The following is a 134,772-nucleotide window of genomic DNA, read 5'->3' as shown; positions in this document are numbered from 1 at the left end:
AGTTGACACTGAAGACCTTTCAACATTGAAAGAATCAGAGAATAATCACTTCTGAGAAAACAGACAATGAATTGTCTATGAGAGAAGACTTTTTCATAAAGTCTATAAGACACTGTGAATAAAGATCAGTGATCTTCTTCTTCAAGAAGTTATCACTTATACAGAGAAGATATAATACTCATGATCAGAAGATGTTAGTAATTATTAAATTCTTTAAAATCTGATGATATTATCTTCAGAGTAGTAAGTACTCAGTGCAAGTTCTCACTGATTATACAAATCTGTATTACTTCTTGACAACAAAGAGCTTAACAGAATGTCAAGTCAGATGAGTGAAGCTACTTTCAGAGTATGATTTCTATATCTGATACTGTTTAGATCAGCTTAATCTCATTAACATACTGTCTAGACAGCTCAATTATAATATCATTAATACAGAGAAGAATTCTATAAAAGAATCTCTATCATCACTGCAGAAGAAGCTGACTGTAAAGAGTTGAGATTCTCTAAAGCTCAGAAACAGTGCTGAAGAGGCATCTGTGTGACTCAGTATAGAAGAAGAAAGAGAACTCAGATTCTTACAGAAGACTGACACTGAAGATTATGAGCTTCTTATATTACATCTTACAATTATTAAATTAATAAAGAATAAAACAGTCTACAATCTTTCAATCTGACTACTTTTAAAATTTATTGATGAGTTACAGAAGAGGAATATCTCTACTGCAGCTTAAATTCAGAAGTTGAAGAAGAAAGAGTCTGATTTGAACTTGAAAGAGACAGACTCTGAGTGAGACAGTGCTGCTAAGAAATCAAGTCACTGATAACTAGAAGAATATGAACTTCTACTACTGAATGATTCAGTCTTCATCTCTTGTAGCAGAACAGTGTGTCAGAAGTTATTGAGAATTCATTATAATAATTCTTATACAGAGCACTTCAGGTTAGAGAAGACTGAGAAGCTTCTAAAACATAAATATATTTGAGACAAGCTCTGAGCAGATATCAAAGAGTATGTTAAAACTTATAATATCTGTCAAAGAATAAAGATTCTGTGATATAAGTAATACAGTGAGTTGATATCACTGTCTGTTTTAAAGAGCTTATAATAGAATCTATTGATGAATTTCATAGTTGATCTGCTGAAGTCAACAAGAGTCAAAGAATATGACTTAATTTTAATTATTATTAACTACTTTATAAAGATGATCAGATATATTTCTACTTATAAAAAGATTAAAGTCTCTGAATTGACTGACCTGTTTTTAGATATCATCATTCATAATTACAGTGCTTTAAAATTATTGATAACAGATCAAGAATCTCTTTTCATCAGTAAATACTGATCAGCTTTTTACTATTATCTTATAATAAGATATCTTCTCAGTACTGTATTTCATTCACAGACTGATAATCAGACTGAACATCAGAATCAGATACTAGAATAGCATCTTTAAGCATTCTATTTATATTATCAGAATAATTGACTCAAACATCTTCTGACTGTCAAATTCATATATAATAATACAAAGAATATAATCTTAAAGATATCTTCTTTCTATGCTTATTATAAATATAATTCTTTGTTACTCAGTGATGTCATGAATGACATTTTAAAGAAGAAGATAGACAGTCAGAATATCAGATAGATACAGAGAATGAAGTATCTCTCAGTGTCAGAAGTAAAAGTGAGATTGAAACTTTTAAATAAAATTTATAAGAAGACAGTGAAAAGCATTCATCACACTCAGAAGTGATAGATGAAATACTATAATTAAAAACATCTTTCAATAAAGTTCTTAATAGAGAATTAAGTACTACTTTCAGCAAAGAATATTAAGACAATGAGACTGTGTAAGAAGCTCAGTGAGTAGTGACTAGAATCTTTCTCAGTAACAAGAGTGATAAGTAAGCAGATATATGAGTTAAAATTATTCACAGAATTGAAATCAATTCATTCTGTTTTTCATATTTTCTATTTAAAGCTCTATAAGTAATACTCTGAGACAGAGTCATCTTGACTGAATGATATTGAGATTAAGAGTGATACTGAATATCTTATAAAGAAAATATTAAATAAGTGAATATATTATAGCAAGCTTCAATATCTTATTAAATAAGAAGATTATTTATCATCAGAGAATTCATGAGAATCACTTGAGTATTTGAAAAATACTGAGAAAGAGATTACAATCTATAAGACAGCTAGTAGAGATTATTCTGTTACATGTCAGAGATGTTAAGCAAGAAATGTCACTTAAGACTTCTTATTTTTCTCAAAGAATTTTTTAGAGATAATCTTACAGTAATAAGTCAGCATCTTATAGACTCAGTAACACTCTTCTTCTATTTTCTCTTAAAGAATTTTTAGAAGTTTAATAAGACTACACAAGTATAACATTTCTGAAGCAGTTAAAAGAAAAGAAATATTTGAAACTAATAAAAAGATTAATATTATTAATTCACAGACTGCTGCTATTCTAATAAGGCTGCAGCCTGCTGAAAAAGTAAAAAGAGAGATCAGAGTCTACTTATTAATAATTACACTCTCATTAAACTCATTCTTCACTGTTAAAGTCTCTGATATCAGTATTTTTATCTGCTGAGAAGTTAGTACTGCAGCACTGCAGAAGAGCAGAAGAAATGTATAAAATATTAACTTATTAACTTATAAAGTATCTCAGTTATCTGTTTCAACTGAAGTGAGATTCTCTTCAATCAGTAATTAGTCTCTGTAATACTTTCAACAGTAGTATCAGCTGATCTCTTCTTGAGATCAGTCATTCTAAGGTGTTTTTTTATCTCAGAGACTCACACTTTCATCTTCTTTTACAGATGAGTAAGAGAGATCTTCTCAGTCTTGATAGAATTCATCAACACTTGAAGCTCTGAGACTTTCACTCTGTACTGCTTGAGTATCTAGACTTCTTATCAGAGCTGATATAACATCTTTCTGTGAGATAATACTTACAGAGAGACAGAAGTCATTATTACAGATGTAATGAAAATAACAGAAGTGAGAGAAGAAATAGATGTATAAGATTCTTCTCTTCTTCAGCTGCTTAACACAGTGTAGACAAGTAGCAGTACTGGTCAGAGACTGCATCAGAGCCTTCTTACAGAGAGAAGATAAAGAAACTGTGAGACTCTGCAGACTCAACTCAGCAGTATTCTGAGCAGGGCTCAGATATACTGTGAGAGAGAAACTACAGATTGAGCTTCTCAGAGTCACTGTTCTCAGAATCAAGCTCTTCTCAAGTTTCTCTCTGAATGATCACACAGGGTCATACATCACTGTATTGACTGAGAGGAAGAATGGCATTGCAACAGCGGCAGAGAGAGCAGGAAACAGACTGAACACAGACACACTGACTGACAGAAGAAATGACATCTCACTGCAGAGCATGGCAACTTTCACTGCAGCTGTAAGAGAAGTAGAAGAAGATGAGGCAATGAAAGCAGTGCTTCTGCAGCTCATTGACATCACTGCCTTCAACCTGGCTTTCTTAGCAGTCACAGAGGCCACTGCCACATTATGAAGATGTTTATTACTCATTAAAAAATGTCAGAATAAGTCTCTTATTATCTCTCAAGAATGATGCTCTCATGCACTCACTATTACAGATGAAGAAGAGGGGAGAAAAATGTGTCACAGAGAAAGAGAATCTTTTCAAAAAATTCTATTACTACTGTTAACTTTGTTTCTAAAACACATCACTTTTGCAGGGAATTTCATATATAGAATGAAATATAATGAGAGATCTGTAAGTTACTTATTAACTATATTTTTCATATTTCAAATCAATATATAAGAAACTCACTTATCACACATTTGATTTGAATAATGATGAAAAAAGAAAGATCTATACAGTTAGCAGAAAAACTCATCTATTTCTTTATATTATATGCAGTACATGTGCTGTCAAATCAATTAATAATCATTGCTATACAATAAAGATAATTTCTAATTCAGTAATTATAAGAACATCAGAACTATACTCTTAAAGAAGAGAGTATTATCATACTCTCAGTCATGTTAAGACTCTGTTACAGCTTCACACAGCTTATTACTTTCATGTGAATAATTTCATTCATTCTGCAGACTGACTGAACCGGTTTTCAATTATTATATAATATCATTCAGATATATCATAGAAAGATCTGATTGATAAATATGAGAACCTCACTTCTATACAAGATTAGCAGATTACTCTTTCTTGACAGTGAGATACTGCTGAGATATCACTTCAGCTATTCTCACTTATGAAATGAGAGAAGAGTATCTGCTTATTGTCTATATAGAATAGCTAGATGCTGACTTCTTATCAAAGAAGTCAGTAATTTATTTCTTTTACTCTCACTGAAATATATACAAGAGTTACTGTGTGTCTTATACAATCTTCTTAGTATACTAAGTATTATATCTGTGATATTCTCACAATAATCTTGTAGTCTATGAGCTCACTATTCAAGCAAGATAGTCAAGCTCACTTATACAGCTTCTTAAACAACTACTTCTATATAATATCACTGACTAGTCATCACTTCGGTTTCATCACATTACACTTTATATATTATATCTCTTCAGATCAGTAATCTTACATTGTATAAACTTCTTTCAATAATCTTCTATCTTCTCTAACTGAGATGTGACATTCTTATAGAACTTCAGAAGATTGCCTGTAATAAGACTTAAAGTGTAAGTAGTCAGTGATTTCGCAGGCTGTAATTATGTAGAATTCAGATTATCAATGTCAGAAGCATCTTTATTATCAATCAGATAAATATCAGATTTCAGTTCAACAATATAATTAATAAGTTTCATAGATGTAATAATCAGTTTTTCAGTGATCAGAAACCTCACATTATTACTGATAATAATCTTATCAGATTCAGAATATCATAGGTAATATATTAATATATCACTGAATTCAATGATATAATAGAAATCAGCACATGAAGAAAGCTTATTCACAGGCTGCTGAGATTTATACAAGTGAATAAAAACCTCTGTACTTAATTAGTGAAAATGCCTTACATTCAGTGAGGTATTCATAAGTGCACATTAAGAAATCTTATATGAACTTGAAATCACAGAAGTCTCTGCAGTAGAGGATCAAAATTTTGAGTTGTAAAGAACTGTAGATGTAAAAGTATTATTAATTATTATAATCACTGTCTCTAGAATATCTGCTCAGAACTTCTTAGAGAGATTATCTTTTAAAAGAGCAGCTCTAATCTGTTTCATGATAGTGCAGATCTCACATTCAGAAACATCATTCTGATGTGATGAATGTAATGCTGTTGATTTTCATTTGATATTATATAAATTCATGACTGTGTGTATATATGTGAATTGAAAAACACTATTAATATCAGTCTGTAGAAAAGCAGGAACTGTATACCTGAGATTACTCATGAATCTGAGTCATAACTCAAAGTATTGAACAGTCTCATTTTTAAACTTTAAAAAATACACTCAATGATAGTAAGTTGCATTGCAGATGATAAGTATTCAGTATTTAATTTTCTGATGAAACTCTAAAAGATGGTCAGAGAGATCTTTCAATGTATATTCATTATCTACAAGATTAATATAAACCTTCTCAATGAGTCAGATAGATCTAGACATCAGTGTTTTCAAATAATCTCATATTATATCAGTCTTAACACATTTCTTACAAAAGAACTTAGTCTTAGAATCTTTAATTGTGACTTCAGTATAGAAATCCTTGATTATAGTAATTATAGCATCAGTATGAATGTGACTGAGATCACAGTATCAGTTTAAAAGAGTCTTTGATATTCTTGTATTCTTGAGACCTGTATTTGAAACTGTAGAATTAATGTTATCAACAGTAGTAACAGCAGTCACAGAAAGATTAACTTTTCAGTCAAAATCATACTTATATGACATTGCAATATACTTGACTGCCTTGTTCAGATGATTGAAATTCTTATTAAACTCTCATTTATCAATCTTATATATGTTGTTCTGAGTAATCTGAACTGCATGAAAAATATGTTGATGATTACTACACCTACTCTAGTCACGTGCCACCTCAACCTATTCATTTAGTGTAACTCGTGTAGTTAGATTACAACATAACACAACAATGTTATTCTTCAAGAGGTTATGAAGCTCTCTATGCAATGAAAAAGCTGTAAAATAACATGCAATTGACATCTTCATGCGTCGTTACAAGTGTGCCTAGATGATTTATTGAGTGATTGAACCCATGATTAATCTAAGATCCGGGGGGACGCCTGACTTAATAAAAGAATACATGTCTTCAAGACAGAAAAACAAGAAAACATCAGAGCAGCAAATGCAAGATCACAGATCACTGCTAATATCAATAATGAATCAGAAGACAGCTTCTGAGGTGTTTGAGCTGAATGACACAATTGTGAAAGAACAATCTGATAAGTTTAACAATGAATACAAAGACTCAGTTGAAGGCATCAGTAGACTGGCCGCTGGGACCATGAATTTCACGTTTGATCTCATTTGATCTGGTCTCATACATTTCTTGATGTGAATCCCGCTGGGACTAGCTATCAAAAAAACCTGCAAAGTGACTATATATCAGATTTTAAAATGAAACCATGACTTGAAAAAAATGAGAAAGTGGTCCCATTTGATCTCATTTAGTCCCATTCTTGGCATAAAGTTACTATTTTTAGACATTTTAAGGTTTTTTTTAGACTATTTTTAATTTTTTAAAAAGTAACACTTTTTGATAACACTCAAATGAGATTTAAAGTCATTTAAAGCAATAAAAATAATTTAAATTGAGAAGTGGAAATCATGGTCTCATTTGGAAAATGTGACAAGAGTAGACAGTAAGTCTCACTGGGACAGTATGAGACTACTATCTAATGTTAAAACCGTGTAATGGGATCAGTCAAATTGATAATGAGACTATCAAAAAATCTGGTCCTGGTTTCAGACACGGTCACACGGTCAGTCTAGACATCAGTGAGATGTCAGGCAATGCAGGGAGCTCAAGTGATCAGAATGACAATAGCTCAGTGAGTAAGAAGACTTGCATGAGACTAGAAATAGCAAGACTTCAGCATGAGGTTGAGCGAATGAAGATCAGTAGGGGTGACTCTGCAGGTGATGAGATGAGAGCAGATCTGATAGAATACCTTCAATGAAAAGAGAAGACATCTGTTATAATGAAAGTTCTTGAAGAATTCAGAAGCTAAGTAAGACTCATCAAAAGATCAATTGTTCTCACTGAATTCATTAATTACTCAATGTGAAGAGAGGAAATTCTTTTGACTGCAGAACAGTCTGAAACTGATAATATTCTTGAAGATAATGATCTTGATGAGAATGTCATCATGAACATGCAATGTTTCTGAAAAGAATGCAATCTTTGATTATACAATTACATGTGATCTGCAATTGCTCTGCAGGCCAAGGCTCATTTCACTATACTCAAGGAATTCAAGTTATCTGTTTATACTCTATGAACTATTATAGAGAATAACTTTTCTGAGAGGCCTGCTGTCTGCAGAACCTGTCTGTTTGAGAAATTAATTAGCATGACTGCTAAGTCAAAAGACTCAGATCACACTTTCATTGAATGTCTGATTATCATAAGAACTGATTATATCTGTCTAGAATATGAGATTCTGAATGTCATGTTTTTCAATAGACTGCTTACAGAAGTCAACAGAGATTGAGCCTCATTCATAAGAAATTGAATGAATTAAATTGACAAAGATAATACTCAACTCTTAGAGAATGATTTTATAAGCCTGTGCTGTGATATTCTTTTGCAGCTCTCTGCTGTGAATGAAGCAAATACTGATGTATCTAGAAATTCTATCAATAATACACAAGATAAGGATAAGAAAGGCAAGGACAAAGAGAAAGACAATGACAAGAACAAGGACACTGAATTCAAACCTGAATATAGAGGTAATGATGCGAGGATCTGCTATTATTGTCAAAAGATTGATCATATTCAGACTAACTGTTGGAAGAAATACTCTGAGAAACATTCTTCAAACTTCAATACAAATAGAAACAAGAATAAAGACAAGGATGTGAAGAACACAGATGCTGCTCCTGTTCACAATGTTATGAAGCAAGTATTTTGCATCAAAGAAAAGGCCTATGTGAGTGACTAGACAGAAAAAGATACTTGAATTCTAGACTCTGAATTGGGCGCTCATGTCACATCTCACAGGAATCTTGTCATGGCAAAACCTCAGAAGGTGAAAGTGATGTTGAAAATGACAGATGAAATGATAGTCTCAGCTATGACTATAGAGAATATTAAGATACCTGTTGAAGAAGCAGATATGCTGCTAAGCAGTGTCTGTTACATTTCAAAATTGAAAGTGAATCTTATGAGCATGAGTAAGCTCATATATCAAGATTATACCTTCAAACAACTGATATATGAAAATAATCATGTCATATTGCTTATGTCTTCTGATAGAATGTTCTCATTTACTGCAAGATTGAATAACAGAAATATCTATGAGATAGAAAAGCCAGTCATATACAGAGACTTGATCTGATTTGCTATACTCAATGATGATTTTGAACCTGTGAATACACTGCAGATAAAGAGTAATGATGTAATATTAACACTATCTGATAAGAATGATACAAAGGTTATGAAACTTACAATGATGTGTGATTCGGAAGAACGTACGACCGTCGGATAATAACGCGGCCGCTTCCGAACTACTAGCGTACGCGTACAAGTGCAAAGGGGCCATAGTGTATGCTAATTAATTTAGTGTATGCGATTACAATATAAGAAGCTGGTGTATGTCTGTAATTGTACACTGGCTTAAGCAACCTTTGAATCACATCTGATAGCATGTCTAAAAACTAGTGAGAAGCGCAGGCTTCTCCAGAATGTGATAATTCTGTCTACAAAGTAATTCATAGTTATCATGCCAGTGTGGTTCTAGAATGCCTTAAAAAAGATAGTGTATGAAGAGCAGTGAGTGAAAGAGCATCTGATTGATGCTGCTTCACTTGTTGGGGAAAAACTCCACACTCAGGCGAATGCCATGTATGCGAATGAATGAGGTGTGAGAAAAGAAATGAGAGCAGTGAATCAGATTCAAAGAAGACCACTCTTCACTCAAAGAGATAAAAGAGAGGTGGCCATCACTGAAGTCATACAATGATAACAGAAATCATATAATGATATAGTGATAGAATGATATAGCAATATAACAATAGACATTATACAATTAACAAGAAAATCACTGAAATGAATATCTCTTCTAGCTGATATGAACAACACCCTTCTCTGCTACCTGAACTGAAAGATATGCAGAATCTCTCAGAGAGTTTACTTAAAACAGTAAGAAAAGCAGCTGAAACTGCTGAACTGAAATCAAAGCTCTGTACATGTACAAGGATTCTAAATGAAATCAAGGCCTTGTGTACACAGTGGCAGACTGAGGCAGAAGTCAAACAATAATTGACATTTGCTACAGATCAAGTATTTACTATGAAGAGCTTCACTGATGTAATTATTATTATCAATAAGAATAGAGAAAATCAGATCTTAGACCTGTAGTAGAAGATTAAATGTTTACACAGATAAATAACTACACTGAACCTGAAGATCTCATCATGATTATTCATGATCTCTTCAGAAGTATACACATCATTGAAGATCACTATACAGAATGAGAATCTGAGTATGAAATATATCAAGCTGAGAGATCTGCTGAAGCTATCAAGCTTTAATAGTGACTGAAAAAATGATGCTGCAATCAGCTGACTAAGTCAGATATAATCATATTATTGAATTGAATATGAACTCACAGACAGACAGTCAATAAAATTTCAATAAGTCTTAAGATCTGCTGTGTTTCTATACAGAAAAGCAAAGTCATTATAAATAACTGATGAAAAGATGAATCTTACAGACTCAGAGTGATATTCATTCTTATGAATATGAAATGAGTTTTTCAAATGAATCTTACATAACTTTGAGAAAGTGAATATATAAGATAAGCATTATGAATGCTTCACTGAGTATAAACAAGTGAGTGATCTTATATTATACTTCACATACTTCAGTTTACACTATCTTGCATTGAATGAAGAGCTTTCAACATCTTTCTGTTTACAGATCTTCATTTATAATCTTATATCTGAGTTGAGAGTGAAATGAAAATACTTAATCTCACAGTCAGACACAGTGAAGAAAGCATACAATATTCTCATTGTATGAGAATAAGTGAGTCAATTACAACAGAAAATACTGCAATTAAGTATATCTCAGTGAAGAACAGATAATCAGACTTCTATAATACAAGTCACATATCTGAATGTGATGAATCTAGATCTGAATACTATTACTAAAGTACTGAATTCTCTGAAAAAGAAATTCTCTGAGTGAAAATCTTGATATTACAAGTATTGAGCTTACTTCAACTGCAGATATTAAAATCATAATGTAAAAGATTACACTCAGTGTGCACAGTCAAGAGAAGCAAGAGAGTCAAAAAACTAGCAGAATCAGTGAGCTTGAAGACACTTGCTGATATTCTATGAAAAGTCTTTAAAGTGAAAGAGATGCCTGTGTTAGATGACTCTCTGAATCCTGTGAATGTCAAGAGAAAGCAGGCTTCTGACTGAGATGCAGGTGAGGATGAAGTGAATGCTCATCTCAATGTCTTAAAGCCTGAAATGTTAATGTATAGAAGACACTTGAATAAGAATTGAGAGATGGCTGTAAAAGTGTTAGTGAACACAGAAGCTTCTATATAATATATTAATGATTATATAATTCAAAGATTGAAAGAAGTTCACTGAGTGAAGAATCTCTGATGTATAAGATTATCTGATAACTGATATTTGATATTATCTGTAAGAGTAAGAGTTCTCTTGCACTTCAGAGAATAATCTTGCTATATTTGAGTGTGAGAGCTGTAGAATGTGAAATATAATCTTATTCTTGAACTTGATTGATTTCAAAGATTCAACCTGCAGATTCAATGATGTACATGTCATATGCAGTTGACTGATAGAAAGAAAATGATTCATATGATTCTATCAACTGATATGAGAAGAACATTCCATGCCTCTGATATAAAAGGGTTAAATCTGCTTATACATTAACAAGCAAAGAGAATGATTTGCAAGATCTCATCTGAAAGCATTCTGTATGTTATACAGAACCTGGAAGTGAAGAAAATCAAGATAAAGAATATATGAGAGAATAAGTGTATGAAGAAGCTTCTGAAGAAGTATAGAAAGGTCTTTTAAACAGATCTTTCACTGAAATTACTGCTGAAATGAGAATTTGTACATAAGATTGACACAGAGAATGCAAAATCAGTCAATCAGAATATGTATTCTCTGTCACAAACACACCTTGAAGAACAGAAGCATCAGATCACAGATCTTCTAGAATGTGATCTTATATAACTCTTATCAAGTGTGTGGGGCTTTTCAGTTCTATTCATGAAAAAGGTGAGTGAAGAGTGATGAATGTGTATTAATTATTGAGCACTTAACAAGCTTATGATCAAGAATGAATATTCACTGTCATGAATTCAACAACAGTTGAATATGATTGAAAATGCCTGATATCTATTGAAGATTGATCTTCTCTCAGAATACTGACAGATCTGTGTAGATGAACTGTCAGTTCTGTGAACTGTCAGTTCTGTGAACTGTGTTTAATATATAATAAGAAAAGTTTGAATTTCTAGCAATGTCATTCAGTCTGATAAATGTGCCTGTCATCTTTCAAATGATGATGAATATGATTCTTTATAAACAGAATGAAACCTCATATCTTGTATATCTTAATAATATTCTAGTCTTTTCAAACTCATATGATGAATATCTGAAGCATCTTGATAAAGTGCTTATAACTCTGACAGAGTATAAGCTCTATGTCAAATCAATCAAGTGTGTGTTTGAAATGAAAGAGTTGAAGTTCATAGAACATATAATGAGTGATAACTGTATATACCTCATTTCAGAGAAATTGAATGTCATAGTGAATTAACTGTAGCTGAGAAATGTACATTATATATAACAGTTTCTTGAGTTAATCTCATACTACTGCAGATTCATCAAGGATTTCACATGAATATCTGCATCACTCTCAGATCTCTTAAGAGAAATGAATGCAAATCTGTGAAAGAAGAAGTTTCATTCAATCATCTGAAATGCTGTATGTGAAGAAGCTTTTCTTACACTGAGAGAATGTATAATAACATTCTCAGTGCTTATTCAATCAGATTGTAATAAATCTTTCTACATTGAAATAAATACATCTGAATGAGCTATCAGAGATGCTCTTCTACAGATAGGTAAGAACAGCAAGCTGCATCTGATGATGTATAATGGTAGAAAACTATCAGATGCTGAGCTTAATTACTCAGTGTATAAAAAGAAATTGCTAGTAATCAAGCACACACTGATATTGTGAGATAGATATATTGACAATAAGTATATAACAACAGTGATCACAGATCATGAAAGTCTTGTCTATCTATAATTAATGATAAAACCTTTCAAATACTTAGCATGTTGAATCTCAGAGTTTCAAGTGTATAATTTTCATATCAAATACTGAAAGAGATTGAACACAGTGATGTCTGATACAATCAGTTGCAGATCTGATTTCATGAGTGAGAGTTCTGTGAATCAGGTATAAGAAATGTTCATGTTAAACATGCTGAGAGAATGCAAGAAATCAGAATGAGTGAATGCCATGATCTCTCACTTGAAGAATGACAAGATGTCAAATGACAAGTGTCTTGTGAAAGTAGTAGAAGAGATGCTTTCAAACTTCAAGCTGAGGAAATTGAGAAATGAAAACAACATTGTGCTTTACCATGATCTAGAATACACAGAAGCTCTCTATCTAGAATCTTCATTTCAATGCAACTTGATGACTCACATGCACAAGGAATTCAGTCACTTAGAAAGCTCTGAACTCATGAGCATACTCAAATCAAGAGTATACTAACCAAGCATGACTGAGAACATTCAGGCATATACTCACAAGTGCCTGAATTGCCAGGTCATGAAAGAATCTAAGAAAGGATTAGAATGTGAGAAAGTGCAACATCAGATGAAGTGTATAATACAACTGTTCAAACAATGAGAAATGAATCTCATAGACATATTGCTGTGAACATCAAATGAAAATCAATGAATAATCACTGCTATTGATTATACTACTGACTGGTCAGTTGTGAAAGCAGTTTCAGAGATGACAGAGAAGATGATGATGAAGTTTCTATATAATGAGATCTATATCAACTATAGAATGTCACATGAGATTCTAACTGATAATGATGTGAATCTTGTGAGAGAAGTAGTGAGGCATTTTATGAGCCAGTTACAGACAAGATATCATAGAACAACATCATATCATTCACAGATGAATGAGAAGATAAAACACTTGAATGGAATCTTGAGCAACATGCTGATGAAATATCTAGTGAGCAAGCCTACAAGACTATGAAATGAATATCTCAGGCAGGCACTATTGGCCATGCGGATTCAACAGCATGCAGTCTCCAAGTGTTCATCATTCTACCTGTTGTATGGATTGCATCCGCGCATCCCGGAGAATGCTTTGGAAAAGGTGAGGGAGAGAGCAGTTGCGAACACAGCAGAAACAGCAGTTGCAAATGCAGCAGAAACAGCAGTAGCAGTTACAGATGCAACAGTTGTGAATGCAGAATCAAGATTGAAAGAGATCAGCCATGCACACACAAAAGCTAATGAGTTACTTCTGAATCAAGCAATTCAATTAAAAAGAATACAAGACTCACTTGTTAAGAAATTGAGTCTCAAGATGAAAATATGAGTTCTCATACACAACAAGGGTTCTGAGAAGTTTCAATCTAGATGGTTTGAGTCATATAAAATACTCAAATCACATTCTCTGAGAATATACACATTGAAAGAATCAGAGAGATGAGTCTTACACAACTTAATTAATAATTCATAACTTATGAAAGCAAAGATGCAAGATCTGAGTGAATTATGATTATCTGCAGCACTATTGTCAGTGTTGAAAAAGAAGAAGCTTACAATTGAAAAGTCTCACAAAGTAAGAGAAATCATAGACACTTATAAATCAGATGATCTTACTTATTCTGATCTTTTCATGATTACAAGGAAAGAATGAGAAGAAATGAAGAAATCAGATGAATGTCACACTTTAATAAGTAATAAGACTGTAGCTGATTGTATGATAACACATCACAGACAGCAGACACAATGTGATAAAGAGTGATCTCAAAGTGACAGACTTGCATGTGGATCAGATCACAGAAGAAAAAGAAATTCAGAGTTGAATTTGACTGTTTACATCAGTTCAATTACAGAGATCACAGAGAATGAACTATCTGAAACATCTGTAAACACATGAAACCAAGTCATCTTAATCTCTGAGAACACTCAGAGATTGAATAAGGTTAGTTTTGATGAGCTGTTCACTGTAGTAATCTGAGCAGGTGAAGAGAGACAGTATAATATGTGAGATAGAATTATAAAAGATGAAAGCTGCTGAATCTAGTCACTGAATGCTGTATCATATAGAGGTCATGTAAGAGTAGTGACTAGCAGACAAAGAAAAAAGTGTAAGAAAAGAAAAGAGATAATGAATTGATCATCAACTGTAAGAGTTGACTGTAAAAGACAAATGTTATCATACATACTTTATTCATTTTCATATGTCACATATTTAATCTATTTTCAACACCATGCCACTCAAAAAATGTCAAAAACAAAGGAAATCTCAAAACTTGAGATCTGTGAGAGATTTGAGAGCTGTAAGTCACTCTTATAACAATACTGTGCATGTCTCTGATTCCTCTACTGCTCTGTGTATGACATTAATGTCATTTATTACAAGATTGACTGGAATGCCAATATAGAAATGCGCATGTGTATGTGTAGAGAAATTGAAGAAGAGTGCAGAACTTGCAGAATCAGAAGCCAGAGCAGAGAGAACAGAGGTGAAAGAAACAGAAGAAGAAGAAGACACAGAACTGAATAAATAACAGCAGAAGTCACTCAGAGCTGAATGCTTATAACTCAGTGTGCACACAATCTTCTCCACAGAGAAGAAGAAGGAAGAGGAAGTGATAAGAGAAGCTTGAGAATAAGAGAGAATAGTCTCAGCAGTGTTATCATCTTCAATCAGAATGGCCTCTGACACTGAAGCAACTAAGAATCATTATTAGTGTATGAAAATTGTAAAAGCAGAGATAATAATTACTGAATGAACACCTGCTGATCTTAGAATTGTACATGCAATTACAACATGCACAAGGCTTCTCAGAAAGAGAGAGAGAGACACAGAGAAATACAGAATGCAGAATGCAGTGTGTGAACAGCTCATTCTTATAACAATATCTCAGACAAGATATATAAGCCTCACACCTGTGAGTGTAAAAGAGTATGACATCTGTGTTCTTGTTTCTGAAAACATGAATATCTTTCACCTGCATCATGAAGTCAGATAACAGACATCAGAGAATAGACTGATATAAATCTATCATTCTGAAGAAATTCATCAGAGTAAATGTCTCTGCAATGTTAAACTTTACAGTTATAAAAAGCTTCTTGATATCTGTGAATGTCACAACTTTGTGCACAGTGAAACTCATAATGATTTCTTCTAAGAACAGAAAAATCAGTGTTAGAAAGAAAAGATAAAAAAAGAAAAAGACTTATAATCTTAATACTGTTAAGAGAGAGAGTGATTCTCTGAAATGAATAAATGATTGTCTCATTATGAATATTTAAAATGAATGTAATAATCAGTGTCTGTGACTGAACTTCAAATGATTATGTTATATATCATCTTCATGCAATAAATTGTTCTAGAGATTAGTAAGAAGAACAGAAGTGTACACACTGAGAGATGTGATTCATTAAGTCTACATAACATCTTCTTGAAACAGGGAGAGCTGATAATAAAACCAGAGATGATAAAATCAGAAGTGGCAGAAGTGAGAGTCGCGGGAACAGAGATAGCGGGAGCGGGAGAATCAGACACAGAGGCAGGTGTAGAAGATTGAGAGAAAGCAGCAGAGAAAGAAACAGAAGAGACAGAAAGAGACACAGAAGACTCAGTCACACATGATATAAGCAATTTCTTCATTATCATGTTCTTCAGATTCTTGATCAATGATTCAACATTGAGTTCACTATCATCAGCAGACACAGATCTGTCAATGTGTGAAGATTCTATATGAATAAAAACAAACATATCAGCATCTGTGTTCACATAAAATCATGCTAGAAAACATGATCAGAAACCCACAGAGAAGAGAAATGATTGAGAATATATAAGAAGATGAAGAGAGTGTATGAGAAGGTGAAGAAAATGTGTCATTTATAGTAGTATGTTCTGACAATCATTAGAAGATAAACAAGTTCTGGCCATGTACATTTCACAATATATTACACTTACTGCTAACAAACTATCTGATATGAGCACTATGATGACACTTGTTGTGAGAATGAGAGGCCATTGCCAGAAATGTGTATAATGTGATAGAGAAACAGATGAAAAGAGTTGAACAGAAGAAGAAATAGAAATCTTGAATGAGATAATGACATTTAATGATGAAGATGATAATTGAAGAATGAGAAAAGTTAGTGAATGAGTGATGTAATATAGTGAAAGTTTCTTTATGAGAGTGTATGCAGAATGCTAGCTGAATTAGAGATAGATTACACAATCATAAGATACTAGTGACAAGCTAATCTGCATGAAGCTAGAATGTATGACATGATCACATGAGTGTGATCAAATCTGGTGAGAAAGAATGTGGTTCAGAAGAATGTACAACTGTTGAATAATAACACAGCTGCTTCCGAACTACTAGCATACATGTATGAGTGCAAAGAGGCCATAGTGTATGCTAATTAATTTAGCGTACGCGATTACAATATAAGAAGCCGGCGTACGCCTGTAATCGTACGCTGGCTTAAGCAACCTTTGAATCACAGATGCAATAGCATCAAAAGCTAGAGCATCTGAATCTCATGAATATTATGAAAATGGCGGCGGATCCACACCTGAAAATGAGAATTATAGGTCAACAAGCTTTACCATTCTGCAAGGTCTGTGTTTAAGTAAAAATGACACATTCAATCTTTGCATCTATGACATGAGCTGTCAAGCTGATAATGAGATTCTTCATCAATCTGACTAAGGGTGGAAAAACACTTTTCAACAGAAATGACACTCTCACTAGAGAAGATGCAAGCTACTGATTGAGTATAACAGACAATACAATCTGTTATAGATGAGTAATTCTTATAATAAGAAAGAGAGAATCTACTGTAAGATTAATGAATTTCATCACAGATATTGAGATAACTACACAATGTTAAGTTAAAACTCTACACTGAGATGATGAAGAAGAGTTTAAAAGTCAAGAACTTAAGATTTACTGTCAGAGTAAAGAAATAGCATATAAAATGACTACATCTGACACATCATAATCAAATAACTCAGTGGAACATGTGAATTGAATAGTTGCAGAAAAGACATGAAGTCTACTATTTAATAGTGAATTAGAAAGAGAACTTTGAAATGAAGCAATGCAAGCTGCAGTCATGATAATCAACACATCTTCAACATTAACAAAGATATTTGAATGTAAGAAAGAAACATCACTTACATCTTTTGAAGCTTGAACTGAGGTGTAATCTTCTATTCATTGAATACAGAGATGGGGTTACAAGGTCTACAAGAAGGATTTGAAAGTGTTGAATAAGCTCACAAATAGAACTGATAGTAAGAAATGACAGCTGATTGAATATCAAGAATTACATCAATATCATGTGTGAGATCCTGTTGCACATTGTCTTGAGATTACATGAGATGTCATATTTGATAAAGCTCTTGATATGAGTGCAAACACACCTGTAAATACAGTGAGAGAATTCAATGAATTGCCTAACAAATTGAATATTCTGAATGTCAGAGAGGAATGATAACACTGTCTTCTAAGAAGACTTATAAAGAAAAAGTCAGATGTATTGAAGATAATTATTAATAGAGACTTAGAGAGTGCAATTGATTCAATCTACCTTCTAGATAATGAGACACAGCTTGTTATAGATGAAGAGTTCAAAGACTCTGTTAATAAGAATGATTCTGTTCTAAGTGTTCTGATAGATTGATCAACTACACTGACAGAAGCTAAGAGAAGCTCAGACTGAGACTATTGACATGAGACAATAACAAAGAAGATTAAGATATTTGAACAGAAGAAGACATATATTATCATTGAGAAGGCTCTGAAAATGAATATTCTTACAGATAAATGAGTATATGATTGAAAATTCAATAATAAGGGAGAAATCATTCACTTTAGAGCTCACTGAGTGATTAGAGAGTTCTTGCAATAGCAGAGTATTCATTATATAAGATTATATACTGCAGTGATATCAGAGCCTACATCACACAGTCTATTCACTATATTGACTGTTAAAGAATGAAAGGTCAAATCAATTGACTATGTATCCGCGTTTTTGAATGATATACTATCACAGAATGAGATGATCTATATGCAACTGCTCACAGATGTTAAGCATGACAGAGAGAACTTGATGAGATTACTTCATCAGAGTCTATATGAAATGAAGCAAGCTGTAAGAATATGATATTTTCTCACAACAGAGCATCTGACTACATTGAGATTCAAGATATCATCTTATAATAGCAGATTTCTATATCACTCTGTTTACAAGATCTATCTGACATTGCATATTGATGATTATCAGATGATGAGATCTCAAGAACAGCAATTAGACTGAGTATTAAAGAAGATTGTAAAAAGATTTGAGATAAAGAATGTTAAAGAGATCAAGTCATATCTTGAGATGAAGATCAAATATCAGAGAAATGATGATCTAGCAGTTACACAGAGTCATTATATTGAGAAGATTCTTGAAGATTTCAGCATGAATAAGATAAATCCAGCTGATATTCTGATGACAGCTGACATACAACTGGAATTCTCACCTGATGAGAAGAAAGAATTGAATGATGACTTTACAGCTACAAGATATCATCAAGAATTGAAATCATTGCAGTATTTAGTCTCAAGCAGCCGGTCAGATCTGGCATTCATGATCAACTATCTCTCACATTTTAACTCATGTTCACACAAGGCATGTTGAGCAGTATTGAAGCATGTTCTACATTATGTCAAGAAGATGAAAAATCATGACATATTGTACAAGAAGAAGATAAAAGATGATCTGAGTTCTGTGACATACTGTGATTCGAACTGAGCGGGGGTGAATTCTCAATACAAATCAACTACTGACTACATTATATTGATTAACAGGTCACCAATCTCATGACAGTCACAGAGACAGACATCTATTGTCAAATCAATCACAGAAGCTGAATATATTGCAGCTAGTGAGATAGCTTGTAAGATAATCTGATTGAATGACATGTTATATGACACTGAGTTGATGAATGATGAAAAAGTGAAAATACACTCACATCTATGAGTTGACAATAAGGAAGCAATTAATCTAGCAAAGGAAGAATTCTTAATGTGAAGATCATGCCACATCAAGATTAAATATCATATTCTCTGCAATTTGATTGAAAAAGAGAAAATCATGATGAAACATGTTAATTCTACAGTGAACATAGCTGACAGACTCACAAAGTCACTGACAAAGCCTGCATTTGAAGAATTTGTCAAGAGGGTTGGCATTCAGGAAATTGAGAAGAAGAAATGAATGATAATGATGATATAGCAGATCAATGAATTTTGTATGTATTTCTTGATTTTTACAGTTATTGCCGTACGGATGCCTTTTCTAATGAGGAAATCAGGGTCTGATTCATGTAATTAATTATTATTGCATTTTTGAAAGATTTGAGAATGAGAGAGGCCCCGGGTGGCGGCTTATTATAGGTCATAATGTAGTAAGAAGAGGTGTTAGTGATTACTACATCTACTCTAGTCACATGCCACCTCAATCTATTCATTTAGTGTAACTCGCGTAGTTAGATTACAACATAACACAACAACGTTATTCTTTAAGAAAATAACATTATTCAGAGTTCTGCAAATGAAAAATGAGGAAATAGTAAAAGATAATATAAATTGAAATTCCTGATCTTCAAGCTTTGCAAATGAGAGTAGGTTAACTGTAATATTAGAGATATAGTGAATATTCTATAAGTTAATATCATCACTCTCAATCTTCAAGATGACAGTCTCAATCTTCTTGACAAACTCAGTTTTCTCAGTCACAGAATTGACAGAGATATTACTATTAAAAGATTTAATATTTGAAAAGAAATGAAGCTTATCTGTTATATTCAGACTTACACATGTATTCAAATATCAAGATCTAGAGAATGATTTTTCAGTGACTGTGAAAGAGAAGTAGAACTCAATCTTTGTAATTACTGTATTTACTGCTGATTGAGAACTTATTAAGTCATTCTTCTTCTCTTTCTTCTTATTATTCTTCTTATCATTCTTCTTTTTCTTTTTATCAGAGTGTAAGATAAAATATCTATTAATAGTATATCTATGTCTTCTGCAGTGAGTGCATTTTTATACAGATATACTTTTATTCTCATCTTTATTCTTATCTTTATTCTTTTTCACAGTCACAGAATCAGTCTGAGACTGCTTTTTTCACTTAATGATGATCTTCTTAAATGTATAATTAATCAGTTGCTTCATCAAATCATTGATATTAATATTGACAATGAGTCTCTGATCAGTGAAGAAAAACTTATTTAAATATATCTTAATAAATAATCTTTGATAATCTTATAGATTATTGAGGAAAAGATCATGATATACATTCTCAGTGCTCTGACAGAGCTTCTTATAATAAGTAACAAGATAGTGAAAATATCTCTGAAAAGTAAGATAATTATTTTTCTTAACTTATAATTTTATCAATTTCTTAAAGATATTAACTCATTCTTCTGTCAGTGATATTATATATTCAATATTAATCTTGTCTTACAGAGCTGCAGTATTGTCAGCTTTCAAGGTTTCAATAGTAATTTAAACATTTTCAACAAGACTCAATAGTATATATCTATATAGAGACTTAGAATAAATTCTTTACTTCTCAGAATTAATATAATGTGTAAAAGAGAATTCTCATTAAGTTCTTAATAGAATATCAGTTTTATTAATAACTTTCATATCAGTTAATATATTAACATATCAGACTTTATAATTAGAGTCATCAAATGTAATCACTGATTTAATATTTAGTGTATATTTGACTTTCTTCTAGTATTTCTACAACTCATCTCTCATAGTGTCTCTTTATATAGAGATAGATATAGTGAGATGTTAAGTAGTTTCAGCTACAGTTATCTGATTCTATAGTATTATCTGTATAAGATTCATAAGACTGTCTGTGATATAATAGATAGATTAATTCAGATCATTATTAAAAGTTAGCATTTCAGAGATGAAAGATAATGAAGAATTTAATAAGTTGAAATGAATAGATTCTGTAGATGAATATTAACATTGACTCTGCTTTTCTTTATTCTGAAGTTTCTTCATTATCTCATTATCAAATTTCATACTCTGGTGAAAACTGATCTCAGTCTTATCTTACAAGTCAGAAGCTTTCTCATAATAAGTGATTATTCTATCAATGAGTTATTTAGTAAAGTGTGTGATTCTGAGTCTTAAGCTGAACTCTGAAGTAACAGATGTATTACTCATATCAAGATAACTCTGCTTCTTCTAGATGTGTAAAAAAAAATAAAAAAATAAAAAAAAGTGATATTCTTCACAATGAAGAATATGCTTTCTTAAAAAAAATAAAGTATATAAATTCACTGACTGATAAATTCAGAGAAAATGAAATATCTCTAATAAAGAGTAAGAGTCTTTTCAAAAAAGATGAACTATCTGTGTTAAAAATGTTGATGTAAATATTCTAAAAAGAAAAATGTGTCATTCAGGCTATAATCTGTGAAATAGTTGAAGGTTGTATTGATAGATCTATCTACAGGAACATAATATAGTGGTGGGTCACGTGATCTAGTGGGATCGCTAACCGCAACGGCCGTAAGGGCCAACATAAACTTCTCCCGAAAGATGCCACAGTTCACTACTCAGCTGAGTCATGCCCCATTTTTAGAAGTTCGACTGACAGCCTAGAGCGCGCCATATCATATCTCCCGGGATTTTGGCGAACGAGAAAGGTGGCTGGCCATTGCTGGCTGCGGTGGCTTTCTCTCGTGAAAAGATTACTTACTTGCATGATTGATTGAGGAAGAGGCGGCCTTGATGACAAGAGCCGCATCAGCAGCTTCTGCCACAGCATTTGGTGGAAGAATTATGAGACGGAGACTGGAGCAATGCGCGCATTCATCATACTTTTGTACAGTACAACTACGTGGCGCCAGAGCAAGGGGATGAGGGAGTTAAGTGTTGGTGGTGGAAGATGATGTATACAGATGAATACCAGAAGAAGCATGAGCATAACATGAGGAACGATTGATTGATTGGTAGTTATAGGATAATAATCTAGGAAAGTTTTCTTTTTTCTTTTCTAACCGGGGAAACCATTTTCCTGGACCTCAACCATGGAGCTTTCTGATATAAACCTGTTGGAGGGATTGGATTGGGTAATTCGTCCCCTCTTTACTCCAGTGACATTGGCGACTGAATACATGGACGCCATCTGGTATTCTTAGAATAGAATTAGCTCATATGCTTATAGATCCATGGCAGACCCGCTCAGGGGTCGTAAATTCTGGAGATTTCTTGAGTAATATACCGTATACCTCACAAGCAAGTGAAGAGAAGAATAAGACTTGGAAATGTGATGCTATATACGGAGTAATGTATTTATTGTTGCTGGGGGGTTCGTGGGAGCCAAACCAACCTCCATCGTGACAGTCCGCTATAGCTAATAATAAGTCAGTTTACTCAACAACCTCCTTTAAGCCCAAGAACCCATGCCAGAGCGTACTCAGATGAAGGTGCTTGCAAAGAAGTTTCAGGAGTCTCAACCAAATACAAAACTGCCAGTGCGGGGAGAGTGATCAAGCTATTTTCTCCATGAGCCAGCAGCTAGCTATATCGCATGTGGAATAGCATCTGCCACTACTAACAACATATTCCACCGTTGTATGAGGCATTTTTTTTTTTTTTTTTTTTTTCTTCTTCATCCCTCATTTTCCATCCGTGTCTCTGTGATGTTTGGCCTGACCTCTCGTCTCCAGCAATAATAATAATAACAGCGCCGACGCGGAAGCACTGAAGAAGGCCCTCTCTCGTGTGGCTACGCAAGGAGACAATAAGAGAGGGCAGTGAAGGTAAAGCAGTGGAACCGCAGTGCGAAACAGTATATTAAACTCTATACAGAAACACATGGGACATCTATGGGACATCTATCACTCTTGCAAAGGGACCTTCTTCTAACACTACCAAAAGCAGCAGCAGCAGCAGCAGCCACACACGGAGATAATTAAGGGAGCATGAAAGGAAAAATAAGCAGCGGAGCAGTGCAAAACCATAAGTGGAACTATATACATGAACAGGCACATATGGGTGGGACGCAGATAACTCTCGCACGAAGATTCTCTTCTTACACCACCAAGAGCAGCGGCGCGAGGGAGCAGATAGTATAGTTGCGTGAGATCTCCGTATCTACATTCCTCTCACGCTCAACCCTGTCCCAATTCCGCCCATCACTACCGCTGCACCCATTCTTGTCGTCTGCCGTCAACCCAGTGATCCAAGCTACTCTCCATCGACTTTGGCAGCTTCTACCTCTCTTCCAATGCGACCTCTGATTCCTACATAACCCCCACAGATGCGCCGTCTCTAGCATCTCACTCCCTATTACAATCACACTGATTCCCCTCCGCCAACATCAAAGTGGATGCTGGTCTTCCGTGACCACGGCTGTGGCCTTGAATAGGCTGACTGGAACTCGATCTGTTCTCCTTGGTCGTCCCTAACTCGGCTACCGTGAGAGGTTGGTAGCTCCCAGTTGCTGCTCTGACCCTCCGCCGGATTGCCACGTGAGAACCTGTTGTACACAGTAATCGAATTCCGCTTCTTGTTCGACATGCTATTTTTCGGCAACGACATCCGTCTCGAAGGTGGCGTTATCTCTACTGGCCCAGCTTTATCTACTATTGGGTTGATGCCTGCAATCTTGTAGATGACGTTGTGGACTGGGATTGAGATGCCGTGGACAACAATCGAGAATAAGACCAGCCAGTATACAACTTTTTTGGCGTTTAGATTAGAAAAATTGCTTTCGTGCTTACGCAACGATGGGAAATTTGGAGCAATACTCACCAGGGGACAGAGCACGGATGAGATTAGTCTCTTCGAGATCTCCTTCTCCGAATTTGGGAAAAAGGTGACGGGCATGTTCGAGATAGAAAACCGCACCGACTCCTATTCAAGCATTCAGGGTTAGCAGAGAAAAGGGTAACAACAAAACTTACTACCGTGCCCTTTGTTGGGTTTTAATCTGCGGTTTCTCACTCACCGATTGGACCATAATATCCCATGAACAAGGCCTCCTTCCAGTTCTTGCACACCTTCGGCATGAGCTTGTACAGCACCAAGATCGCGGGAAGGCGACGGAGAAACAGCACGAGGAATCCCAATCCAACTAGTCGCGGGTATGTAATTCCAAACTCAGGCTGATTAAATTCAGACCACGGTATGATTGCTCCAATGTACATGAATCCACCGAAGTTCAGCAGTACATCTATACATGAGTTCACCTCGTCATGTCTCGTTTCGGACTCGGCGAGGTATTCGCCATCCCAGTTCAATGCATTTCCGGCAACGAAACAAGCCAGGAGATCGTCAGTGCCCAAAGCGCCGCATGTTCCGAGGATGAAAAGCTGCATACTAGTTAGTATCGAGCATTTTCAGATATTCGGCGGGTAACTGGTTCTTAGAACTTACCCCTAACGCGCACGGCCATAGCATAAAACTTTCGTTATCGATCAATTTCCTAATAAATGTGAGTAAGCAACCCGTGGGATAACACATGCTCGTTCTTCTTCCCCCTTGAAATATTAAGAACTCACTTTCTCAGGCAAAATTTCATAATTAAACAGCTGCCGTAGCCGCATATAGCGCCATATACAACGCTCATTAGAACTGTGTAGAGCCATGTTTCCAGAAACCACATTCCAATGGCTTTGCAGACACCGCCGCCGAGACGACCGATTTCCCCGCTTCTCTTGTGAATTATGTTCTCCCCAGCCCCGGGAACGTCCGCGTATCGGATGAGATACGTCGCCAACATGAGAAATGGGAAGCCGAAGCCATCGTTAGCTCCAGCCTCGGAAGAGATAATCTCACGTAAGTCCCGATCAACGTATTTGTCGGCAAATGGTCCTTTAGCAATGGCCTGCGACAGAATAGGGTCCGTGCAAGTGACACAAGATCCGATAACGAGAGCAGCTAGCTAAAAACGACAATCTATTAACCAATCTGAACTACGATTCTGGAGGTTGGGCCCTAGCTTCGGGGGAGGGGTTTTATTTACCAGAGTAAGGTTTGGGATGGTCAAGAGGATACACCCCGTCGTGCATAACCACATAATGGTCATGATAGGAAGTAGACAGAGTGCCATTTCTTTCCATCGCGCTAATTGATATTTAGCAGGCAGCTGGAAACCCGCAATGACTAGCTGAACACCGATGACAACCCGAGCCACGCCCTGTGGTTCAGAAAATTTCTGGCTTAGCGAACGACTGTGGTCTGAAGGGGGATTAGATGGCTGTTGGGATGACTTACTAGAGTAACTTGGTACTTCTGATCTTCTGCTGCTGAGCCCCAGTGTTCAACTTCTATGAACTTTGCTGCGAGGGGCCCAAGAAGTATACCAAATATGACGGCGGGCACTGCAGCCATGTATCGTTCCACGTCAGGAAAAAAGTGATTGATCGGGTGTAAAATGAAACACTTCACTTACAGGCTTCTCCAAGATACCAAACATTTCGGATCTTTGTGGAGATGGAGCCATACAGAACGATGAATGCTCCTACAAAGAATATGGGTTGGTCGCTATGGAATATTATCGAGAGATATGCTGTCTCTACAAACCCAAGATCGAGAGAACAACGTTCAACTCGCTGACGTTGAGAAGAGGCATGGTTGGTTCGGTAAGAAGATTATCCTCTTCCTGAGTTTGGTCCTTTTTTTTGAGGTTGTTTGTTTTCTTTTCCTTTTTGCTTTCTTTCTTTCTTTTTTTTTTTTCGTTTTTATCTTGTTTACGTCGCCGAGATGCTGCCAGCAGCAAGTGGGGAAATGGCGAAGGGGGAGGAGGGGGTGGAATGGAAAGCTGAACAATTACTTCTATCGGGGAGCCATAAAAGAAAAGGATGGAAGCAATGAAAATAGAGAAACATTTAAGAAGAAGAGGTGATCGAAAGGAGGTAAGTAATGATAATATATCTATTGGAAATTGGACAGGGAGAACAATATGGAAGGGTTTCAGCAGTCTCTAACGGGTTGGGGTGAGAAAATGGAATTGATGCGAGGTGTGAAACAGCAGAGCCATCGTCACCGTTCTTATTTGAAACCGGACGTGAGAGAAAAAAGAGGACTTTGATCCAAGAAGAATGCAGGAGCAAGTTAGCAAAACGGAGCTAATGAAAGAATAATCTCGGACCACTGCCCGCGCTACCAAATTAATTCCTCGACCCCCTCTCAGAGTCTCAGACACACCGCCAGCGATCGGAGGTCCACAGGCACGGTGACACCCACCTGTTGCTTTCGCCGCACATAAATCAAGTAAACATAATGTGCAACGCCGCGCAACGCCCCCCCTGGCCCCTTGGGCAGCACCAAATCACTAACTACCGACGGCGCGATCCGTTTCGTCGGCGCATCGGATTTAGCCACTATTCTTATTTTAACTCGCGTGAGCCTCGAGACAAAGTTGAACAACAATGACGAATGGATTTTCCGCCGTGCATAGGAAAAGTGCGCAGTGCGCGCAGTGCCAAGCCCCAGGGGCAGCGCCGCTCCACCCCGCCAAGCAACTAGTGTGTGATATTCGCCTTGGCGATCTCCTCGGATTTTCCACTGCCAAGAAATGATTGGCCTAGCAGCGCTCCAACTCCGCCGCCGTCGTCCAGTTTTATTTATTTATTTTTCTTATTTATTTTTTTTACCCTCTACACCGGCAACTCGGCAACTCGGCAGTACAGCATAGACGGTGCAGCCATCTCCAGTCGGCGTTAAGTTTCACCGGCTAAAGAAAGAATATATGGATATATATGAAAAAAGGGGGAGAGGAATGAGTGGGTGGAATCCTGAAGGCTCCGGTGCTAACCCGCCCATCTCATCTGGTCCTGACCAGCAAGCAAGACATCGGAGTACTGTACATAGTACACCGTACAGAACTTGGCGGGGAAACGTCATTGTTGCAACCACTTGGTGACCGCTACTGTTCAGTGTTCCCCGAAAACGGTTTCCGAATACACCGTCTCGCTGTCTCAGTCTGTCCAGATGCAACAATTCTATTCATTCATTTATTCTCGTTTTCATTCTCATTATTACTATTTACTATGATTAAAAGTTATTATTCCTCCTCTGTGCCGCCGACTGGCAAAAGTTGCAATCAGTGGTGGGGGTGGGGGTGGGTTGTGATATTTCACAGGTCTGTGAGCTGACAACCACACCACCGTGGGGTTACGAGCTGGAAACCTACCGATTCTCCTCGGAGCCGCTGAGAAAATTGTTCCCTTTTTGAACTATTTTATTCATACCTAAATCCCCCCACTGAAAATGGTTGTATAAGTGGTGCAGTTGCTCCATCCAGCCTAACGCCGCAGGCATGACCTCGCGTAATATTTAATGCGACACACCCAAGTCGAGGACACGCTTGAGCATAGTAGTCCGTACCACTACCACCACTACCATGATCGCTTCTCTCGTTAATTGCGGGGGGTTGGGGATGCCGGGTTGCCGGTATTTCGTTGTTTCTTTACACACCTTTTTTTTAACTGATTTTACATTATTTTACAATCAACGCTGACATATAGATAATCTGTTGGGCCAGCAGTGCGGTCACTGGTGGTGACTGAGCTCTTTTGCCCCAGTAGCCTACAGGTTATGAGACCGTTTAGCGTGAGCCCCGCTGTGGTCAACATGCATGGGTTCGATCCCAGGATGGACTTAAAAAATCCCAAACAAATACCCTGGACATTTAAAACAGTGCCAAGAGACATCCTAGGAGTGTGCCCTAGGAGTGAGCCCTTGAAAGAATGAGCCCTAGGACTGAGTCCACTGAGAGGAGCCACTAAGAGGAGCCACTAAGAGGAGCCACTGAGAGGAGCCACTGAGAGGAGTACTGTACTCTGTGGTAGCTGGTCCGAGGGGGGGTGTTGGGGGTCCCGGGTTGATCGGCCCTTCTACCAGCAGTGCGCTGGTGGTGACTGAGCTCTTTTGCCCCAGTAGCCTACATAATCTGTTGAATATAAGATGTCTTTGTCACCACTCCAACGAGAAAATAAGCCCATCCTTCGAACGGATTTCATATTATTTTCTCTATGAAAGCATCCCAGGCCGAGGACTACTGCCTTGAGTCCGTTGCAGTTTTTTTTTTTCCGTAAAGGATATTTTCCACCAACCAACAAAAAGAGATGCTTCCAACGCCAAGGGTTGCCCGTTGCACTGCATTTTACCGCTGCTGACAAGAATGCCTTGCAGCAGATCAGGACTAATTAATGCAGTAGATCGTCGCCACACCCTGCCTGAATATGCAGAATTCAATCGCAATGCGCTTCACATCAAGAATTATGTCCGGTGGTCAGGTGGGAGGGACAGATCCTTCTTTTTGTTGCTTCCACAGCAAAGTGGTTTTCCTTTTTACCAGCTGGGTATAGGTGGAATAATAATGAGAAATGAAATCCATGCTCATGGCTCTCTATTCTTATTATTATTATGCATGCCATACGCCGTACACACGGGATATTATCGGTCGTGTGACCTGGTATATAGCGGACTTCATCTTCTGACCAGAGTGATACGCAGGATGCATTATACACGTTTTACCGCATGGGGAAATGGTTGGATACCGGCTCTTGTTGTTCGCCCATTTCCAGACTCTTGAAGGCTCGTTCGTCCAGCAGGGTCTGTGCTGTCATTCGTGCTAGCGAATTCGCCTATCAATCAGCCCCGCCTTTTTCTGGAATATTCCTTTTTCGCACCAAAAGTCCTCATCGTCGGCCGGCCCGGGAGCCCGCTTAGGCGAAAAACATGGGTATCATCATAACTAGGAAACGAAGGAACCTATTGTTCTTCATTTCCTGTCGCTTGACTTGCCTCGGTGAGGCGGAACCCTTGATGGGTTCCCCGTATACGTTCTTTTCCCCCACCTCTCCTCCCGCCTCAGTCGAGTAAATGATTGTTTATCCGCTCGTCTGACGGGAGGGGGATAAGAGGAACAAATCGCTCCCGTCTGATCACTTGTCGCAAAAAACCCGCGCGGGGGAAAACCAACAAAGTTTGGCTGATCATTTGGAAATTTTCTTCATCCTTGCGTTTTTTGGATTTTTGCTGATACTTTCATTGTCTGAATCACTCTATCTTCCCACGCTATCTACTGAAACGGCGCGAATTTCAGATTCAGAGTCCCACCTGACCTTTCTGCCTTTTTTTGGGATAGAGAGATGTGGGGGCGGGGAGCAAAAAAATAATGACGATACGAAGACGAAGAAGACGAAAACCGCCGATGTCATTTTCGCCATGTTTCCGAGCGCTGAACGATGACGCATCACGCAAAGTATAGAGAGGGTGACGAATTGGTTTGCCGATTAACTGTAATAATAGCCATTTTTATTCTGTCGACATCCGCCGCCCCATTGCGCAAGACGGTGAGGGTACGTTATGGGCACTTGATTGGGCGATTGTCAGTTGCACCATCGGGGAGCGGATATCTTGCTACTTATTCCCGCTGGTGATAAATAAGACATATGAAATTGAGAGTATGAGTGGAAGGTCAGATTCGTTGAACATAGGTTATTACAATATGGAAACTGAGCCAGCAAGATAAATAGTAATGAGTTCGCCATCGCCATCCCCACCTTCTAGAGACACACTCAAATGCTTTGGAAATTGCGGCAACTGCCTTTTGAGATTGTCAAACATTATTTAGAGGGATATGAGAAAAATCAATACTGATTTATAGGTAACTAGCTATTATACACATTTCCCATCCCATATCCGGGCATAGAACAAATAAAATAGCAGCGCTACATATTACTTTCGTATTAAAAAAGTGAAAGAAGAAGAAGAAGAAAAGAAGAAACAACGAAAACATCATCACTGCAAATACCGTTCAATTTCCTTCTCCGTCCATTCCCATAACTTGCCCGCAAGAGCTTCATCGGCGGACAACTTCGTGTGTGCAAGTGGCTTTCCCACGGCCTCGCAAAGGCCGCCGGACTCCAACGAAGCCCCCTCCTGCCCAGCCGTCCCTGTTGCCTGTGTCGTCGTCGTCGTCATCGCGGCCCAGAGGGTATTATACACCCCCTCCTGCAAACTGTAGGACTCAAAATTCCTCACAGCCAACTTGACCACCAACCGGTCGATGAAATTCATATGCCCCATCAGCTCCGTCGACGCAATCACTCCCGGATGACTAGCAGCGACGGGAAGCTCCGGATAGCGCATCGCCAGCTCTGCAGCGTGCAGGACATTCGCAAGTTTGTTCTGCGAGTATAGCGTGTTTTTGGCCAGCATGGCCGGCCCGCCTACACCGCCTTGCATCTTCTTCAGCCCCGCGAAACCAATCCCGCCAACCCCCTCCGGCGCGCCCCTAAACCCAGGCGTGGAAGTAACAACGATACGGCCGTGGCCGGCCGCGCCTTTGTTTTTGGCCCGTGCGTTCTGCAGCGCGGGTATACAGTGTTTTACCAGCAGGGCATGGGAGAGGTGGTTTATGGCAAATTAGATCTCGGGGGTATGGCCATGACGCCCGTGTTGCAGATTAAGACGTCGATTTGGCGAGTAGGAGCTTTGTGGCATCACGGACGGAGCTGAGGGAGGTTTGGTCGCAGGGGATGAATGTGAGTATGCTGTTTCCATCGTTGGTCGTGGTAGTAGAGGTGGTAATGGCGTTTACCTCGTCAATGAGGGAGTTGACGGCCTGCACGTTGCGGCCCGTGAAGTAGATATGAGCGGGATTGTGCTGGGCGAGTTTGAGGATTGCTTCTTTACCGACACCGGCGGTTCCTGGTGATCTGAAGGGTAAGCTAAGTGTCTTTTGTTGAAAATGAGGGGAGCTTAGGGGATGGAGTTGGTTTTTTCAACTCACCACCAGTGATAACGATGACTTTGCCTGATAACCTACGGGATAACTCATCTTCTTGCCAGTACATATATAGTGAGTGTTGCTATCTACCTAGGTGGTTGCTTGCTATCCAGTATGTAGTAGGTGGTAGGTAACGGTGCTTAGATGTTCAAACAGACTTCAGGAGTGATGAAGTCACTCCTAAATACTTAGATATTAATAAATAGTCTTGCTACACATGAAGTAGCAGCTGCCACCATCAGTGATGGCTCTGATGAGCCCGTGAAAGTGTCTGTCTCTTTTGTATCCTCTGAGACCGGCCATACTAAACTCCCACTATCATTTGCAATGTTGGCATTGGGTATTCAAACGGAGTACTCACACTGCTCGACTAGCATTGGCTGTCTTGTCTCTTGGCTTGTCATCAGCGGCTAACCTGAACATCTCATCGACCTCACACATCAACAAGACAATGAGGGTAGGCTGGAGATTTGCTCCTGTTAGCAGGGTTGGACCTTTTCTCGGTTCGCTGTCTTTCAGCAACATCACCAAAGGCTTCCTCATAAATCTCCACTGATGCGACAGCCAGGACATCCATTTCTGCTTTGCCATTCCACGGCTGAGTCACCGTCTTTGGAAGCCGAGAGGATTTCCTACCCCGAGTCAGATGTGGAGGATTTGGAAGGATACACGCCGGCGGGTACCATCCAACTCTCATTGGAGACAGCTTTTGCGATATGGTGGTTATTCAACAGTCTGGCTCGCCCATGACCAGCAGCTCCAGTGCTATGTATCGCTGAAGATACTTGTTACAGGAGCTTCACCGGCCAGTAATGAGGGTGAAATTCTCCGTCTATTGGCTAAGGGTACATCGAATTGTTTCGGAAGACGGTTTATCCCAACCTTGCTTGACCAGTTCTCTTTTTATGGTCCCATGGTGGGAGAGCCTGCCGGGGCTGCAGCATCGCCAATTCGAAGGAGAACGGTACAAACTTTATGTTTCCACGAGATGCTGCCGGATCCACCGCTGCCTAGCCCATCATGGTCTTGAACTACATGCATGCGAACGATGTATGCCATGAAGGTACGTCAAATACAGCCTTGTCCCCCTGATTGCTCATCCAAAATTACTGAATCAGACAGATCTCCATCTGGACAAATTTCTTCTTCGTGTCCCGGGCTTTGACAATTTGAGTACATGTACAACTGAACTGTACAAGCGCCATGGAAAACCATATGAGGTTCCTACCCGGCGCCTTGACGGAAAGCCTAGCACACCCCATGCGCCACCGCATATCATCTATCCCATGAATTGGAACAGGCCTGCGAACGAGGTGATGGATCCTGAGATTATTATCTCGGACTATGGGACGTCTTTTATTGCTTCAAAAGCTCCGTCTCCAACACCTCACACGCCGACCCTGTATTCCCCGCCAGAAGAATTCTTCAATGAACGCATCACCACCGCGGCTGATGTATGGACGCTGGGTGTCGTCCTCTACGATGCCATGGGCGAACGGCCTCTCTTTGAAACCTTTGCATGGGACCCAAACCACATCATTGCCGAGATGGTCAAACACCTTGGGACAACTGCCCGCACGATGGTGGGGTTCCTGGACGAATCGCTCTGAGTTCTTCAACCCAGATGGCTCATGGATCACCAACTTCGAGCACATCGGCACACCTGTATTCTGTCGTCTTCACCAACGGATGTGGGATATGGGCCGGGGTGAGACGCCAGAAGCCTGTGAATAGGATGTTGCTGGTGGTGAGCTCAAAGCTCTGGAGGATATGCTGAGGGCTATGATGGCATTTGAACCAGCGGAAAGAAAGGCCGACGGCGAAGCAGCTCATGATGTCTAAGTATATAGTGAAGTGGGCCATGCTAGCGTGGGAGAGGCAGATGAAACGAAAGAGGACTTACTCTGTGGAGCAGAAGTGGTAGATTTGCCCACAGTTATTGTATAATTGTATACGTAAGTTCATCCCAAAACATCTCCCGATAGCTCAAGTCAATGGTCTTCGGCGTTGGCTCCGGCTCTTGACTCACCTTTTCAAGGGTTTCCCAAGGCACGTTACTCCCGTGCCCTTGGGCTGTATCGCCGCTGTTGAAGGCATCACATATCTGTTTACCTATCTAGTTACAATTCACTGCCCTCCAAGGATTCTGCAGCGTGCATAGGATAGGCTGGGAGCCGTTCCTGGTGAAAAGGGGGAGGAGGGGTGTAGGGGTGGGTATCCACAGCCAGCAGAATGCAGTATCGTAATGACGATCAGAATCAACACGCGAGAGACTGGACGAGCGGGGCCATCGTTGCTAGTTGCTCGAGACTTTGGGAGAGTTTTAACGTATGCGGTGAGGCAAGGCCATTCACATCCAAGATAATCCGAGTGGAATCTCTGGCCCCCAGCTATGTAATGACAGAGAGCCACAAGAGATCCCAGAAATCAGCGGAGTGATCGGAATGTTAGGATCGCCCGTAGTACCATCTGGGGGTATATCCGCCGGTTTAGCTTATTTACCATGCTTTATCAAACACTTTCAGCGCAGCTGGGATTGGTTCATTGGCACGGATACTGTGTGCTATCATTGTCACTACAATTCTTGAGATAGTTAAGACCCTTGGATAATATCAGTTTCCCTTGCCCAGGCTGAGTTCTATCTACATCCGTACCTGAGCATGAGTTTAAGCGCCCCCCCCCCCCCCCCTCCTTATTTGTGCGGGCGCCATGGCCTTCCTCATTGTGGACTAGTTAGTGGTGCTTTACAAATTGGAGTTGCTGAACTGCCACGATGGAGCAGGTATAGGACATACATACATACATACGTACACCTACATGCCGGCCGAAATTTAATATCAAAATCAACTACGGAGTACACCTGTTGCTATCCAATCTTGAGCTCTAAATCAATTTCTGTTCTAAAAACAGATGGTTGCCAGTTACGTCCGAATAGGGGGCCATATGCTCGCTATAAGAGAAGCGCGGAGTTATATAAGAAGAAACAAGTTTGTTCGATTGCAAACGGAATCTTGACAACCCTTTCTTTCTCTTTCTCTCATCTTCACCACCTTCGGAAGAAGCCCTCTTCGCCACGAACTCTCAAAGAAACTCATTTTGTCAGTCGTTCACAATGACTCCTCAGTTTTTGGTTTTACTCAAAATCTGCTTCTGCTTGTTGTTGATCAAGCCTGTGTTTGCAGGCCCCCTGGCAGATACACCAGCGTCGGTGGATCAACCCACCAGACTTTGCAGGAAGCCGGCGGGGAAACCCCTCGAGCCGATTCAAAGCAGTAACCCTAGCTTCCCGCATAGTATGTGCTGAGAGCATAGCCGCTGATGTGGAATTACAACATGGCCGAAAAGACCGGCCCCTGCGAGCTGACGAGCGAGTTGCACGTAATGTAATGTACATGTACATTACATACTTCTCATTCGTGTGCGTTGGGAGAGCGATCCTATTCATTTCAAGTACGGGAGAAAATAGCTGGACAAGTCATACCAAAACCTTAAAAAGCACGTTGCGAGCTCGGGAGATGGGATCCGAGATCGCGGTTCTGGTCGTCTTGCAACATTGACAAGAATCAGACATATGTATTGTTTTTTTCCCTTGCTGATATGGGCTAAAAGTTTCTGTTAGAGGGTGGAGAGTTCATGATACTGTTTTTGTCCCCTTGGATCTCAAGTTTTCATCCCTTTTTTTCATTTGTCTGTTTTTCCCGCCGGTTTTGATTCCTGCTTTTGATGTATCACTATTCATCTCCTCAGTCGTTTATTTTGGTGTGGTACTTTCAAGCGCCGCGAGGCGTCCATAATATTACATGCATGTTAGCTGGAAAGTTGGTCCCAGGCTTTACATAAAAAGTTCCACGCAGGACAGATCTCCTCATATACATACGAACTCATTTCGCTGCAAGACAAACCGTGATGACTTGTGGCAAGTGTGGCTTCATTAAATGTTAGCAGGCGACCACACCATTAATAAAAATTCTCAGATATGGGAGCGGTTGTATGATACCTAATCCTAGATAAGCGATAAGCTTGCGTAACTTGAGACCTGTTATCATTTCAAATATCCCCCAGACTTGGGCATGAAATAAAATGGTAGTAGTTTGAAAATGGTATCTTGAATTGTGGTTAGTTCTGTGGTCACCTACATGATTCTTTTGTCGCTATGGGCTGTCTCTATCATATCTCATGTATCGATCACTGTCACGAATAATTTTCTTTCATCCAAAGCTTGTTCCCCAGAAGGAACTTGAATGGACGCGCAGAATTTGTTTTCCAATTTGAATTCTGCCGCTTGAGTGGTTGCTTTCTTGTAGACTCAAATATCTCCACCGCTAAGTAAGTGAAATGTCTAGAGCAAGACATCGACGCAGGAAAGTGTGAGGCGATGATTGGGGTTATTAATGAGAGTGTGTACGGCTACTTAGACGGAAAATGGAAAGGAGCTATAAACTAATGTAAATCGACGGAGAATGAATGGTAACTTAGTTGGCCGTGCCAATCTTGTTGAAAAGAAGGCGACCTGATGAAAGGTGTTTGTTCACCTGCTTTGTCCTGTTTGGAATGGGGTATAATAGATATCTGCTGGTTGAAAATCGGGCTTTCCTCTCTTTTTTTTCCCGGGGTCAGCGTTTAAATGGGCTCATCGCGAGGCTCAATCAGTACCTCATTCACAGCGACGTGCTCGGGTTGTCGTAACGCATAAATTATCGAGTTCGCTACATCTTCCGGATCTAGGATCCGAGCTCCTGATGGTTCACCATACTGTTTAATAGCCTCAGCATCAGTAGACATCCCTAGAAGATCGGTGGCCGTATTTCCCGGTTGGACGCTCGTGACGCGCAAGCCTTTACCTGCTGTCTCCAGTCGCAGCCCTTGTAACGTGGCTTCGACAAAGAATTTGCTTGCTGAGTAGACGCTTAGTCCAGGGAAGACTTTACGGCCGGCATCAGATGATATGGCGACGATATGGCCTTTACCACGAGAAAGCATTGACGGCACAGTGGCCGCGAGACAGTGTAGGAGGCCTTTGCAGTTCACATCGACAGTGCGATCCCACTCCTCCATCTGCGTATTCGCCATCATTGTGAAGTACATGACTCCAGCGCAGGCGACAACTATATCCACGGGGCCTAGCTCCTCGTTGGCTGCACGAACTAGGGCTTCCACCTGGGACTTATCTGTCACGTCGGTTTGTCGGATAATTGCTTTGTTGTCACGGAGAGGAAGGGTGCTCTTTACGGCTTCAAGAGCTTTAGTGCGTCGTGCACCGAGAGCAACATGGGCCCCTTCTCGGGCCAAGGCAGTAGCAACCGCCGCACCGATTCCGGAAGATGCGCCGGTGATGACTGCAACATGGCCGCTAAGTGGACCTTTGGGTACTGGCTGCGAAACTCCGTTGAGGCAATGTTTCCGGGAAGGAGAGCGAGGGAGCCAACCTCGGGCAAACCAATGGCGAGCGTAGGTTTCTAGCAAGATAATGTCCACCTTGGGGCGTTCGACGTCCGAATGGAAAGGCCTAGTTTCAGCGTTGCTCAGGACAACAATGCCTTTGAGGAAATCAACAGTTGGCATGCCGCTTCGAAGGATGTCAACTGTAAAGGCGCCATCTCCACCTTTTGCAGATGCTCTTTTCTCCGTCCACAATGCAACCCATTCATCCCAGCTGAGACGCTGGGTTGGGTAGCCTAGGTCCTTGAGGCAATCGAACACGGTTCGTGTGTCGACAGGGCTTGGGTCACCGAGATGAAACATAACCCGATTGGTTTGAGTCTGATTGGAGAGATGGATAATAGCTTTGCTGACGAAGTCTACTGGAGTCATCTCTGCACGCCACCCCTCTACGTCAGGCGCATAACCGAGATGGATCGATTCCACGATTAATGCAGATAGGAGATCCCAGGCGTTTCCAGCGCCCGTGGTACTGTGACCACTTATTGTTCCGGCTCGTAATATTTTCACCGGCAGGCCACGACGACCAGCCTCGAGCACAAGTTGCTCTGCCACCCATTTGGTCTGGCCGTACCCGTCAAGCAGCTTTTCTGGAACTTCAGATACATCAAGCATGGCATCCTCTGGCCAGCCTTTCTGAGATGGAGGCAACACTCCGTTTGTCGATACATATTGTACTGTGGCACCGGACTGACACGCGAGGCGCAAGATCTCTCTCGTCCCTCCTACATTGGCACCTCGCAGGGCGGCATATGGATATACAAGATTGACTGTCGCCGCAGCATGGATGATGACCTGGACACGAGCGGCAAGATCATCGAAAGCCTGGGGGGATAGACCAAAGCGTTTTCGAGATAGATTTCCGGGCAGGATCTCGACTCGCTCCATGATCGAGTCGCGCCATAATCCCAGATCAAGCAGATTTCTGCGTATTCTCGCTACGCCTCCCGGGCCATCTTCACCAGAAGGGTCGTTAAAACGAACAAGACACACGATCTTGGCGGATGTGGCTTCCAACAAGTCGTTGAGGAGAAATGCACCTAAGAAACCAGTCGCGCCAGTAAGGAGCACTGTATTTGCCTCGGAGAGCGACCTTGTTTTCGCACTGGAGGGTTGAATGTCATCGTCAAGGATAGAGTCCGCGCGTAATACTGCTGGTAGATCTGCTTGTAATGCGGCAGTGTGCCCATCCCGTACAGCACGTACCGTTTTCAGGTGACCAGTGAGCGTTGGAGGATCCACTAGACGGTCGAGGGGGATGCGGAAACCAAAATTTTTCGATAGTCTTGAGGCAAGGTCAGCAATTGACAAGGAGTGCCCACCTAAATCGAAAAAGTTGTGCTCTGGAGTAATGGCGCTGCGTGCTATTTTGAGGGATGCAGCCCAAAATTCGGCTATCGCGTCAATTGAGATTGGATCGCTTTTAGCCTTATGCCCATTTGTTATTATAGGTTTGGGTGTCGGAGGGGGAGGGAGGCGTTTCAAATCGGCTTTTCCGGAGACTTCATGGGTTGGTAGCTCATTTAGTTCGACCCATAATGCTGGAATCATGTAGTGGGCCAGATAAGGAGAAAGTATGCGACGTGCTGCTGGGCTATGTCCTGATTCATTGACTTCTATATTTGGCCGACCAGAAGAATTTGCCTTGTCCTGGACAACATACGCTACCAATTGCCTTTCTAAACCTTCACCGTGGGCGACTACGACACAGTCGTTAACAGCAAGATGGTTGATGATGGCATTTTCAACCTTTCCTGGAACAACAGAATAACCACGCAGCTTAATCATAGCCCCAACGCGACCGCTAATCTCGAGAAGCCCCGAGGGTAACATTTTGGCTGTGTCTCCGGTTCTGTACATGAGGGCTCCTGGTGTTGAATCGAATGGGTTTGGGATGAAAGCCTTGGCCGTAGTTTCAGGGCGGTTCAGATACCCTCGGGCTAGCAACGGCCCGCCAATGAAAAGCTCACCACCAACCCCATGTTCCACTGGTTTGCCACTATCATCTAGAATATACGTCTGTTTAGGGAACAATGGTGGACCAACGGGGCAGTAAAGGGCTTCGTCATCAAGCATATCCCTGATGTCCCCGCACGCAATCTCATGGGTTTCGCAGGCACTGTAACAGTTGAGCAGTCGGGTGTTTGGAAGAGCTTTGATCGCTCGCCGGGCTAAATCAGTGCTGACGACCTCACCATTAAGCCACAAGGTGCGCAGATCCGGGAGACGGCTCCCAATTGCCGGGTGCCTTGAAAGTACCGCGGCCAAAAGCGTAGGAGTCATTAGTGTTTCTGTGATACGTTTCGCAGAAAGTAGGTCGACCAGTGCAGCAGGGTCGTAACTCATATCATCCGGAACCGCAACGACCGTCGCTCCTCGCAAGAGAGGGCGTAGTATTTCCCAAACAAAGAAGACATTGCAAGCCACACGGTCTCCGGGCTGAAGATCAGAAAGTCGAAATCTGAGATTATATGAGAGGACCGGTGCCCGGTGTGGATTTGCAATTCCTTTCGGGCGGCCAGTTGTCCCGGACGAGTAAGATACAAAAGCTAGCCGTTCCAAATCATCGTCAGCAGGTAATGGCGGGAGTTCGTTCGCATGCGGGGTTTCTTTCTGCGGCTTGTCGAGGACTATCAATGGGGTGCTGGCCTTTATTTTGGCAGCCTGGCTTTGATTCGTGATTATCACGGTGGGATTGGAATCGTCGATAACATCAGCGAGGAGGTTCGGGGGATAGGCAAGCTCGAGAACAAGAAAAGCTCCCCCGGCACGAAGAGCTGCCAAACAGGCAATCACGTAGTCGGCGCTGCGGCCCAGAAGCACACCAACAAGGCTGTCTCGACCAACGCCATGTCCACGGAGACGAAGAGCAAGTTCTGAGACTTTCCTGTCGAGTTCGGAATAGGTGTATTGGGTCTTTTGGTCCTCTAAGGCGATAGCATCTGGTGTCACATGCACCTGCTGGAGGAAGAGAGCCGATAAGTCCTTTGTGATATCTATAACAGACATTTTCCTGTCCTCTTCACCTGGTGGATTCATTTCTTTGTTTCTTATTTTCACAGTTGTTCTCATTCAATCCTCAATTCATAAATAATTGATCCGTTGTTTTGTTGTTGTATGAAAACTTTGTTGTTGTATGAAAACTTAGTAGCGCGTAGAATTTCGTTGTGGGATAAGGTCAGAACCTTCTAGGTTCAACGTCGGTTGCTGCTAATTCAGGGGCCTGGCTAGATGTGCGGAACAACACCTAAGCCAAGTTCTGATTCGCTGCAATACACCCACAAGCCACTTTTAGGTGTGTGGGGGGAGGGGAGTAGTTAGTGAGGATGGCTCCAAGTGCTCCAAGTGGCTGAGAATGCCAAAATAATAATATCGTCGTCGATTATTCCAGCGTATGCAGCGGGCCACCAACCTTGAGGGGTTTTGCCACAGCAATCGCCTCTCAGCACGTGATCCACACATAGCTCCTCCGAGATTGATGAGAGATCAACAACTATCCCACCCACCAGGGCCACCACATGTTATTTCACCTCCCTCTAAAATACACATTGGGTGTTGAGCACTTGTAATGGGGTAGTGCCATGCCATGAGTTCCAGTTGAAATGGGGTTGGAACCACGCTGAGCTGTTTTTCCGACCTGAGTTGGCACCATGTTCAAGTGTACTGTGCGTTATATATGCCCATTTCCAACCATCGCTCCAAGCAAACGACCGACCCGCTGAATCTTCCAATCAAAATTTGACGCTCATCTCTTCTCTCAAACCAAAGGCATTTTTCCTCGTCAAGCAGGGCAGGGCAGGGCAGGGCAGGGCAAGGCAAGGCAAGGCAGAACTTCTTACAGGGATAATATCCCGCGACTCATCAACCCTGATTTCAGGAAGAACAATCCACAACTGGGCACCCCTCAAGGTTGATGAGCACAGGGACGAATTCGTAAACAAACTTTTAACATGTAGCAAGCACATAATGATGTGGTTGTTCTGAACCCGAAGTTTTGGCATCGTCCATCACTCCATTCGAGATCGGGCGGGGAAGAGCAGCGGGTAACTAACCGACGAAGTATCGACACACCCGTGATGTCACTGCTGCTGTGGAAGTCGTCATTCCATGGAATGAGCTGTGATGGTGGTTGGTTGGTTGTTTTGGGTTATGGTGATGTTGATATCCATGATCGCGCACGATGAACGGACAAAGCCGCATGGGTGCCAAGATAATGTATGTAACTATATTGTACTGTACGGAGTACGGTGTAGTTACATACATACATTACATACCTCAACAGGCAATCTAGGGTTCATGCCCTATCATTGCCCTTTTGCCCCTTGCCCTACGAAGCAGGAAACTTGCATCCTTGCCCTCCAATTCTAAGAACGATGGAAAGCAGAGCAAAGAACAGATAGAATATTCAATGATAAATGGCCCTTCTCCTTCACAGGCGCAAATGCCAACTTCAATACAGGGCGAGCAGGGAGATAGATGCCCTTTTTGAACAGAAGCAAAATGGGGTAGAACGATTATTCTAGAGGTCTTTACGCTGCTCGCAAATTAATACTTCCTTACTTTGTTTCTTGCACCGTTTCAGTTTTCTGTCTCTCATTTCTTGCTGGCTGTCTAACTTACCACTTCTGCCATTCTAGAAGCCCAGGCCTCGTATAATTTGATATCTACTACGCAGTACGTACACAGTGAGATTGTTACTGACGTCACCATTCACGCAGCACTCACATGGGAGAGAGAATCAACAGGATTCAATGGAAATAGAAACATTGAAAGACATTGAAAATCCAGGAGATAAGAGTTCCAATATACTATTTTTACGCAGTTTTCCCTCCCTTACTCCCTGCTACGTCTGGAATTGCGCTTTCCCTTGATTCAGGGGCCGGGCTGGGCTGGCTTGGGGCCAATCCTCCTTCCGCTGCGGACAAATCGCCCTGCCAAAACAAACCCTGGGTTGGCTTACGGCGTCTATTTAACTATTTGCCTACTTCTTGACTCGCTGAGACTGAATCCTTTGTGGTTTTATCTATTGCTCTCATCCGTCAAGTTATGCCATCCACTCGTTTGAAGTTATTGAGATATCTGTACATAGTTTACTTATGGGCCTCCCTTTAAGCTTTTTGCTTGCGTTCAGATTCATTATAGTTTCCTCTGCTTTTGTTGCGTGGTTCTTCGTTCGCTTCTTTCTTTCTGTCCTTCGTTACTTGTTTCTCGTTGCCACATGCATTATCGATATCACCAACGGGAATGCAATAATGCAGGGACTACGACGCCCTATCACCTCCTTGAATGGCTACAAAACACCGCCTCAAAACAGGGCCTTAGTTCCCCCCCCGGTGTCGAGGTAGTTTATTCTCGCTCCAAAGAAGAATATGAACCCGTCCAGTGCCGACCAGCTTCACCAGCGGATTCCGCCATCGACATTGGCGACAGTTCACCCCCTCCTGCTAAGTCCGTGTCCGTACCACCATCCGTCCTCGAGGCCCGCGAAGACGCAAAAGATATCCTTAATAATTGCCACACCGCTCTTCTCTCCTTGGAATTGACGCGGATGCGGAAATCAAGAATCGGCATGAGCAGCTGGGTCACCTTTTGGCAACGAATATATTCCCCAGAACTCGCCAAAGTCATTTGCACCACGATTGCCAGCGCTGCGCCGAAAGTCGACAAGGTTTTCCAATCCGTCGCTAAGGAACTTTTCAACATCACTTACAGAGCCGCAGAGAATATCAAGATGGCAACAACAGAAGCGCAAATCATCCAATGCTGGCAATTGATGGAGCAAGAAACGATTGCGTACCGAAACCTAAGGGACCGGTATGTAAGAGCAATCATGGAGGATTTGCGGGTTAGGATCGAAGCTATACCAGTTGATATATCCGATGAATTATTCGATGATCTCAAGCGAGCTATTTTCGTCGTCGATCCGAGCGGCAATTACCACCCGGGGGACCCGGAGGCAGAGGAGCGTGATATGCACAGTCAAAGACGACCGCAGGCGCGAGAATATATTCGCGCAGATCCGCACCTGGTCTTTCGCCCTGGGTTTAGTGGAGATTTCCAGTCTGCACTTGAGCGGGCTGCTGCGGAGGATCTGGGAATGGTAGTTGAAGAACCGGACCCGTTGGAGCTAACTCCTTCTGATGCATCTGCGACGACGGGGGAGTGGTCAGCAAGCGTCCTCTCGGATATGGGCATTGACATAATCACGTAAAATTCATTAAAGACTTACATGGATTTGAACGAAGCTTTGGGACTTTGGGTCGGTGTTTTGTGTCGTGGTTTAGGGATACATACAAGGTTTCTTTCTCTATCTTTTTCCAGGGGTTTGATTTGATGGCAAGAGTCACTCCACTCGTTTAGTTTGGCTATTTCTCTTTTCCTTTTCCTTTCCTTTTTCATCCTGCATCCTCTTTCCGTTTTGGGTTCATATGCGCAGGCGCTCAGACTGTGATACACGGGAGTTCTTCGTTTGTTTTAATGAACAAGGGATCCAACAATCTCTAAATTGAACCATTTCCCTTTTATTCCGCTCTCTGCACTTATGCTCAAAGATTAGAAGGGAAGGATGTGTGTAACTCTGAAGTTGAAGAATAAAAGGTTAAATATCCCCGTAGTCACTTGGTTGTGAGTTTTGGGCTCTCTATTCTTTACATCCAAATAGGTACATATATATATATATATATATATATCTCTGTGTGTGTATGTGTGTGTGTGAGGGCCATCTTCAGCCTTACGTAAAATCCCACAAGCCTCTTACCAACGCCCCTACTTCCTTGTCCACTCCCCCATCCTCCTCCAGCAACCTATCCGTAAAAATTCTCTTCGGAATCTGAAACTCTACCACAGGAGCCTTTCGGAACTCCTTTTCCTCCTTCCCTAGCTCCATCCCAACCATCCCTTGATACGAATGATCCAAGAAATCTTCCAAGTTATACGCCTGCTTCGTAAACTGCTCTGAGATGATCTTCGAAAGCGATGCCACATTGGGATGGTAATGTGACTGCAGAGTCTCGATTTCCCACAGACTGCTTTCTAGAGCGCCGGTGCGGGTTGGGTCTGGCTCCGTAGGATCGAAGGGGTCGGTCATGCCGTGCGATTGCAATTTGGATTGTGAGGCCTCATCGCGGATCACGCGGTGCAACATGAAGGTACATGTTGGGTGGGACTTCAGGAGGTTGTAGATCCAGGGAACGATGACGACTATGGCAGCCGGGGGCGCGTTGAGCGCGAGCCGGGATAGCCGCTTTATGAAACTTGCGACAAGGGTTGCGGGGAGATGGGAGGAGGACAGGAAGGTGTCGAGGAGGCGGAAGAAGCGAGAACGGTGTTTTGAATGGAGGAGGTCGGCATCTAGGAGAGAATAGAGTTTCTGGTAGAATTGTGGGTAGTCGAGATTCTTTTCTTGGATTAGGTAGAAGAGGCCTGAGAGGGCGAGGAGGGATGTTGATCCTCCCTGGTCGTAAGAATCCGTTAGGAAGTCCATGAGCATCTCCGGTTTGAGGAACCATGGGGCTATAAGGCGGGACATTAGGCGGAGGAGAGTCTTTCTTTGCTGTTCGTTTAGAGTATTACTCCGTAGAACGCTGAGCCAAGCAGCTTGGACGCGTTGCTTGTACGAAGAAACAGAGAGAAGGGTAGCTTTGTGTTTTTGACCGACACTTGATAGGTCGGTGTAGAAACTCTCGAACTCGTGGTTTGGCGGTGGCGGTTGGCCTAGGGCGGATAAGAGGGATATGACAACTTCTATTGACTCGGGAGATTTATTGGTTGATGCAAAATTGCTATAATAGTAGTTAGTGAAAACCGCACGTAGCAAGAAGAAAGAAGTGCGAAACTTACGAGAGCCGAAGAAGGGTATAAAAAGCAACATCATGGTACTTGGTCAGAAAGTTCTCGATGAATTCCGACCGCACACGCTCTCCATCTTGGGCCTCGATGAGAGCTATAACCAGGTCGTTGAAGTAGCCCCCCTTCCACACTCCCACATCAGCTCCAGCTCCTCCATTGATGGACTGTTCTTTGATCAAGCGCATGCAAAGGGAGAGGGCCGCAATCTAATGCAGAAATTCGTTAGGCGCACATTTTCCGAATGAATTGAAGAGAGGGTAGAGTCCATACTTGAGCTGTTGGCTCTGCCTTTTTGAGAACATTAATCAAACCCTGTTGATACTCTTGATATCTTTCTTTCAGCCATGCAACCAGTATCAAGTCCTGCTCACTTGCGCCTTTGGGTTTGTTGAACTGGCCTCCTGCCAACAGTCGGCAGAAGACCCTGCAGAGTGAAAGGGCAACAGTGAGATTGGGTGACTTTGTAGAGTCTTCGGTGATAAAGAGGGATATCAAGGTGACAATGTTGTTATAGTACTTTCGGGACTCTGCTATCTGGTCCTCCAACTGCTGTATCCTGTTTTTATCCTCATTGTCGTCCGCTACAGCTCTCCGCTTGGACGATTGCGGTTTGCGTTCCGAAGCATCCTTCTTCCTTTTTTTGGAGTTGTGCACTCCATCAAGCAGGCCGGGCATGCTGGCTGGTATGTGAAGAATTTCTTAACAGAGCAGACTTATATACCGTAACTTGTAGACATCCGACTTCTTCTCCTGTCCTCTCTTCTGTCTATCAAAGTTTTAAGTTCATTTAATATATTTCTTCGATCCAAACTCGGAAAACACACCCCCACTAGTGCCGAATTGGCTTAGCGCCACCTCCCACCCGAGCCTCTTCACCAAACTTGACTTGGCTGGTATTAGACTGCAACAAACCCCCAATATCATCACCACCACACCACTCCCTCGCTGCTCACTCTTCCTCCTACCGCAATGGCTTCGAGATTGGCAAAGAGCGCCATTGGTATGTTGCTGCGCCCCCACTATGCTGAATTGGAGCCACGGCTAATTGATTGATCCCAGGCGCGGCCGCCCGTGTCCGTCCGGTCATCACCTCCCGAACCATCCCAGCGGCCTCAACCTCCTTCACATCTACGCGCTCGGCTTCCAATGTGCCCACCGAAGACCCCAAAACTAAGGCCCAGTCCATAATTGATGCCCTGCCAGGCAATAGCTTAGTGTCCAAAACTGCCATCCTTTCTGCTGGTGCTGGTCTCTCCATTGCCGCGATCAGCAATGAGCTTTATGTTTTCAATGAAGAGACTGTGGCTGCATTCTGTCTCCTCAGTGTCTTTACTGCTGTAGCTAAGATGGCTGGCCCCATGTATAAAGAATGGGCTGAAACCCAGATCCAAAAACAGAAGGATATCCTCAACGGTGCCAGAACAAACCACACCAATGCGGTTAAAGAGAGAATTGAGAATGTCAAGCAATTGAGCGGCGTTGTTGAGATCACCAAGAACCTTTTTGAGGTGTCCAAGGTATGTGGAATATCCTTTGCGTAGCAAGTAAGGAACATGTTAATTGTTGGGTTTCTGACAATTCGATAATTATAGGAAACCGCCCGATTGGAGGCTCAGGCCTATGAAATGGAGCAGCGCACTGCTCTCGCCGCTGAGGCTAAGAAGGTCCTCGACTCGTGGGTACAGTACGAGGGACAGGTCAAGGTCCGCCAACAGCACGAATTGGCCCAGACCGTCATCAGCAAGATCCAGAAGGAATTGGAGAACCCCAAGGTTCTTCAACAAATTTTGCAACAAAGTGTGGCGGATGTTGAGAGTGAGTTTCCCTTTATTTAGCGAAGGAACAAAAACAACTAAATAGAAACTCGCCATTTCAAGAACCATCCGATGGGATAAGTTGCTAATGCATAACCTGTAGGAATCGTTTCTGCGAAGCCCTAGTAAATCTTGGACAATTTATCTGACCTAGAGCTAGCTTCCTTTCAACTTCCGTGTACAAAAATCCAAGAATATAAACCATTGTTTTTTGCCATTGAAAATCGTTGTATAGTACTTGCGAATTTCACTTTCTGCATGCTTGCTTACCAATTGAAATAACGAATTGAATGATGACTGAAACACCATCCCCTTGCACATACGTATTTCCTGCTGACGGTACACAGAAAAGCTACAATTCACGAACCCTGAACGCGCCACTGGGAACCGGAATTTGCGCGAGGCAAGGTGTCCGGCTGTCTATGAACCTAGCAAACTCCAAAGCAAAAGGACGCTCGTGGATATTTCCGCTCATTCCGGTACGAATACAAGTAGCCAGTTCTGAACTGTAAGGTGATGATATTTGCGCACCAATGCCAAGGGCCCAGTGAGGCAGGCACAACAACTGGGCTATCGCCGCAGTACGGTAGACATCGCTACGTTCACCACATAGAGGGTACTCCGGGGGGAACCAACCTGGGGCGCACACTGCCCTGCTGGTAGAACTCAAGTTATTGATGTCCTCCTTGTTGATAGCGAGGCCGAAATCACCCAACTTAACCGTTGGATATATGGTCCTGTGGGATGTGTTGGTTTGGAGAAAACAATTATCCGGTTTAATATCCCTGTGTATGACAGGCATCCAGCCTGTCATGCGTCCTTGGCTGGGTCGGCGGATGTTGGATGGATTGAGAATGCCATCATGCATCCAGCACAATGCTGCGACTAAGCCATACAGCACGTGCCACACGAATGGCTCAGGAACAGCGAGGTTGGTGCCTTTCATGTATTTTATGAAATCGTGCAGGGTGCCCATTTTGCAATACTCGAGGTATAATTCGCCCTTCTCCGGCCCGATGTCAGCTTCGATGATGCCGCAGATGTTCCGATGTCCTCGCAGTTTACGCATGAGGGCTGCCTCTCGATTCCAGTGGCGCGGCGTCGATAGCTGGCCGAGGACGAGTCGCTTGCGAACACAAATTAGTCGGTCTGATCTACGCCTAACGATGGCGATGCCTGCATTGAAGCCGCCGCCCACCCGGCCCATCTCGACGAGCACATCGTATTTGTTGCTGACCAGCTCCATATGAAAGAGATTGATTCTACTGCGTAACATTTTCGGTTGTCAAAATTCCTTCGATAGCGACTGTTGGACCAATTCAAGGAAGGTTGATATGTTCGATCCTGCGGCTTTGCTGGAGCTTGGTTTGGCGATATTGATTGGTTGGGAGGATGACTATGGTGTGCAAATATGAGTACAGGAACGGATATAGGGTCAATTTGTGATAGTCATTTGAGGATATCCTTGATAACTTGCAAACTAGGAGTTGATGTGAGCGCTTTGAAAAGCGAGCTAGAAGTTGAAAAACCGCCCTTGCTTCTTTTATACGCAACATTGTCGGGTCAAGGATCATCACAGGGTTGAAAATTCAATTCAATATGGGTTGAATTGGGAAATGGACTTCGTGGACACCACAAAAAATTGTGTTAACTGCCTCTACTTGGTCACTGAGTCGAGGAAAATGAGGCCTGGTTGGGAGTCGCTTGGGGTTCTCAATAGCTCGAGATTTGGTCCGGCTGTCTCCTGACCCAACGCCTATCCTAACCCAGTAGTGATCTTAGTGATACGCAAGTGCAATGATTTCCTCGTCTCTCGATTCGGTGACTCCTGGTGAGCTAGGATGGGGAAATTTTATTGAGTTTCTATATCGATGATGAAGGGGATGGGAAGTGATATATTGGCCCAGGGACTGTGACCTTTTTCCTTTAGAGCATTTATGGCCAGATATTTGTGGATTGTGTAATAATGAAAGAACCCTGCTGGGAGAGTAGAGTCAAGAAATCATATAATTCGGTTCATTAAATAATACAGTTACTAGCTATTTGGCATTCCTGTATCCCGGCAGCAAACTGAAGAACAACTCTTTTCAAAAAGCTCTAGATTTATATCCCAGTAATGTTCAGCAATGCTCGGCTCTGGCCGGTTTGCGACATGGAAGACCAACCCAGGGCTTTTTTTGTTCAGCTCGATCGCATTGTTAGTTTCTTCATAAATAGTCTACACAACAGCCACAATCGCCAGCTTGAGGCAAATAAAGACTTTCTTGCGGGAGATTCTACTCCCTTTTCAAACATACCGAATGAAGATATAATTTCCCCCGCTATCTGTGTATTTGTTAAAGCTTATCCCTGACATCTATCTCCACGGTGCGCATACAGTTGGCCCACCACAGAACAGAAAAAGCAAAGAACAACGACGCCATGACGCTCAAAGACCTTCTCAAGAAGAAAGACAAAAAAATAAAAGACGACGACTCCCAACACCCTCAGCAACAGCAGCGCCAGCAACAGCGCTATTACCAGCAAGAAGCTTTCTCTCCTCCGCCTCTTTCTCCTCCTCCCGAATTTAAATTCTTCCGCTCAGACACATTCACAACCGAACCTATCCAACCCCCCGGGGCCCAACACCACTCGCACCCCGAGTCCCAGGCTCAATCGCAATCGCAATCGCAATCCCCTCCACTTTCAAACCCCTCCACATCGTCGCAAAGTCCTTTCTCCCGCTTGCGCCGCTTCTCCAATGCCTCTTCCGCCGGGAGCCGCGAGCACTCGCCCGGCCATGAGTTATCACCCTCGCGCGGCGAGAAGGGCGAGCGCCGTCTTTCCCAGCGCCTGCACCTGAACCGTTCTTCGCGCTCCACTAGCACCTCCTCTGTCAATCTTCCAGCGAATCTCCCACAAATCGCGCCGGACACGGGCGATGCGCAGGAGCGTGAGGCTCAGTGGGAGAAGAGAGCGACGATAATGGTACAGGGTGGCTTGAATGCAGCTGCTGGCATGCCACCTCCTAGCCCGAGAGGGGTTATTGAGCAGCAGAAAGAGGGTGATGTATGTCCGGATCCTTACTTTTATGATATCGTGGGAAGGAATATTGCTATTAGTTTGTTATCTCGTAGAGATATGCCCCGGTTACTAACTGGCTACAAATGCTATAGGAGAATATCCAAGAAGCGATTCGACTACATGAAAATGGACGTAAGTTTTAAGCTACTCCCATTATGTACAAAGGATGAGTGTTTGGGCAAAACGGCGAGGTGGATTGATTCATTGGCTTATTTTTGATCTCTTTTCTTTGGGACAGAGCTCGTGGAATCAACTCAGATGTTCGGCAGACTGGCTGATCCCAATGGTGCAAATAATCCATTGAGCCAAGTACTCTATGGCCTCGCTCTCCGGTTTGTTCGCTTGCCTCCACGATGAAACTAAAAGAACAATCTCTGACCGTATGATACAGACATGGATGGGGATGCACACCCGATCCTGACAAAGCCATCACCTACCTATCCGCTGCGGCATCCAACTCTGCCTCGATCGAGGCTGAAGCTCTGCGTGCGGGTATGAAGAAAGGAGGCGCTGCTAAGGGCGAGTTGGTGCTTGCCATGTATGAATTGGCCAATTGTTTCCGTAATGGTTGGGGAGTAGCCAAAGATCCCGTCGCAGCCAGACATTATTACGAGACTGCAGCGAATCTAGGAGATACGGATGCCATGAATGAGGCAGCCTGGTGTTTCTTGGAAGGATTTGGAGGGAAAAAAGATAGGGTAGGTCAAAATAACGAAGAGAGAGACGAATTCCTATTCGTCGCACGAGCGTTTTCTTTCTCGAATTTCATTCCTCTAAAATTTTCATTCCGCTGTCGAGATGGTTGGTTACAAGGGGGATCTGAATATCATAACCATTCAACCCCATTCAAACAGCCCAGACTGAGAAACCTGTTGAGGCTGAATCCATCTTGCGTTCACGCTCCACCCACTGGCTCAGTGTGCCTTGCATAGCGCGCCCAAGAAAAAAGAAGCTTCTACCAAACAGAGCTCCGGATGCAGATTTCACGATCACAATCGGATCACGGTTGGGCAGCAATGCGTCTAATTTTCCCCTCCCTCACTTTTTCCCCTTGGCCTTTGGGCATCCAACTCTCCCAAGCTCGCCTTTGTCATCTTTTCCCATTCGCCATTCTCCTGCTTCCCCCCTCCATCTCCACCTTCTGTCCTTCTAAGTCCGCTTCTTGAATTTGTTACATGGCCGCCCTTGCAGAATACAAACAAGAGCTATGAATGGAACCAAGACTAACCCTTTTTTTAATTTTTAGTATAAGGCCGCACAATACTACCGCCTTGCTGAAGAGAACGGCAACAAGACCCTTGGAAATACTTGGTTAGTTCTCCTCCGGCCCCCCTCAACCACCAGAGATAATTTTTTGTTTTCGTTCCGTTTCTTCACCCCGTTTTCCCCGCCTTCTCCTCACAACATTGGACCCATTCGTATCCACCCCTTCCGTTACATTTTCTCTCATCACAAACCTCCCCTCCCAAAACAAGGTCCCGCCTGCACGGGGCCGGGGGGCACCAGAGCCAGCCCAAGCAAAGCAAAGCAATCCAATCAACTTAATCAATTCAAGCTAGCAAGCAATTCAGCTCGCGAACAGACAGCTGCAATGGTTTTGCCCTGCGTTGCCTAGTTGCTTCCGGGCTTCGGCTTACTTGCTTGAGCTTGGTCCTTGACATCACTTTGCATGACGTGACAGTGCGTTCGCTGCTGTTAGGAGGGGGGGGGGGAGAGGGAGAGGGAGTCTTGTGTGTTTCAAACCGCAAGTGTCAAGATGGGCATGATAGGCCAGCAGCGCTTGAGCTAAAAATAGCCCACACCCTCACCCACACCCCCCCCCCCCCCCAACACATCCCCTCTTGTTTTCCTCAGGCTCCAAGCACCAGAAAGACGGGAGCTAAATCCGCCAACCAATCATCCTCTTACTTAACGCTGGAGCTGGTTTCCTTCCTTTCCAGACTTTCGCTAACTTTCTTGTTGTTACTGATAGGATATGGAAGGATAAGTATAATCCAAAGCAGTAAACACTTTCCCGTTCCCGTGTAACGTTTAAGGGTTTAATTATCCATTTTTTTTCGGCCTATGAATTTTCATTATTTCGATTCGAATTTAATTGCTTGAAACAAGCAAACTGGCTTCGTTAAGACGCCATTTATTTTCGGTCTGGTTACCATCCTTTCTACAATCGCTTTAGTTATTTGATAGTTATATGAAATTATATTGTCCCAGAAATGCAAATGAAATCAATTCCATGATTTGATTATAATTAGAAGAAATCTTTAAAAAAATATATCCAAAGAAGGTAAGTTGTTTCTGGTAGGAGCTCTCAAGTAGCCCAGAATGATAATATGCGTAGATCATCAACAAATGATTGGCTCGGCTGGATCCGGTCAAATGAGCGGAGAGAGTGCAAACTTTGAAAATTAACAAAGGGTGAATAAAAACAAAAGGAGAGCATAGTGATAAGCGTTCGCGTGGGAGATGGAGTTCCCACTTGCTTCACTTCGCCTAGGCCCTAAAAGAAATGGCCATTGTCATAGAAATCATAATCATAAGCACGTCAGAATTAAACAGGAAGGCAAATCAACAGAAAATGGCCCGCAAGTACTCATTTCCACGAGCACATAGAGCAAAGTTGGGACAGGATTGGGTCATGAAAAACCCAGGGCAGAAAGGGGAGAGGAGAGACAGGGAACCATGCGCAATCGCTAGAAATATTTGAGCTTGAAAAAATTAACAAAAAAGGCACAGAACGCAAAAGAGCTATCAACAAAAGCAAGGCAAATAAGCAACGTAACAAAAATAGAAACACACATAATCAAGAAAAATGGAAAACAAGAAGCGGTTAGAGAGCTAAACATATTACAAAACAAATTATCAAATAACAAGGAGCCAAAAAATGCTTGGAAGTTGTCTCCCAGAAAAGAAAATCGCAAAACAAGACGCTAAATACGGGGTACACGCAACACAAAATTTCGAAGGACGGCCCAAAATCACAAGCCCGCGCGCAATCCACTCGCTGATCTACCCTATCCGTGGGATCCAGTTGGTCAGGGGTTGAAGCCAACGAAGGGAGAGCGTTCTTTCTCACCGTTGCCAGCGACGGAGTAAAACCAAAAGTTGTACAGTGTGCATATATAGAAAAATTCAAATAAGAGTCCACAAAGGAAAGGGAGTTGCTGGTCAAGCGCCGTTGAGTATTGTAAAGAGAGCAAATCTTCTTGTGGTAGGTTGGCCTGGTGCATGCTGTTGTTTTTTCTGGGTTGAAGGAATATTCTGCCGTGTTGGACGGACACGTCTTTGCAAAGACGCAAAATAAGAAGAAAGTGCGATTGGGACAAAGGAGATTGCAAGGTGCAGTGTATATAGTTGGATTGTAACATGCAGGGCGTACATAGGAAATATGCAGAAGTGCCGCGTTCGTTCGTCGTCTGTTGCCGCCCGTGTGAACGGTATGTCGTCTGTAGTTTAGTTTGGTTTCGTTATGGTCGCCCACGTGGAGGTAAATCAGGCAAGCAAAAAACTGAAAATGAGTCGCCCCTGAATTTTCGCCTTGCGGTCGCATCTAGTGCTGTAGGTGTCGTTTCAGAGAAGAAGAGATTGAAAGAGAAAATTTGTTTCGAAATATGCGCGCTTTCCCAACCCATTTTGGCCGTTTTGCTCAGAGAAAATCACCGGAGAGGATAGATACAAAAAACAACCAAAAAATCAAAATCAAACATAAGGCCTGCTTGCAAAATGCTGTTCATGAACCCGCTAGATGGTAAAAACACATGCATGTCGAACTTAGAGTGGCAGAAATCCGTCAAAACAAATGAAATTGTTTCGGGTCGCGTCAAGCGGAGTAGGATGCTTCAAGGCATCGTACGGTAAGTCCGTTGCTATTCGTCATGGGAAAGAGACACAGCAAGGAATGAATGCAAGGTCTTGTACCTTAAGATATTATGACTGGCAAACGGCTCCGGCCTGTTCATCCTTGATAGGGGTGGAAGCGCTGCATTCCTTCACCATCCTCCTAAAATCTTGAACTACCTTTTCTGGCACCCTGTCCCACAATAGGGACCGTGAATAGATGTCCGGAACGTTTTTCGTATGCTGCATGCCAGCATTGCGCATATTTGCATAGGCTTGCTGGAAATTCGATGGAGGAGGTTTGAAGTCCCCTCCGTCGTCTTCCAAGGTGGTGAGTGACCTATACCTCTCTGTGGTGAGAGAGAATACTTGTTCCTCCTCTTGTTGCTTAGTAGGGGCGACAAGGTTGCGATGCAAGTCGTCAAGATTTGATGTAGAGGGCCCTCCGCCAGTAATCTGTGCCATTTCCGCCCCAGTAATGGTGGTGGGAAGGTTGGCAGTGATGGAGGAGGATGTGCCAGGAAGGGCCCCGGGGTTGAGGGCATTAGCGGCATCGGACGAATCAGCAGATGCGAGGACAGCTCTCAAGACGTTTGCCGATTCCGCACGGTACTCCTCGGAGAGGGCTGGAAGAGCGGGTGAGATGGAGCTGTTGTTTGATGCAATAAAAGCACCAAAAAGTAAACACATATAAAATGTGTTCCAGCTGAAAGGAGAGGAATCGGTATGGCCTGGGGGCTTGTCCAAGGATTTCTCGGACTTTTTGGAAGTCACAAGCACAGTGTTGTCAGGCACAGGGGTAGGCGTGCGAATGAGACCATGGTTTTCGGTGTTAAGAGAGAACTCGTTCACCATCGAGAAGTCATCCCAAGGAGCATTCTCCATTGTGATGTTCTCGTAATCAGAGAATTCGTTCCGGAATGCCGAGTTCGGAGCCGGCTGGGCACCAAGCTCCACTTTCTCCAGATGTTCTCGAAGAATTGCGTTTTTCTTGCGAAGTTCACCAGTTTCAAGTGTGTGGGACCGAATCATCTCTTCCTTCTCCATGTGGAGCTGGTTAATATATGTGCGCAACTGCTGCTCACGCTCGAACAGTTCCGCTTTTTCCCGATGGTACTCTTGCTCCCGGAGTTTCATCTCCCGCAGAGCTTCTTCGAGTTCGTTGATAAGAGTGGAAGACCGTTTCTTGTCTTCCTCGAGCTGTTCAGTATGCACCTTTTTCCGTTGGCGGGAGTCAAGTCTATAACAATGTTAGTCTGAGATTCCGTTCTGTTAGGGTTGGAAGAATTACATTATCCCGCCTATGGATGGATAAGACGGGAACAATGAGTGAGAGGGAAAGGGAGGAGTCCATACGCTGCCTGTCGGTTTCTCAGCAGACGTTTTTGCTGTTTCAACTCTTTGATCTCATCCTCATCGGTACATTGACTGATCAACAGGTCAATGTTGCTGAGAGTTCTCTCAGCGGGAATGTCAAAACGAGCGTTCTTCTTCCGGATGCCGTCTCTCCGCAAATGCAGCGGAGATCCATTCCGGTATGTGCTATTCCGACTAGGTTTTGAGCGTGCCTCGGTAGCCTCTGACGTCCCTGATACCCAGCCCTGACTGGACTGGGGAGACATTGGGGTGGCAGAAGAACCGGGGAAAGTCGACCCAGGTCGATATTGCATATGGGAGAAGGACATGGGGTTAACAGGACCAACTGCGCCACCAGCAAAAGGGTTGGTGGAGTTCCCATCGTAGTCCTGGGGGAATTGTTCGTAGATTGGGGTGGGCGTACATGAACCAGAATCGGCAGAGAGAGGCCATGGTTGTTGCTGGCCGTAGCTGGTTGGGTGTGAGGTGTCTACTCGGGCAAAGGGGTTTACGGGCTCAAAGAGGGGAGTAGACATTTGAGAGGCATGCCGCGATTGGGATTCTGACCAGACTGAATTTCTTCGGGAGAAGTCCTCTGAAGTGTGATCGAAGGACGACCGTCTTGGGTCGTTCATGGAGGGGATATCTGAAGTGGAGGATTCGAGAATTTTATCATCCAGGACGCTCATCTCATCGTCCCCGGAAAATACAGGTTTCGCATCGAGAGCGGGTGACTGGTGATAGAACTCGAATGTCGACGAAGCCTGATATCTCGTCATGGTTGTGGAGGTGGATGTATATGAAGAGAGATGGGGAGAATAATAGAGTGGGGAGGAGGGGTAGAAACAATAGTAGTAGCACGGCGTTAATAAAACAGGGTCGTTAAAAGTCGTAAAAGGTCGTTATGAGGACAAAATAAAGAAGAGAGGCTGCGAATAGAAGACCTCTTCGAGAAGGGATGAAGTTCGAGGAGAAGAGGGAGGAAAGACGTTTGTTTGTGTGGAAGAAAAAGTGGTTGGGATTGTGAGGAATAGAAGAGGCGGTGTGGTGTGGTTGGGTTGGGTTGGGAGGATAAGCAGCAGATATAACTAGGGAAGGGAAGGGAAGGGAAGCGGTAGTTAACTAGTTAAGTAGTTAAGTAGTTAAGCAGTTAAGCAGTTAAGTAGTTAAGTAGTTAAGTAGTGTGTAGTTATGTGTGTGTGACCTGGATGGAGGAGGGAGAGATCAAGCAGTGCGGGGAGGTGCGGTGGTTGCGGTGCTGCTATATGGTATTTTAGTATTATCAACAAATTAATTGTCAAACCGGTTCAACAGCCGATCAGACAATAAAAGGAAGATGATAATAATAATAACAATAGTATAATAGAGATAATATAGAGTGAGGATGAGGAGTTCGAGGGCGGGTTGATGCTAATATATGTAGGTGTAGGAGATAATATAGTTAGCGGTCTGCAGCTGTCTGCAGCTGTCTGTGCAGGAAGATATAGTTGAAGAGGGAGAATTTGATTGAAGAAAAGACAAGATCATGAGGAGGAGGGTAGGTATAATAAATATAAAAAAAAAAAAATCTTCTCCAGCTCCTTTCTCTGAGGATAATATTTCCCCAAAATCCGTTCGGGTTTTAAGGCCGCTACTTTTGTTCGCAGGGGGAACTTCATTATTAGTTATTCCTGCTGGCTGCGGGCAGATCCTCTAAAACACTAGCTTTCCTCTCTCCCCGTCCAGTCGGTCAAGGATCGGTTTGAGAAGAAGCCTATTCCTTAACGATGATCGAGCATGCTTGAGCCCGACGTATCATATCAGAATTCAGGCATAGGCAGAGAGAACCAGAAAAATAAAATCATCCATTCGAGAGGGCAACATTCATGTCAGAGCCATCATCAAATCAAAGCTCGTACGTAACTCAAGGCCCATGTCGCTTTGGTCCCTTTATTTTTGTTGATTTTTTTTTTTTTTTTAATTTTTTAATTTTTTAATGTATTTCCTTTTCTGATGAACCGGATAAATACAAGACCAGACAGACATTCCTGTCAGAACGTTCTGTGGTTTGTTCTGGTTCCCAGGACCGATGAATGGTTCCAGTGAAGATAGGTTGGTCGCGGGGTCTAATAAGGGATGGGATGGATCCCCAGCATAAAATAAATGCTGCATAGGCGTGTGTGGGATCCAAAAAGTAAGGCGACGCCTTATCGTCCATCTCGAGCTCTTCGCGTGGAAACGATTGGTCGCTCTGCCTGGGATTGGGTAGACGTGCATCTTGAGACTTGCTTGCAACTGGCCTGCCAGAGCAATAATAATAGTTATTAAATAGTTAGTTAAACTTACCTGACCCTGACCTGAACAAGCATGCATCCAGCGCCAGGGGACGCGGACCCGGCTCGCTGAGTTGAGTGGCTGCCACGAACTCCAGCGCCAGAAATTATTAAATAAATAAAAAAAAAAAAGGTTCCAGTCAAGTCAGTCAGTTGTATTTCAAGCCTGGAGCTAAAAGATGGACTCCTGGCTTTCCTCTCTGGTTTCGCTCGTCTTATGCTTGCTGCTCTCTCGCGTTCCCTTGTCATGTAATAATAATAATAATGATGATGATGATGATGTAGTTATGTCTGTATGTATGTGTGTACATGTGTGTGTACCTTTTTTGTCCTGATGTCATGTCAGACTGGCAACAACACACCACCGTATCGTATGGTATGGATGGTATGATCGAACCTCTCAGTCCTTATTCTCATTTCCCATCCTTATTCTGCATCAGTAAGTCCGATACACATCTCAGGACTTACTGAAGGTACTTACTTATATGGAATGGAGTACTTGGGACATTATTATTATTATTGAACAATAATATGCACGTACCATGCCCTCGGCACCCTTATTTTTTTAATGCGTCGTGGAAAAGCCATCAACACTATTTTGCGAGATGGTTGTTGTGGGATGAAAAAAGTAAAAATAATCTTTCTTCATTTCCAGCAGCACAGGGCAACTGTCAACTGTCAACAAGCCGGAATACTATTTCCCCCCCCCCCCCCCCCACAGAATGTCTCCGGGCTTCTTCTCTGTTTGTCTTGTGTAGAATGCGGCGGCGTGGTGGTTGGCGGGTCAGTCAGTAAGTAACTAGCCATGTTCATGTTCATGTTCATGTTCATATTGCCTGGAATGGATGGAATGTGGAATGCGAGGAAATGAACCGCCCGATGATGACCTCACCCGCTGATTTCTGTCGCTGCCATCACAACAGCAACAGATATCTCTATCCTGAGAATCTGCATCACTCTCTACTCACTCCTCCATATTCTTCTGGCATTTACTGGTAAATCTAATCACCGAAGCCGCTCCGTTTTCGCCCTGGCATCACCAGGGCCCATTTGTTCTCTCCTCTTCCTCCTTGTTTCAAATATCTATTTCACGGCTTATAGGTCTATGGAGTAGCTTCACAAGGCGGAATCCCCTTTCCTAATGCCTACGCCTCCGTCATCACGATCCCTTTCAGTCTTACTCCCTATTAGCTGGTATTTCCAGCACAACTAAACACCTCCATGTCTTACGATCATAAGGACCCGAGTTCCTGTCCATATACGCAGCGTAAGAAGTATGTGTGTTGCCTTGTGACTATTTCTCGTGTCTCCTCCCCCTTCCACCCTGCCGCGCGATCTCCTGTACATTATTCTCCCCCATCGTCCCATGTAAACAGCAGATGCCTAGTTCCCGATGGATTATGGACTCTATCCTCTCTCTTCACATTTCTATTTCTCTAGTAGGGAAAGAAAGGCGTGGGAAAGCAAAGACCCGATCTACAACCCAGATCTGAACCAAGTGCGGGGGAAGCAAGAAAAAGAAAATAACAAACAAGACGGAAAAGAAAAGAGTGATGAATTAATAAGTTAACTACTAACTACGCCCCTTCATCCCAATACATAAACCTATTCTCTTCCCCCCACCTCACCTGCCACTCTTCTTCAAGTTAGATATTACAAGTGCGGTGCCTAGGCACCCCGATACTTTACTCAGCAAACTAGTTGAACAATCGAATTCATTCCCAAGCTTCTCTCTCCATTATTATTATTATTCATGACCTCTGCTTGGTCACTGGATAAAACAAACAACCAATCGTCTAACTATCATCTAGCTACGATCTAGTCCAGTCGGATCGCACCCAAAGACCCAGAAGTCCACCCAAAAGAACAGCCCTACCTCATCAATCATAATGAAGGGCCGATGACCGGGCTGAGGCGAGGTAAATGCGAGGGAGAGAGGGAATCCATTTCGGCCTGAACGCCTCACATCTCAGACATCCGAGACCTTGGCCGCTAAGGAGATCTAGATAGATAAATGATACCGCCTTGCCTTTTTATCCGATCTTCCTTTTTCTTTATGAACAGACATCCTCATGGATCCTACTGGTTAAACCCTCGAAAGGGGCGGGAAATTGTGGCTCTCTGTATATATCTAGATATATATTATTTAGTTATTTACCGAGTTCGGTCTGGTGGTGTAATTCCATACCGAGGGAAGGGGTATGTATATACGCCTCTTTTTCTTTTAACACCCCACCCACCGCTCTCTCTCTCTCTCTCTCTCTCTCTCTCTCTCTCTCTCAGGATCGACGAGCCCCCAATCAAGTATGTATGTATTACGCTGTACCTTCAGGTACGCCCAAGTCTCCGGACGGATCTTTTCAAGCAAATACCCGGAGATACGGAGAATGGTCCCACACCGTCGTCGCTCAAACAGTGAGTCAAACTGTCGGTCTACTTTAAGTTACCTCCTTTATAACTTATAAGGGACCAGACCTGATGGAGCCAATATACTTCATCCATACGCTGTAGTTCACCCTGCTTTCCTCGGGTGGATGATCGGCGGACGATATAATTGAGAGTTGTTAGTATGTACATGTACAATGTATATACATACATGAAGAAGAAGAAGAAGATGATGATGATGAAAAAGCCGTGAGTACAATCAACATCCCGTGCATGAACAAAAGTTAGCGAACAGCATGAAATTGGGTGGAACACCCCTTCTCAACATCACATCAAGTGGAGTTCACCTAGTTAGGGGAAGCAAGGGAATAAAGGGAGCCCAACTGCAACAGAATAGGCATGGTCAACCGCCGTATCGGGTACCCTGCATAGAAGTACCTTTGCTGTATTCTCGTTTCATCTGGCTACCCCCTTCTGATGTCATTGATACCTACCTAGTCCACGGGTTTAAGCCAGTTATTTTCAGTTGGCTTCTCGCCATGAAGAGTCGCCTCACTAGCCTCTCTCTCTCAGCCCCGCCACGGCGGAAGAAATAGACCGAAAGAAAAAAAAAAAATCACTCTCAAAATAATAGTCACAGGGGCAGTGTTTGAATTAAAATATTTCACAGAACTAATCTATCCTCGAGTAAAAAGGACCAAAAAAAGACATGATACAAAACAACTTACTCGACGGGCGTGAAGTGAAACAAAAACAAAAACAAAACGCACCAGACAAACAATTTCCAAAGCCCAATCATGCAAATAAATGTAAAGGACCGAGAAGAACTGATAGCCAATACATTTCTGTGGCGACTCCACGGCGCCTCGGAACATGAGAAGTAAAAAAAGGTTGATGAATTCCTGACATTTTCTAGCCTGAGGCAGTCACCGCCTCCTTCCACTCCGGTGTAAGCGAATGACATACATTACATGCATCTCATCTGCAGGCCCTGCCTGTACCTCTCTCGTTCCACTCTTCCAAGTTTTAAGTTAACTTTATTAATTAAGTTAACTACCCACGCTCAATTCTGGCCTGTGAGAAAAAGTAAATGGGTAATTGGAACGTCTAACGAGATTCTGCAACCTTCCACCGATCACGGGCTAAAGATTTCCCTTGCATCAAACTAAACCACTTTCAAGCAACACAAACCCAGCCATTCCAACCCCTTGTAACAACTCAGGCAATGAGGCTAGAAAGCGTAAGTAAGGCATCAATGGATCAAAATTGCGGCATGGCCAAAAAAAAAAAAAAAAAAAAAAAAAAAAAAAAAAAAAAAAAAAAAAAAAACCATTCAAAAGCCAGAGATAAAAAACTCACTACTACCCTGATTAAGTATTGGCTCTGATTTCATGTTTCCTTCCTCCTTCGGTGGTTCTCATCCCACTTCCCACCACCCCTCGCTCACCGTCCGTGCGAGCCTGAACAATCAACACCCCCGCCCCCCCCACCCTTCAATCCTATCAATCCTATCAAATCATGTAAAACAGAATAACATAACCTAATCATTGCCTTATCATAGGCCCGCTCGCCCGGACAGAGAAAACAAAAGACGCGACGAGGGACAGGTACAAACAAATCCTGCAAACAATAAGCAACAGCAGCAACAACAACAACTATGCAAGCTGGTCAGGTTGTGATGATGAGTGAGTGGGACTGGTGCGGGGCGGACAGGGGACGCGGGGGACCAGGGACGGGCCGTGGTGCATAATTTAATCTAGCCGAACTTGGCATCCTGCGTGCCATTTGGCCTGGTCCATTTGCTGACAAGTGAAAAAGAAGAAGAAGTAGGACAAAGCTGGGATCATGGTTCAAGTCAGGCTTCATCTTTTCCTTGTTTTGTTGTTGATTTGGAGGGGATGGTTTGGGCTTTTTTGATATATGCTTCCTTTTTTTTTTTTTTTTTTTTTTTTTTTTTTTTTTTTTTTTTTTTGTTTTTTTTTTTTTTTGCCAACCTAACGGTTGAACAGCGTTGGGTGTTGTGACTGAAGGAATAGAGAGAGAGGTAGTTGGGAGGTGGTTGCCCATTGGTAGATGGCGGGGCTTGGTGGGGTAAAAATACACCTGGGTGGTCTCATGTCGGATTGGGTGTCACGGATGAATATGTTGAAGACATATGAATCTTATCTGTATCAAGATCTGCTTGTTATATTATCCGTGCACTATCTAATATATCTATTTCATACAAAAGATAGAGCTATTTATAGTAAAATATATGTGCGAGCCAAGAGAGCTAGCATAAGCGAGTATTAGACGAGCGTTGTAGTAAGCTGATGATGATGAGAAATATTGTAGTAATACGATGTTGGTGGCGTTCAGTAGTGTATAACCTCTTTTTCCTGACATCTCACTATTCTAGCATTTTGCATGTTCTTTTTCATGATCAGGATAGCAATGAGTCGCGGGAGAAGGCGTACAGCGATTTATGGATGGTCGTTAGAGAGGCATATTTCGTCAAGGATGGAGACATCTTCTACTCCCGCCCTCACAGGCTATGTCCCCTGAGACAGCTGGTATTTATTCTTGGGGGTGCAGTTTAAGAGGCCCATATAACCGCGTAATGCCTTGAGAACACACCATTAAAATGTCACCACATCGTGTTGATTATTAGTAGAATTTGTAACATGTCCCACACAGATTCTCAAAATAGAATTAAAAAATCCCACTCTCTTTCCCAACTCCTACGTTCGAGAGAAGAGAAGAAAGACGGGCCCTGATCATCTTATTGCCATCAGCATGCCCCAGAGGGAGGGGAATTCGCTTCGAGAGCAGTTGCCTTCGGTTTGTTGGATGCTACCATTCTCCTGCAACACTCCAACATACCCTGGTCGTTGTACGCCATTGAGTAAAGGAGAGAGAATTTTCAAAACGCCGAGGGCCTAAGAGCCGGTATAATTCGGGAGCTAATTTCTCGAGATCTTTCTCAAAATAGATCTGAGTTACTGCGGTGGCAAACTTCGTAACACTCGTTGACCCAGCATCAGAGAATTTGGGGGTTGCAAATATGTTGACTAGGGCCTGAGGCTCCAGGGCTCGTCAAGCCCTTCCATTTCGAGTTTAGAACTCATTGCACGAGAGTTTGTCTCATCTGGACTCCGTAAGCATCACAAATTCGTCGACTCGGCATTAGAGACGATGTAATCAGGCCACAGTTTTGGCATATCACTGAGTCTCATTGGCTAAACAAACGGGCTGGATCATGGTCAGTAAAAAGTAACCACAGTTACGTTGAAACAAAGTTGTGAGTTGGGTCCAAAATTGGCGCGTTTGGCGCCTAAGTTTCCGGAAGCGAATTCCTACTAAGCCGAATTAGCCCAAGTGGCCGCTGTACCCGAACGCTATCCAATAATTGGGACCATAATACCTCTATGATGAGTAGTTATTCTTTCATGGTTTTTTTTTTAATAAAAAAAAATATTATCGGGGTTCACGGAGGAACGTGCTTAAGCTTAATACCAATTTCGAACTCTTTCCGTGCTCTCCAAGATAATAAATAGTTGAGTTTACCGCTTCTATATTGATAACCAGGAAGGCGCCTGTCCATGCTATTTCATACGGTAAATCCTCAAGACACTTTCCTAGCATCCTGACACCCAATGAGCGGGGCATTTTTCCTGCGTGCAACTCTACCGTGCTACATTTTCTGTTTGCATTGTTTAAATAGCGTCACCTACGTTTCATAATTCGTGATAGAGATATCCGAAATTTATAATAGGTTTTGACTTTGTATGTAACTACGGAGGACGCTTCCACTCTCGACCTGGTTTATCGGCTACGTTAACTGAGAACGGCTCGATACTGGTATTTACAACCACACTCCGTCGCCGATTTCAACAACAACGCCACCACCACATCCGCCAGCATAACCTTGGCTCTCTATGTTAGAAGATTCTGCTTAACATGGCTGAAATGAGGCCACGCTCATACATATGTTTCAGGCGATATGCATGTAGGTAATGTACTGTACATGTAAGCTGACTAACGTCCGTATTCCCCGAATAAACGAAACGATTGTTATGTAAAAGTTAGTGAGGCGAACCTATCAGCAACACTCTGAAGTCAGGTACCGTAGATGTATACATGTAGCTTTTTCGCATGGGGGAATTGAAATATGTCATTGCACATCCCCTTCAACTTTCCACCATCCCTCTAGCATGTCAGCCCCGTCCATTTCCTCATCATGCACTTAGCTCCGGTACGCAACGTTGGAATTAAAATCCAACACGTCCAACTGAGAAAGAAATCACCCCGCGAAGGAAGTGGAGTACCAAAGAAGTAGACCAGCCCACCACGACGCCTTGCCCAATTACCAAAGTCGGCGCACCGTGAACGCCGAACAACCAATATCGCCAATACACCTGATCCAAATAAAACGCATGTTAGACTTACGGGGTCCATATTCCCTTTTCTTTCATCGCGCCGTTACAAGCTAAACAACTCAATAGCAAACGAGCAGCCTACACGCGGTCTGTGGCAATAGGCCGGCCTGGCTGCCCTTCCGACTCGCTTGATTCATCCAGCTAGCTAGCATGCATGCTACCAATATATATTGGGATCCATTTAGTGGAAAGATTATGTGCGGGCCGGTCGAGTTGGCCATAATTGCTACTCAAACTGGCCCAAAACCTCACATGAATGTTCGTTTATGTTGAACTGTTTCGTCGTTGCATTTTGCGCCCGCAGACATGAACCAAGGTACCGGGTCCCTGGGTTGCTTTTTAATGTAATGCACCTCAAGGTGTCTATTTACGTCACCTCGCTCTTCTAAGTGGAGGACGGGCCCCTTCGGCTTGGCTTGTTAAAGGAGGGGTCGGAGGGATTGCATGATGAGAAAGAAGTGGCTTGTATTGAGAATTTTAAGAGCTGGAGAGAAAGATAGGAGGAATATATCACAATTCAGTTTGATAAGGTCAACCTCAAAGTCCCCTTCATCTGAATATTTTGAACCACCTAAGTTAACCAGAGTGAAGAGTCGAATGAATAGAGTAAGGAAGCTCTGATGCAAGGAATATGAAGACTCCTTGCCTCCTGTCGGTTACACCCAAAAGGAAGCTGAATGCGCCTGTATCAGCACATCCACACGGAGAACAATCATAGAAGCATTTTATAATCCTTCAAAACCTACAATGCAGCTAACAGACCAGCTATCACTCGTTCGTGGATTGTTCAACAGCAACAAATATTTAAACTATACAGAGAGTACATGTACATACATATATACTCATACATAAAGTCAAAAACGCGACACCCATAGCTGGCTGCATATCGACTATTATGCACTATGCACGAGTTACTGCCCGACGACAACAACGACGAAAGAAATATAGATGTAGCAAAATAGAACTAACAAAACCATTGGGACGGGGAACTTGAAGGCGCCCCTCATGTTCTGTGTTGTTGTCTTGTCGTTAGTGTTGCCCTTGTTCAATCCATTTTCTTCCTCTTCTTCCTCCCTAGTACGTTTCAATTTTATTTTTAATAACCCCCTTGCGAAGAAGAATCGTGAGCTGTTAATCAAAGCATATCCAGAATATTTCAGTTCCGACGACATCTCTTCGCCTCCTGCACTCAGCTGCCAACCTATCACGGATGGCAATTATAATCCAGGTGTGGGTGTGAGGTGTCTGCGTGTATACTGCTTCCACCCCTGATCACTTCTCAAGAGCATGTGAAAAGTATCCAATTCATGAATAGAGTGCACGTTTTATATTATTGTTTTACTCAATTGGTTGTTGGTTTGTTGGATTCCTTATTTCTTTTCTCAAAAGATAAGACCCTTGAGCCGAGAATATCTTCTTCCCATTTCTTTCTGTTCGCTATCTTTCACCATCCGAGCCACTTCATCTGGGAGGGCCTTACACCGAGGGCCATAATATTTTATCCCCCAAAGCTATAGGGGAAGCAAAGCTATAGGGGAAGCAGAACAAGGGTATCTCCTATTCCCGTCGCCCAAAGCAAATGCAAAACAAGAGGAAAACCAAAGAAGAATCAAATGAAACTCGGGTTGTCAAAAACCAAAACAAAAAAGTAAAAGAACAAAGACCAAAGGCAGAGAGATGTCTACAGTTCCATCTCTGAATGATTGTTCGGTAGACACTGATAACTTGGATAGAGAAGTTTAGAAAAATGACCAAATACGCCAATTGGCATCATTATTTCTACACTTCTACTAGAGAGCGCCGACCGTCGTTGCGTTTCTGAGGTAGAGTAAAAGAAGGGGGGAGGGGGGATAAGGGGAAGCCAATGGCTTCTGGAAGAATTGAGCCTTACGGTAATTTCCTTCCTAGTAATATAACCCTTGCGGACGTACGAGGGAGATCTCGTTCCCAGTTTTAGCTGTTAAAAGCATTGGACAATTTTAACCACGGCTCTCAGGTGCTATATTAGGAAAAACGGACGAAATCTTGTTGCTGCGAAATTTCACCTGTGTCGATTCCCTCGGTGATAATGACGGGGTCATCGTCAAGATCATCGGAGTCAACATCATCCGAATCAATTTCATCGTAAGCTCCTTCATCGCTAGAGATATCTTCGTCGTCGGTTCTGTCTCCATCATCAGTAGCTTCTGGCTTGTTAGCTGCAATTTTGCGGATTTGGCCTGCCCGATCCACGTGAGGGAGCTGGCACTTCCGGTTGCCGCAATTCCCCGTGTTAGCATAGTCAGGGCATTCGTGGGCGTGTCGCTGGTCACAGGTCTCTCCGTTGCTACAGTAGCCCAAAATCGCGAAATCGCGACACACAGGTGCGCCTGGGTTAACTCGAACGTGTGCATATCGGCATGATGGATTGGAGCAGCGCCCACGAAGGAAATGCAAACATGAGGGAGATCTTTCCGCGCTTGGTTCATGTGAGAGGTCACATGCCAAACCAGCTACACATTTGCCTGTCTGAAGGAACTCTTTGCATATGGCAACTTTATGCGGGTCGTGGATATAGGTGCAATTCGGACCTTTGAAGCAGGAACCTAGAAAAGGATACGCCAGTCAGCATGCCAAAAACCACACTTCCCCCATCTAAACCCATATGCTCAATCAGTATTATCATGGTGGGTGTGGTGGAGTATTTCGGAGGGAGAGTCGGGTACCCGTCGAAGTAAATCTTTTGCAGAGTTCATTCTTTTTCTTCACAGCTCCAGTTTTTCTGTCGATTAATAAATGTTAACGGCGCCGCCGAGGAGAATTGTATCAGAGAAATTCCGCCGACCAGGTACATACTTTCTTGAAACCACCGATCCTAAACGATGCAGGTTTCCTTTCTTGCTTCTCACAAAGTTTACCCCACCAATGTTCACCTTCTTAGGAGTAACGTTCGCAGCCGACGGTTCATCTAGGAAGGGTAAGTCGGTTCCAAACTTTCTATCTATAGGGGTATTGGTCTCACTAGGTAGCCGAATTAATTTGCTCCCGCCTTGCACAACTTGGAACGGTATGCCTTGTATGGTGATTTGGTAGGACGCTGCTCGTTGTCCAACGACTGGAGTGGCGACGGGATGGTATCCGCCAACGCCCTGTACATGTCTTAAAACCTTGGCTTCTTCTCGCTGTGCCTTTTTCTGGGCTTTGAGCTTGCGGCTCTCCTCGATAGCTTTGGTTCTGGCTTGAGCTTCTTTATCATATATTGCGGAATTTATTAGTTGCATGTGGCGGTCCCTTTTGGCAACCCATCCATTTTGGCTTCCAGATTCGCCTTCATTCATGTCATCAGTTGACGTGTTGCCAGATGGGATGCCGCTCGCATTTTCCGGCGGCGTAGACTGGTTGCTGAGTACAAGGGTTCGATTTCGATGAGGAACTGCATGCCGTCTCGGGCCCGGATATCTACCTCGTCCACGGTAGGGAGCCCATCCCGCGTGATGTCGCGGGTGGTGCGAGCTGTAAGATGTATGATATCCACCACGGGATGGATGTGTTGAGGATGTAGCCTGATTTTTATGCTGGTTGATTTGCCCTGTAGAGAAGCGTATGTTCATTAACAGAAGCCAATATCAAGAGACTACTTGAACGCAACACTTACCGGCAAGCTGCCCAATTTTAGCCAAGAGATCTTGATCTTCTGTCATGGCAAAGTTGACTCTAATGTCGCCGCAATATTCGTAGATTCAGATACACCGTGCTACTAAAAAGAAAAGTGGATGTTGACGCGAAGTGAATTTAAAGCAAAGTTGAACGAGTTTCGCCTTGCCTAATATGACGATGGCACCTGCTGGCTCCAGTAAATCACGTGATGTTGTTCAGGGATCCCTTGGATTATCCATGGATGCTATTTCGTCACTCAGCAGCATCACTTGCTCTTGTCTTCCTCGTTATATTAACTCAAAATCATTCAGCTCATTTAACCGACCGGCTTCGACCGCTGAAAACTTCACGGAGCAAATAGGTCACAAAGCTTGAATATACCTACGGAGATATTACCAATAAACCCTGCGCAAATACGGCAACGTCTGAAGGCTAACCGCGCCGCCACTGCGAGGACAAGCTGTCGCATTGCCATTTTGGTGCTCCGCGTGAACCAAAATTAGGCACTCCTCGCTGGATATACCCTTCACATGGCTTCAGGACCCGGCCTTGGAGGGCAGCGAGTTAAGCTAGAGCCAAGCCCGATCCCTATGATCAAGGCAGACCCCGATGCTCGACCTGAACCCGCGGGTGCAGTATCTGACGATGATATTTACGAAGACACGGGGGATTTGGATTTTTCTAATTCAATGCAAGATGTTTGGTTGACTCGTATACCGAAAATGCTTTGGGAGAATTGGTCAAGGCTCGAAGATGATGAGGAAGTGCAAATTGGGACCATTAGGGTGGAGGGCGGCCCTACGGACATCAAACGTGTATGCGCTTCGAGCTCAGTCTCATCCCCTAAAATCAACTACAAAAGTAAAATTTGGAATAAGAAGAAGAATGAAAAGTGTTAACTTATCCCGCTCTAACAGGTTAGCATGCGGCTTAATGATACACCTCAAATGAAAGGCGTTCCGAAAGATTACAACCTGCGACGACAAAATGTTAACCCTGATAAATCGGCCTTTGCGGTGCAGAACACATTCATCTTCACCGAAAAAGAACTACCGGGATATCGGGATAGGACCAATATACTGTTTAATGAGGCTCAGCCCCATGGAAGATCATATCTATATGAGCAGACAAAACGCGATTCTAGAAAACGAACCAATCGCAAAAAATGGGAGCCATACACTCGGAAAACCATCCCAAGTAGGTTTATCTATTTCTAGCGCTGTTAGGTCTATATGAGACGTTTACCCCATCTTTCTAACCCGGTATATAGAACAAACGGCCATCGTCGGTAGCGTCCGTGACGAATTTAACTGCCTTCCTGTAGAAAATGAAGAGTATCAGAGGATGGCTGAAGCTAGGGCACTTGACGTTCTTAAACCCAAACGCGAAACAATATATATTGGTAAAGTTAGTGGTGAGATGCTGAAACCTAAGACTGTTGCAGCTGCCGATAAATCTACTTTCATTGTAAGTCACATCGCATTTCTCCCTTTCAAGCAAACTATTCACCTTGGTCTTATCCTTTCCTAACCCTTCGATTAGCAAGTTGCAAAGCCTCCCAAGGCTCGCGCTCAAGAGAACAAAACGGCCCGTATGCCCCAAAACGAGCTTCTGGATCTTATCTATGGCTGTTTCCGACGACACAAGTACTGGCCGTTTAAATCTCTCAAAGCAGAACTCAGGCAGCCTGAGGCTTACCTTAAACAAACCTTGGAAATGGTGGCCCATCTTGTCAAAAGCGGAGATTTTGCAATGACATGGGAGCTTAAGCCAGAGGCCAGGGAGAGTAACTACGCCGATGCCTTGGCCTACAAAGATGCCAAGGAGGAGCTCCCGCCTACAGCAGGTTACAACTTCGATTCCGAGGGAGAACCTACTGCTTCAGGGGTTGGTACTGATATGGACGAGGACGACCCGAACGTTTCGTTTGAGAACGTAGTTTAGACGGGTAGAACGACCACTTAAATGAAGTGAATTGAGTAACAGGGTATGGCGTTTGAGAATGATCTGCTGGCAAAAAAGGGGCCACCTTGCTTTATGTAACTTAGCCTCCAGGAATATTAAGGAAAAAATTTTTGGGGGTTAATGTCTTCATAAATAGTTTATGTTACATTAATATATCAAGCTACATTCAATAATCCCATAGAATTAGCTCTCCAAGCATTCAGTCGGACGACTCGGCATCTCCACCCCTTCGAAATTTGTTAGGCCGTCCCATTAGGGTTTAAACCCGACATATTCGAAGACCCATATGCTCTGGGCGCGGCAAGAATTCCTTCATTTTTTGCGGGCATTTGAAAACACCGTGAAGCGGAGCAACACTTACAAAGCGATGTTTCGCTCCGCCACCGGTTTATCACTATGTAATAAGAGTAGGAACTCCACTCTCTGGGTCAACGGAAAATGGAGACGGAAAGTGGATATTCTAGTTAAAAGAAATCAGCTTGTATGGTGAGGCCATAACTTACTCAGATCGAGCACATATGCGACTCCCACTGTAACTGAAACCACTCATAGTCCTGAAAGGTATTGGAGGTTTATGTCTCTCTAGCAAGCAGACATGCTACAAAGAGCTTCACAAGGGAAAAACCTCACAACACTAATTGGGTTGATAGCCCCATTGTTTGTTTGTGATCTATGATGCCTCATTCATCACACAGTCACTTATTGATACCCACATAATCATGAACATGGCTTTATAGCTTAATCGAGGGAAGCAATTCTCACTAAACAGGAGTATGCACATTTTCACATCTTCTTTTGAGCATCTTCACTTCACTGCTGAGAAGCTGTCAATGATATAAGCATCTCACTACAGATTACATAGCTAACATTTTAAAGTTATTGAGCTTGAATTTGTAGATTGTCACAAATTTTAAGCTTGCTTCTGAGCTGAATGAGATCATATTCCAAATCTGCTTCATACATCAACCATGTCTCTTTGCTGTCATACTGCTTCAAGAACATCATTTTACAGAAAAATTCATGTTGCTGTCAAATCAATAAATGTTTTGCTATTGAAAAATTCATATACAGACTATCCACAGCATGCCAACCCTATGAAATATGGTGGCAACTAGACCTGTGGGCGGTTCGAGTGTAAATCGGAAGGATGTATAACGCTGTTGAAATCAGAAAGGAGTTGTCTAAACGGGACTAGGCAGATGGGTCAGTTTTAAGCTTAACTTAAACTGACGGCGGTCCAGATGACGAAACGCCTGACGCGTCGACTACCCACGGACCAAACCTACCTTAATTTACCTCGTAGTTGCCTCGAGGGGCAAGTGTATTTACAACTGAAGAAGCGAAACGCCAAAATAGCCTAAAAAGGTATAAATAAGGATGGTACAAAGATGCAATTGCTAGTGATTTAATTCAGCTTCATCACATCTCACATCATTAGGACAGTCATTAATCCCATTGCCATGTAGAAGGGCTTCGTCAATGATGCGTGAACACTTCTCATTTTCATGATATAAACCTTCAAGAGGGTTGCAAGCAAGGATTTAGCTGTACAGCTTTAGCAATCATATATTGGAGAGGGTAACCTTGATTTCCTGCTCTGGACTATTGGATATGCCTGGCAATTACCCCAAATCTACTTCCCGACAAACTGGCTGGTTGGATTGCTGCTGCTTTGATATGCAATACTGCGCCAGAGTTTGTGATCCAGTAATTTACCTTTTATACACTAGAACTCATGTTTTCAAAGTGTTGCACTATATTTAATTCTTTGGTGAGAAGGAGTTTTGGTAAGTGTTCTACTGTCTGTTTAATCACAAATAAACTATTTTATTCAACCAGCAGCTGGCATGCTGACTAAGCCCTGTCCAGCTCCTCCACTCTCTCCAGATAAAGACGTCAACGCAGCAAGAGCTAGTAATCTACATAACAATTCTTCCATGACTTAACTTTCCCTTCTTCTTCACGCAATACCTCTACGTCTTTTTGGTAACCAATATAAAAGGATCGTCATTTCCAGCGTCGGCTCACGAACCAATCCCCCACCCCACCGCAATGGCGGAGCCTCATGTCACCTCTGCCCTAGCTAATATTGAAGCAACGACAAATCAACAGCATAAGCCACAGCTTTACAATGAACTCCTCTCCAAAATAATATCATCCCCATCTTCTCCGAACATTGAACCCAACCTCGTCGCTTTCCTAAACTCCATCCTCGGCGACACCGTCGGAATCGTTGCTGCCCGACCCCTCCTTGATAACTTCATCAACTCTCTCCGAAAGCTACCAGCCAAGGTCATAATCGCGGTTGGGCAAAATGCGCTATCCGAGATACAATCCCACTCAACCTCTGCTGAAGCACAGGATGCAGTTCTGAGGGAAATTCTTGCAGACGCGTATGAGGCAGAAGAGGATTTTACACAAGCAGCCAGAGTCTTACAGGCAATCCGTTTCGACAGTTCCCAGCACCTCATGTCCGACGATGCGAAGGTGCGCATATGGATTCGTATCGTACGACTATATCTAGAAGACGACGATACGACAAATGCAGAGAGCTTCTTAAACAGAGTCAAGAACATGCCTACCAAAATCGAAGACCCGGAGCTGAAACTTCACTTCCAGCTCTCCCAGGCGCGCATTTCAGATTTTAACCGCCGATTCCTCGATGCAAGCCAGCAATATCTCAATGTGAGTTTATCCGGGGAAATTGAGGAAGAAGACCGTCTCCAAGCTCTTTCTGCCGCCATTATATGCGCCGTTCTCGGACCAGCTGGTCCCCAACGTTCCCGCACTTTATCCCGTTTATACAAGGACGACCGATCATCTTCTCTCGGAATATACAATATATTGGAGAAGATATTTATGGACAGGCTGCTCACAGCTGGGGAGGTGAAGGCATTCGCGGAGAAGCTAGTCCCTCACCAACTCGCTATAACGGCAGATGGATCCACCGTGCTTGGTCGAGCTGTCATCGAACATAACCTCCTCGCTGCCAGTCGACTGTATGAAAATATACACGTGGAGGAATTAGGAAACATTCTCGGGCTCGAGGCTAGCGGGGATTTGAGCGCTGGAGAGAGGGCAGAGGCATATGCTGCACGCATGCTTGAGCAAGGCAGATTAAAAGGTAGTATCGATCAGATTAAAGGTGTGATTTATTTCGAGTCAGGAATCCCCGGTGTTGGCCCCGGGGCAGAGTCGGCGGGACGTAGTTTAAGAGTCTGGGATGCTGGCGTCCAAAATTTGGCTGAGGAGGTGGAAAGGGTGGCAGCTGCCATTATAGATCAGTTTCCGGTAAGTCATATTCTTTGTGTTGCGTTCCTGTTTTATCTCCACCCCCCCCGGGAATTCTCACTGCTATTCCATTCAACCCAAAATTTAAAACCACGGGATGCCTAACACCGTAAACTTCAGGACTTCGCCGAAGCGCAAATGGTACATTAGGGAGCTGGACTAGTAAGCGTCCGTGAAGTGCGCGGACTTGGGAATGTGGAGGTGTCAGTTCTCTGTTTTACCAGCTCAATACATCGCTACCACCTGCCTGGCCAGATTCCATCACTGCATATGGCAAAAGGGTTATTCCAAGTTTAGATGAGATGAGATCACACGAAATTTTTGATGAATATATGAAACGCACGAAGGAAGATCCTTCCGTGTCCGTTTAGTCACATAACAGAACCTGTTCCCCCTAGCTATATGGAGACTTTTCTTCTGGCGGAGCCATGTCCGTACGTTTTTTCCCCAATTCCCCTCAAGCGCAACATAAAATATGCATATCAAAGAGGGAAATACAAGGAAACAAAAGGAAGCACTCAAAGGAAAAAAGTAAATACCCCCCAACAAAACAAACGGCACCTCATCTATCCTTCCGTTTTACCCCAATGAAAAAAAAAAAAAAAAAAAAAAAAAAAGAGGGGGGGGGGTGAGAAGAAAACAAAATTCACCCACTCACAACCCCCCACATAACCAAAGCAAAACAAAAAGAGGAAGAGAAAAAAAAGAGCAAATCGTAAAAGAAAGCAGGCGAAAAAAGAACGAGAATAGCAGGAGAAAAAAAGAAAGAAATCCCCAAGCGCCCTACTACTAACCATCCTTCTCCATTCCCCGTTCCTTCGAGACCACTACCCACCCCAATCCGCACAAAGACCGTCTGTATGCATGAAAAGCTTTTCCCTCTCCTTTCGTTCTCCTCCCATAGTCTATAATCTAAGCCGAACACGCCATATCGGGCCCCCCCCCTGTCCTTGCGCTGTATTTCTTGGTGATTATTCAATTCGTCTTGACTTCCCGTCTCTCCCTTTCTCCTTTCCCCAGCGAACTAAATAAAGGGGGCGGGTCCGGGTGGGGAAGGAAGAGCAGGGAAGTCTACTGAGTAGGAAATACAAAGAACTATAATGCATGCACAGGAATGGTAATTCAGAGAGAGAGAAGGGGGGGGGGGGCGGCTCGACAAACGATGAAAGAAAAAAAAAAACCGATAGAATATCTTCATTTCAATCCTCAATTCTCATTTTTGCTTGGCATCAACAGGGCTGGCTGGGTGCTAGGTAGCGGACGGTGAGGTGGAGGTGGGACGGATTTTTTAGGGGGTAGGGGGGATGGAGGGGGGAGGACTTCTAAAAACACACACAGCTTTCAGATCCTTTACTAAACCCTCTATACCATCCATACATATCACACACAGCAACTGGTTTTCTCTCCTTTCTCCTCCTTTTCTTCCCCCCCCCCCCCCCCTTGCAACGACAGTAAGTCAACGCAATTATCTGGCCTAGTTTATAAATGGTTGTTTGCTTTTCCTTCCCTCGCGGCAATTAGAGACAAAAAATCATACGCGGGATGAGGAGAAATGGGGCGTAACATGACACGAAGAGAGTAGATGGATGGGACTGCGAGGGGTAGGGAAAGTTTAAGACTGGAAAGGAAATAAATTGTATTTTGCTGGCGGAAGGCCTGCTGCCAATACCCTGATAGCACGAATTAAACTGGACTGCGGGGTTTTTTGCTGAACAAGGTAGTAGTAGTAGTAGGTGTATGCAATAGAGAGATGGATGATTGGGGTTTTGCAGGACCGGGAGATTATAATCAAGGGCAGAAAGCATGGTGAAGCGGCACTACCAGCATTGTTTCTCTTTTCTCATTAATTTGCTTTTTCCATTTTCCCTCTTTCACCTCCTCGGACTCACAAAGCTGAGAACACGAATAGCTATTGAAACGAACATGTTAGCGGCTGTGGGTACAAAAGCTGGAAGAACAAGAAGGGTAACACATAGAACATGGAATGAGAAGGCAGACAGAGGAGTAAGAAGAAAAGAAGAGTTACAGCTTACATTGTTAGTAGCCGCGATCGCAATGCTATCCTCGAAAGGATGCCAACTCATATGTAAGATCTTCTTGTTGAAATCAATCTGGTCTGCGTCCGTTTCTTTCTTCATCCGTCCACCGGCACCCGCAGGACTACCAGCCCTCGATCCGCCCTTCTTATTAGTTGACGCGGAAGAATTGATGGGAGTCGGTACTCCAACTTTCTTTGCTTTGAATGCAGTCTTATCCGCCTGAAGAACAACTTCGGTCTCCTTGTTGGGATCAGAGGGATAGATCATGAAATTATTGTTGTAACTACCCGTCATGACATTCTCCGCATCGCCGGAGAACACTACCTCGAATTTGTCAAAGATGCTGTCGTTTTCATACGTATCGCATAGGCGGGGCCGGAGGTGCTCGTGGATCGGGATAGTTTTTATAGGTTGCCGTTCCATGTTGACATCCCATATTTTGACCGTTAGATAGTCGCGAGATAATATGTAGCGTCCATCATTCGAGAAGCGGACATCAGAAATGGAAGAGATGATTTCGGAAAAGAATGAACGTGCGGACGCATCTTCTTCTTGCTCAAATTCTATTCAAAGCGAAGATTTCAGGTTAGCAGGCGGAAGGTGGGAAGTGAGGAGTGCTACTAAGGCAAAAAGTTTACAACAGGGAGGTTGAGGGGCTTAAAAAGGCTTACGTTTGTGATGCTGATCGCAGAGAGCACTCTGCCTCATATCTGCGAGTTTGATAGTTCCCTTGGAGCTGGCATACATGAACCAATTACAACTAGTTGGGTGGAACTCCGCCGCTGTAATAACTTCTGTTAGTTCTTCCATATTCGCGGGCTTAATATCAACGATATTGAAGCTTTGGTCTTGGATATTCAAGTTCCACAGGTTGATTCGAAGATCATCGCTGCTGATGAACGTTTCACCGTCACTGTTCACCGATATGCTATTGATGTGGTAGGCGTGGGCGTTAGCGTAGATACGTCGAGGAACTGCAACGACTACAGTGTCATGATGCGTAAGGCGAGGTAGCTTGAGAGAGGACGCATCACGGAAGGAAATGTGCGGGGCGCGCGGCATGCCGCCTCCAGCCACGGCGCCTGCCGGAGTCAGATCATGGGAGAGGTTATTTTCGGCAACGACCTTTAACGACTTATCAAACACCTTCCAAAGCTTTATTGTCTTATCGTTGGTCGAAAGGAGGTAATGGGATGCATTTTGCCTTCTGCACCATTTTATTTTGTTGATTTTCTCTTCAATCTCTAAAGATTTTAGGTAATCGAATTCTGGCTCGTGAGATTGGAACTCGGTATGGAATTTATATTCGCATGTTTTTTTCTAGTCGAGAGAAGTTAGCGATTCTTATGCTTATCAAGGACATGAGTGAAAAAAAAAAAAAAAGCCTAAGAAGCATAGCATACTGTCTCGTTTCTCTCAAATAATACAACTCGTCCTCCTTTATCGCCCGTTGCGAGGTAATTTCCAGTGTGATCGAACTCGACCGTGGATATGATATCAGCTGCAGGGAAGCAAGATTCATCAGCGCCGGCCGTAGCGGATATTGGGAGGCCGTCAAAAGTATATTAGGCCCAAACAGGATGTAAAGTTGGAAGGGACGGGAAAGTGAAGAATGATATTAAGTAAATGGAAGAGGGTTCAAACCATCTGTGATATCTTCCACATCGCCCTTATCGCCGAAGCATCTGTTTCGAAGCTGTTAGAAACGGGTTTCGCAAAGCATTTCAAAATTCGCGCCAGTGCTCTCAGCAGAACGCAACGAGGGGCAGAAATCCCGGCTGGGGAAGGCCAGGCTAATGGAACCCGCTGGGCATCTGCCTACGAGTAAGGTGGCGTGGTGTGTATTTTCCAGTCGCGTAGAATGATGTGGAGGAGAAAAAAATTGGAGGGGATGGAGCGCTTACTGTGTGAACTTCCAGGTAGGTGAACCTGGATCTCCGTCTACCATCTTTCTAAGAACGACAACCCTAAGTGATGGGCTGTGACACGGGCAAAATCAAAAGCTCTGACAGGTCGTGGGGCCTGTGTGATTATTTTCCCTCTGTTCTTATCTGCGGGGTTCAGCGTGTTGAGATTGGCAGATGTCGGGGCGGCGTGGGCGAGCAGGGACGGTGACCAGGGTGGATAGCTGGCACGAAATGGCGGGGGGAGGAAGACAAACGGAGAGAAGAGGGAGGGGATGGAGATAAGCGGAGAATAGGCGTAGCGTAGGCTATCGAGAAAAGAGACGGAAAGGAAAGGTAGCGGTCGTTGAAGCAGAAGAAGTGATTGCGGTCTATAGACGAGAGCTGTGTGGTTGAGGGCTGTGGTGAGTTATATTTAGTTGGGGAATTGTTGGTTGTTGACGTGGGAGAAATTCCGGCAGGCAAGAGACAGAGAGAGAGGAGAGCGAGAAGAGAGAGACAGAGAGAGAGAGAGAGACACCGCTAAGCAAGCCGCCAGCCAGCCTTATACAGCGGGCAAGGTCTCAGGCTCAAACATATAGCATTTAACCAAGCAAGGAGAGAGAAGGATGGTATATAGTTCTTCAATAAAATTTACTTACTGGTGATCCTGGGCTGGGATTGGGAGAGGAGAGGGTAACTAAGCGGGTCGAATGTAAACTGGCTGGTGTCGCGACCGTAGTGGGATGGATAACTTTAAGTAAAGAGGATCGGGAAGAAGAGGGGAGAAGCCAGGGAGAGCTAACTAGAGCGAGCAATCACGAACTGAAGAGTAAAAGGAAAAAGAGATGGGTCTATGGATTGTTGGAGCAGAGTAGAGCAATGGGAGAGAAGCAGAAGATGAAGACGGACGTTGGAAGACCTAGTTAGTTACTGCGTAGGTAGTCAGTTACTTAAGTTAAGTTACTAGTTACTTGCGTATTATAGTAACTTAGTTATTTAAGAACGCAGCCAAAAGACAAGAACAAGAGACAAGACAGAGTTGAGTTGGCGATCGAAGCGGGAAAAGAAAAGCGAGTTCGAACCAACGAGAGGGAAAAAAAAAAAAAAAATGGTTGCTGGGTGTCGTCACAGGTACCGGGCGGCGCTTTTGGTGCGGGGGAGGTACACGGAAATACCTCTCTTATTTATTAGTTAACTTAGTTATCCCACTTGGTTTGGAGCGCCTGGCTGCGGTTTGGTTTGGTCTTGATTCTACGCCGCTGTACTGCGTAGTAAATATATCGACTGGCTTGGATGATCTCTATTTCTTCTTGTTTTTATTTCAATCCTGGCTAAGGGTGCTTTCAGGATGATCATCTTTCTGGTGGTTGTTTAACTATAACTGATCAACTAAATAACTAGTTACGTGAATAACTTACCAAGGGGGGAACTAAATAGTTAACTTAACTTGCTTGTTCCTTCACATGTTATATAAATAAATAAGCGCATCAATAAATAAGTTATATACTGACTTTTTTCCTCCGCCACCATTGAAAATCTTCTCGACTGTTAAATAGTTACCTCACCATATACCAAATGGATCACCACTGGATATCATAGCTATGGATTTATTCAAGGAATACAGATGAAGCTCTATGTATACTCAGCGCCCGCGATCTCCATTGACTGTTCAGGTTTGTCTCCTCTTCATCAATTCCTGAGGGGCCCTACCTCCATACATATAGGACATCGGCCAGACAAAATTCAGACAGTCAACTAACATTAATCTGACGGTATACGGATAGATGATGCCTTTCAATAGACAACGTACCCCCGAAGAGAAATTTTAATTCTTGAAAATCAAACCAATGGATAATAATACTCCTACCCCTCCCCCACACCAACAGATGCGGCAGAACCAATCGTCCCAGCGGGTTCGCGAGAGAAAGAACAAACGCCGCAGTCCTCGTCGTCTTCTCCTGGCTCCGAGCCCGCTTCACAAATATCTTCAATGACAAGTAGAATCCAAGATTCTGCATCGGGATTGCTACAAAACACCTTTTCAGCGCCCTCCTCCCGCTCCGCCGCACACGACATAGCCTCCACCCTTGCTACAGGACTAGACTCGTCCGGCAAAGGGAGCTCATCCTCGCATGTACCGCTACAATCCGGGTCTTCAACACCGGGTACTATACCTCAGTCACACGGGTTAAGCCTAGGCCAACCGTCAAGTCGAGCTAGTGAGGCCCGGAGGTTTCCCTCAGAGTCATTCCGCTCCGCACCACCCTCCGCGGCATCGAACCTATATGATGAAGATGATTATAGAACTTGGGAACGGTTCCAAGATCCTCCACAGAATAACATTATCAATGACAGCAATGGCGGTGACGCCCTCCTTCTACATCCCTACGATGTATCCAGCGGAAAGGGGAAGGGAAAGTTTAGAACAGAGGAGCCGGTAGATCTCCTCGATCCCTCCGCTATAACCACCACCTCCTCATCCGCGTCTCTCGAAAAACACCTACCCAACGACACCTTCGACTTTGCCTGGCACAACTCCACCACCACCACCACCACCCGTAATCACAATCATAGTCAAAACCAACGCAACAACCCTACCCGCGATCTATCCCACCACACCTCCTACACACCTCACTCCACAGACGGCCAAGCAGTCGTCGCCCTCCTCTCCTCCCCAACCTTCCAACCAGCAACCTTCACACCTCCCGAATCCCCAGAAAGCGAACTCTTCGAGCTAGACGCTTCCATGCTACAACCACCGTCAACCTTCTCTTCCTCCTCCTCCTCCTCCTCACCTAACCCATCACCAACGACGACAGGGACAACTACAACTACAACAACCCAAACGCCATCCTTCCCCCCGAACCAGCTCAGTCTAATTCCAGATATCAACTCCATACTGACCGCCATCCAACAACAACAACAACAACAACAACAATCACACCCACATGACCAACATGGTCAGGACTGGGAGTGGGACTGGCGAGAAATGCCCGGCGTGGCGGAGTGGTTGGAGGTTGACGGGACGTATCAGGATACGGTGTGGGGATTCCTGAAGCCCTATGTGGAGGCTGCGAGGAAGGAGATTATCGAGCGGAGGGAGGATGGCGGCGGCGGTGGGGCGGTGGAGGATGGGCCAGCGGTGAAGAGGCTGAGGATGGTTATGAGACATTTGAGGGCGAGGCTTTAGGGGGGTATGCTGCGGTGTGAGAGGTGGGGTTCAAGGGAGGGAGGTTTTGCGCTTTTGTAGTTATGTATACGCTATTTTGGGGTTTCTTGTTGGATGTATATTTATCCTGAACATGTATATATATAATTGTGATTATAATTATTGTATATATTAAGATAGACTTGAGCTGTGTATGATGCACATACAGAGAACCATATCGAAAAAGATTGGTCGGCCCCTTGTCCCATGGAGAGCTAACGAACAGCAGCTCCGCTTCCTCCTCTTGCGTAGTTATGGAGATAGTTATGGTTTCTAAAAACGAGACGGCTATTTTTTTTTAACTGAATTCCCCAAGCTATGAGCACCGTTCTCATATACGTTCTCTCAGGTCTATTTGAGGGAGGGCGTCGCATTGATGTATTTATCTGTCGAGGCAGTAACTTATTCTAAAGAAAGGCTAAAAAGTACATGTACATAGATAGTCACAGGGAATTTTCTAATCTGACGCTTGCCAAGACCGCGCCTCGGGGATTTAACTATTTAAAAAAGCTGAGGCTCGACTCAGCTCCCCCTGCCGATGTCTCTGGGCTCTGGGATCAAATCAACCTAACCATGCACCTCAAAGGGGAAAAGATAGGAAAAGATGAAATAAAATTAATTAATTCGCAAATCGCGACAGTCAGGCCAAGAATCCAATGGATGGGGCAGATACGAGACAAATAGAGATATATTAAACCTCAACGTTTTCCTCAGTTCTTAAAATCTTCATCTATTCATCTGGTTGAGATGATGCTTCTCACTAGCAGCCATAAGTTGTAGTATAGGGAGGGGAGTGTCGAAAAACCTTTGGATTTTTTTTTTTTTTTTTTTGGTGATTGTTTGCGACTACATCAATCAATCAATCACCTACCTCTCTTTCATGAGTTCAACAGTATACCCGAAACAATATATAAAATGTTTTTGTAGCACACAAGCCTTGGTGTGCTAATTATTGCAGAGTTAGATCACATTAGAAAACAGCAATTCTACAGATGAACTGCAATATAGTAGAATTAAATATTTTCATCATTATCATCATTCTTCTCTGTAAATCATTAATTTGATCGTTCTGTAATAACTAATTTTAAAAAAAACAACATCTGCATAGTCTGTAAGCTATCTAATCATCTTTGATGAATTTAAGTGTGTAGTCTTGAAGTGGAACAACTTTTCGCCGGGCTTCGCTACAAGATCAGCAACATAAGAAAGATTGCAACCCAGAACCAATAGAAAATAGGAAAAATACAGACGGGGAATCAATGAGCGGATCAAGAATCAAAGAAAAGGAAAGACAACCAATAGGAGAACAAAGAAAAACGAAAAAGAATGGCAGAAAAGGAAAGAGAACAACGACAGATTCACGGAGCAGCGGGAACATGAAAAACCAAAAATAGAGACAGACAGATGGCAGTAGGCGGTAATTGCGGAAGGTGCTGCTGACATGGGCACTCATGATTGGTTGAATCATGTGATGGCCCTGGGCCGGGAAATCCTCATTGGCTGTGAGCCATCTACCACGCGGTAATATCTGTTCCATCCATTTCGCAACTCTACATCATGTCCTCCACATCGCATTCAACATCCCACATTCAATGCCATCCCACACCATATTCAACATCCAACATCACAGTCAACGTCATCCCACATCATCAACCACGAAGATCCTCCAATTGTTGATCACCCTCATCTCCAGCTGAAAGGGACAGCAGTGGGACGCGGGGAGGAATGGTGCAGACAGGGACAGCAGAGACAGGGGGATCCTGTGCAGCATGCCGGCTGAGGGCTCGTTCGATAGAGGCAATATATATGGTTCATATCGATTGAGAGGAATCCTTGGGCCGCGATTGACAACATTACCCACATAGTATTTCCCATGGATATCCCTATAAATCTTCCCCTGGTCAAGGAGCCGGTTGATCTTTGAACAGAGTGGAACATTATGGCTGGAGTCTCCACAACCCCAGCAATTCGATCGATCAAAACCAGGATCATGCTGAAAACCATGGAATGAAACATTTCGGCATATCAATAGGATGAGAATGATCAACGGGTCCACGGGTGGGAGGAATCTTCAGGGCAGCCATAGATTGTGTCTTCTGTCTCTGAATTCCGGCAACTGCAAGAGATAAAGAATCCATCTGGCCAACCAGCTTCTCTAGAACACTATTATCCACGCGCTGCTCATTATCAACATTGCAAGCAGGAACAGTATTCGCATTCAACACCGCGGGAATCACAGGGACGGCAGGAATCAGTGATGGGACAGCAGGAATTGCAGGGATGGCAGGAATCACAGGAATGGCATTTGCATCCATCACAAACGGATTCGACACAGGACAGGAAGGCACATTCGACATTGATCTAGATGCAGAACCGGCAGGGGCATTCGACATTGACAGATCAGATGCATCGAAGAACGGGCCACCGGGGGTCCCAGGCATTGGCATTGGCATAATGGTTCAGCAAGGCATTCTGGTAGTAGGCGTTGTGAGATCTGTTAAGGTATATGAGGTAGAATCTGCAGCAGCTATCTTCTCATTGCTAACCTCTTTCTTTGGAACGGGTGTATCAACAGTGGAATCTGAATGGGGATGCTTGGGACACACGCGCTGGTTCAAAAGGGAATACACAAGGGGATTCTTCTCACACAAAAGAAAAAGATCAACAACATTCTCAACATCAACATGGAGATCCTTCCGCGGGAGGTTCAAATCATCAAGGAAAAGAAGGAATCTCAACAGCTGGCTCAGGGCCTTCTTCCCATCATCATCGTGCTGCGGGTGGACAGGGGGATCAACATCAGTAGAACTTCTCATCAATCCACAGTGGCATTCAACATAACCAATCAATGGCCTTCCTCTATGGGCGGTCACATGGGGTGGTGTGCATTTTTTCAACCAATCATATCACAGAATGGGGCCTGCAAGATCTCACCTTCTATTCTAATCAGAAATGCTGTGATAAAATCAATCTGACAGATATTTCAACTTTTCACTGCTGTCACTGCAATCAAGTATAGCATGAATGACAGAGACACAGTAAAAAAAAAAACAAAAGAATTGAAAAACTAGTAAGATCAGTGAGCTTAGAGATACTTGCTGATATTCTATGAAAAGTAAGCACCTAACATAATGCTTCGCTTCGCTCCGCAAATCACCCACCGCGTTTGGCAGACTTTGCATTGCGATGCGATACTTTCTCGAGCACGCAGGTGTGGATGAAGAGTTTCTCTATATAACATGAAGCAACGAAGCCCAGGCCCTTCCTCATATTATTGCTTCTATTCGGCGCATGTCTTATTTTATCCCAAGCTACTTCTTACTCTTCGGGAGGACATATAATCCTTCCTCCATTGCCAGAATCTGCAACGCTAGCAGTCGGGAAAACAGGCGGCATAGAGCCAGATTCCCGCCCATATACCAGAAGTTAGAATGGCCGCTGTAACGCCATATCTATAGCCATCATATATGAATTAGCTGCGTGAAATTGAGCATAATTAATATGCAATATGCGAATGCGGACAGCAAGGAAAGACAAAGGGGTTCAGGGCAAAGAATTCAATAGAGGGAGGCGGCCAGGGGTAAAGACGGAATTGAACATACCGCATTAAGCTCCCCCTCGTCATCCAAATCCCATGCGGGATACAGCCTATCAGCAACTTTATCCCCCATAATCTTCCTCGCAGTGCTTTTCATATTATCATACCCGGTGGCCAACAACACGATATCAGCAGCAAGCTTCGTCCCCTTTCCGTCAGCGAGCACAAGGCCATCAGGCTCAAACCGTTCAATCCCTCCCCCACTCTGCCTAACCTTTATCTTACCATCGACAATCAATTGACTACAGCCGACATCGATGTAATACCCACCTCCACGAGTGAGATATTTCCGAAAAATTCCCGCTCCATCACGGCAAGCATCGAGCTTAAAACCTGCCCTCCTTAGACCTTCTTGCATTGCCTTTTCCGGACCCTCGCTAAGCATCTTCATTGCAAACACGTGGCAGGCGAGTTGAACGGGTATAGGCATGCTTTGCACATAGGTGTCCGCCTCGTCGGTGGCTGGGCCGGTTTCATCATACATACCGGTCATAAGCGCAGCTACTCCGTGTTTCTGCGTGATCACGAAGGTCCCGCGGCGCTGGAGCATGGTTACGTCCGCGCCGTTCTCGTAGAAGTCTTGCGCAATGTCATGGCCGCTGTTCCCAGTACCGACGACGACGACCTTCTTACCCTTCTTACCCTCATGATCAGAGGCGTGCTTGTGTTGCGAGCTATGATATATTTCGCCCTGGAACTGCTCTTTTCCGGGGACATTAGGCACTAGCGGCTCCCCTGAGTGACCGGTGGCTAGGACGACATGATGTGGATGTACGGTGCGTGAAGTACTATCATTCGAACGCACAGTTACGGACCACGTCTTTGAGCTTTCGTCGTATTCGCTGCTTTCAATGTCTGTGTTTGTCCATACATTGAGTTCCATGGCGCTAGCGTATGCTTCGAACCAGTCTGCTAGCTTGTCCTTGGGGGTATACAGGGGCCAAGAGGATGGGAATGGAAGATATGGCATTTGACAATAATGGACCGGATCATGGGTGACCAGGGTCTATAAGTGCATGTTTAGCACGATAAGGTAATATCATGCCCTTTGGGGCTTGATATCCACATACCTTGTATCGCTTGCGCCAGTTATCGCCAATCCTGGCGTTACGCTCAACGATCAGGGTCGGGATGCCTAGTTGGCCCAGCCTGGCACCGATCATGAGCCCTGCCTGCCCTGCCCGAGTATTTTGTTAAAATCCATGTCGTACATCGTGCACATAAGTTAGGATATGGATAATGAGACATACCTGCTCCAATGACTAGTACAGTGGGCTCACTATCTTTGAAGCTCCTCTCCCTCGCCCTCTTTTCTAGCCATGTCTCCCCATGTGGATTATCCGCTATTGCATTAGAACCTTCATCACGGCGATTGCGGCCACACATTTCTTCATGCCCCTGTAACCCCTGCAGTGTGAAACTGAGCATGTACGCTTTCCAAGCATCATCGCTATCCTGGACAAGCCTAAGCACTCCAGCACCCTTCACCGTCTCCGTTTCAAAATCAAAAATAGTCTCAATCCATTGTAATCCCGGCGCAGCTGTTTTAAACGCCGGTGCGAACCGCCCAGAGTCCCTAACTTGAAGCTTTTCGAACTTTGCTCTCGCTAGGTTCTCTTGGAAATAGGCGGCTACGCTGTCAGCACCGTGGAGGGTGCGGAGGTCCCACGAGAGAACCACCATATCGCGCAGCCATGCATCTTTGTGGAAGAGCCGTTGTAAATCGGACACATTCCCCTGCGCCAGGGACGCGCGGAATTGGTCCACCCATTCTGTTACAACTGCGCGGGGTTCGGCCGGGGCTTGTTTAGACGGGACATTGAGGAGGGAGACTGTATGAGGTTCTAGCGTCTCCATGATTAGATTGATAAAAGCAAAACACTGTGTTGAGTGAGGAATAGAAAGCACAAAGTGGTCAACTTGAGAGAGTCAAACGTGTTGGTAATGGTGGGGAAGTGAGGATTGAGGGGTACGGAGGTTTAAAATATTGACGAGACATAGTATCCAGAGACACTTACTTGTGTTACGGTCCAAAAATCATTTATGCAGCTTATTTAATATGCAATGGCAAATGTAGTCTCTCAGCCGACGAAATTAACACGAATTTTATAACCTTATACCTGGTCAACCGGTATTTACGTGGACAAGGAGATATAACTGCGGCATATCAATTGATAACATAGAATTCATTATATAGGCCTATCTACATGCCTAGGTAGACACTTATAGGTCTTGAAAATAATTTTTATCCATATAACTGCTGTAAATGAGACCAGTGAGTCACTCATCAGAACCCTTGATACGGGTTTCAATGGCTTAAAGTGAGCCAGGCCAGAAAGAAATCCAAGCTGCATAACGAAGGGTGAGAACACCCTTTTGATTATGTAGTCTCCATAGAAGGTATCTATAAATTCCAAGTGGAGGTTCTATGCATCCTCCCACCATCGCCATTAAAGCTGTCCGTGCATGTTATGTTTGGCAAAGATAAATATTGACACCCAAATGGAGTCTCAATTACTCATTTCCGAGGAGACCAAGCGGATAAGTCCCAGAAATGCCGTCCGAATTTGGGTTAATAATGGGAACAGAGTTATACTTCTTAGACCGCACAGGCTTTGAAACCAACCGTGGCATGCGTCTAACTTGCTCTAAATTTCCAATGCTGCTCGCGATACTGAGCAACTTCTGTTCCGTCCAAGGTAACCCCAGTATCTCCATCCCAATGGGTACACCGTCCGGCGCATCCTTACTTGCTGGTGAGAATCCTGCAGGAATGGTAACAACTGGAAACCCTGTGACAGCTCCTAAAATGCCATTGCGACCAGATTGTGAAGGGGAGCCCGTTTTCACAACCAGATTTTGCTGTTCGGGATAAATGATGGCGTCTAGAGAGTGAGACTTGAAGGTAGTTTGCAGGGCAAGTTTGAGGTGTTGGATTCCATATTGTCTCGCTGCGTAAGTTGCGTTGCTTGTTGATGAAACGAGGGCGGTCGTCACGTAGGAGTGTTGTTCAGGAATCACAAGATACCCCCCGCTGCTGTACAGCTCGGCTAGACTCGACGGGCGAGACCCTCCAAGTGTTTCGCTCTGTAGGTACGCGTCCATCAGTTCGCGGAACTCGAACCTCTGCACATCCAGGTCCTTGGAAATCTCGATTGAATTGTAGATGCTTTCGTGGATGGTAATAACAGTAGCACCCGCTGCTCGGAGCTTTGATATCATGTCGTTCATCACTTTATTCACAGGGCTTGTCTCGGAGTCTCGAGTGCGGTTGAAGAAGCCCTCAATTAAGCCTAGGCGAATGCCCTTCAACCTACCTGGGGCAACTAGCGCTTTAGTATAGTCGACACCCAATACGGATTCTGGGACAAGAGCCGTCGCGTTGTCCTGGGGATCATATCCAATATTTGCCATAACCGTGAGAGCAGTAGCAGCATCCTTCAGGCTTCGCGCAATTGGCCCGAGAACGTCTTGCGTATATGAGACAGGAATAACTCCAGTCCGAGAGATCAGGCCACGGGTAGGACGGATACTGAACAGGCTATTGGCGCTTGCGGGACTCCTCAATGAGTTAACTGTATCAGTTCCCGTCCCTAGTACCGCAAATGAAGCTGCAATGGCTGCACCAGTTCCGCCAGAGCTGCCGCCAGGTGTGCGGGTCAAGTCATAGGGATTCAAAGTTTGACCACCAAGAGAAGAGACCGAGAGACCCTCGAGGGCAAGCTCGTGTAGATTCACTTTTCCTAGAATAATCGCCCCTGAATCACGGAGTGCCTTGACGGATGGAGCATCAGCTGTTGGCTGGGAGTCTTTCAGGGCCCTGGAACTTCCAGTGGTTTTCATGTCGACAGTGTTGTAATTATCCTTTAAAAGGATCGGGATGCAAAAGAGGGATCCGTTGGCGTTATTCTCCCCGAAAGCTTTGTCCATATCATCCGCATACTCTAACGCCCGCGGGTTTAGGCTCACAACTGCGTTGATTTTCGGGTTGTATTCCTCGATCCGGGCCAGGAAGGAGAATACGACTTCCCGACATGATGTCCTCCCTGAGAATAGCTCACCGTGGACTGTTTCGATCGTCGCCTCTCGGCTATCGAAATTCAATGCAGGCGACAGATGCCACGAGGTAAACCCCAATGCAGTCCAAGAAGTGAATGCCAGATATTTAAGTGGCCACATGTTGGGCGCGGTCAGTCACAACCCGATAGCAACATGGACGGTTAAGCGGATATGTAGCGAAATCGGCCGAACGAACGGGTTGGCGATACGAAAACGATCCATAATTCAGGGTTATTATGCAGATTTATTAAAATATCTATCGCTCAGTGAATCCCGATATATATCTTTTTTAGATCAACCCTTGCTGATAATCTTGGAAGTTGTATTTCCTTCAGCGTCGTTTGTTCATAGTTAAGCAAGCTCGCTTAACTTATCTCGGCTAAGCCGAAATCTAACTATACGCAGTACAAAGGCGCTCTAAATAATGCTGGGTGAAACAACCACATTTTCTACTGATACACCGAATACTTCCTTGAAGGTCAAGAGATTCCCATCCGTTACCGCCTCATCATTGCTCTATAATTTCCAAGACATATATAGTATACACTCATTGAAAACCAGTGGGCAAGCATACTGAAAGGCCAAAACTTATCAAGACTTATCACATCCGCTTCATCCCCCGCCTCTTGAACCAAGATTGCTTCCGTTTGTCGATTATTAGCTCCGCCCATGACATGACAGTAATTGTACTTGAGTACCCTCTGTTAACACTTGGAGAGAGTTTAGACATATTCCAGTGATCCCTTTTTGAAGTACTTTGCTTTGGAATTTTTACCAACTCCAAATCGATAGAAGAGATAGAAACCCGAATTTGCAGGTAGTTCTGGCAGAGAACATGCACTGCGACCATTAATCCACATGGACGGCCAGCCATATTCAAAATGTCATTCTTCGACCCTCTGGGGGAAAAAGTGATAATGTTCCCCCTGCCTTAAGGAATATGAAATGAGGATTATAATGGCCTGCCCGATCAAAGCTCAATCCAAGAAATTTCGGAAGAGTTGCAGTGGCTTCAATATATCTTTGTTTTGAACGAGACATGGTTGGTAAGGGAAGAGGAAAAAATATGAATCCAAGGCGATCTTTCAGGATGTAGAGTGCGTCATTAAGCATTCTAGGGCTCGTATACTCGGAAGTCATGTCTGAGGACTTATTTCTTTCCTAGAATGTTGTGTCACTTGAAACAGAGCGTTTTGGCATGCGGGGTGTCGGGGTGGCAATTTTCGCAACATGGAGATCCGGGTGGATGTAATTGGGATGACCCATGTTTGCAACCATGATAATTCCCCTAATAACTGTGATATTACACAGGCGCACACTCATATGTATATTCTTAGGTTGGAAAGCGTTGAGTAGGAACCTAGCCTAGTACAAAACAATTGATAAGTTAGTATCACGTGATAGGTTATTAACAATACCTAGGTAGGAATAGCCCAATCACGGTTCTTGGCGTCGACCAGGGTTCGGCAAACAAAATCGGCGCAGATGTCACGTGGACGGCTACTCCGGTTCCCCCAATCAGCAAGCCCTAGCCGCAACCCAAAGGGATCTAGCGCCGTGGTTGGAGCGCGGCAGAAAAATCGAGCCTCTCCCCTTGTCCCAGGGCGGTCAGTAGCAACATCATCACCTCCAGATTGATTCCGCCAGCTTCAACTTTTCTCAACCACGCAGACTACGTGTGTCTAGCTTAATCACCCTGCTGTGGTTGGTCGCATACATGTTGGGAAATATCTTGTCATTTTAACTTGTGACTATGTTCATATTATCCTCTGCTTTTTGACCCTCCCTGTTCTCCTGTCATCTCCCCAGCTCCCCCATTCTTCTCCTTCGCAACCACCAACAAAAAGAGGCTAAAATCGCCTACAGCTTCTTCCTAGTGTTGAAATTAGTCACCCCCGGAGCCATATTTTGACTACATATAAACACGATGAATCCCTCAAATAAGGATTCGTGGCACTCGGGAAGTGGTGGATCGCAACCTCATCCTGGAGTTGACCAGATGAACCAGCCCCCAGCACGACCCCTGGGATCCTATGGGTAAGTAATTTTCTTCTCCCTTGCGCACAAAAATACCCCTTGTGTCATCATCATAACCGGTGTTAAGGCCCTTTTTATTGAGCTTCTGACGCTAACATATGCTGTTTTGATACCATAGTGAGCTCCTTTTTCCACTTTGCCCGCTCTTTGCCGTCCCTGGCACAACTGCGACCAACAGCGCCAAGAACTGAGGAAGAGGCACAATCGCATTCCATAGACGCGCAAAACTCGCGGCAACTAACCTGTTGTTCGTTATATAGGCCCATACCATCCTGTCAACCAGTCATCCGGGCATACACTCCCCACCCTATCAGATTTAACGCAAGGCGCTGGCGCCCCTCCAGCATCACACCAACCCCCTCCGAGATATGGCCAGCATCAACAACCGTCTCATCCCCCAAGCCACCCTCTTCCCGGGATTGGCCAGTCGATGCAACATTCACCCCCACAAGCATCTCTAAACCGCGAACGTGAAAGAGACTCGAGAGAGCGAGACCGAGATCGAGACCGGGACCGAGACCGTGAGCTAGAAAGACAACGAGAGCTAGCTCGCGAAGACGAAATGATCCACAGAGAGCGCGAATACCGAGAACTAGAACGGGAACGGGAACTCATGGATCGGTATAATCGCGACCAACCGCATCATCCTGTACAAAGCCACGCCGGCCCAATTCCTATTCACCAACCCGTCGCGTCCAAAGGTCACAACCCCCTCGGTGGGCCTAATGGCCTGCTCTCAAACCTGGGCGCAAGCGCTGCACCTAACCCTCAACAAGGTCCTATTCCTAGTTCGAATGCACCTGGAGGTTTATTTGGCAACCAGATGCAACAGCACGCAGATGGTCCTCCCCGAGCATATCTCCACCAAGGCCAGCCACCTCAGCAATCAATGCTTGGGTTCAATGGCAATGCACCACCTCAGATCCCGGGAAGTGTAGCTGCTTTGGCACAAGGGCAACAACCAATATTAAACGTAAGTTGACATCTCTTGCAGAGGGTTGCGTTTGTGGTCTCCTTTTTCTTCCTTTTGTTTAGCGTTTGCACTTTGGGAAACGTCTGGGGCGACAGGATACCTTCCGTATAAAGAATGGCTTTGTGGGATGCAGTATCATTCTTTGAGTCAAAGCGCTTTGGCACTGTTGGACCTGAAGTGCCTAGAAAGATAATGCCTTTCACGATTTTCGGGCCACAGCTCAAAGAATATACCTATTCACAATGGTGTCATTTTCAGGAGCCTTCAGCACTCCAGAGCTACACATATATGCTCTGAGAATGTACGCTCATCTAGCGTTGAACTTACTTCTTGTCTAGATCTGCCACTTTGCGAATTCATCACCCTTTTCCTTCTTTTCCCGTTCCACTTCACGCAAACTATTGGGATCTGTACTAATCCAATGGCGACCGCCCAACAGGATGCATTAAGCTATCTTGACCAGGTGAAGGTTCGATTCGTCGAACAGCCTGATGTCTATAACCGCTTCCTGGATATAATGAAAGACTTTAAAAGTCAAGCGTAAGTGTGCCTTGAGAAGCGCGGCCAGAAGTGAGAGAGTACTGACTCACCTTTATAGAATTGACACCCCTGGCGTTATCCAACGGGTTTCTACTCTGTTCAACGGCCATCCGACACTTATCCAGGGGTTTAATACGTTTCTGCCACCCGGTTACCGAATTGAATGCGGCACTGAGGATAACCCAGATGCGATCCGGGTGACAACTCCATCAGGAACAAATACTATTTCAATGCAGTCGGCAACGAGGCCGCCTTTGGAAGCAGCGAGTGACTCGGTGCCGCAAGGAGGGCCTGGACCTGCTGCGGGATCCGACTACTATGACCAACCTCGCTCCGGATGGCAACAACCACCCACCCAAGGCCAACAACAACCACAACAAATGTCGAGAATGAACATGGGTCCCGGCGGGCCTTACTCTCCAAAAGGCCATTTAATGCCATCCGCGATTTACGGCGGGAAACAAGGCGCGCAAAACCAGCCCCAGGAGTCAGCTTATGATTACCCGGGCCAGCAAGACCAACAAGCGCAAAATAACGCTGCGGCAATTGCACATCAGCAGGAACAACGAGGCGTTTCACAGTTGCAGAGCGCCGTGTCTGCTGCCACAGCAGGGTCTGGACGATCGTCAGTGATGAACATGAGCGGTATGCAGCCCCAAGGGCCAGCCCAGCCCATGAATAACCTGGGGAGTTTGGGGCCTGGTGTGCTTCATAGTGTGCAGGGTGATATGAGTAAACGCGGTCCTGTTGAGTTCAACCATGCTATCAGCTACGTTAATAAGATCAAGGTATGTGCTCCTTTTGGTAAGGGTAGTAGGAAGCCTACATGGGTAATAACAATTGCTCACCCACTGTGTTTTCCGAATAGAACCGCTTTGCCGATTCCCCCGATACGTATAAACAGTTCCTCGAAATCCTCCAGACATACCAGCGAGAGTCGAAACCAATTCAAGATGTGTACGCCCAGGTTACTCTCCTCTTCAACTCCGCCCCAGACCTCCTCGAAGATTTTAAACAATTCCTTCCCGAATCAGCGGCCCAGGCAAAGGCTCAAGCAGCAGCAGCTCGCCAGGCAGCCGAAGAGGCTACACCCATCAGTAACATACGGGGAGAGCCTGGATATGCAAGTTCGTCCACCTTGCTCCAGGGGCAAAACCGCGATGTGAAGATGCCCCCTCTGGGTCAGTTTAACGTGAAGGAGCCTACAAAAGATATCAAGAAACGACGTGGCCAACCTCCCGCCCAGCCTCCAGGAAGTACTGGTTTGGGAGCAGCCCCAAGTGCAGTTGCCGATTCTGCTAGCATCACCGGTAGCCAGTCGAATAGGGCTCCAGGTGTCCAGCCCGGCGCTGTTGGCAAAAGAGCCAAACTGAGCCACAAACCGACGACCCAAGCTGAAGCCCCCCCTGCTGTATCTCCAACGCTCGTACCCGCTCTTCCAGAACCGATATCTCCCTCCTTTTCACTGACTCCGTCTCATGAAGAATATGCGTTCTTCGATCGCGTCAAGAAGTACATTGGAAACAAGCAAACTTTTGGGGAATTCTTGAAGCTTTGTAACCTCTATTCGGCGGACCTAATTGATAGGAATATCCTTATCAACCGAGCGGCTAGTTTCATCGGAGGCAACCAGGAGATTATGTCATGGTTCAAGAGGTTTATGCATGTTGAGCCCAAGGATGAGATCATTGAGCCGAAAGCCAAACCTGAGTCCGGCGTTGTCAATCTGTCGCATTGTCGCGCCCTTGGTCCTAGTTATCGCTTGCTACCGAAACGTGAGCGCCAGAAGCCTTGCAGCGGCCGTGATGATATGTGCCAAAGCGTTCTCAATGATGAATGGGCCTCCCATCCCACGTGGGCCTCGGAGGATTCGGGCTTTGTTGCTCATCGGAAAAATCAGTACGAAGACTCTCTGCATCGTATTGAAGAGGACAGGCATGACTACGATCATCACATCGAAGCGTGTATTCGTACCATTCAGCTTATGGAGCCCCTTGTCCAACAAATGTCGACAATGACTGAAGCGGAGAGAGCGAATTTCAAACTCCCTCCAGGGCTGGGAGGGCAGAGTGAAACAATTTACAGGAGGATCATTAAGAAGATTTATGATAGGGAGCGTGGCCAGAGAGTTATCGACGAAATGTTTGCACGGCCATGCACTGTGCTTCCCATTGTTCTTGCACGACTTAAGCAGAAGTGTGAAGAATGGAAAGCTAGCCAAGTAAGTAACCCCATAGTTTCGTATAATGGATGCATACTTCAAGTGTACTAATAATGTTTTGCAGCGTGAATGGGATAAAGTATGGCGTGAGCAAATGCAAAAAGGTTTTTGGAGGAGTCTTGATCACCAAGCTATTATCATGAAAGGGTCAGATAAAAAGTTATTCGTCGCGAAACACATCCAACACGAAATCCAGGCCAAGCTCGAAGAACTTCGAAATATTAGAAAGAGCGGATATCAAGTTCCCAACTATCAATTTGATTTCGCGTTTGATGATGCCGAGGTTCTTGTAGACGCAACTCACCTTTTGCTGTGCCATATCGACCACAACTCTACCGGTTTCGGGGCAGACCCAAACAAAGTCATGAACTTCTTGAAGGACTTCATTCCCGTATTTTTTGGCATGGATCGTGAGGGCTTCAAAACGTACCTAAGCGAAGTTTATGATACCACACCGGTCAGCGAGGAAGCTGAAGATGAAACACCCCCGCCTGAAGATGTTTCTACCATCCGATCACGGAAGATTGCGAATGGCAAAAAGTTAGACCTTCTGCGTGATGTTCTTGAGCGCCGCAATGAAAAGGTTCCACGTGTTGATCGAGACATTAGTGTACGTTCTGGTAGCCGAGCATCCACGCCAGGTATAGGGACTCTTGTTCCGTCCACCCCAATTCCGGACCCAACTGAGCCATTCGATGTTGCTGAATTGAAGTGGATGGAGCATCCAAGCCAGGGTAACTTCAACCAGCAGCGCGAAGTTCCCTTGAATGAATCATACAAGAAGAAGGTTCATCATCTCTACTGCAACTTAAACATCTACTGCTTTATCCGCACCTTCGAAATTTTCTATACCCGCCTTCTCCGCATTAAGTTGTATGAGAAAGATGCCCACGAAGCTGTACGCAGGGCGATGGCTTCAAAGGCTGCCTACGATCTTGGAATGATCGACAAGTCTCCTTCTGATCTCCTCTATGATACGGACCCAAAATCTAATCTGTACCATCAGATCGTCCGCATGTGCGAGGAAGTAATTAAGGGAAACATCGAAATGTCCCATATGGAGGAGACACTACGTCGGTTTTACCTGAAGACTGGCTGGCAGCTTTACAACTTGGACAAGATCCTGAGTGGAATCTCTAGATATGCCGGTGGGATTTTCAACTCTGATCCCAAGGATAAGAGCTCAGATATCATCAATATCTTCTTCAAAGAGCGTGGCAAGGACATGACAACTCATAACCAGGAGATCCAATACCGCAAGCAGATTGAAAAATTAATTAAGGAAGGGGATATTTACCGAGTTACTTTCGTAAGTATCGGCATTTTGAAAATAAAAGATTTTTCACAGCGAATTCAAGCTAACTCTCTCTCCGCTCAATTTAGGTTCCGGCTACCAAGCACGTTACGGCTCAGCTGTTAACCGCTGAAGACGGCACCCTTGACAATGAAGAGCTCAATGCAGAAGCCAGATGGTCCTACTATGTCTCTGCGTTCACAATGCGTGACCCGACTGAAGGAGTACCATTCTCACAAATGCGCATGCCTTTCTTGAAGCGGAACCTTCCTGGCAAAATGGATTCGGATGAAGAATATAACCTGTATTACAAGCCTCTCGTTAGCCACGACGGGTTGGTCATACGTATATGCGCCAACAGCTACCATATTCTCTACGAGCCTGGCACCGAGGATTGGTGGTATCGCCGGGCTAATCCAGAAGAAGATCTTGCAGAGGCTGCGAAGGAGCGCGCTGCAGCCAGGGAAAGGCGCAAAGAGCGGTTCCGGGAAAAGTTTGTCAGCAATCCCAGCTGGGTTCACGGGCTCACGAAGGAAGAAGTCGATCAGGCAAATCAACGATTCCGATCGTGGGTTGGTGAGATAGAGGCGGAAGTAGAACCTGCAACGACAGGTGACGATGGTCGTGGTCATATTAAACAGGATGGGGATATCGTGATGAAGGAAGATAATGGCCAAAAAGGAGACGAAGAAATGACCGATGCGGCTCCAGAAGTGGCAGTCGAGGCGTCGTCGTGACCAAGGGGGAATCGTTAGAGTGGGAGCCTTTTTTTCTTTTCTTTTTTTTTTTCCAAATTCATTGTGGGAAGGTTGTTGGTTTCCTTTTTTCCCCGTTCTTGTCTGCTATTTCTTTCTATTTTCTTTTTCTTTTTCTTTCTTGTTTGTTAATATTTGCTTCACTCTATTTTCTTTTCGTAATCAACATCTTATCTCCTACGCCGCTCAGCTGAATTGGAAGCTTCCACATACGACGCATTGGGTGCGTGATGGATGATATCGCAGGGGCACTCTCGATGGATAGGGGTTAATTATTGTTATTGATATTATTTGGGCCATCGGCGAAAAAGATCATTTCGGTGGAGGAAACTTGAATACTGGACTGGATGCGAAGGGTATTTCGTTTCATTTTATTTCATTTTATAATTTTTTTCCGTCTTGTGTAACAAATTCTAATGCTCCCCTCTCCGTTTATTATGTTTCTCTGTCAGTATTACTTTTTTTTTGTTACTGTAGGATTTTATGTAGTACTTCTTTTTCTTTTTTCTTTCTTTCTTTTTTTTTTTTTCTTTAATTTTTTTTTATTTTTAATTTTTATTTTTAATTTAATTTTGTTAATTTTTTAATTTTTTCTATAGTTAGTTATGTTGCAGGCTAAGCTTTGAAAATGCTACGTCGCCATTTGTTTGTGTGACTCCATCCGAATCTCTGTTACTTTTTATCCTGACCTCACCACAAAAGGCTTTGTTTACTCCTGCAGAACCTCTTCATACCTAGGTAATAATAAGCCCGTTGCTATTATTATTATCATTATTATTTGTTGTTTGGTTGTTTGGTTGTTTGTTTTTATTTTATTTTTTTATGTAATTTTTTTTATGTATTTATTTTATTGTATTTATTTTTATTGTGGGATTAATACGAGGAACAGAGATAGTTTTTATTATTTCAGCTTCACCCCCACGTTCTCTGTGGATCCGCTGGCGGCGAAATCGAACAAAAAAAGAAAGAAAAAGCTTCAAGTTTTCCAGGATATTTTTCTGCCGCCAACGAGTTTTCGCGAATATTAAGTTAAATAATAGAAGAAACCCTTTGTGGGTTAGTTGAGAGTAAGGCGGTGAAGCGCACGACGCCAATCGCGAAGTTGAAGTTGCTCCTCTCTCCTCTCCTCTCCTCCCTTCTCCCCCCCAGCTAGGCATGGGATGGGATGGGCGGGCATTCTGTGGAAGTAAAATGAAAAACAAAGATGATGTTTCTCTTTTTCTTATCTCTCTGCGCAGAAGACCTTGTTATTTTTGTCCTCCAAGACTCTTCTCATCTCGCTTTTTTGCTTGGATTGTTTGGCAGTGTCCAATTAATGCGCCCTGCTGCCAACGCCTAGGATATGTCCACCCTGGCTATCCTGCCCCAGCCCCGAGCCATGGCCGAGTGCTTGAAATTTTTGCGTGTCAACGGACCCTCCCCCCCGCAGGGCTGGGTTGCGAAGAATACAGAGATAATAATGGCGGAGAGACAGTGGCGCCGGGGGGAGGGGAGGATCATTAGGGGCATTTTATTTCCCCCAAAGGTTTTAAAATTAATCATCATCTTGTTCATTTTTGTTCCATCACTTCTATTTTCTTGATTCACTTCCCAAAATTGCTGTCAGTTTGGCTATATCTTTCTTTAGCTATAACTCTGCACGGGAGAGTATGCTGCATTCATTCATCAACTTGGGAACCTAGTAAACTTTTTTTCATTAAAGTTTTGAAAAAAAAAAATTAAAAAAAGAAAAAGAAATTGCCCATTGCTTTTATCTGTCTTGACGTTTAACCTCCAATTCGGTCCTTGTGGGGAGGCTTTCCGGCTGAGCGAAGTGAATACAGAAAAAGGGGACGTACGAGACATATATACATAACTCTATACTAACCATGGCTGCTTCTGCCCTGTTGAAAAGCCGTGTCAGACGGCCGTCCATGCTGAGCAAATTGGCCAAGGCTGAGGATCTGATCAATTTCTTTCCAAATGGTTCTTATATCGGCTGGTCCGGCTTTACTGGTGTTGGATATCCCAAGTAAGTCAAAGTCCCCAGATATATCTCCAGCTATCATACCTGTCCCAACGGCGCTTGATTTATTTACTTTTTTCTGACTGTGAATTTGCGCGCGCGCAGGAAAGTACCAACCGCTCTGGCAGATCATGTTGAGAAGAACTCGCTTCAAGGGAAGTTGAAGTATACCCTCTTTGTGGGAGCGTCGTCAGGGGCGGAAACGGAAAACCGATGGGCTAAGCTTAATATGATTGAGAAGCGGGCGCCTCACCAGGTTGGCAAGGAGATCGCGAAGGGAATCAATACGGGCAATATCAATTTCTTTGATAAGCACCTGAGCATGTTCCCCTCGGATTTGGTATATGTATGTGAACATATCCCCAGGCCGCTGTCGTTTGACTTTGATTTCATATGGGGGAATAAGGGTTTGGTTATTGGTACTGATCAACACGCTTTTTAATATAGGGCTTCTACACGAAAGATAAGCCAAATAATAAACTAGATGTTGTGGTTATTGAGGCATCAGCGATCACAGAAGAAGGCGGAATCATCCCTGGAGCTTCCATTGGCGCTTCTCCAGAATTAGTTCAAATGGCAGATAAAATCATCATTGAGGTCAATACCGCCGGTCCTTCGTTCGAAGGTCTACACGACATCACTATGTGCGATATCCCTCCCCGACGAAAGCCGTATCTGATTATGGCACCCGAAGACCGCATTGGAACCACATACATCCCAATCGACCCGGAGAAGGTCGTTGCCATTGTCGAATCCGATTATCCCGACCAGACCCAACCAAACGCCCCAGCTGATGCGGATTCACTAGCTATTGCCAGACACATCATCGAATTCCTCCAACATGAAGTGAACATGGGCCGTCTCCCCAACAGCCTCCTACCCATCCAGTCTGGTATTGGAAACATCGCCAACGCCGTCATCGGAGGCCTCAGCACGGGTGGCGCCAACTTCAAAAACCTCCGCGTGTGGACTGAGGTGCTCCAAGACTCCTTCCTCGACCTCTTTGACAGCGGTCACTTGGACTTCGCCACTGCCACCTCCATCCGATTCTCCCCAGACGGCTTCAAGCGCTTCTACGATAACTGGGAAAACTACTTTGACAAACTCCTCCTGCGCTCACAGCAAGTTTCCAACTCACCTGAAATCATCCGCCGCCTCGGGGTGATCGGCATGAACACCCCCGTCGAAGTCGATATCTATGCCCACGCCAACAGTACCTGTGTCATGGGCTCGCGCATGTTGAATGGACTGGGCGGCTCTGCCGATTTCCTCCGCAGCGCGAAATACAGCATCATGCACACGCCATCGGCTCGCCCAAGCAAGACTGACCCCACCGGCATTAGCTGTATCGTACCCTTCTGTACCCACATCGATCAGACAGAGCATGATTTGGATGTCATCGTGACCGAACAGGTAAGTAAAAAAACAGTGATACTTTCTTTCGCCCCCCCCCCCCCCCGGGGGGGAAATTGTGAACGAAATCAAGTAACGATGACCAACTTTTGCCACTTTTTACTAATTTAAAAACTATAGGGTCTCGCTGACGTCCGCGGCTTGTCTCCTCGTGAGCGCGCTCGCAAAATCATCGCCGAGTGCTCGCACCCCGATTACAAACCTATTCTCCAAGACTACTTCGACCGCGCTGAATTCGAGTGCCTGAAGAAGGGAATGGGCCACGAGCCTCACCTGCTCTTCCAGGCTTTCAAGATGCATCAGAATTTGCAGGAGAAGGGTACCATGAAGATTACCACCTGGGAGTAGATGTGGTTTTTGTCTGTTATCTCTTCTCTTGGATTTTGAATGCTGAATTCTGAGATTTTGATATAACGGAAAGTTATATATATATGTAAAGGGGATCGAAGAGTATATGTATATAGGTATGTGTCAACATATAGAATCGTTTCGTACGTAGTATAGAGGCGGTTCTACAATCATAGCTCCACGAGAGCTTAAACCAGGGGTGGATTGGGAGCTCCAGCACAGTCTTTCTAAGCTGTTGTTGAGGTTGTGTGCTATTTTTTTTTTCAAATTGCTGTCGCATAGACATGGCGTCATCCCATCCCGGAAATATTAGCGTATATATCCAACTTGCATATCCCCTCCCCGTTCTCAGTGACATCGAGATAACCTAAATCTCACGCTTCACAGTTATCATCAAATATTAATATCGGATCTGTACATTCCAGTTCACTTGTCATCTAACCACCACCATGTCTAGTGATATATATACATCCTAATACCCTTCCTGGACCCAAATGCCAAAAGCCACCCCCATCACCACCATATCCAAGCTAACCAGCTCGATACAGACCCACATGTGCCGGATCTTCCTACCTCCAACTTGACCTCTCCCTCCTAGGTCAGGACCCTGTGGCTGCGGGAGGCCCGTACTTGGGGGAGTGGTGGAGTGGTTTTTTTTTTTTTTTTTTTTGAAGTACCGTACATACGCCGTGTTGCTTGGGGGGGAGGAGGGAAGCTGGAGATGAACAGAACAGGAAATTGGATCATCATCACAATGATTTCAACATATTTCTGTCAAAGCCATACCCATCAAAGTGTATATTTACCTGGACTGGGAGGGGGGCGTCAAATTGTGTAAAAAGTCATGCGCTCTCTTTTCTCCACTAGTTACTCGACAAGTCCCACCCACCGGATATCGACATGTATGGATGCCTTCTCGAACCCAGGCCAGGATGCGATTGATCAGATCACCCCCGTTCCCGCCCCGTTCCCGCGGAAAGGCCATCGACGAAGAGAATAATAATAAAACTGGATGTTCCGCCATCTCTTCTGGGCCAACCAACCCGTTCAATATCCCCGATGCATAGTATGTAATCTGTAACATTCGCGTCAAACAACACCGTCCGCATAACGCCGTCAGGGGCCATCGTCGGAATTAATTTTGTGCTAGGGAGGATTGTTTGCGTTGATGAAATTGGGTAATCCGTGGCTGATCAGGGGGGAATATAGTAAGCAAGTCGGGATACTCTACACGCAAAAAGCGTATCTCTTCCCACCTTCTATATATATACAGATTATGTATGTATATACCTGGTTAGTTGGGTAGATAGGGAAGAAGGGGCCCGGGGATAAGATATGCAGGATAATATGCATGTTGCAGATGATGCTATAAATAAATATCCTCGGCAGAGAGTTGCACTGATGGAAAATTCGCTGACGCTGGTTCATATGTATGTACATACATGTACATACAAACATATATGTACTGTAGATATATGCGTATATCATCATGGGGTGATGATACTCAAGCATTTTTATGCGTATTTCTTGTGGAAATGACATACGTCTATTCACATTGAGTAGGCACTGTGCAAGGGTACATGTTCATGTTCATGATATGGCTTGCACATTTTTTCGCCATCACAACAGGGTGGAAGCCGGGCACGGAGTGTGCCCAACTTACCCTTTCATTTTCCCCAGCTCAAAGTATGCAAAATCGAAAAATATATATATATATATATATATAGAAAAGGAAAAAAAAGAAAAGAGAGGCATGTTTCAACCCCTCCCGCCATGATCTGATAATTCATGGATGACAGTGATACAGGCGCTTGGACACCAGTAGGTAGTGGGGAAGAAAGAAAGACAGACAGACAGACATCTCTCCGCAATAATAAGCTAGGGAAACTCGGCCCGTGCCTTGTGTGAAATGTCAAGCATGTGCAGAGAATGGAGAGACATGTACTCCGTACTCCGTAAGGAAAAGAGAGAGGGGGGGGGGGGTATAGCCCGATCGATGAAGGAGGACAATGTCTCTCTTTTTTTCGAAGTGGAGTTGAGCAGGACGCGCAATAGTTTAGTAAAGGTTATATAGTTGTTTAGAGCGTCTAGGAGGGAGTATTCGGAGTGATTGCGTATATCAATACTACTCAGCCACTCATGTTCTCAATGCGGCGGTTGTTTTTTTTTTCCATCTCATAGTAATCGGGGCTAGCGATTCGTTTGTTTTGTATCTTTGTCCATCATCAGTGATCGGTGATCACTTAACTTTAATAGCTCTGCATTTGGCTGCCAAAATCCACTGCACTTACACTACGGAGTACAGCGTACTTACTAACTTAACTACCGCGCAAGCGGGTGCATCGGGATACCCTTACCTTACCTTACCTGCCCACAAGCAAGGATGTACAGTACATATATGTGTACATGTACATAGACCACTCCCAGATCGCCAGAGCAGCTCCCGGGTCCCGAGAGAAAATGAAAAAGTAAAATAATAAATACTCCGTAGTTATGTAGTTATGTAACTAGACTAGTGTAGTGAAATAATCGAAGTACAGAAGACACGGCCCAGCAAAGAAAACAAAATATAGTCCGGGAACGGGAACTCGGGGCGCTCGGGCGGCTCTTGGGCGGCTTAAATCCTTGGATGCGGATTGGTTTGCACGGCGTTTGTTTCCCTTACAAGCGCAGGGTTAATAACACCCGTAGTACGGAGTAACAGCTTGTACAGGCTGGTAATCTGTACAAGACTCGGTGTACGGTGTACTGTATGTAATAATAATGAAATAAGTAGCGCTGGAGTTGGTTTCTCCATGCGCCAGGAAGTAGTGTAGAGCCCTGATATAGAAGATGGGTGGGAATGGAGTCGTGGAATAATAAAAGGGACAACATGACTGCCCTGAGTGTAACTAATTATTAATGATAGGTAGGACAGTAGTAGTGATTCTGTTTTTCAAAGTGAGTGTGTGATATGGTTGAGTGAGCAGAGTGATTGAAGTTTCTTTTTGATTTTTTCTTCTTTGAACCTTGAACTTCTCAAGAACAGGAATAATGAGCAAAACAACCTTCAAAGAAGAACACACTTGGGCAGAAATAAGCGGGCAAATAATATCATGAGAAAATCTGTCCATTATTGATGAGCACCTGTTGCCTGACAGTCGTCGGTCTTGGGAAATGTTCTAGGCCATTTCACTACTTATGCGCTACTGTTTCAGTCTGAGTCTGAGGCTGAAGTCGCTTTTTCTTTTAGCTGAATCCATCATCTCTTGTGCTGTTGTCATTTGTTGTGCTTGAGTTGTTTTTTGTAGGCTTTGCGCTCTTTTTTCTTTTTTCTTCATTCTTATTTTTTATTTCCTGTTCTCACATAGTTACCCCTCTTCAAAGAACCTATTTTTTGCAGACGATCTTCTCGCATTTTTTTCGAGCCTATTTTAAGGAAAAAAAAAAAAAAAAAGACTCTACACTCTTTTAAGGTAAAGTGATTGCCACATATGCTGTGAACGGTTTGCGTCCCTAGTATATCTTGGTGCCAATACGGAGTTAGAGTAGTGAGCTGTTCCTGACGCTCACCAGCTCTGTGGCCTCAGGCCCACGATTCTGTGGAAACCTTGAGGTAGATCTCGAAGGTCTCGAAGGGATCAGCGGGCAGCAATTTGCCTTTTTGAGTCCCTTTTTTCTTCTCTATTGCCTTTTCAAGGGTCTAGGACTCTAATAAGGGCCTGTCCACTCCGTAATAAGGGACGAAAGAAGATGCCAGGCAATGCGGAAATTTTATGCCTTTTGGGGGCCCTTGACCGCCCTACTACTACTACTAGTGCGGAGTTTATAGTAGTTGGTTTATCAATAATAATGAATACGTAGTAATGCGGATGTGAGTGAGTGAGTTGATAATGACTGGCGCCTAGCTGATTTTTGATTTTTACCATATCAAGTCTGCCATTGGCGGCAGAAGCAGATGTTTCAGCTTGAGAAGTGGGAAATATTGGGCTGTACGCTAATAAGAGAGGGTGTTTGTGCTCGATTTCTTTTTTATTTCTCTTTTTCTCTTTCTTTTTGTGTCTTTTCTTTCTTTCTTTATTTTGAGGACAGCATCTTTTGAGTTTCCAGAGTACTTGGAGGCGAGAGTGGAGCAGGAATCTACTTATCTAGATTCTATTATTTGCATTTCAGAGTTTTTTTTTTTTTTTCTTTTTTCTTTTTTCCTGCTGAATGCATTAACGATGCGAAGCCAACCGTGGAACCATTCTTCAAGAAATGATAATAATAATAATACATCACTGAGGTACTCTATACAGACTGTATGGACGCAGAATAACAATGCATGTGTGTGTATGTACGGAGTATACCTGACTCTTATTGATGCTGATGAAGAGTTTTTTCATGCACGACAAGATCTTGAACTTGCCTCATCAAGAGGTCAACAATAATGAGTTGGCCAGCGCAACTTTGCCAGCGCAGCAGCATCCCATCCCGCCTGTGTGAGACAGCGAAATTTCCTTTGGCTTTTCTTGGGCTGTTATATTACTCCGAATATAAAATTACCGACTCCTGGCAGCAGAAAGAAGAAAGTAACTATCGTGGCAGGCAGGCCAGTCAGCTCCTGGGGCATTTTTCTTCTGTTGAAATTACAGATAGAGTGCATACATAACTTACATTGGTATGTAATAATAAAATAGTAATAATCCTCTCGCTTCCTTGCCCGGGGGGGTTTCCAGGGCGGCAAAGCCCAAGAGGGGCGGTGGCGTTCTGGGCGTTGAGGGCTAAGTATGTGGCAGCAGTAATGAGATGGGGGGGTGGGGTGGGGCGCGATATGATATCGTGATGCGAAGCAGTGGTTGCCCGAATCGCTGCGGGCTTTATTAAAGAATTGAACCGAGACAAGCCAGCGAGGAAGGAGTGAAGCGGTTGATTTGGATTTTTTGATTTTTTGATTTTTTGATTTTTTGTATCACAGCTGGCCACATAGAATGCACTCCGCTTTCATTCGTTGTGAGAACCCTTCCTCTCCTCTGCGTTGGTCTGTTTGTTGGTACGGAGTTAGGGTAGGGTAGGTAGAGAGGAGGAGTGTATTATGTGTATTAGAAGTGTAATCTTAGTACGGGTTAGTGTAATGACAGGCATTGACAGCGGTAATTCCGTCGAGATTTGGAGATTTTTGGGTATGGTATGGATGGATGGCGCGATGACTGGCTGATGACTGGCTGATGGCAGGGGTCCACGGCTGAAGTCTGGTGGCAGCAGCCAATCAGCAGCAAAAGGTACCTGGCAGGGCTTGGCGGGCCGCGGGCGTCGTCAGGAACCCGTGGTATCTTGTATCTTGGTAAGGTACAGACATACTGACTGTACGCGTATGGATTCGTGATGTACTGTACTCCGTACTTAATTCTTTTACATGTCCCTTATTTACCTGTTGTTTACTCCATACTTGTTTACCTGTTTTCCACGTTTACACGTTTACACGTTTCCACGTTTATCACATTCCTCGTTTGGTATTATTAACGGCGCTGGGTATTCCTTCGGTATTGCTTGTTTCGTTTCCTATGTCTGGCTCTTGTGTCGATGGGCAAGGGAGATAGATATATTTTGGTCTTTTCATATACTACGTACCGGTAGTCTTTACTATTATGTATGTATGTAGTACTACGTAGAGTAGGGAGAGGAGAGATGGATGTTAGTTGGATGGGAGATGGTAAATTGGCCTCCCCAGCGCCCTTAGAAATGAACCCCCATCGGCCAATAATTCCCCTGCAAGACCCCCCCCCCCCCCTTTCGCTATCGCCCATAATTGGCGGCAGGAAATGAGGGCCAATAATACCAATCAACCGTATGGAGCGTAACCGCGTACTAGCGTGACGGTACCAGCTAGGGGCAGTTCTGCGTTTTCATTTCATTTCCCGCTGTCCAGGCGTTGGTTGACCCCTTTCTGCTTTCTTTCTTCATCTTCATCTTCGCCGTCTGCTTCTTCTCTCTCTCTCTCTCTCTCTCTCTCTCTTTTGTCTTCTTCCCTTCTCTTCTTCTTGTCTTCTCTCTCTTCGTCTCTCCTTTAAGGCTTTGCGACCCTCCCTCCCCCTCCGCATCACCGTTCATTTCTTTTCTCTTCGACGACTTACTCCCGTCTTTTCCCTGACCACCGCTTCACTCCTTCAGCGGGCATTCATTCTTCACGAAGCCAAGATCCTCACTCCTTCCACATCCAAATAACAACACCCCGAAGCAAAAAGCCATATTATCTGTTCTGCCTGTCTCGCGATATCAACATTATCCCCGTTTTGACTGCGACACAATGAAGGGAGCCCTCTTCTTTTCCGCCGCCGCGGCTGTCGCTGGCACGGCCCTGGGCCATGTCGGCCATCAACAGCACCACGGCTTCCACCAGCGTCGTGCCTATCCGGCCGACCCCATCCCCAGCGACAGCAGCAGCTACGAGGCTTCGCCTGCCACGACCACCACCGGCGGCTATGAGGCTTCGCCCATTCCCACCCTCAGTTCCTACGTGGTTTCTCCCCCTGATACCACTGATGTATCTCCTTATCCCACTGATGGCCCCGGTGGCGATGATGATGGGAACTGTGGTTGCATCACCAAGGTCATCACTTACTATGGAGAGCCAAGCCGTAAGTGATAGTCAATTCTTTTCAATTGCGTCAGGGGAAAAGGGGATATATGTGGATTGGGACTCTGGTGATGAACAGAAATGTGAAAGCTTGATGGGATGGTGAAAAAAAGGGGAGGCAATCTTAATTGTCGCCCGCGTTCGGGCGCAATCGCCCTGGGATTGACGCTGACAATAATTTTTTCCATACAGTGGTTGAGGAGAAGACGACGACCATCAAGACGACCAGCACCACGACTACGACTGTCTCCGTCACTCCTGAACCTGATCTTCCTACTCCAATAGTCACCGTCTTCCCAACCCCGGGAACCTATACTATCCCAGCGACGACTATCATCGTTACCAGGGAAACTACTGTCTGCGCTGCGGAAAGCACTGCTGTTTCTCCTGGTGAGCACACCTACGGCGGTGTTACCACCGTTGTGACCACTGCAACCACTGTCACCTGCGACATTGCCGTTACCAAACCCGTCGGCGATACTGTCACTAGTGTTATTGAGCAGACCACTTATGTCTGCCCCACCCCTGGCACCTATACCATCGCTCCTTCAACCACTAGTGTTCCCGCCAGCACCGTCTTTGTATATCCCACCCCGGCCACCTACACGCCTGGCACCTACACTCAGCCCGCCCAGACCGTGACTGCCACTGAGACCAACTATGTTTATGTTTGCCCCGCCCCAACCGGTGATCACCCCGCCCCTCCCGCTTACCCTACCTCCAAGCCATCCCCCCCGGTCAAAGCTCCCGAGCCAAAGCCTCCCGTCGAGCCAAAGCCTCCAGCTGAGCAGAAACCCCCAACCCTTGGTGGCGGCGAGAAATGGGGCATGACCTACTCTCCTTACACCAATGATGGACAGTGCAAGGGCGCTGGTGCCGTCGCTGCCGATATCGCCCTCATCAAGCTCAAGGGCTTCAAAACCGTCCGTGTCTACGGCACTGACTGCGACAGCCTCCAGAACATTGGCAACGCGTGCAAACTGAACGGTCTCAATATGATCCTCGGTGTTTTCGTCTCCAACAAGGGCATTGATGAAGCCAAGCAACAGGTCCAGCACATTGTCGACTGGGGCAACTTCGGCATGGTCGACTTGATCGTCGTTGGTAACGAGGCGCTCCATCAAGGTACCGCCAACGCAGGTTCCCTTGTTGGCCTCCTCGGCTACGCCAGGAGCTCCTTCAGGAATGCCGGTTACAATGGCCCAATCACCACCACTGAGCCCCTCAACAAGTGGCTCGAGGCCGGCAAGAGTTTCTGCCCATATATCGATGTCATTGGCGCCAACATCCACTGCTTCTTCAATCCCAACGTCGTTGCCTCCGAGTGCGGTAGCTTCATCCAGAACCAGATGAAGATCCTCGGAGAGATCTGCCCAGGGAAGGATGTCATCAACTTGGAGACCGGCTGGCCCAGCGGCGGCTCCAGCAATGGAAAGGCCATCGCTTCCAAGCAGGCTCAAACCGCCGCCATCAAATCCATCATCGACAAAGTTGGATCCAAGTCCGTGTTCTTCTCCTTCTCCAACGATCTCTGGAAGGACCCAGGTGCTTTTGGCGTCGAGCAATACTGGGGATGCGGTGATCTCTTTTAAATGACTGTGTAACACCTCATTTGTTCCCTGCAACCTTGGTTTCGTTTCTTTTTCTTCTTTTACTTTTGTGTCAAGATTACCCCCTCAAGTCAATTGAAAAGAGAAAATTAAAAGAAGACTTTTTATTTCCAAACTGTAGTTGCATGGTTTAGACGAGATGTTATTGGGAGTTTTTTGTTTTTTTGTTTCATGTTTGTTCGTTTTCCTTCTTACTTCACTTGAGATATGCTTTTCTGTTTCTATCTTATTCACTGTATGTTTGCCTTTGGAAGAAAAATCTGATTTTAATTATCTTACATATTATAAATAAGCAGGAAACAACGGGATGCAACAAACCTTATCCTGTTTTTCTTATTTTTTTCTCCTCTACAACATTATTCTTCTTGTTTTGCTCCTTTGCTCCAGGTCTTCGCGGGGCAAAAAGAAAAACGGGCACTGAAGACTGAATCAGAACTGTGCAAGGGTGATTGTGCAAGAACACATTGAAAACAGTATTCATATCCTCGTTACTTGACTATTCACATCCAGCCCTCACATGAATTGTTCTGATTGATGACCCCGCCGTCTCAAAAAGGCAAAAATAAGAGAGAGGCAAATGAAACAGAGCTTATATCAATCTATTTTAACTCACAGACAGAAAAAGAAAGAAGATATAGTTTATATTATTTTATTATATATTACAAGCCTTAATCGCTCGCTTGCGCTTGCTTATTCAGCTTGAAAAACATGCTGTTTAATCTCTTAGATTGAATATAATGAGATATCTATAAATATGAACAGCTGTATATAACTTGTATAGATAAATTCCATGTAATTCACAACTATTAATAGAGAATAATTATATAGAAAAAAGATGAATAACACTGTAACAGTGTTATAAAGTTAATGTAAAAGCTTTAAATAAAATATAATTAAATATTAAACAGCTTATATAAAGATATTAAAACTGTGACAGGCTGTACTTAATCAATTATATAGACTATTCTGTTACACTTCATAGATTCTTTCACTTTATTCTCAAATGTATACACTCTGATTCTCAGTCATTCTCAATCACTTATGATTCAAAGGTTGCTTAAGCCAGTGTATGATTACAGATGTACACCGGCTTCTTATATATTGAATATCATACACTAAATTAATTAGTGGCCGCTATGATGTGGTTCGGAAGAACGTACGACCGTCGGATAATAACGCGGCCGCTTCCGAACTACTAGTGTACGCGTACGAATGTAAAGGGGCCATAGCAGCTGCTAATTAAATTAGCATATGATATTATAATATATAAGAAGCTGGTGTACACCTGTAATCATACACTGACTTAAGCAATCTTTGAATCATATCTGATAGCATGTCTAAAAATCAGTGAGAAGTACAGGCTTCTTCAGAGTATGATAATTTCATCTATGAAGTGATTTATAGTTATCATATCAGTGTGATTCTAGAACATCTCAAAAGATAGTGTATAAAGAGTAGTAAGTGAAAGAGCATTTAATTAATACTGCTTCACTTATTAGAAGAAAACTTCACACTCAGATAAATACTATGTATACAAATGAATGAGATGTGAGAAAAGAGATGAGAGCAGTGAATCAGATTTAAAGAAGATTACTCTTTATTTAAAGAAATAAAAGAAGAAAGTAATTATTATCAGAGTCATATAATAATAACAGAAATTATATAATAATATAGTGATAAAATGATATAGTAATATAATAATACAGTGATATAGTAATATAATAATAGACATTGTATAATTAATAAGAAAATCACTGAAATAAATATCTTTTCTAGTTAATATAAATAACATTCTTCTCTGCTATCTGAACTAAAAGATATACAGAACCTCTTAGAGAGTTTACTTAAAACAGTAAGAAAAACAGCTGAAACTGCTGAACTGAAATTGAAGCTCTATATATATACAAGAATTTTAAATAAGATCAAGGTCTTATGTACACAGTAACAGACTGAGATAGAAGTTAAATAACAATTAATATTCACTGTGAATTAAGTATTCACTATGAAGAGCTTTATTAATGTAATTGTTATTATTAATAAAAATAGAGAAAATCAGATCTTAGACCTGCAGTAGAAGATTAAATATTTATACAGATAGATAACTATACTGAATCTGAAGATCTTATTATAATTATTCACAATCTCTTCAGAAGTGTACATATTATTAAAGACTGTTATATAGAATAAGAATCTGAGTATGAAATATATTAAGTTAAGAGATCTGCTAAAGCTATTAAACTTTAATAATAACTGAAAAAATAATGCTGTAATCAGTTAACTAAGTCAGATGTAATTATATTATCAGATTAAATGTAAACTCATAGATAGATAGTTAATGAAATTTTAACAAGTCTTAAGATCTGCTGTATTTCTATATAAAAAAGTAAAGTTATTATAAATAACTGATGAAAAGATAAATCTCATAGATCTGAAGTAATATTCATTCTTATAAATATAAAATGAGTTTTTCAAATAAATCTTGTATAACTTTAAGAAAGTGAATATATAAGATAAGTGTTATAAATGCTTCACTGAGTGTAGATAAGTAAGTGATCTTATATTATACTTTATATACTTCAGCTTATACTATCTCATATTGAATGAAGAGCTTTTAATATCTTTCTATTTACAGATCTTTATTCATAGTCTTATATCTGAGTTAAGAGTGAAATGAAAATGCTTAACCTCACAGTCAGATATAGTGAAGAAAGTATATAACATTCTTATTATATAAGAATAAGTAAGTTAATTATGATAGAAAATACTGCAATTGAGTATACTTTAGCAGAGAATAGATAATCAGACTTCTATAATATAAGTCACACACTCAGATATAATAAATCTAGATCTGAATACTATTACTAAAGCACTGAATTCTCTGAAAAAGAAATTCTCTGAGTGAAAATCTTGATATTATGAATATTAAGCTTGCTTCAACTGTAAATACTAAAATCATAATATAAAAGATTACACTCAGTGTATATAGTTAAGAGAAGTAAGAGAGTTAAAAAACTAGCAGAATCAGTGAGCTCAGAGATACTCACTGATATTCTATAAAAAGTTTTTAAAATGAAAGAGATGTCTGTATTAGATAATTCTCTGAATTCTGTGAATATAAAGAAGAAGCAGACTTCTGAATAAGATGTGAATAAGAATAATAAAGTGAATACTTATCTCAATGTCTTGAGATCTGAAATATTAATGTATAGAGAGCACTTGAGTAAGAATTAAGAGATGACTGTAAAAGTATTAGCAGACATAGAAGCTTCTATGTAATATATTAATGATTATATAATCTGAAGATTGAAAGAGATCTGCTGAGTGAAGAATTCTCAATACATAAGATTATTTGATAACTGATATTTGATATTATCTGCAAAAGTAAGAGTTCTCTTACACTTTAAAGAATGATCTTACTATATTTAAGTGTGAGAGCTGCAGAATATGAAATACAATCTTATTCTCAGACTCAATTGATTTCAAAGATTCAATCTGCAGATTCAATAATATACATATTATATGCAGTTAACTGATAGAAAGAAAATGATTCATACAATTCTATCAACTGATATAAGAAGAACATTTCATATCTCTGATATAAAAGAATTAAATCTGCTTATATATTAATAAGTAAAGAGAATGATTTATAAGATCTCATCTGAAAGTATTCTGTATGTAATATGAGATCTGAAAGTGAAGAAAACTAAGATAAAGAATATACAGAAGAATAAGTGTATGAAGAAACTTCTGAAGAAGTATGAGAAGATCTTCTGAACAGATCTTTCACTGAAATTACTGCTGAAATGAGAATTTATACATGAGATTGACACAGAGAATATAAAATCAGTCAATCAGAATGTGTATTCTCTGTCACAAATGTATCTTGAAGAACAGAAGTGTCAGATTACAGACCTTCTAGAATATAGTCTTATACAACTCTTATCAAGTATGTGAGGCTTTTCAGTTCTATTTATAAAAAAGATAAGTGAGAAGTGATGAATGTGTATTAATTATTGAGCACTCAATAAGCTTATAATCAAGAATGAATATTCACTGTCATGAATTCAATAACAGTTGAATACAGTCAGAAATATCTGATATCTATCAAAGATTAATCTTCTCTCAGAATACTGACAGATCTGTGTAGACAAACTATCAGTTCTGTAAATCATATTTAATACATAATGAGAAAAGTTTGAATTTCTGATAATATCATTCAGTCTGACAAATGCATCTGTTATCTTTCAAATGATGATGAATATAATTCTTCATAAACAGAATGAAATCTCATATCTTATATATCTTGATAACATTCTAGTCTTTTCAAACTCATATAATGAATATCTGAAGTATCTTGATAAAGTGTTTACAACTCTGACAGAGTATAAGCTCTATGCTAAATCAATTAAGTATGTGTTTGAAATGAAAGAGTTGAAGTTTGTAGAATATGTGATGAGTAATAACTGTATACACCTTATTTCAGAGAAATTGAATGTCATAGTGAATTGACTGCAGCTGAGAAATGTACATTATATATAACAGTTTCTTGAGTTGATCTCATACTACTGCAGATTTATCAAGGATTTTACATGAATATCTACATCACTCTTAGATCTCTTAAGAGAAATGAATGCAAATCTATAAAAGAAGAAGTTTTATTCAATTATCTGAAATACTATGTGTGAAGAGGCTTTTCTCACACTGAGAGAATGTATAATAACATTCTCAGTGCTTATTCAATCAGATTATAATAAACCTTTCTACATTGAGATGAACACATCTGAATGAGCTATCAGAGACACTCTTCTACAGATGAGTAAGAATGACAAGCTGCACTCAGTGATGTATAATGATAGGAAACTATCAGGCACTGAGCTCAATTACTCAGTGTATGAAAAGGAATTGCTAGTGATCAAGCACATGCTGATATTATAAGATAGATATATCAACAACAGACATACAACAATAATGATCACAGATTATAAAAGTCTTATCTATCTATAATTAATAATAAAATCATTCAAATACTTAGTATGTTGAATCTCAGAGTTTCAAGTGTACAATTTTCATATTAAATACTGAAAGAAATCAGATATTATAATATCTGATGCAATCAGTCACAGATCTGATTTCATGAATGAGAGTTCTGTGAATCAGGCACAAGAAACATTCATGTTAAATATACTGAGAGAATACAAGAAATCAGAATGAGTGAATATTATAATCTCTCACTTGAAGAATGACAAGATGTCAGATAATAAGTATCTTATAAAAGTAGTAGAAGAGATGCTTCTGAACTTCAAGCTGAAGAAATTGAAAAATGATGTTATGCTTTATTATAATCTAGAATACACAGAAGCTTTCTATCTAGAATCTTCATTTAGATGTAACTTGATGACTCATATATACAAGGAATTCAGCTACTTAGAAAGCTCTGAACTCATAAGTATACTTGAATCAAGAGTATACTGATCAAGCATGACTGAGAATATTCAGATGTATACTTATAAGTGCTTGAATTATCAGGTTATGAAAGGATCTAAGAAAGGATTAGAATGTAAGAAAGCACAATATCAGATAAAGTATATAATATAACTGTTTAAATGATGAGAGATGAATCTTATAGACATATTACTGTAAATATTAAATGAAAATTGATGAATAATCACTGCTATTGATTACACTACTGACTGGCCAATCATGAAAGCAGTTTCAGAGATGACAGAGAAGATGATGATGAAGTTTCTATATAATGAGATCTATGTTAACTATGAAATACTGTGTGAGATTCTAACTGATAATGATATGAATCTTGTAGAAGAAGCAGTGAGGCATTTCATGAGCTAGTTACAGACAAGATATTATAGAACAATGTCATATCATTCACAGATGAACAGAAAGATGAAATACTTGAATAGAATCTTGAGTAACATGCTGATGAAATATCTAGTAAGTAAGCTTACAAGACTATAAGATAAATATCTCAGACAGGTGCTATTGATTACATGAATTTGACAGTATACAGTCTTTAAGTGTTCATCATTCTATCTGTTGTATGAATTGCATCCGCGCATCTCAGAGAATACTTCAGAAAAGATGAAGAAGAAAACAGCAGTTGTGAATACAACAGTTACAGATACAATAGTTACAAATGTGAAATCAAGATTGAAAGAGATTAGTCATGCACATGCAAAAGCTAATGAGTTACTTCTGAACTGAGCAATTCAATCAAAAAGAATATGAGACTCACTTATTAAGAAATTAAGTCTTAAGATGAGAATGTGAGTTCTTATATACAATAAGAGTTCTGAGAAGTTTCAATCTAGGTGATTTGAATCATATAAAATACTCAAATCACATTCTCTGAGAATATACACATTGAAAGAACCAGAGAGACAGGTCTTACATAACTTAATAAATAATTCATAACTTGTAAAAGCAAAGATACAAGATCTGAGCAGATTATAATCATCTACAGCACTATTATCAGTGTTGAAAAAAAAGAAGCTTACAATTGAAAAGTCTTACAAGATAAGAGAAATCATAGACACTTATAAATCAGATAATCTCACTTATTCTGATCTTTTCATAATTATAAGAAAAGAATGAGAAGAAATAAAGAAATCAGATGAATATCACACTTCAATAAGTGATGAGACTGTAGTCAGTTATATGATAATGTGTCACAGAGAGCAGGTGTAATATGATAAAGAGCAGTCTCAGAGTAACAGACTTGTATATAAGTCAGATTGCAGAAGAAAAAGAGATTCAGAGTTGAATTTAACTGTTTATATCAGTTCAATCACAGAGATCACAGAGGATGAACTATCTGAAACATCTGCAGACACATAGAATCAAGTCATCTTGACCTCTGAGAATGCTCAGAGATTGAGTGAGATTAGTTTCAATAAGCTGTTTACTGTAGTGATCTGAGTGAGTGAAGAGAGACAGTATAATACATGAGACAGAATTATAAAAGATGAAAGCTGTCAAACCTAATCACTGAACACTGTATTATATAGAGATTGTATAAGAGTAGTGACTAGCAGATAAAGAAAAAGTATAAGAAAAGAGATAATGAATTAATCATCAACTGTAAGAGTTGACTGTAAAAGACAAATATTATCATACACATCTCATTCATTTTCATACATCACATGTTTAATCTATTTCCAACATCACATCATCTGAAAAATGCTAAAAATAAAAGAAATCTCAAAACTCAAGGTTCATAAGAAATTCAAGAGCTGCAAGTCACTCTTACAACAATGCTGTGCATGTCTCTGATTTCTCTACTACTCTGCATATGACATTAATGTCATTTATTACAAGATTGACTGAAATGCTAATATAGAAATGCACATGCATACATATAGAGAAATTAAAGAAGAGTGTGAAACCTGCAGAACCAGAAGCCAGAATAGAAAGAGTGAAGGCAGAAGAAACAGAAGAAGAAGAAGATGCAGAACTGAATGAATGACAGCAGAAGTCACTCAGAGCTGAATGCTTATAACTCAGTGTGCACACAATCTTTCTCACAGAAAAGAGAGAGAAAGTGACAGAAGAAGCTTGAGAATGAAAGAAGATAGTCTTGATAATATTGTCATCTTCAATGAGAATGATCTCTGACATTGAAGCAACTAAGAATCATTATTAGTGTATGAAAATTGTAAAAGCAGAGATAACAATTACTGAATGAATATCTGCTGATCTTAGAATTGTACATATAATTACAACACACATGAGACTTCTCAGAAAGAGAGAGAGAGACACAGAGAAATACAGAAAGCAGAATATAGTATATGAACAGCTCATTCTCATGACAATATCTCAGACAAGGTGTACAAGTCTCATATTCACAGGTGTAAAAGAGTATGACATTCATATTTCTGTTTTCAAAAACACAGATATCTTTTACCTGCATCATGAAGTCAGATAACAGATATCAGAGAATAAACTGATACAGATCTATTATTCTGAAGAAATTTATCAGAGTGAATATCTCTGTAATATTGAACTTTACAGTTATAAAAAGTTTCTTGATATCTGTGAATACTATGACTTCATACACAGTAAAACTCATAACAATTTTTTCTAAGAACAGAAAAATCAGTGTCAGAAAGAAAAGATGAAAAAGAAAAAAACTTATAATCTTAATACTGTTAAGAAAGAAAATGACTCTCTGAGATGAATGAATAATTATCTCATTATAAATATTTAAAATGAATATAATAATTGATGTCTGTAACTGAGCTTCAGATAGTTGTGTTATACACTGTCTTTATACAATAGATTATTCTGAGAGTTGATAAGAAGAGTGAGAGTGTACACACTGAAAGATGTAATTTGTTAAGTCTATACAACATCTTCTTGAAATGGGGAGAGCTGATAATGAAAGCAGAGACAGTAAAATCAGAGGTCATGAAAACAGAGGTAGCAGGAGTGAGAGAACCAGACACAGAGATAAGTGTAGAAGATTGAGAAGCAGCAGAGAAAGAAACAGAGAAAAAAACAGCAGAGAAAGAAGTAATAGAAGAGATAAGAGAGAATGTGAGAGATCTGATCATATATAATATGAATAATTTCTTCATTATTATATTCTTCAAGTTCTTGATCAAGAATGTAATATCAGATTCACTATCATCAGCAGACACAGATCTGTCAACATGTGAAGATTCTATGTAAATAAAAACAAACATATCAGCATCTGCATTTATGCAAAATCATGTCAGAAAACATAATCAGAAATCTGCTGAAGAAAACAGTCAGAAATGTATAAGAAGATAAAGAAGATATATCATTCATAATAATACATTCTAATGATCATTAGAAGATAAACAAGTCCTGATTATATTTCACAATGTATTACACTTACTGCTAACAAACTGCCTGATATGAGCACTATGATGATACTTGTTATGAGAACAGAGAGTTATTGCCAGAAATGTGTACAATGTGATAGATGAACAGATAGAAAGAGTTGAATAGAAGAAGAGATAGAAACCTTGAATAAGATAGTAACATTCAATAATGATGATAATGAAGAAGATGATTGAAGAATGAAAAAAGTTAGTGAATAAGTGATATAATATAGTGAAAGTTTCTTTATAAGAGTGTATACAGAATACTAGCTGAATCAGAAATAGATCACACAATTGTGAAACACTAGTGATGAGCTAATTCACATGAAGCTAGAGTGTATGACATGATCACATGAGCATGACTGAATCTGATGAGAGAGAATGTGATTTGAAAGAATATATGACTGTCAGATAATAACACAGCTGCTTCCGAACTACTAGCATACATGTACAAGTGTAAAGGGGCCATAGCGGCCGCTAATTAAATTAGCGTACAATATTACAATATATAAGAAGCCGGCGTACGCCTGTAATTATACGCTGGCTTAAGCAATCTTTGAATCACAATGGCCTTCTTTACACTTGTAAGCTAGTTCAGAAGCAGCTGTGTTATTATCTGACAGTTGTATATTCTTTTAAATCATATTCTCTCTTATCAGATTTGATTACACTTATATAATTATATTGTACACTCTAGCTTCATACAGATTAGCTCATCACTAGTGTTTTATAATTATGTGATTTATTTCTGATTCAGCTAGTATTCTGTATACACTCTTATAAAGAAACTTTAACTATATTATATTACTTATTCACTAACTTTTCTCATTCTTTAATTATCTTCTTCATCATTATTGAATATTATTATTATTTAAGATTTCTATTTCTTCTTCTGTTTAACTCTTTCTATCTATTCATCTATTACATTGTACATGTTTCTGGCAATAACTCTCTGTTTTCATAATAAGTATCATTGTAATACTCATATCAGGCAGTTTATTAGCAGTAAGTGTAATACATTGTGAAATATAGTCAGAACTTGTTTATCTTCTAACAATTATCAGAATATATTACTATGAATGATACATCTTCTTTATCTTCTTATACACTCTTAACTGTTATTTCTTCTCAGTGAGTTTCTAATCATATTTTCTAGCACAATTTTACATAAACACAGATACTGATATATTTGTTTTTATTTATATAGAATTTTCATACATTGACAGATCTATATTTACTGATAATAGTGAACTTAATATTGAATCATTGATTAAGAACTTAAAAAATATAATAATGAAGAAATTATCTGTATTATATATAACTGAGTCTTCTGTATTTCTTTCTACTCTCTCTGTTTCTTTTTCTACTACTTTCTCTCAATCTTCTATCTTTACTTCTATGTCTGATTCTTCTACTTCTGCTATCTCTGTTTCTGTGACTCTCACTTCTGCTACTTCTGGTTTTACTGTCTCTACTTTCATTATCAGCTCTTCTCATTTCAAGAAGATGTTATATAGACTTAATAAATCATGTTTCTCAGTATATACACTCTCATTCTCCTTACTGACTCTCAGAATAATTTATTATATAAAGACTGTATATAATATAACTATCTGAAGCTCAGTTACAGATGCTGATTATTACATTCATTTTAAATATTTATAATGAGATAATTATTTATTTATATCAGATAATCACTCTTCTTCTTAATAGTGTTAAGATTATAAGTCTTTTTCTTTTCATCTTTTCTTTCTGATGCTGATTTTTCTGTTCTTAGAAGAAATTATTATAGATTTTACTGTGTATGAAGTTATAATATTTACAGATATTAAGAAACTTTTTATAACTGTAAAGTTTAATATCACAGAGACATTTACTCTGATGAATTTCTTCAAAATAATAGATCTGTATTAGTCTATTCTCTGATATCTATTATCTGACTTCATGATACAGATGAAAGATATCTGTGTTTTCAGAAACAGAAATATGAATGTTATACTCTTTTACATCTGCAGATATGAGACTTATACATCTTATCTGAGATATCATTATAAGAATGAGCTGTTTATATACTGTATTCTACTTTCTGTATTCTCTCATGTCTCTCTCTCTGTTTCTGAGAAGCCTTGTGTATATTGTAATTATGTGTACAATTCTAAGGTCCGCAGATGTTTATTCAGTAATTATTACTTCTGCTTTTACAGTTTTATATACTAACAATAGTTCTTAGTTGCTTCTAGACTGACCGTGTGACCGTGTCTGGGACCAGGACAAGATTTTTTGATAGTCCCATTACCAATTCGACTGATCCCATTACACGGTTTTAACATTAGATAGTAGTCTCATACTGTCTCAGTGAGACTTACTGTCTACTCTTGTCACATTTTTCAAATGGGACCATGATTTCCACTTCTCAATTTAAATTATTTTTATTGCTTTAAATGACTTTAAATCTCATTTGAGTGTTATCAAAAAGCGTTACTTTTTAAAAAATTAAAAATAGTCTAAAAAAAACCTTAAAATGTCTAAAAATAGTAACTTTATGTCAAGAATGGGACTAAATGGGATCAAATGGGACCACTTTCTCATTTTTTTCAAGTCATGGTCTCATTTTAAAATCTGATATATAGTCACTTTGCATGTTTTTTTGATAGCCAGTCCCAGCGGGATTCACGCCAAGAAATGTATGAGACCAGATCAAATGGAATCAAACGTGAAATTCATGGTCCCGGTGGCCAGTCTAGTTGCTTCAGTGTCAGAGATCATTTTAATCAAATATAACAACACTATTAAGACTACTCTCTCTCACTCTCAAGCTTCTTCTATCACTTTCTCTTCCTTCTCTGTGAGAAAGATTGTGTGTATACTGAGTTGTAAGTATTCAGCTCTGAGTGACTTCTGCTGTCATTTATCTGATTCTGCATCTTTTTTTTCTTCTATTTCTTTTATTTCTATTCTCTCTGTTCTGGCTTCTGATTCTGCAGATCTCATACTCTTCTTCAATTTCTCTATGTGTATGTATATGCATTTCTATATTGACATTTCAGTTAATCTTGTGATAAATGACATTAATGTTGTACACAGAGTGATAGAGAAATCAGAGATATGTATAATATTATTATAAGAGTGACTTACAGCTCTTGAATCTCTTGTAAATCTCAAGTTTTGAGATTTTCTTTATTTTTGATGTTTTTCAGATGATGTGATGTTGAAAATAGATTAAACATGTGACATATAAAAATGAATGAGATGTATATAATAATATTTATCTTTTGCAGCTGATTCTTACAGTTGATGATCAATTTATTATTTCTTTTCTTTTCTTACACTTTTTCTTTATCTGCTAGTTACTACTCTTATACAATCTCTATATAATACAGTATTCAGTGACTAGATTCAGTAGCTTTCATCTTTTATAATTCTATCTCATGAATTATACTATCTCTCTTCACTTACTCAGATTACTATAGTAAACAGCTTATTGAAACTAATCTCATCTAATCTCTGAGTGTCTTCAGAGATTGAGATGACTTGATTTCATATATTTATAAATATTTCAGATAGTTTGTTCTCTGTAATCTCTGTGATTGAACTAGTGTAAACAGTTAAATTTAACTCTGAATCTCTTTTTCTTCAGTGATCTGACTTATATATAAGTCTGTCACTCTGAGACTACTCTTTATCACATTATGTTCACTGTCTGCAGTGTGTTATTATACAATCAGCTACAGTTTTATCACTTATTAAAGTATAATATTCATCTGATTTCTTTATTTCTTCTCATTCTTTTCTTATAATTGTGAAAAGATCAGAATAAGAAAGATTATCTGATTCATAAGTGTCTATGATTTCTCTTACTTTATAAGACTTTTCAATTGTAAGCTTCTTCTTTTTCAATACTGATAATAGTGCTGTAAATAATCATAATCTGCTTAGATCTTGCATCTTTACTTTTATAAGTTGTGAATTATTGATTAAGTTATATAAGATTCATTCCTCTGATTTCTTCAATGTGTAAGTTCTCAGAGAATGTGATTTAAGTATTTTATAAAGTTCAAATTATCTAGATTGAAACTTCTCAGAATTCTCATTACATACAAGAACTTATATTCTCATCTTAAGACTTAATTTCTTAACTAGTAAATCTCATATTCTTTTCAATTGAATTGCTTGATTCAGAAGTAACTTGTTAGCTTTTGTATGTGTGTGACTGATCTCTTTCAATCTTGATTCTGCATCTGCAACTGTTGTATCTGTAACTGCTACTACTGTGTCTGTAACTGCTGTTTCTGCTATGTCTGCAACTGCTGTTCCTGCTGCATTCACAACTGCTCTCTTTCTCACCTTTTTCAAAGCATTCTCTGAGATGCGCGGATGCAATTCATACAACAGGTAGAATGATGAACACTTGAAGACTGCATACTGTTGAATTCACATGGCTAATAGTGCCTGCTTAAGATATTCATTTCATAGTCTTATAGACTTGTCTACTAGATATTTTATCAGCATGTTGCTCAAGATTTTATTCAAGTATTTCATCTTCTTATTTATCTGCAGATGATATGATATTGTTCTACAATGTCTTATCTGTAACTGACTCACAAAATGTCTCACTGCTTCTCTTATGAGATTCACACTGTTATTAGTTAGAATCTTATATGATATTTCATAGTTAATATAGATCTTATCATGTAGAAACTTTGCTATTATCTTCTCTATCATCTCTGAAACTGCTTTCATAACTGATCAGTCAGTAGTGTAATCAATAGCAGTGATTATTCATCAATTTCTATTTGATGTTTGTAATAATATGTCTATGAGATTCATCTCTCATTATTTAAACAGTTGTATTATACACTTTATCTGATATTGCACTTTCTTACATTCTAATCTTTTCTTAGATTCTTTTGTAACCTGATAATTCAGGCACTTGTGAGTGTATATCTGAATGTTCTCAGTCATGCTTGATCAGTATACTCTTGATTTGAGTATATCTATGAGTTCAGAGCTTTCTAAGTGACTGAATTTCTTATGTATATAAGTTATCAAGTTGTGTCTAAATGAAGATTTTAGATAGAGAGCTTGTATGTATTCTATATTGTAATAAAGCATAATATTGTTTTTCAATTTTCTCAGCTTGAAGTTTGAAAGCATCTCTTCTACTACTCTTGTAAGATGCTTGTTATCTGACATCTTATCATTCTCTAAGTGAGAGATTATAATGTTCACTCATTCTGATTTCTTACATTCTCTCAGTGTATTTAATGTGAACATCTCTTATATCTGATTTACAGAACTCTCACTCATGAAATTGAGTCTGTGACTGATTGCATCAGATATCACAGCATCTGATTCCTTTCAGTATTTAATATGAAGATTGTATACTTAAAACTCTGAGATTCAACATGCTAAGCATAGATTAGGCGCAGGCATTGCTTATACTGAAGATAATATCAATTTTATCTCAGATTTCTGAAATCTAGGCTCTGAATGTGAAGTCTTTGATACTGAACTATTTGTAATAGTGAAAGCTTTCAAACTCATTGAAATAAAATCTCATAAAAGAGGAAATTTTTTGAAAGAGACATGAATATTCTCTGATAGTCAAGCTGCTTTAAAAAGACTTAGAAATAGTCAGATTCATAATGATTAAATGAATCTTGAACTGATCTTAAACTCTATTTTAAAAATTCAAAAGAGAAGAATATCAAAGCTGAGAATTCATCTGCACTGAGTTCCTGCTCATATGAATATTCATGGCAATGAATTGGCTGATTCAGCTGTAAAAAAGAGTGCAGAATTAAGCAGATCTATTCAAAAAATTGTGTCCTGGTCTTTTATAAAGAGAAAAATAAAAGAATCTTGTTTAGACAAGTGAAATGAAAGCTGGCAGAAACAAAAGAAGAGGATACATTATTCAAGATTTGAAACAAAACCCAAGTGGAAATCTTGTTCAATTAAATGTAAAAAGAAAATATTCTCATCTATAATACAGCTGAAACTAGGACATGGCTATTTCAAATCTTATATACAAAGATTTGATGATAGATTTGACTCAATAGAATGCTCATTCTGCAATACAAATGAGAATTCTGAGTATATTATAATGCACTGTGCATTATACAATAGTCTCAGAGCCAGATTGAAAGAGAAGTATGATCTAAATCAATTAAATATGAGATTCTTATTCTCAACTGAGACAGGAATTAAATACTTAATAGACTTTCTATCAGAAACTCAAGCAGCTACAAGAAAATGACTAAATTCAGAATTATCTGAATATGAAGAGGAGGAAATCAACCAGATATAGTCTGTTAAAACAGCTATATACTATCTTTTAATAATTTGTTTTATTACAGTCTTTCTTTACTTTATCTTTTCCTTTCAATTTCTTTCTATCTATCTATTTAATATGTCTATCTTTAAGACTGTGTTCTCTTTTCCTTTGTCATGATATTGTCAAATGATTTTAAAGTATCAGAAGATGTTAAAACACTGCAATTTGTAAATAATTTTTGTATTCTGAGCTGAAATTTTCTGATTTTGTATATCTGAAAGTGATGAATGTATAATAGTTAACTTTACAGATATAGGAAAAACCCTGAGAACTAAAAGTTCTCAGGTAGATATCATAGTCTCTGACTGCATACATCTATAATTGAAGAATAATAATAATAACAATAAGACACAGTTTTATAAGAAATATCTGATTATATATATAGACAGTCAGCTCTCAAGACTCTGCTGTAACTGTGTATACTCTGATATCTGACTTCTCTGAAGTCTGTGCATTTCTGATAGTCTTTATATCAAATATAATAATTATCTGTATCACAGATATAATACTCTCTGCTTCTTTAAAGAGAGAAATTGATAGTTGTGAAAGAGTTAAGTGTTACAGATACTAAGAATATAAATTTAAGTTTTCTTTACTTTTTCTTTATTAGTCTCTAAATTGTGTTCACAGTTCTATTTTTATTTTCTTATTTTTTAACTTTAATAAGAGTATAATTTCTTCTTTTCTTATATACACTGTGAACTGTTCATCTCAGTAGAAACTCATCATCTTATAGACTAGAGCTTATAAATAACAGTATTAATATTTTTATTATAATCAGATTCTTAGTGAAAACTGCATTATTCTGACTTATCAGAATTTATAGTATAAAAGTTACATCTCAGCTTCTGTAGATGTCTTGTCTGTCTGAATAATTCTCAAGTGAACTTATTCATCTTATCAGAATACTCTTATCACTGAATCTTGAATTAGAGCTTATAATCTCACTTCTCTGAGTTAATAATCTCTTTAATCTGATATTCTCTTTCACTCTCTAGTACTTTATGAATAGAGTGATAAGTCACAGAGTTCTCTTCTAAGAATTCCTTATATTTACAGAGTAAAGAGATATGAAAAATATTATATATCTGTAACTCAGATAACAGTTTCAATTTATAGAACTGTAAACTAACTTTTTTTATAATCTTATAAGACTCTATCTGTAAGAGGTTCAGCTTCTTACTAGATTTCTATATAATAATATTTTCTAGACTCAGTCAGACTCTATTATCTTTCTTAAAACTTTTTATAATATACTTGAAGTCATAGTATCTCTTCTGATACTCTTGAGTTTTTCTCAAGAATTTATAAGCTTTCTTCTAGATCTTCTAAATTCTCTCAGCTCATTCACAGATATCATCACACTCTATAGTATACTCTTGCAGATTTATCAAGATTATCTGTAAATAAGTCTTAGTAAGTATCTCAAAGAGAGTTTTATCTATACTAACATGCTTTAAGTTATTGTATAGAAACTCTGTAAATAATAATTAATACACTCAGTTATTCTGATTGTAATTGATAAAGTATCACAGATACTGTTTTAATATACTTATCAGATATTCTATCTGAGTATCTATCTATTAATAAAAAGTCATGCTTAGATCTTATGAAATCTTCAGTATAGTTATCAGATCAGATCAGAACTCTTCTGTAAAGATTAATTCTCTATCTAAGATAATATTCATAAATAATTCATATAACTGAATCATATTGTAGATGAAGATATAAGTTAAATTCTTTAACTTCAAGTTCTTATAAGTGAGTATAAAGTGTGTTATCTTGATGAAGTGATTCACTATTATCAGTATACTGTCAAAGCAGATATTATATATGTTCTTACTTTCAGAGAGACTTACTATTATTATTATTATTATTCTTCAATTATAGATGTATGCAGTCAGAGACTATGACATCTACCTGAGAACTTTAGTTCTCAGGGTTTTTTCTATGTCTGTAAAGTTAACTATTGTACATTCATCAATTTCAGATATGCAAAATCAGAAAATTCCAGCTCAGAATACAAAAACTGTTTACAAATTGCAGTGTTTTAACATCTTTTGATACTTTGAAACCATTTGACAATATCATGATAAAAGAAAAGAGAGAAAGAACACAGTCTCAAAGATAGACACATTAAATAGATAGATAGAAAGAAATTGAAAGAAAAAGATACAGAAAAAGATAAAGTAAAGAGAGACTATAATAAAACAAATTATTAAAAGAGAGTGTATAGCTGTTTTAACAGACTATATCTGATTAATTTCCTCCTCTTCATACTCAGATAATTCTGAATTTAGTCATTTTCTTGTAGCTGCTTGAGTTTCTGATAGAAAGTCTATTAAGTATTTAATTCCTGTCTCAGTTGAGAATAAGAATCTCATATTTAATTGATTTAGATCATACTTCTCTTTCAATCTGGCTCTGAGACTATTGTATAATGCACAGTGCATTATAATATGCTCAGAATTCTCATTTATATTGCAGAATGAGCATTCTATTGAGTCAAATCTATCATCAAATCTTTGTATATAAGATTTGAAATAGCCATGTCCTAGTTTCAGCTGTATTATAGATGAGAATATTTTCTTTTTACATTTAATTGAACAAGATTTCCACTTGGGTTTTGTTTCAAATCTTGAATAATGTATACTCTTCTTTTGTTTCTGTCAGCTTTCATTTCACTTGTCTAAACAAGATTCTTTTATTTTTCTCTTTATAAAAGACCAGGACACAATTTTTTGAATAGATCTGCTTAATTCTGCACTCTTTTTTACAGCTGAATCAGCCAATTCATTGCCATGAATATTCATATGAGCAGGAACTCAGTGCAGATGAATTCTCAGCTTTGATATTCTTCTCTTTTGAATTTTTAAAACAGAGTTTAAGATCAGTTCAAGATTCATTTGATCATTATGAATCTGACTATTTCTAAGTCTTTTTAAAGCAGCTTGACTATCAGAGAATATTCATATCTCTTTCAAAAAATTTGCTTGTTTATGAGATTTTATTTCAATGAGTTTAAAAGCTTTCACTATTATAAATAGTTCAGCATCAAAGACTTCACATTCAGAGTCTAGATTTCAGAAATCTGAGATAAAATTAATATTATCTTCAGTATAAGCAATGTCTGTGCCTAATCTATTCAAGTTCTCATTTTTTGAGCCATCTGAATAAATCAGAATAGAGTCTTTTATATTGATTGTAGAAATTCTCTTCAAATGCTGTTCATATTCTTTTTCTTTTAATAGTTCATCTATTTATAAGTCTATAAGAGATTCAAGCTTTTTTCTCCAGAGAGATAACTTCTCATGATCAACTTTTTCAACATTTAAAGAAGAAAATTGATTTTTGATCAGAGAGCATAGTCTGTACAGTTGAGAAGGCATTTTCTTTGAAGAATTATTTTCATTTCAATCAAGAAATCTATTTCAATCCAGTTCATTTCCAGAGTTAATTGATGAAAATGAAGAAGAGACTCTTTCTCTGATTATATGATTTGAGCTCATCTTTACAACTCTCAGAGCATAGTTCATACAGGCCTTTTCAAATCTAATAGCAGAAGAAGGAATTGAAGCTTCAATTTCCATTGCTTTAATAGAAGATGATTTGAATGCTCTCAGAATTCTTCTCAAGACTCTGTTTTACAGACTTTGAAAGAGTTCAGTGAAATTCCCTTGATTATTTCATTAAACTTGAACTCCATAATCAGCTACTGATGTAATACAGGCTATATATAACTGTTTCATAGCCTGGAAGAATAGACCCCTCTCTGTATTTGATAGTCTGATTATGTTATTCAATAGTCTTTCTGCCTTGACAGTTCTTTGTTAAATGTGATATTTAAAATTCAACTTGAAGTTTAACCATACTTCTAATCATTTGACATTTACACTGGGTTTAATCTCTCTATTTAAAAGAGTTAGAGATAGTTCTTTCTCATTGAATCTAGGAAAGAAATGAATTAACTCAGTTTTATTCATATTAAATTGAATTTGATTGATATCTGCTCTAACAAAGATTTCCTTTGCAGCTTCTTCAATTACTTTCAAATTCTCTTTGATAGTTTTTGAGCTGTAGACTAGATCAATATCATCCACATAACTCAGAGATCACACTATTCTCATATTTCTATTTTTGAATAGATATGCAGTGTATATTGCAAATAAAATGAGTGAGATTGAAGACCTCTGTGATACTTCTATTTTTATCTCAGTCTTGTCTTATTTCATTCCATCAAAGAAGAGTTGTATAATTCTTTTAGACATAAAACAGTTAATTCATTTTATTAGAGAAAGTGACAGTTTTAATATCTTCAATGTCTGAATTAACTTTGACTTTGAAACATGATCAAATGCTTCTTTTATATCAATAAAAACTGCAGTTGAGACCAGACTCTCATGTTTTGCTATTTGAATATCATGAACAACTGAGAGAACAGTGTCAATTGCAGAACACTGTTTTCTATCTCTCATTTATTCACTGAATAAAAGAGAATCATCTATAGAGCTTATAAAAGATAGTTGAGTAGCTATTATCTTTTCTAAAACCTTTCCTAGACAGTTCAATAGAGATATTACTCTATATGACTTAGAAATTGAAGTTTTTCTATTAGGTTTTGCAAGAATCACTCCAGTGGCTTCTCTCCAGCATTCAGAATGATATCCATTTTTCAAGAGATTGAAAAAGAGCTCAAAATATTCATTCTTTAAGTAGAAATATGTATTTTGAATAATCAAGTGATTAATTGAATCAGGACCTGCAGCAGTTTTAACAGAACTTGAGAAGATAGCTGACTCTAATTCATCTTGTGTAAGATCAGGCCATTCCCAGTCATTTTTATCAATATAGTTGAGAAGTGATATATTCTCTTCCTCTGAATCTGAATCTGAATCTGATGAGTTCTGAAAGAGAATTCTCATGAAAGCTTGACATTTTTTCTCAAAAGAGTTTGCTGTATATGATTCATTCTGAAACTCATATTCTAGAGCTGAAAGTTTTGCTACACTTCTTGTTTTAGTATAGTTAAAAGCTTTAAGAACTTCCTTTTCTTGTACTTCTTCAAGAAATTTATTCCAGCAGTCTGTTTTAGCTCTTTTAATATCTGAAAAATATTCATTTCTGACAGCTTTGAACTCTTCATCAGATATTACATCATTCTTTCAATCTCTTCTAGCAGTAGCTAATTCTTTTCTTTTAAATGAGATATTCTCATTCCATCAAGGTTTTGAATACTCAGAAGATTTTCTTTTTGAAATATTATCTCTAACACTTGTTAGAATAATAGATGTAATAAGCTTCACTCTATTCTCAAGCATTTCATTTGAGATATCTTGACCAGAATTTCAATATAGCTCATGATGTCTTTCAGACTTTAACAGTTTTATACTTTCTTCAACTGCTTTCCAATCAGCTTTTTCAAAGTTATACTGATTAGAGAGAAGAGGATTTTCACTCATTTATTTTTCACTCAGTTCAATATCAAATTGAATAATCTCATGATCTGATTCTGATGTCTCATTTGAATTAATAAATCAGTTTACAAGTCTTCTATTCATTAGATTTTGTGACATGAATGTTAGATCTATAATAGACTTCTGTTTCATGCCTTTTCTAAAGAATGTTTGTTGATCAGACTTATTAACCAAATCTATTGAATGCTCAAAGGTTCATTCAATCAGATTATCAGCTCTCACTGCTCTCTTGCATTCTGAATTTCATCAGGGATGATGTGCATTAAAATCTCCTGTAATTATAGAGTTTCTTGATGAAGTTATGTTCAGAAATTCTCTATCAATTGTCCAGATATTGTTATTTTTCTTCAATGACTTTTCATTATAGATATTTATGAGCTGTATAGTATTAAACTCATTTTCTTTATCTATAATATCACTCACCAGAATATCAGGGTCAGACATGATATCAAATCTTAGATTAAATTGATATCTTGATCTCTTTCTTCCATAGATCACTACTCTTGACTTTATCTCAGACTTTTGAGATAAAAAGCAGTAGTAGCTTGAATGAGAAATGACATATTTTTACTCAGCATCAAAATTCGGCTCCTGAAGCAGTATAAAATCAACTTTTTATTCAAATGCAATTTGAAGATAAGAATAAATGCAATTTGAGTTTCTATTCACATTATTTTGAATAAATGTGATTTTTGAAGAGTTTTTAAACTTTTTTTGTTGTTTTTGTTGTATATTCATACTAAAAGAGAGTAGAGTAGAATCTAATCACTATCATCAGATAGTAGATTATAACTGTTCTGAAAAGTAGAAATCTCAACTGCTTGCATTATATCTAGTTTATCATCAGAGTCATTTCTCAATTCTCTAATCTTAACAGAAGTTTAAGGATTCAAATTCTGTTTACATTTCACTGAAGAATTGAAGTTTGAAGACTTAGATAATTGAGAGTTTCTTCTTTTTGAGCTTGTAGTTGTGAGTTTACTGGCTTGACTCTTCTCTTCAGTTCTAGATTGACTTTGAGCTTCATCTTTTCTCCAGTTCTTTTGAGTTCTAGGAGTAAACATACATTCTTTTGAGCTAGATGCATGTTTTTCTTTACAATTAGAGCACTTAAGCAGAGTATGTTGACAAATTTCATCTCTTTTTGAGCATGTTTCACATTTATGCTCACTAGTTTTGTGATCTCTGACACAGAATGCACATTTTAAGTCTCTAAAACATGAGATTGCAAAGTGTTCATATCTTTGACAGTTTGAACACTGTGTTTGAGCTTTGAGATTCATTCTTGAGTCTTTGTATTCATGAACTCTCATTTTTAAACCTGCTACTCTTACTTCAGAGATCTTTGACTGTTCAAGTGTTTTTGTATATACTAGAACAGAGGCATTTCTCCTGCTTTGTCTGAACTTAATTGAATTTAGTCATACAGGCTTCTTTCTCAGTTGAATGGAGTTGTATTCTTTCAATTCATTTTTGAGAAGTAGCATTCCTTCTTCACAGTCAAAAATTTCAACTGAAATATCATGAAGAATGAATTTGTCTCACTTTTCATCTCTTTCAGATAGAATTGTTATGTTTAGCAAAGATTCTACTGCTGACTTTCAGAGATTCTCATTGTGAAAAAGGAATTCAGCACTGAATTCAGACATTATAGTCAGAATGATGGAGTTTTCAAAGAATGATGACTCAATTGAAGCTATAACTGATTTTTGAACTTCAATATCAGTTATTAACTGAGAAAAGAACTGCTGATTAATTTCATTTCTGATTCTGAAAATGAGATTTGAGTTTAGCTTGTTTCTTTGCAGAATGTCCTGATTTGAGACTTTGAGAATAAGTCTTCTATTTCTGAAGATTTGCAAGTTTTTCTCTTTTTACATTTTCTTTTTCACTTTTCTATGAATAGAGGCATGAGCAGTATTCTTCTCAGTTTTCTCAGGATTTTGAGCAGGTTTTGAGACAGTAGGTTTAGAGACAGCAGATTCAGCTGCTTGAGCATATGTTTTCTTCTGATTCAAAGAAGAAGAAGATGTAGAAAGAAAGAAAGAAGAAGAGTAAGATGAAGAGTCAGTGATTGTACTGGGAATTTTCAAGGTTTTTTGAACTGTGTTTGAGATTCCAAGTTTGAACTTGATCACCTCCTGTAGTTGTCTAGCCTGAGCATGAAGAATTAACAGAACTTCTTCATTCATCTCACTCAGACACTGCTTTTCAAGAATCTTGCTTGCTTTTTCAAGTTTCTGTATTTCAAGAACTTGTTATTTCTCTATTTCTTCTTTCTTTCTTCTCTTCAGAACTTCAATCTCAGGAATAGCATTTGAGAAAGCATCTTTTTCCACATCAACTGAGTGTATTTTTGAACTCATTGTTTTCACTCAATGAAAAGTTGATCAGACTGTTTCAATTGAGATATTTCTAAGTCTGTTTTCAATTGAAAAGTTGGTCAGACTGTTTCAAAAGAAGAATAAAAGACTTTTGTGTATAAAACACCTGATTTTTTTCACACTAGTTCAGTAACTAGGTTAGATTTTTGAAGAGAATCTAATAAACTAAAATTAATTTTTAAGATAAATCAATAAAATCTTTACAATCTCTTTCTTGGGATACAGTGAGGAAAAGTATGATATCAATTGATAATAAATCAGATGATATGACAGTTTTTGAGAGAAAAACTGACAAAAAATAAATCAATTTTTTGCAGAGAAATTGATTAAAACTATTCAACTTTATTCTAAATCATTCAATTCTTCTCACACAACAAGTGTGCAACTCAAATCAGTTAATAAAGAGTGTAAAAAAGAATTAAGTATTAATGAAAGCTCTTCAGCCACTGAAAAAGTAATTCTTACTTAAAAGAATATGAAATTATGACAGAAAACAACTCTGTTTTTAATTCTTTGTAAGAATATTGTGTAAAACCCAGAGAAAAACACCTTACTTTTTCAAGAGAAGTAAAAAACTATTTCTAAGATCTTTTTTTTTTGCATTAACTGCTGCAGAAGAATGAGATAGAAACTGCTAAGATATGTACTACTGTATACTCTCTATCAAGACTTTCCTTTCCCTCTTCAGAGTCTTGATATTATAGAGAATATAAGTCTGTTTCTATATGATAATATAAATATTGCCAGCGGGATGTAGAGGAACTAGTTATTTATATCTCAAAATAGAAGACTTTGTCAATGATTATATCAATATAGAGTTAATTCTTAAATTCAATAGAAACCTAGTATTGCTGTTCTCAATCCCTTGCAGAATCTATTGAATATTGAGGTATTAAAACTAGATTTAATATATCTCACTGTGCAGGGATCAAAGGCTCAGTCAGACCTTGGGGTATACTGATTTTATAGTTGTTGATGTGCTGTTGACTCGTTGTCCGTTGATTATGTGCTTGATATTATCGCCGAGGTATCTTTTTGTATTTTTCTGCCGGGGATGGGCCAGATTGGGAAGGGCGGTACGAGGGTGGGACTTGGCGTTGATGTTTTGGAACATCAAAGATGGACAGGGTTTTCGCGAAGGTCGCTCCTCAGATATCTCCACAACTACAGATCGGGGATCTTCCAAAATCGAGAAGATTGGTGCATACGGCTAGGTCTCTTCACCTTACAATTTGTATGGCGATTTGGCCCGGGGTTGTGGTGTGGTAGGGGAGAAAGGGGGGATAATCCCACGCAGGAGTTCCGAACGACGTCTGGTTCACGTTTGGCTGGATAACTCCACCACCACACGGGGTATGCGGTCGGCGATGGGGTCAAAATGCTCGTATGATCGAGGGCTTTTCGATGAATCTATCGGCGGGTTCTTATTCGAAAAATCGAGCGAGTTCGTGGTGGAGCGGTTGGATTCTGATTGCAGAGAGACTTACAAGAGTATTCATTTCTAGCTGTTTTCAAGATTCTTACAGAATGAGTAGAGAAGTAAGTTCTTTATATAATTAAATCACACTACTTATAAACTCTGATAAACAGTATAAGAATTCACTATCTTCTTTATAAGTTCTCATATCTTCAGTCAGAAGTATTTTCTTATAAGTAACTCATGAGTTCTAGTGTCTGTAAAATGACTCACTAGAGAAGAGTTATAATATCTTTTAATAAGTTCTATGCATAGAAACTTATTCACAGATATATAAATTCAGCTCTCTCTTTATAAGAGACTATTTAAGTCTCTTCAATTCTTTATTTCTACAGAATTGATCTCTGCTATAAGCAGTTTCTGAATATACTGAGTATATTTATTCTTCAGTTGTAGTTCAGATAATCTGAATAGAAGATCTTATAAAGACTTATACTCTGTTTTTTCTTATATCAGATCTTCTGTAATACTTCTCAAAGTCTGCAAACTCTTCAGATTATAGATACTCTCTTCAAGAATTCTTATAAAGATTCTCAGAGTGTTAACTCTCAGTGTTATAGAGAGTAGTTGTACAGACTTCTTCTCTTTCTCTTTTCTCTTCTTTTATGAGAAATTAAGAGACTCTTCAGTTAATCTCTTTATAATACTTAGTCTGAATATCTTATAAAGCTTTTCTATCTTCTCTAGTCTCTCTGTATCTATTACTCTGATCTTCTTAATATAGTCTGATCTATGAGAGAATTTATTCACTGAGTTCTTAGTTCTCTTGATATATTCTATCTTAAATCAGAACTCACTTAATCTCTAAGTTCAGTGAATCTATCACTGTGAGAGTTTCTTGATTAAAGTAAACTATTATAAGCTATTATAATCAGTTCTAATAGTAATTACTGTTACAAGATTCTTAAAGTAGTAATATCAGTGATAAAAGAATTTTACTATTATAAGAAGCTTCTGATCATGAATGTCATAGTTAATCTTCACAGATTGTATCTTTTATAAGAAAAAGATTACTGAAACTCAGTTCTCATTTAGCTGTAGTTATAAGACTATTTCTGAAATGATAAAGAAGAAAACATCTGTCTTTAATCTGATTAAAAGTAAGAAATCAAAGTTAAATAGTATCACTGTATCTGTGAATATCTATTTCAATCTTATAAAGACTCTGTAAGCTTCTAAGATAAGAAAGTTCTCACAGTTCTTTCTTCTTAACAATCTTTTTATTCTCTATTCATAGAATGACTTCTTCTTATTTTCACTCTTCAGTATGTCTATAAGAGTTAAGAAGATTCTTATAAACACAAAGATAAATCATCTATAGAAATTCATAAAGCTTAGAAAGATCTGAATTTCATAAATACTAGTTAACTTCAGCTATAATAGAATAGTCTTAACTTATAAAGATTTCATCTGAATATTATCTGTAATAATTATATATTCTAGAAAATTAATCTAACAGATACTGAAGTTGCACTTTACAAGATTAATATACAGTTCTGCCTCATCTAAGATCTTCAATATACTTTATATATACTCAGTGTATTCTTTCTTCTTTACGGAGTACATTATCACATTATTCAGATATATTATTATGAAGATATTCAGATATATATGAAGTGTTTTATTAATAAAAGACTGAAATACTGTGAGAGTATTAGTCAGATCAAAAGATATTACTAGATATTTAAATAATTTCAGTACAGTTCTAAAGACAGTCTTCTATTCATTCTCAGACTGTATTTACAGCTGTGTATATACATTAATTATATTCAGTTATATGAATATAACAGCTTCTGTAAGACAGTTAATTACATTCTCAATCAGAGATAGAGAGTAGTAGCTCTTTATTATCTTAGAGTTCAGATTATAATAATTTATATATAATCTGAGATCTTTATTCTTCTTCTTTATAAATATTACAAAGACTTCTGTGAAGATCTGTGAAGATCAGATAAAGTCATTCTTTAAATTCTTCTTCATATAAACTCATAAGATCTCTGTCTTATGATGAGAGAGTTTATAGATTAATTCTCAGAAGAGTTTCTACTCTTCTATTAAATCTATTATCAGATTCTTCTTACAGTGAGAGAGAAGCTCAGCTGTCTTTACTAAGTTAAATATCTCTGTAAGATCTCAGTATTTCTCTGATATCTGAAGCTCAGTTTTCATAACTGTGAGATTCTCAGATATTCACAAAGTTATTATATAGATGAGCTTATCTTCTCTAATTAACTCTATAGTATTAACTGATTCTATCTCTATAAGTGAGTCTGTTAACACTGATCAGAAGTATAAACCTGACTCATAGACAGCTATGTATGAATTATGTTTTTAAAGTTATATAAGTCTTAAGTATATATTATCTGTAATGTCTGTGATAATCACAGTTTGTAAAAATCTTCTTCAGATTTCAGAGAGATCTTATAATTCAAAGATAACTCTTACAAGTCTCTCAGCTCTCAGATCTGAGTTCTCACATTCTGCTTATTATAAGAGTAGATTCTCAGTTTTCATTATTCAGTTTATTTACTCTGTGAGCTTTAGAAACACTACAGTAATCTGAGATTCTAAGTTTATTAATATTTTTTATACTTATGAGACAGCAGTACTGCAGTATAATCTCTTCTTATAAGTAAGTATTTTCATTAAAGAAGTAACAGATTCAGATATCAGCTTCAAGACTCTTAAGAAGACTATTACTAACTCTGTTCATAACTTCTCAAATTTCTATTTTAGTTTATTCAGATAGTTTGTGTGAAGATATTCTGATTTAGAACAGATAAAGCAGAGTCTTTTTTTCTTAATCTCTCTATTATACACTCTGTTTATAGAAGCTTATAAAGCTCTCTCTCTCTACTCAGCAGTCAGATATAAATCTCTCTATATCTTATTATCTTTCTCTGATAAATCTGTTCTCTGTTATTCTGATTCTCACAGAGCTGATCAGTGATCTACTCTTTACAGATCTGTGAC

The 134,772-nt window shown here is 41.1% G+C and overlaps 25 protein-coding genes across 26 annotated transcripts; 13 read left to right on the top strand and 12 right to left on the bottom strand.

Moving 5' to 3' along the window:
- Positions 1–6,362: 6,362 nt before the first annotated feature.
- BDCG_17698 (uncharacterized protein) lies at positions 6,363–6,515 on the top strand (the record flags this gene model as incomplete). The annotated part of the gene is made up of 1 exon (XM_045426780.1): positions 6,363–6,515. The coding sequence occupies one exon, from the start codon at positions 6,363–6,365 to the stop codon at positions 6,513–6,515; it is 153 nt and encodes a 50-aa protein (XP_045282377.1).
- Positions 6,516–6,811: 296 nt separating this feature from the next.
- Positions 6,812–7,164, top strand: BDCG_17697 (uncharacterized protein; the record flags this gene model as incomplete). Its single annotated transcript, XM_045426779.1, has 2 exons — positions 6,812–6,846; positions 6,909–7,164. 2 exons carry the CDS (start codon positions 6,812–6,814, stop codon positions 7,162–7,164), a joined length of 291 nt encoding a protein of 96 aa, XP_045282376.1.
- Positions 7,165–22,777: 15,613 nt separating this feature from the next.
- Positions 22,778–26,943, bottom strand: BDCG_07963 (plasma membrane antiporter). The gene is made up of 9 exons (XM_045423739.1): positions 26,107–26,943; positions 25,976–26,044; positions 25,798–25,904; positions 25,547–25,720; positions 25,083–25,465; positions 24,958–25,006; positions 24,530–24,893; positions 24,334–24,435; positions 22,778–24,260 (listed from the first exon to the last, which is right to left on the bottom strand). Exons 1-9 carry the CDS (start codon positions 26,153–26,155, stop codon positions 23,875–23,877), a joined length of 1,683 nt encoding a protein of 560 aa, XP_045272603.1. The 5' UTR covers positions 26,156–26,943; the 3' UTR covers positions 22,778–23,874.
- Positions 26,944–30,333: 3,390 nt separating this feature from the next.
- On the bottom strand, positions 30,334–31,391 carry BDCG_07961 (oxidoreductase; the record flags this gene model as incomplete). The annotated part of the gene is made up of 3 exons (XM_045423738.1): positions 30,334–30,900; positions 31,046–31,245; positions 31,328–31,391. The coding sequence occupies 3 exons, from the start codon at positions 31,389–31,391 to the stop codon at positions 30,334–30,336; spliced, it is 831 nt and encodes a 276-aa protein (XP_045282375.1).
- A 488-nt stretch (positions 31,392–31,879) lies between these two features.
- Positions 31,880–32,934, top strand: BDCG_07960 (protein kinase domain-containing protein; the record flags this gene model as incomplete). Its single annotated transcript, XM_045423737.1, has 4 exons — positions 31,880–32,003; positions 32,059–32,288; positions 32,339–32,387; positions 32,447–32,934. The coding sequence occupies 4 exons, from the start codon at positions 31,880–31,882 to the stop codon at positions 32,932–32,934; spliced, it is 891 nt and encodes a 296-aa protein (XP_045282374.1).
- A 915-nt stretch (positions 32,935–33,849) lies between these two features.
- On the bottom strand, positions 33,850–41,031 carry BDCG_07957 (nonribosomal peptide synthetase 10). The gene is made up of 2 exons (XM_045423736.1): positions 35,322–41,031; positions 33,850–35,250 (listed from the first exon to the last, which is right to left on the bottom strand). Exon 1 carries the CDS (start codon positions 39,833–39,835, stop codon positions 35,945–35,947), a length of 3,891 nt encoding a protein of 1,296 aa, XP_045272602.1. The 5' UTR covers positions 39,836–41,031; the 3' UTR covers positions 33,850–35,250; positions 35,322–35,944.
- Positions 40,274–43,461, top strand: BDCG_07956. Of its 2 annotated transcripts, XM_045423735.1 has the most exons (2): positions 40,274–40,978; positions 41,401–43,461. In XM_045423735.1, the coding sequence occupies exon 2, from the start codon at positions 41,982–41,984 to the stop codon at positions 42,972–42,974; it is 993 nt and encodes a 330-aa protein (XP_045282373.1). In that variant the 5' UTR covers positions 40,274–40,978; positions 41,401–41,981; the 3' UTR covers positions 42,975–43,461. The 2 variants fall into 2 exon arrangements, with proteins under 2 accessions (XP_045282373.1, XP_045272601.1); XM_045423734.1 differs by having other exon boundaries at positions 40,274–43,461.
- A 32-nt stretch (positions 43,462–43,493) lies between these two features.
- Positions 43,494–45,286, bottom strand: BDCG_07955 (ribosome biogenesis protein Noc4; the record flags this gene model as incomplete). Its single annotated transcript, XM_045423733.1, has 3 exons — positions 43,494–44,544; positions 44,603–44,817; positions 44,882–45,286. 3 exons carry the CDS (start codon positions 45,284–45,286, stop codon positions 43,494–43,496), a joined length of 1,671 nt encoding a protein of 556 aa, XP_045272600.1.
- A 232-nt stretch (positions 45,287–45,518) lies between these two features.
- On the top strand, positions 45,519–48,482 carry BDCG_07954 (ATP synthase subunit 4, mitochondrial). Its single transcript, XM_045423732.1, has 4 exons — positions 45,519–45,611; positions 45,671–46,128; positions 46,204–46,426; positions 46,529–48,482. Exons 1-4 carry the CDS (start codon positions 45,581–45,583, stop codon positions 46,549–46,551), a joined length of 735 nt encoding a protein of 244 aa, XP_045272599.1. The 5' UTR covers positions 45,519–45,580; the 3' UTR covers positions 46,552–48,482.
- Positions 46,778–47,701, bottom strand: BDCG_07953 (serine/threonine protein kinase; the record flags this gene model as incomplete). Its single annotated transcript, XM_045423731.1, has 2 exons — positions 46,778–47,162; positions 47,322–47,701. The coding sequence occupies 2 exons, from the start codon at positions 47,699–47,701 to the stop codon at positions 46,778–46,780; spliced, it is 765 nt and encodes a 254-aa protein (XP_045272598.1).
- A 14-nt stretch (positions 48,483–48,496) lies between the features above and the next one.
- On the top strand, positions 48,497–51,725 carry BDCG_07952 (uncharacterized protein). Its single transcript, XM_045423730.1, has 6 exons — positions 48,497–49,473; positions 49,581–49,620; positions 49,727–49,820; positions 49,880–50,186; positions 50,735–50,799; positions 51,461–51,725. The coding sequence occupies exons 1-6, from the start codon at positions 48,847–48,849 to the stop codon at positions 51,492–51,494; spliced, it is 1,167 nt and encodes a 388-aa protein (XP_045272597.1). The 5' UTR covers positions 48,497–48,846; the 3' UTR covers positions 51,495–51,725.
- A 1,687-nt stretch (positions 51,726–53,412) lies between these two features.
- BDCG_07951 (bZIP transcription factor) lies at positions 53,413–55,457 on the bottom strand (the record flags this gene model as incomplete). The annotated part of the gene is made up of 2 exons (XM_045423729.1): positions 53,413–54,562; positions 54,679–55,457. 2 exons carry the CDS (start codon positions 55,455–55,457, stop codon positions 53,413–53,415), a joined length of 1,929 nt encoding a protein of 642 aa, XP_045272596.1.
- A 369-nt stretch (positions 55,458–55,826) lies between these two features.
- On the bottom strand, positions 55,827–57,026 carry BDCG_07950 (uncharacterized protein; the record flags this gene model as incomplete). Its single annotated transcript, XM_045423728.1, has 2 exons — positions 55,827–56,957; positions 57,004–57,026. The coding sequence occupies 2 exons, from the start codon at positions 57,024–57,026 to the stop codon at positions 56,651–56,653; spliced, it is 330 nt and encodes a 109-aa protein (XP_045272595.1). The 3' UTR covers positions 55,827–56,650.
- A 7,628-nt stretch (positions 57,027–64,654) lies between these two features.
- BDCG_07948 (CCCH zinc finger protein) lies at positions 64,655–67,559 on the bottom strand. Its single transcript, XM_045423727.1, has 5 exons — positions 67,428–67,559; positions 66,795–67,361; positions 66,629–66,740; positions 66,499–66,554; positions 64,655–66,378 (listed from the first exon to the last, which is right to left on the bottom strand). The coding sequence occupies exons 1-5, from the start codon at positions 67,471–67,473 to the stop codon at positions 65,798–65,800; spliced, it is 1,362 nt and encodes a 453-aa protein (XP_045272594.1). The 5' UTR covers positions 67,474–67,559; the 3' UTR covers positions 64,655–65,797.
- A 146-nt stretch (positions 67,560–67,705) lies between these two features.
- Positions 67,706–69,681, top strand: BDCG_07947 (transcription initiation factor TFIIF subunit beta). The gene is made up of 4 exons (XM_045423726.1): positions 67,706–68,244; positions 68,347–68,626; positions 68,700–68,896; positions 68,972–69,681. The coding sequence occupies exons 1-4, from the start codon at positions 67,960–67,962 to the stop codon at positions 69,371–69,373; spliced, it is 1,164 nt and encodes a 387-aa protein (XP_045272593.1). The 5' UTR covers positions 67,706–67,959; the 3' UTR covers positions 69,374–69,681.
- A 97-nt stretch (positions 69,682–69,778) lies between these two features.
- On the top strand, positions 69,779–73,303 carry BDCG_07946 (COP9 signalosome subunit CsnD). Its single transcript, XM_045423725.1, has 4 exons — positions 69,779–70,165; positions 70,271–71,181; positions 71,264–72,685; positions 72,806–73,303. Exons 3-4 carry the CDS (start codon positions 71,447–71,449, stop codon positions 72,833–72,835), a joined length of 1,269 nt encoding a protein of 422 aa, XP_045272592.1. The 5' UTR covers positions 69,779–70,165; positions 70,271–71,181; positions 71,264–71,446; the 3' UTR covers positions 72,836–73,303.
- Positions 73,304–74,040: 737 nt separating this feature from the next.
- BDCG_07945 (protein phosphatase PP2A regulatory subunit B) lies at positions 74,041–77,992 on the bottom strand. The gene is made up of 7 exons (XM_045423724.1): positions 77,270–77,992; positions 76,629–77,027; positions 76,369–76,409; positions 76,128–76,225; positions 75,396–76,044; positions 74,719–75,287; positions 74,041–74,594 (listed from the first exon to the last, which is right to left on the bottom strand). Exons 2-7 carry the CDS (start codon positions 76,670–76,672, stop codon positions 74,571–74,573), a joined length of 1,425 nt encoding a protein of 474 aa, XP_045272591.1. The 5' UTR covers positions 76,673–77,027; positions 77,270–77,992; the 3' UTR covers positions 74,041–74,570.
- BDCG_07944 (uncharacterized protein) lies at positions 77,623–80,291 on the top strand. The gene is made up of 2 exons (XM_045423723.1): positions 77,623–78,283; positions 78,395–80,291. Exon 2 carries the CDS (start codon positions 78,601–78,603, stop codon positions 79,798–79,800), a length of 1,200 nt encoding a protein of 399 aa, XP_045272590.1. The 5' UTR covers positions 77,623–78,283; positions 78,395–78,600; the 3' UTR covers positions 79,801–80,291.
- A 417-nt stretch (positions 80,292–80,708) lies between these two features.
- Positions 80,709–82,628, bottom strand: BDCG_17696 (uncharacterized protein). Its single transcript, XM_045426778.1, has one exon. It carries the CDS (start codon positions 82,269–82,271, stop codon positions 81,807–81,809), a length of 465 nt encoding a protein of 154 aa, XP_045272589.1. The 5' UTR covers positions 82,272–82,628; the 3' UTR covers positions 80,709–81,806.
- Positions 82,629–82,888: 260 nt separating this feature from the next.
- On the bottom strand, positions 82,889–85,424 carry BDCG_07942 (flavin-binding monooxygenase). Its single transcript, XM_045423722.1, has 4 exons — positions 84,667–85,424; positions 84,487–84,593; positions 83,421–84,422; positions 82,889–83,270 (listed from the first exon to the last, which is right to left on the bottom strand). Exons 1-4 carry the CDS (start codon positions 85,271–85,273, stop codon positions 83,130–83,132), a joined length of 1,857 nt encoding a protein of 618 aa, XP_045272588.1. The 5' UTR covers positions 85,274–85,424; the 3' UTR covers positions 82,889–83,129.
- Positions 85,425–85,560: 136 nt separating this feature from the next.
- BDCG_07941 (amidase) lies at positions 85,561–88,840 on the bottom strand. The gene has a single exon (XM_045423721.1). It carries the CDS (start codon positions 87,593–87,595, stop codon positions 85,931–85,933), a length of 1,665 nt encoding a protein of 554 aa, XP_045272587.1. The 5' UTR covers positions 87,596–88,840; the 3' UTR covers positions 85,561–85,930.
- A 668-nt stretch (positions 88,841–89,508) lies between these two features.
- BDCG_07940 (transcriptional repressor Sin3p) lies at positions 89,509–95,277 on the top strand (the record flags this gene model as incomplete). Its single annotated transcript, XM_045423720.1, has 8 exons — positions 89,509–89,512; positions 89,631–89,759; positions 89,827–90,485; positions 90,925–91,025; positions 91,084–91,813; positions 91,894–93,246; positions 93,311–94,555; positions 94,630–95,277. The coding sequence occupies 8 exons, from the start codon at positions 89,509–89,511 to the stop codon at positions 95,275–95,277; spliced, it is 4,869 nt and encodes a 1,622-aa protein (XP_045272586.1).
- Positions 95,278–96,126: 849 nt separating this feature from the next.
- On the top strand, positions 96,127–101,212 carry BDCG_07939 (acetyl-CoA hydrolase). The gene is made up of 4 exons (XM_045423719.1): positions 96,127–97,306; positions 97,406–97,646; positions 97,748–98,713; positions 98,834–101,212. Exons 1-4 carry the CDS (start codon positions 97,164–97,166, stop codon positions 99,059–99,061), a joined length of 1,578 nt encoding a protein of 525 aa, XP_045272585.1. The 5' UTR covers positions 96,127–97,163; the 3' UTR covers positions 99,062–101,212.
- A 3,374-nt stretch (positions 101,213–104,586) lies between these two features.
- On the top strand, positions 104,587–107,945 carry BDCG_07937 (beta-glucosidase 5). The gene is made up of 2 exons (XM_045423718.1): positions 104,587–105,657; positions 105,849–107,945. Exons 1-2 carry the CDS (start codon positions 105,327–105,329, stop codon positions 107,246–107,248), a joined length of 1,731 nt encoding a protein of 576 aa, XP_045272584.1. The 5' UTR covers positions 104,587–105,326; the 3' UTR covers positions 107,249–107,945.
- A 23,397-nt stretch (positions 107,946–131,342) lies between these two features.
- On the top strand, positions 131,343–131,734 carry BDCG_17695 (uncharacterized protein). The gene has a single exon (XM_045426777.1). The coding sequence runs from the start codon at positions 131,377–131,379 to the stop codon at positions 131,656–131,658; it is 282 nt and encodes a 93-aa protein (XP_045282372.1). The 5' UTR covers positions 131,343–131,376; the 3' UTR covers positions 131,659–131,734.
- The last annotated feature ends 3,038 nt before the right edge of the window (positions 131,735–134,772 follow it).

Source organism: Blastomyces dermatitidis, assembly GCF_000003525.1.
Source record: "Blastomyces dermatitidis ER-3 genomic scaffold supercont1.10, whole genome shotgun sequence".
NCBI classification, from domain to species: Eukaryota; Fungi; Ascomycota; class Eurotiomycetes; order Onygenales; family Ajellomycetaceae; genus Blastomyces; species Blastomyces dermatitidis.
The sequence above is the reverse complement of the archived record's forward strand: the minus strand, read 5'-3'. Positions and strand labels throughout refer to the sequence as shown.

Excerpts from the sequence above, each read along its gene's own strand:
- BDCG_07954 (XM_045423732.1), top strand. The coding sequence starts at position 45,581 with ATGGCTTCGAGATTGGCAAAGAGCGCCATTG. Across the intron at positions 45,612-45,670 it reads ATTGGCAAAGAGCGCCATTG|GCGCGGCCGCCCGTGTCCGT; the intron begins GTATGTTGCTGC and ends GATTGATCCCAG. Across the intron at positions 46,427-46,528 it reads AAGTGTGGCGGATGTTGAGA|GAATCGTTTCTGCGAAGCCC; the intron begins GTGAGTTTCCCT and ends CATAACCTGTAG.
- BDCG_07947 (XM_045423726.1), top strand. The coding sequence starts at position 67,960 with ATGGCTTCAGGACCCGGCCTTGGAGGGCAGCGAGTTAAGCTAGAGCCA. Across the intron at positions 68,245-68,346 it reads GCCCTACGGACATCAAACGT|GTTAGCATGCGGCTTAATGA; the intron begins GTATGCGCTTCG and ends CCGCTCTAACAG. Across the intron at positions 68,627-68,699 it reads CACTCGGAAAACCATCCCAA|AACAAACGGCCATCGTCGGT; the intron begins GTAGGTTTATCT and ends CCCGGTATATAG.
- BDCG_07937 (XM_045423718.1), top strand. The coding sequence starts at position 105,327 with ATGAAGGGAGCCCTCTTCTTTTCCGCCGCCGCGGCTGTCGCTGGCACG. Across the intron at positions 105,658-105,848 it reads TTACTATGGAGAGCCAAGCC|TGGTTGAGGAGAAGACGACG; the intron begins GTAAGTGATAGT and ends TTTTCCATACAG.
- BDCG_07942 (XM_045423722.1), bottom strand. The coding sequence starts at position 85,273 with ATGGAGACGCTAGAACCTCATACAGTCTCCCTCCTCAATGTCCCGTCT. Across the intron at positions 84,594-84,666 it reads TGTACTAGTCATTGGAGCAG|GGCAGGCAGGGCTCATGATC; the intron begins GTATGTCTCATT and ends ATACTCGGGCAG. Across the intron at positions 84,423-84,486 it reads ACTGGCGCAAGCGATACAAG|ACCCTGGTCACCCATGATCC; the intron begins GTATGTGGATAT and ends ATGCACTTATAG.
- BDCG_07963 (XM_045423739.1), bottom strand. The coding sequence starts at position 26,155 with ATGCCTCTTCTCAACGTCAGCGAGTTGAACGTTGTTCTCTCGATCTTG. Across the intron at positions 26,045-26,106 it reads CGTTGTTCTCTCGATCTTGG|GAGCATTCATCGTTCTGTAT; the intron begins GTTTGTAGAGAC and ends TATTCTTTGTAG. Across the intron at positions 25,721-25,797 it reads AGAAGTACCAAGTTACTCTA|GGCGTGGCTCGGGTTGTCAT; the intron begins GTAAGTCATCCC and ends TCTGAACCACAG.
- BDCG_07956 (XM_045423735.1), top strand. The coding sequence starts at position 41,982 with ATGCATTATCGATATCACCAACGGGAATGCAATAATGCAGGGACTACG.
- BDCG_07952 (XM_045423730.1), top strand. The coding sequence starts at position 48,847 with ATGACGCTCAAAGACCTTCTCAAGAAGAAAGACAAAAAAATAAAAGAC. Across the intron at positions 49,621-49,726 it reads TCGACTACATGAAAATGGAC|AGCTCGTGGAATCAACTCAG; the intron begins GTAAGTTTTAAG and ends TCTTTGGGACAG. Across the intron at positions 49,821-49,879 it reads CTCTATGGCCTCGCTCTCCG|ACATGGATGGGGATGCACAC; the intron begins GTTTGTTCGCTT and ends CGTATGATACAG.
- BDCG_17696 (XM_045426778.1), bottom strand. The coding sequence starts at position 82,271 with ATGCCAATGCCAATGCCTGGGACCCCCGGTGGCCCGTTCTTCGATGCA.
- BDCG_07939 (XM_045423719.1), top strand. The coding sequence starts at position 97,164 with ATGGCTGCTTCTGCCCTGTTGAAAAGCCGTGTCAGACGGCCGTCCATG. Across the intron at positions 97,307-97,405 it reads ACTGGTGTTGGATATCCCAA|GAAAGTACCAACCGCTCTGG; the intron begins GTAAGTCAAAGT and ends GCGCGCGCGCAG. Across the intron at positions 97,647-97,747 it reads TCCCCTCGGATTTGGTATAT|GGCTTCTACACGAAAGATAA; the intron begins GTATGTGAACAT and ends TTTTTAATATAG.
- BDCG_07941 (XM_045423721.1), bottom strand. The coding sequence starts at position 87,595 with ATGTGGCCACTTAAATATCTGGCATTCACTTCTTGGACTGCATTGGGG.
- BDCG_07957 (XM_045423736.1), bottom strand. The coding sequence starts at position 39,835 with ATGAGAACAACTGTGAAAATAAGAAACAAAGAAATGAATCCACCAGGT.
- BDCG_07944 (XM_045423723.1), top strand. The coding sequence starts at position 78,601 with ATGACAAGTAGAATCCAAGATTCTGCATCGGGATTGCTACAAAACACC.
- BDCG_07948 (XM_045423727.1), bottom strand. The coding sequence starts at position 67,473 with ATGACAGAAGATCAAGATCTCTTGGCTAAAATTGGGCAGCTTGCCG. Across the intron at positions 66,555-66,628 it reads GGATCGGTGGTTTCAAGAAA|AAAAACTGGAGCTGTGAAGA; the intron begins GTATGTACCTGG and ends ATTAATCGACAG. Across the intron at positions 66,379-66,498 it reads CAAAAGATTTACTTCGACGG|GTTCCTGCTTCAAAGGTCCG; the intron begins GTACCCGACTCT and ends ATCCTTTTCTAG.
- BDCG_17695 (XM_045426777.1), top strand. The coding sequence starts at position 131,377 with ATGGGCCAGATTGGGAAGGGCGGTACGAGGGTGGGACTTGGCGTTGAT.
- BDCG_07945 (XM_045423724.1), bottom strand. The coding sequence starts at position 76,672 with ATGGTAGACGGAGATCCAGGTTCACCTACCTGGAAGTTCACACA. Across the intron at positions 75,288-75,395 it reads CTGCGATCAGCATCACAAAC|AATTTGAGCAAGAAGAAGAT; the intron begins GTAAGCCTTTTT and ends CGCTTTGAATAG. Across the intron at positions 74,595-74,718 it reads CGATCGCGGCTACTAACAAT|CTATTCGTGTTCTCAGCTTT; the intron begins GTAAGCTGTAAC and ends TCGTTTCAATAG.
- BDCG_07946 (XM_045423725.1), top strand. The coding sequence starts at position 71,447 with ATGGCGGAGCCTCATGTCACCTCTGCCCTAGCTAATATTGAAGCAACG. Across the intron at positions 72,686-72,805 it reads CCATTATAGATCAGTTTCCG|GACTTCGCCGAAGCGCAAAT; the intron begins GTAAGTCATATT and ends CGTAAACTTCAG.